At 45.3% G+C, this 104,398-nt stretch overlaps 5 protein-coding genes and 1 long non-coding RNA gene across 15 annotated transcripts in view; 2 read left to right on the forward strand and 4 right to left on the reverse strand.

Annotated features, from left to right (window-relative positions):
* The window catches only part of LOC118358785 (ATP-binding cassette sub-family C member 8-like), a 149,041-nt gene extending 142,296 nt beyond the window's left edge, over nucleotides 1-6,745 (reverse strand). For both annotated transcript variants that reach the window (XM_052480696.1, XM_052480695.1), the window contains exon 1: nucleotides 5,862-6,745. In XM_052480696.1, coding sequence (XP_052336656.1) covers nucleotides 5,862-6,009 — 148 coding nt within the window. In that variant the 5' untranslated portion in view covers nucleotides 6,010-6,745. The remainder of the gene's footprint in view (nucleotides 1-5,861) is intronic.
* Nucleotides 6,746-19,192: 12,447 nt separating this feature from the next.
* On the reverse strand, nucleotides 19,193-66,290 carry LOC118358786 (harmonin-like). Its single transcript, XM_052480697.1, has 20 exons — nucleotides 66,142-66,290; nucleotides 63,558-63,625; nucleotides 63,272-63,415; nucleotides 60,011-60,149; nucleotides 55,999-56,107; nucleotides 55,859-55,883; nucleotides 55,542-55,599; nucleotides 55,134-55,319; nucleotides 54,775-54,834; nucleotides 54,385-54,441; nucleotides 48,384-48,526; nucleotides 44,330-44,395; nucleotides 43,734-43,867; nucleotides 43,474-43,553; nucleotides 30,566-30,598; nucleotides 29,776-29,829; nucleotides 27,968-28,067; nucleotides 27,346-27,455; nucleotides 26,824-26,879; nucleotides 19,193-20,317 (listed from the first exon to the last, which is right to left on the reverse strand). The coding sequence occupies exons 1-20, from the start codon at nucleotides 66,175-66,177 to the stop codon at nucleotides 20,305-20,307; spliced, it is 1,671 nt and encodes a 556-aa protein (XP_052336657.1). The 5' UTR covers nucleotides 66,178-66,290; the 3' UTR covers nucleotides 19,193-20,304.
* On the reverse strand, nucleotides 38,615-43,463 carry LOC127912063 (uncharacterized). The gene is made up of 3 exons (XR_008080395.1): nucleotides 41,807-43,463; nucleotides 39,168-39,284; nucleotides 38,615-38,803 (listed from the first exon to the last, which is right to left on the reverse strand). It is a non-coding gene; the product is annotated as an uncharacterized LOC127912063 (long non-coding RNA).
* A 362-nt stretch (nucleotides 66,291-66,652) lies between the features above and the next one.
* ccdc77 (coiled-coil domain containing 77) lies at nucleotides 66,653-77,814 on the forward strand. Its single transcript, XM_035737845.2, has 12 exons — nucleotides 66,653-66,759; nucleotides 67,567-67,601; nucleotides 67,818-68,001; nucleotides 68,088-68,230; nucleotides 68,316-68,412; nucleotides 68,549-68,630; nucleotides 69,516-69,604; nucleotides 69,679-69,827; nucleotides 74,628-74,898; nucleotides 76,674-76,799; nucleotides 76,936-77,088; nucleotides 77,194-77,814. Exons 2-12 carry the CDS (start codon nucleotides 67,573-67,575, stop codon nucleotides 77,338-77,340), a joined length of 1,470 nt encoding a protein of 489 aa, XP_035593738.1. The 5' UTR covers nucleotides 66,653-66,759; nucleotides 67,567-67,572; the 3' UTR covers nucleotides 77,341-77,814.
* A 201-nt stretch (nucleotides 77,815-78,015) lies between these two features.
* Nucleotides 78,016-84,390, forward strand: hdhd5 (haloacid dehalogenase like hydrolase domain containing 5). Its single transcript, XM_035737846.2, has 8 exons — nucleotides 78,016-78,379; nucleotides 79,007-79,210; nucleotides 80,284-80,396; nucleotides 81,262-81,355; nucleotides 81,532-81,565; nucleotides 81,646-81,820; nucleotides 81,930-82,118; nucleotides 82,258-84,390. The coding sequence occupies exons 1-8, from the start codon at nucleotides 78,266-78,268 to the stop codon at nucleotides 82,667-82,669; spliced, it is 1,335 nt and encodes a 444-aa protein (XP_035593739.1). The 5' UTR covers nucleotides 78,016-78,265; the 3' UTR covers nucleotides 82,670-84,390.
* A 54-nt stretch (nucleotides 84,391-84,444) lies between these two features.
* On the reverse strand, nucleotides 84,445-91,306 carry LOC118359339 (ras-related protein Rab-19). Of its 9 annotated transcripts, none has more exons than XM_035737849.2 (7): nucleotides 90,830-91,306; nucleotides 90,282-90,324; nucleotides 88,820-88,875; nucleotides 88,530-88,732; nucleotides 87,784-87,972; nucleotides 85,683-85,866; nucleotides 84,445-85,476 (listed from the first exon to the last, which is right to left on the reverse strand). In XM_035737849.2, exons 4-7 carry the CDS (start codon nucleotides 88,542-88,544, stop codon nucleotides 85,208-85,210), a joined length of 657 nt encoding a protein of 218 aa, XP_035593742.1. In that variant the 5' UTR covers nucleotides 88,545-88,732; nucleotides 88,820-88,875; nucleotides 90,282-90,324; nucleotides 90,830-91,306; the 3' UTR covers nucleotides 84,445-85,207. The 9 variants fall into 9 exon arrangements, with proteins under 9 accessions (XP_035593742.1, XP_035593740.1, XP_035593749.1 ...); XM_035737847.2 differs by having other exon boundaries at nucleotides 90,282-90,399; XM_035737856.2 differs by having other exon boundaries at nucleotides 87,784-87,954; nucleotides 88,646-88,732; nucleotides 90,282-90,399; nucleotides 90,830-91,305.
* Nucleotides 91,307-104,398: the final 13,092 nt, after the last annotated feature.

Consider the following 104,398-nt stretch of genomic DNA (forward strand, 5'->3'; position numbering starts at 1 on the left):
TAAACTTTTCCTCAATCCTGACTAGTCTTCCAGTCGCTGAAAAACCTCCCCACAGCATGATGCTGCCACCACCATGCTTCACCATGGTGATGGTGCCAGATTTCTTCCAGATGTGATGCTTGACATTCAGGCCAAAGAGTTAAATCTTGGTTTGATCCTTTAGGTGCCTTTTGGCAAACTCCAAGCGGGTTGTCATGTGCCTTTTACTGAGGAGTGGCTCACGTCTGGCCACTCCTCAGCACTGGTGGAGTGCTGCAGAGATTGTTGTCCTTCAGGAAGTTTCTGCCATCTTCACAGAGGAACTCTGGTGTAACGAGTTTCCTCCTCTTCTTCCGAAGAAGAGAGGCGAAACGGATCAGAGGACCAATACGCGGCGTGGTAATTTTCCATGGTACTTCTTTAATGCTTTAAGGTACACATGAACAAACTAACAAAACAAGAAAACGTGAAAACTCAAATTACAGTCCTATCTGGTGCATACACAGAGACAGGAAACAATCACCCACAAACACACAGTGAAACCCAGGCCACCTAAGTATGATTCTCAATCAGAGACAACTAATGACACCTGCCTCTGATTGAGAACCATACTAGGCCGAAACATCGAAATAACCAAAACATAGAAAAACAAACATAGACTACCCACCCAACTCACGCCCTGACCATACTAACTAAACACAAAACACAGAAAATAAAGGTCAGAACGTGACAGTACCCCCCCCCAAAGGTGCGGACTCCGGCCGCAAAACCTTGACCTATAGGGGAGGGTCTGGGTGGCGTCTGTCCGCGGTGGCGGTTCTGGCGCGGGACGCGGACCCCACTTCACGATTGTCTTTGTCCGCCTTATTAACAGAACCACATCCTCCATCTCCACTATCTTACTTCCCACCAGGAACATGATGCCGAACGGGACGTACCACATGATCCAGGACACCAGCACCATGGTGGCTTCATTGAAAGCGTTGAAGAAGCGTATGAGCTCCTCCCCCTCTTCTCCCAGCTTCCTCAGTGCCACACCGAACACCATGGCAAAGAGAACCAGGCCCAAGATGTTCATACCATCTGGTTCTGTGCCCACAGGAACCATGGCAACCCCTCTCAATGACCCCACTGGACAGAGGGGCAGCTCGGGACAGAGGGGCAGAAGCTCTGGACAGAGGGGCAGGGGCTCTGGCGCCTCAGGGCTGAGGGGCTCTGGCGCCTCTGGGCTGAGGGGCTCCGGCAGCGGCGCCGGACAGGCGGGACGCTCCGGCAGCGGCGCCGGACAGGCGGGACGCTCCGGCAGCGGCACCGGACAGGCGGGACGCTCCGGCAGCGGCGCCGGACAGGCGGGACGCTCCGGCAGTGGCGCCGGACAGGCGAGAGGCTCCGGAGCGGCGCCGGACAGGCGGGACGCTCCAGCAGCGGCGCCGGACAGGCGGGAGGCTCCGGCAGCGGCGCCGGACAGGCGGGAGGCTCCGGCAGCGGCGCCGGACAGGCGGGAGGCTCCGGACAGGCGGGAGGCTCCGGCAGCGCGCCGGACAGGCGAGAGCTCCGGCAGCGGCGCCGGACAGGCGGGAGGCTCCGGACAGGCGGGAGCTCCGGCAGCGGCGCCGGACAGGCGGGAGGCTCCGGCAGCGGCGCCGGACAGGCGGGAGGCTCCGGCAGCGGCGCCGGACAGGCGGGAGGCTCCGGCAGCGGCGCCCGGACAGGCGGGAGGCTCCGGCAGCGGCGCCGGACAGGCGGGAGCACCTGCAGAGAGGAGACAGAGAGACAGCCTGGTGCGTGGAGCTGCTACAGGAGGCAGCGGCGCCGGACAGGCGGGGCGCTCCAGCAGCGGCGCCGGACAGGCGGGAGGCTCCGGCAGTGGCGCCGGACAGGCGGGAGGCTCCGGCAGCGGCGCCGGACAGGCGGGAGGCTCCGGACAGGCGGGAGAGCTCCGGCAGCGGCGCCGGACAGGCGGGAGGCTCCGGCAGCGGCGCCCGGACAGGCGGGAGGCTCCGGCAGCGGCGCCCGGACAGGCGGGAGGCTCCGGACAGGCGGGAGGCTCCGGCAGCGCGCCGGACAGGCGGGAGGCTCCGGCAGCGGCGCCGGACAGGCGGGAGGCTCCGGCAGCGGCGCCGGACAGGCGGGAGGCTCCGGACGTGGCGCCGGACAGGCGGGAGGCTCCGGCAGCGGCGCCGGACAGGCGGGAGGCTCCGGCAGCGGCGCCGGACAGGCGGGAGGCTCCCGGACAGGCGGGAGGCTCCGGCAGCGGCGCCGGACAGGCGGGAAACTCCGGCAGCAGCGCCGGACAGGCGGGAGCACCTGCAGGGAGGAGACTGAGAGACAGCCTGGTGCGTGGGGCTGCCACAGGAACTACCAGGCTGGGGAGACTTTCAGGAGGCTTGGTGTTAGGAGGAGCCTGAAAGACCGGGCTGTGGGGAGCACTGGAGCTCTGGTGCGCAACCTTGGCACCACTTCCCCAGGCTGGACAACTACTCGAGCCCGGACCCTCAAGAGTGCAGGCACAGGTTGAACCGGGCTGTGGGTAAGCACGGGAGATCTAGTGCTTACTACACGCACCTCTCCCCTAGGCTCCACTCCCACAGTTGCCCGGTACGAGCGGAGCGCAGGCAGAGGACGCACTGCACCCTCCCAGCGCCCGGAGACACAGCACGCAGAGCCGGCGCAGGATAACCTGGACCAAGACTGCGTACCGGCGACCAGACCCGCTGAGCAGGCACCATACGCCCTGGCTCAATGCCCACACTCGCATGGCACTCTCGGGGGCTGCCCTATAGCGCACCGGGCTATGGACACGCACTGGCGACACCGTGCGCTCAACCGCATAACACGGTGCCTGACCAGTAATGCGCTGCTCATAATAAGCACGAGGAGTGAGCTCAGGTCTGCTACCTGGCTTAGTACCACACCTCGTGTGCCCCCAAAAAAATTTGGGGCTGCCTCTCGTACCTGTCGCACTGCCGTGCTGGCTCCTCATATTGCCGCCGATCAGCTTTCGCTGCCTCCAGCTCTGCTTTGGGGCTGCGATTTTCCCAGCCCGTGCCCAGGGTCCCTCTCCGTTCAATATCTGCTCCCATGTCCAGGAGTCCTGTGATGGTGGCCTCTGTTGTTGATGCTGCTGCTGCTGTCGTCGCTGTCCTTTACCACGCCGCTTGGTCCGATTGTGGTGGGTGATTCTGTAACGAGTTGCCTCCTCTTCTTCCGAAGAAGAGAGGCGAAACGGATCAGAGGACCAATACGCGGCGTGGTAATTTTCCATGGTACTTCTTTAATGCTTTAAGGTACACATGAACAAACTAACAAAACAAGAAAACGTGAAAACTCAAATTACAGTCCTATCTGGTGCATACACAGAGACAGGAAACAATCACCCACAAACACACAGTGAAACCCAGGCCACCTAAGTATGATTCTCAATCAGAGACAACTAATGACACCTGCCTCTGATTGAGAACCATACTAGGCCCTCTATCAGAAATAACCAAAACATAGAAAAACAAACATAGACTACCCACCCAACTCACGCCCTGACCATACTAACTAAACACAAAACACAGAAAATAAAGGTCAGAACGTGACATCTGGAGCTTTGTCAGAGTGACCATTGGGTTCTTGGTCACCTCCCTGACCAAGACCAGCTCTAGGAAGAGTCTTGGTGGTTCCAAACTTCTTCCATTTAAAAATGATGGTGGCCACTGTGTTCTTGGGGACATTCAATGCTGCATATATTTTTGGTAGCCTTCCCCAGGGTACCAGAATTGTGTCTCAGCTCTCTACAGACAATTCCTTCAATCTCATGGCTTGGTTTTTGCTTTGACATGCACGTTCAACTGTGGGAGCTTATATAGACAGGTGTGTGCCTTTCCCAATCATGTCCAATCAATTGAATTTACCACAGGCGGACTACAATCAAGTTGTACAAACATCGGAAGGATGATCAATGGAAACCGGATGCACCTGAGCTCAATTTCACAACCACATTGCACACTGCCCTAACCCCTAACCCATCTGTACAAGAGGAATACCTATGTGAGAATGCTGTTCATCGACTACAGCTCAGCATTTAACACCATAGTACCCTCCAAACTTGGCACCAAGCTCAAGACCCTGGGTCTCGACCCCGCCCTGTGCAACTGGGTACTGGACTTCCTGACGGGCCGCCCCCAGGTGGTGAGGGTAGGCAACAACATCTCCACCCCGCTGATCCTCAACACTGGGGCCCCACAAGGGTGCGTTCTGAGCCCTCTCCTGTACTCCCTGTTCACCCACGACTGTGTGGTCATGCACGCCTCCAACTCAATCATCAAGTTTGCGGACGACACTACAGTGGTATGCTTGATTACCAACAACAATGAGACGGCCTACAGGGAGGAGGTGAGGGCCCTCAGAGTGTGGTGTCAGGAAAATAACCTCACACTCAACGTCAATAAAACAAAGGAGATGATTGTGGACTTCAGGAAACAGCAGAGGGAACACCCCCCTATCCACATCGATGGGACAGTAGTGGAGAGGGTAATAAGTTTTAAGTTCCTTGGAGTACACATCACGGACAAACTGAATTGGTCCACCCACACAGACAGCGTTGTGAAGATGGCGCAGCAGCGCCTCTTCAACCTCAGGAGGCTGAATAAATTTGGCTTGTCACCAAAAGCACTCACAAACTTCTACAGATGCACAATCGAGAGCATCCTGTCGCGCTGTATCACCGCCTGGTACGGCAACTGCTCTGCCCACAACCGTAAGGCTTCTGTACCATCACTCATTCATATATCTTTATGTACATATTCTTTATCCCTTTACACTTGTGTGTATAAGGTCGTAGTTTTGGAATTGTTAGGTTAGATTACTCATTGGTTATTACTGCATTGTCGGAACTAGAAGCACAAGCATTTCGCTACACTCGCATTAACATCTGCTAACCATGTGTATGTGACAAATACATTTGATTTGATTTGATTTGAGTCTCATAGCAAAGGGTCTGAATACTGAATAAAAATTCTAAAAAGCTGTTTTCACTGTCGTTATGGGGTATTGTGTGTAGATTGATGAGGAAAACATTTGATTTAATCCATTTTAGAATAAGGCTGTAATGTAACAACATGTGGAAATAGGGAAGAAGTTTTAATACTTTCCAAACGTACTGTCCATAATGTTTTTATCCAATACACCTAGACATTTGTATGTCTTTATGTCAGGATATTACAATATTATTCACAAGTCTCCATTACCACATGTTCTTACATAAGCAGAGTTTAAGTTACAGTTACATGTAGCAGTTAAACTTGTACAATACTTCCAGTCATGGGTGAACAAAAATAACAAATAAAAAGCTTTACCACCCATGACTGTATTTGTTAGTGACCGAGAAATGGTTGTTGAATTTGTTCGTTTTCAGTCCTTTGGACCAAGTGAGTTCTTATTGTAGGCTAATATTATCTGTAATATGTAACTGTTTAAGACAATACATTACAAATATCATAAGGCCTTCCTTTGATGTCAATCAATGTACATGCAAAAACACAGATATTAAAAACAATACTAAAAAGTCTAGCTGCAGTAGAGCATGCTGGGAAATATGATAACGACGGACGTGGTTTTGATGGGAAAGTTTTACTCTCCACAGAGTAAAACTGACACAATCACACTCTTACACTGGTTATTAACACCAACACTTGGATTCTTTTACACCAGTGAGTGTTATTTTAACACTTACAGAGTTCATTTAACTCCTGAATCAACACTAGAAATGTTATACTGAAAAATCAACACTAGGTAACACTGGCCAATTTGCTGTGTGTGTGTCTATACTTTCATGGTCATGTGATTGTTGTGTGTGTGATGGGGCCGGGGGGCTCTCACCCTGTGCAGACACTCACCAATGAAGAGGATGGGGAAAGTGATGAAGAGCAAGAAGATGTGCGGCACCACGTTGAGCGCGTCCAGGAAGCAGCCGTTGTTGAGGATGCCGCGGTCCACGTTGTACGCCAACGAATTGTTCTCGTTTCCACAGAACGCCAAGGACATGGTGGAACCGTGACTCTACGGAGGAACCCGACACAGGAACAGGAGGAGGAAGAAGGGGAGGAAGAGGAGGAGAAAAACGAGGAAAAATGAGAGCGAGAGAATCTCTCAGAGCATGTTGTTCCTTTTTAGTTGTATTTCCAGAAGCAGGTCTTGAGGTTAGAAGGTTAGAATGTGACCTCCTCTCTTTGTTCCTCTCGTCGCTCACATCCTCACTCCCAGATCCAGCGGGCAAGGAGGGAGATAGAGAGAGGGGGGAAGAAGAAAGGAGGGAGATAGAGAGAGGTGGGAGCAGACAAAGAGCAGTCACAGTCCAGTTAGAGGGAGACAGCATCCCCCTCTCCGATCCTCTCCGGGTGTCTAAGAAGCAGCTATGTCAGCAGAGAGCTTGCTGGTAATGAATTCCTACATTCTGGTCCCCAGTCTCCAACACACATCCTTTACACCAGCGTCTGCCCGCCGGCCGGCTTTGTCTGCTCGCTCTCTTATGCAAAACGCTGCACAGCTCTTCTGGAACACATAACACAGACAAAAGGACACAAAACACACACTCACACACACACAGACTAGAGTGGAGCCCTTCCTCGATGCATCTGCTATTCCTGTAAATAAGATTTCAGAGTCGACCTTGCAAGATGATACATAAGGCTGAATGTGAGATGGTTCGTCCCTAAAGAGCAGACGGCCTGCTAGAGGTGGCAAGGAGAGAGGGAGGGAGGAAGAGAAGGAGGGAGGGAGGGAGTTGATAGAGGGATGGTGAGAGAAATAGAAAGGGGTGAACAAGACAGAGTAAAGAGAGAGAGGGGGGGGGGAATCAAAGAAGAGGACGGGTGAGCATGAATGAAAAGAGAAGAGAAAAACACACAGAGAGAGAGAGTGAAAGCTAGACAGAAGCAGAAGTACCAATGCTGACATCACAGAGACGAGAGGGACGTGAGAAGAATGTCGAAACATGCTAAATCTAAATCCCAAACAGAATGTAATTTCTAGGAATCACATAATCATATTCCTCCATGTATTCCTTACATTTCTACACATTCAGCACATTAAGCCCCGAGGGCCAGAAAGAACATACTGGGGGCAGAATAACTAGGTTGCACATACACACTAAACCACATAACACAGGGACAGGAAAAAGGTTAAGGCATCCTGAAATGTTATGTTATGCTGTTCTTTTTTTTGTTGAGGATTATACTCTCTCTAGATCCCAAAGACATTCAGGTTGCTCACGAAGTTCATCAGCCCGAGCTACAGAATGCACAGAGTAGATTGTTATCTTTACATAATAGTTGATTAGATAATCTGTGCAGTGGCCAGCTGAGGTGTTTAAGTTCAGAGGTGACTCCTGATTCCAGCGGGAGAGGCAGGGAGGAAGGGGCACGGAGTGAAGATGCACAGCTGGTCGTCTAGACACGATACCTGATCCCTGCCTCGACACCCGAGCCTGGGGGAATGCCTAATCTGTAACTCTGCCCCTTCACTTCTTGTCCCGCACCAAAATACCTCCCCAAGTGGGAAGGCGTGGGAAACATAGGAATAAGTTGACATGAGAGACATACCCAGTAGCTTTTACAGACATTTCCAGGAAGAAATTTTAAATATCCACAACATGACCACTGTTATGCACGTGAGTGAGGACCCAAAAGCGGTTTAACAAATACAGAGTCCTTTAATGTCAAAACACAGGGAAGACATAGATCCTCTTCAGATGTATATAATGGCAAAATAGACAACCCGCAGAGAGGGCAACAAATGAATCATAAAGTCCTTCTGATAATTACAGAAGAGTCCCCTTCTTAGCAGCAGAGGAGAATAGCTGGGTTAGAGTCCCCTTCTTAGCAGCAGAGGAGAATAGCTGGGTGAACGGCGACAGACTGCTGGTCTCTCTGGGTAGGCGCGGGTCGTAGAGGACAGAGGTACCTGATCACACGTAGCATCAGATGAACAGGTAGATTCCGACAGGACGGGACAAGGGTGAAGCAAACAAGACGATAGTTTGGTTCTGGCATGAGAAACTCAAACGCGAATCTGACAAAGACAGAAGCAGGAACAGAGAGAGAAATAGAGACCTAATCAGAGGGGAAAAGGGAACAGGTGGGAAAAGGGTGAACGAGGTAGTTAGAGAAGATGAGGAACAGCTGGGGGAAGGAGAGGAAGAGAAGGTAACCTAATACGACCAGCAGAGGGAGACGGAGTGAAGAGAAAGAACAGGAACAAGACATAATATGACAATACATGACAGTACCCCCCACTCACCGAGCGCCTCCTGGCGCACTCGAGAGAAACCTGGCGGCAACGGAGGAAATCATCGATCAGCGAACGGTCCAGCACGTCCCGAGAGGGAACCCAACTCCTTTCCTCAGGACCGTACCCCTCCCAATCCACTAGGTACTGATGACCACGGCCCCGAGGACGCATGTCCAAAATCTTACGGACCCTGTAGATAGGTGCGCCCTCGACAAGGATGGGGGGGGGGGGAGACGAGCGGGGGCGCGAAGAACGGGCTTAACACATGAGTCATGGAAGACCGGGTGGACGCGACGAAGATATCGCGGGAGAAGAAGTCGCACTGCGACAGGATTAATGATCTGAGAAATACGGAACGGACCAATGAACCGCGGGGTCAACTTGCGAGAAGCTGTCTTAAGGGGAAGGTTTTGAGTGGAGAGCCATACTCTCTGACCGCGACAATATCTAGGACTCTTAATTCTACGCTTATTAGCGGCTCTCACAGTCTGCGCCCTATAACGGCAAAGTGCAGACCTGACCCTCTTCCAGGTGCGCTCACAACGTTGGACAAAAGCCTGAGCGGAGGGGACGCTGGACTCGGCGAGCTGAGACGAGAACAGCTGAGGCTGGTACCCGAGGCTACTCTGAAAAGGAGATAGCCCGGTCGCAGACGAAGGAAGCGAGTTGTGGGCGTATTCTGCCCAGGGGAGCTGTTCTGACCAAGACGCAGGGTTACGAAAAGAAAGACTGCGTAAGATGCGACCAATAGTCTGATTGGCCCGTTCTGCTTGACCATTAGACTGGGGGTGAAAGCCGGAAGAGAGACTGACGGAAGCCCCAATCAAACGGCAAAACTCCCTCCAAAATTGAGACGTGAATTGCGGACCCCTGTCCGAAACGACGTCTGACGGAAGGCCATGAATTCTGAAAACATTCGATGATGATTTGTGCCGTTTCTTTAGCAGAAGGGAGCTTAGCGAGGGGAATAAAATGAGCCGCCTTAGAGAACCTATCGACAACCGTAAGAATAACAGTCTTCCCCGCTGACGAAGGCAGTCCGGTGATAAAATCTAAGGCGATGTGAGACCACGGTCGAGAGGGAATGGGAAGCGGTCTGAGACGGCCGGCAGGAGGGGAGTTACCGGACTTAGTCTGCGCGCAGACCGAACAAGCAGCCACGAAACGACGCGTGGCACGATCCCGAGCGGGCCACCAAAAACGCTGGCGAATGGAAGCAAGCGTACCCCGAACGCCGGGGTGGCCGGCTAACTTGGCAGAGTGAGCCCACTGAAGAACGGCCAGACGAGTAGGAACGGGAACGAAAAGAAGGTTCCTAGGACAAGCGCGTGGCGACGGAGTGTGAGTGAGTGCTTGCTTTACCTGCCTCTCAATTCCCCAGATGGTCAACCCGACAACACGCCCCTCAGGGAGAATCCCCTCGGGGTCGGTGGAGACTACTGACGAACTGAAGAGACGAGATAAAGCATCAGGCTTGGTGTTCTTAGAGCCCAGACGAAGAAATTACGAACTCGAAACGAGCGAAAAAAAGCGCCCAACGAGCCTGACGCGCATTAAGTCGTTTGGCAGAACAGATGTACTCAAGGTTCCTATGGTCAGTCCAAACGACAAAAGGAACGGTCGCCCCCTCCAACCACTGTCGCCATTCGCCTAGGGCTAAGCGGATGGCGAGCAGTTCGCGGTTTCCCACATCATAGTTACGTTCCGACGGCGACAGGCGATGAGAAAAATACGCGCAAGGGTGGACCTTGTCGTCAGAGAGGGAGCGCTGAGAAAGAATGGCTCCCACGCCCACCTCTGACGCGTCAACCTCGACAACGAACTGTCTAGAGACGTCAGGTGTAACAAGGATAGGTGCGGATGTAAAACGATTCTTGAGAAGATCAAAAGCTCCCTGGGCGGAAACGGACCACTTAAAGCACGTCTTGACAGAAGTAAGGGCTGTGAGAGGAGCTGCCACCTGACCGAAATTACGGATGAAACGACGATAGAAATTCGCCGAGAAAGCGCTGCAGCTCGACACGTGACTTAGGAACGGGCCAATCAATGACAGCTTGGACCTTAGCGGGATCCATCTTAATGCCTTCAGCGGAAATAACAGAACCAAGAAATGTGACGGAGGAGGCATGAAAAGTGCACTTCTCAGCCTTCACATAAAGACAATTCTCTAAAAGGCGCTGGAGGACACGTCGAACGTGCTGAACATGAATCTGGAGTGACGGTGAAAAAAATAAGTATATCGTCAAGGTAAACGAAAACAAAGATGTTCAGCATGTCTCTCAGGACGTCATTGACTAATGCCTGAAAGACAGCTGGAGCGTTAGCGAGGCCGAAAGGAAGAACCCGGTATTCAAAGTGCCCTAACGGAGTGTTAAACGCCGTTTTCCACTCGTCCCCCTCCCTGATGCGCACGAGATGGTAAGCGTTACGAAGGTCCAACTTAGTGAAAAACCTGGCTCCCTGCAGGATCTCGAAGGCTGAAGACATAAGAGGAAGCGGATAACGATTCTTAACTGTTATGTCATTCAGCCCTCGATAATCTATGCAGGGGCGCAGGGACCCGTCCTTTTTCTTAACAAAAAAAAACCCCGCTCCGGCGGGAGAGGAGTAGGGGACTACGGTACCGGCGTCGAGAGCTACAGACAAATAATCTTCGAGAGCCTTACCTTCGGGAGCCGACAGAGAGTAGTCTATCCCGGGGGGGAGTGGTTCCCGGAAGGAGATCTATACTACAATCATACGACCGGTGCGGAGGAAGAGAGGTGACCCTGGACGACTGAACACCGTGCGCAGATCGTGATATTCCTCCGGCACCCCCGTCAAATCACCAGGCTCCTCCTGTGAAGAAGAGACAGAGGAAACAGGAGGGATAGCAGACATTAAACATTTCACATGACAAGAGACGTTCCAGGAGAGGATAGAATTACTAGACCAATTAATAGAAGGATTATGACAAACTAGCCAGGGATGGCCCAAAACAACAGGTGTAAAAGGTGAACGAAAAATGTAAAAGAAATGGTTTCGCTAAGATTACCAGAGACAGTGAGGGTTAAAGGTAGCGTTTCACGCTCAATCCTGGGAGAGAACTACCATCCAAAGCGAACAAGGCCGTGGGCTCCCTTAACTGTCTGAGAGGAATGTCATGTTCCCGAGCCCAGGTCTCGTCCATAAAACAGCCCTCCGCCCCAGAGTCTATCAAGGCACTGCAGGAAGCTGACGAACCGGTCCAGCGTAGATGGACCGACAAGGTAGTGCAGGATCTTGAAGGAGAGACCAGAGTAGTAGCGCTCACCAGTAGCCCTCCGCTTACTGATGAGCTCTGGCTTTTACTGGACATGAAGTGACAAAATGACCAGCGGAACCGCAATAGAGACAGAGGCGGTTGGTGATTCTCCGTTCCCTCTCCTTAGTCGAGATGCGGATACCCCCCAGCTGCATAGGCTCAGCACCCGAGCCGGCGGAGGAAGATGGTAGTGATGCGGAGAGGGGGGCAACGGAGAACGCAAGCTCCTCTCCACGAGCTGGGCGACGAAGATCAACCCGTCGCTCTATGCGAATAGCGAGTTCAATCAAGGAATCCACGCTGGAAGGAACCTCCCGGGAGAGAATCTCATCCTTTACCTCTGCGCGGAGACCCTCCAGAAAACGAGCGAGCAAAGCCGGCTCGTTCCAGTCACTGGAGGCGGCAAGAGTGCGAAACTCAATAGAGTAATCTGTTATGGATCGATTACCTTGACATAGGGAAGACAGGACCCTGGAAGCTTCCTCCCCAAAAACAGAACGATCAAAAACCCACACTCAGTACACTTAGTACACTCAGCCCTCGCCTCCCAGATTGCCGTGCCCCACTCACGAGCCCGTCCAGTAAGGAGAGATATGACGTAGGCGATACGAGCTGTGCTCCTGGAGTAAGTGTTGGGCTGGAGAGAAAACACAATATCACACTGGGTGAGGAACGAGCGGCATTCAGTGGGCTCCCCAGAGTAACACGGCGGGTTATTGATTCTGGGCTCCGGAGATTCGGAAGCCCTGGAAGTGGCCGGTGGATCGAGGCGGAGATGGTGAATCTGTTTTGTGAGGTCGGAGACTTGGGCGGCCAGGGTCTCAACGGCATGTCGAGCAGCAGACAATTCCTGCTCGTGTCTGCCTAGCATCGCTCCCTGGATCTCGACGGCTGAGTGGAGAGGATCCGAAGTCGCTGGGTCCATTCTTGGTCAGATTCTTCTGTTATGCACGTGAGTGAGGACCCAAAAGCGGTTTAACAAATACAGAGTCCTTTAATGTCAAAACACAGGGAAGACATAGATCCTCTTCAGATGTATATAATGGCCCTGGGTCTCGACCCCGCTCTGTGCAACTGGGTACTGGACTTCCTGACGGCCCGCCCCCAGGTGGTGAGGGTAGGCAACAACATTTCCACCCCGCTGATCCTCAACACTGGGGCCCCACAAGGGTGCGTTCTGAGCCCTCTCCTGTATTCCCTGTTCACCCAGGACTGCGTGGCCACGCACGCCTCCAACTCAATCATCAAGTTTGCGGACGACACAACAGTGGTAGGCTTGATTACCAACAACGACGAGACGGACTGATGCACAATCGAGAGCATCCTGTCGGGCTGTATCACCGCCTGGTACGGCAACTGCTCCGCCCACAACCGTAAGGCTCTCCAGAGGGTAGTGAGATCTGCACAACGCATCACCGGGGGCAAACTACCTGCCCTCCAGGACCACTACACCACCCGATGTCACAGGAAGGCCATAAAGATCATCAAGGACAACAACCACCCGAGCCACTGCCTGTTCACCCTGCTATCATCCAGAAGGCGAGGTCAGTACAGGTGCATCAAAGCTGGGATCGAGAGACTGAAAAACAGCTTCTATCTCAAGGCCATCAGACTGTTAAACAGCCACCACTAACATTGAGTGGCTGCTGCCAACACACTGACACTGACTCAACTCCAGCCACTTTAATAATGGGAATTGATGGGAAATTATGTAAAATATATCACTAGCCACTTTAAACAATGCTACCTAATATAATGTTTAGGGTTTTGCACTTTTCAGACTTTTCTATTGGTTCCATTGCAATCAAGCACAGATAAAGTATTTTACATGATTTCAAATAGTATTTCAACCCAGGTCTGATGTACAACATCCAACAATTCCTAACCTAGTTGTTTTGTTTTTTTCTCCTCTGTATTCACATACAGCTTCAGCTGTCCCTGTGGCTGTGTTACACGTACTGTTTTTGTGTCCTGAATTTGAGATTCAGCTAGCAGAATTAAAAGGGAAGCAAAACCTAACACCGGCTCAGAGGAATGCTTCAATGTTCTCATGTGGAACTATTCAGAATGGAACTCACGGTCGAAAGCTCTTGGAACCTTCAGCAAACATACAGAAAATCACTGACCAGTGGCCAAAGAGACAACTGACTGACTGACTTTCCAAACCTTTCAGCTGCCCCAATTGTGCACTGGTATGTCTTATTGGTTTCATGTTATGGGCAGCCTTTCAGGAACAGAACTTAACCATTACAATTAATGGCCATGTGGATAGAGAGAGAGAGAACCCACACCAGTGCATATGCCAGTAGTGCTCCAAATGATGTTCTTTGTTGACTGAGGGTCAGGGGTGAATGCTGGTCATGCATCATTTAGTGACAGAGAGGCAGCATTCTCTCTCACACAAATACACACACACACATTTTGCCAGTTGCCACGAGGAAAGAAATAACACAACACACGTGATACAGGGTCAGATTACCAAATGGGAACGCGGAGCATGTGCCCCAGGGCAACCCACATTTAGGGGGGGGGGGTATAATAATGCTGTAACGTATCAAATAATGGAAAAAGTGAAGGGGTCTGAATACTTTCTGAATGCATATGACGCTATTGGAGCATATCCAAGGAATCCTTGTATAACCTATAACTGTGTCCCAGCTGCCAGTGATAGGCTGTTGTACCACTTGGATGATATTATTTAGCTGCCAGTGATAGGCTGTTGTACCACTTGGATGATATTATTTAGCTGCCAGTGATAGGCTATTGTACCACTTGGATGATATGATTTAGCTGCCGTCAGAAGGTTCCCAATTTATCAGTGATATGTGTAGACCTTTGTTAAACTGATGTACCACTTGGATTATAGATGTGTATGGACCAGGCGCTGGTCTCTAAGGTAAACTTTTTTTTAAATCCTGAAATTGTCACTGTAACTTACTATATAATCAACAGTAGCAGACTGTATAACTGAATACTGTAGATTACCATGAATTACATTGCATTGTGGGAAGAAATTCAATGGTCGAGAAAAATGTAATGTATTTGGCAGATTACTGTAAAAAATGCAGTTCACTTAATGTATTTGTGAATGTTCCAAAGAGAATGCCACACTAAAAGCACGCGGACAACAAAACCCAAACACATCCTCTGAAGCAAGAGAGAAAACGATTTGGCAATTTATTATTATAAATCAAATATTTCATTCTTAGTGAATTGGTACTTGTTTTGTTATTTTATATGCATGGTTTTGTTTGTGGCCATGTGGTTTAATATTAAATAAATAAATAATTGTTCATTGTGAAACGTAAACCAAGCTCACACAAAATAGGAAGCTTCATGTAAGCACGCCCCTTGTGGAAATGAGACAAATTGCAACATCACTGAGCCTGAATTCAAACAACTCTTCCCTTCTCCTTCTCCAACCCCTTACAATATATTACAGTACCAGTAATGGTACTGTCAAACAGTTTTAATTACAGTAATTTACTGTCAGCCAGTTACAAGTAACTACAACTTCTAAACAATGGTAAAAGAAGATCACAGTAAGAGTACTGTGTACCATAACTAGACTATTATTATTGGTATAATCTAATGCTACACAAAGATAACTAAAACAAAATGTAAACTAATCCAATCATTTAGACTTTTTGCACCCGCTACTGAAATGGTTGTTCCAGTTGAAATGGTTTAGGTAGTCTCCACAATGTCCCTAACCCTGATAGCTATTCTGAATGCAGGTTGTGGGTGAATGAAAATTCAAAGTGTTGCAAATTCTAACACTGGCTGGATTCCAATACACATCACTTTGCAAGCCAGGATAATGTGATTTGAAAGTAGGGTGAAAAATACTGATAACTTTACCAGGTTTCCCAGGGAAAATGACAGGAAAGTCACATTATGCTGGCTTGCAAAGTGGCTCATACATCTGCACATTGTTGTGGTACTGACACTCCCTGTACAATATATAGTTCCATTCTTGTGTATTCTATTTATTCCTCTTGTATTGCCATTTCATTTTTTAACTCTACATTGTTGCAAAGGGCTTGTAAGAAAGCATTTCACGGTGAATTCTACACCAGTTGTATTCGGCGCATGTGACATTTGTTTTTTGGTTTGAGGCCTGATGTGGCCTGTAAACCATGAGTTTCAGGCCACTGTATTAGGGTAAAACTAGGCCACAAAATAAGGCCTTATGAGATATGTAATACATTGTTATAAAGTGTTTCATTTTAATCATAACATTCAACTAAGAACTCACTTAGTGAAGGCCACAGGACTGAAGATAAAGAAATTAACAACACTAACAAATACAGTCATGGTTGATAATGCTACAATTCACTCGAAAGGCTCTCTGGGAAATAAGTAAATGAGGCTTTACAGTAAGACTATTTGTAACCGTAGAACAACTACAGTAGCATTATTGGTACTGTAAATATATTACAGTAACCGCATTGGTATACCATCAAATATTATACTGTAAAAAATAGTAACAGTATACCGTAAAATATGGTAAGGTAACATACTGTTCCTTTTTTTTACCATAACTTACAGGTAAATGGCTGCCAGTAAGTTACTGTAAAAACAAGAGGATATAATTTTTTTAGTGTAACGTGATGTGGTGAGAAAGAAAGAGTAAGATGATGTTGTCAATGATCTAAGGTCAGTTATGGCATTTTACTTTGGGAGAGAAAGTTGCTCTGAAAATGCCAAAGGGATACCAGGAGCATGAGTGCCTGGCTCGAGCTTAATTTACCTAATGATACATCAAAAGGTCTTGAGATGCTTTTAGCAAGATGGTCACATTTTCCCATCATTTTCTGACTAAAACAACAAGTAGTAAACAACTAAATGACAAGCTTCTTTGAGAGTGAAAACATTGCTGGTGAGTAATTTTGGCCAAATATAAAAACGCCTAGGTTTCTCATTGGAGTTTTTATTTCACTCTAAAACAAATACGCTGCACAATACTTCTGTACTTTTTTCACCTTTTGTTGTGTTACATCCTACATTTCAAATGGATTAAATGTTCACTTATTGGGTCACTGGCCTACACACACTGCCCCATACTCAAAATGGAATTATGTATATATATATATATATATATATATATATATATATATATATATATATATATATATATATATACTTTTTTTTTTTTTAACAAATGAATTACAATTGAAGAGCTGAAATGTCTTAAGTCAATAATTATTCAACCCCTTTGTTATGACAAGACTAAATAAGTTCAGGAGTACAAATTTTCTTAACAAGTCACGTAAGTTGCATGGACTCACTCTGTGTGCAATAACATTGTTTAACAATATTTTTTTTATGACTACCTTATCTCCGTACCCCACATATAGAATTATCTGTAAGGTCCCTCAGTCGAGCAGTGAATTTCAAACACAGATTCAACCACAAAGACCAGGGAGGTTTTCCAATGCCTGGTAAAGAAGGCCACCTATTGGTAGATGGGTAAAAAAGTTATGAATTACACTTTGGATGGTGTATCAATACATCCAGTCACTACAAAGATACAGGCAGCCTTCCTAACTTAGTTGCCGGAGAGGTAGGAAACCGCTCAGGGATTTCACCATGAGGCCAATGGTGACTTTAAAACAGTTACAGAGTTTAATGGCTGTGATAGGTGATAACTGAGGATGGGTCAACAACATTGTAGTTACCACACTCCTCTCTTCCCTCCCTGTCTATAATTTATATATCTACCCAATACCCTCTATACCCCCTCTGTAGGACCTCAGTGACCTATCCTCTCGTTCTCCTTTCATTCAGTCAGTCAGTAACCGATCCATCGAAATGGAGCTAAGCACAGGCAAAATCCGAGAGGAAAACCTGGTTCAGTCTGCTGGGGCGGCAGGGTAGCCTAGTGGTTAGAGCGTTGGACTAGTAACCGAAAAGGTTGCAAGTTCAAATCCCCGAGCTGACAAGGTACATCTGTTGTTCTGCCCCTGAACAGGCAGTTAACCCACTGTTCCTAGGCTGTCATTGAAAATAAGAATTTGTTCTTAAAATAAAGGTAAAATAAAAAATTAAAAAATAAACCAGACACTGGGAGATTACTTCAAATTTCAGCACTACAATAACCAAATCTATTGTACCAAGAAGACAGTGTAAATGTTAAATGTAAATGTAAATGACAGTGAATGTTCCTGAGTTAGAATTTTGACTTAAATCTTCTTGAAAATCCATGGCAACACCAGAAAATGGTTGTCTGGCAATTATTAACGGCCAGATTGACAGAGCTTGAATAATTGTGCGAAGAATAGTGGGCAAATGTTGCACAATCCAGGTGTGGAAAGATCTATAATCTCCGTAAAACTGTAATCTCTGCCAAATGTGCTTCTACAAAGTTTTGACTCAGGGGTGTGAAAACTGCTCTAAATAAGACATTTCTGCATTTAATTTTCAATAAATTTGCAAACATTTCTAAAAACATGTTTTCACTTTGTCATTGTATGGTATTGTGTGTAGATGGGTGAGAGAAAATCGATTTAATCCATTTTGAATTCAGGCTGTAATACAACCAAACGTGAAATATAAATCAAGGGGTATGAATACTTTCTGAATGCACTGTAACTGTTTCGACCAATTCATTCAACAGCTGAGCCATCGCCCACAGATCCAAAACACCTACCGGTTTGTGTCATGAGATCATAACGTTCCAAGAGCAACTGGACTTGACTCCACTGTAATTTTCAACATGTCTTCAGTCACCGAGCGCAACAAAAAGCCCCTCTAGACAGATGATTTTCATTGAAAAGTAGGCTACGGGAGTTATTTTACAAACGGACAAAAAAATTGCAGATGTTGTGCATCTTCTTACCTTCTCCTCTTGTCTTGAATGATTTTCCAAAAAAGAACAATAACAAAAAACACTGAAAGAAACAAACAAGAAATCACATCTGCAGAGACCAGAGTTTTTCCCTCTTTGTTTTTAAACTAAGCTAGAGTCCATCACGTCCTCAAACAAAAGACAATTGGTTAACTGTCAGAAATGATGGATGGATTCCGTGACCATCTGGGGTTCTGTTCCTTTACCAGGAGCTGGCCACTGTACTGAAACCGCTTACCGTGGAGGAGGGAATGAGAGACACAATTTCTAGGCCACCTTTGTCTTGAGCATGTGAGCCTTCGACTACTGTACACAAACCGGTCGATCCAATACATTCACACACAATGGTCCTATAGACAGTCACGTATGCCACCACATTTTAAAATGAGCTGAACTGCCTGAGCAGTGAGCATTGCTATTACATCATCGCCTTGTGTATTATAGCTCTAGGCATGCACTCCTAATTGAACTACTTCATTTGTAGACACATGCAATTGATAAATGTACAACCGATTTTACACAGGCTACAATAATTAAGATGAATATTTTATGTGTTTAAGTGGCCAAATGAATTACCAAACCATTAAGGGAGACCTTGCCAAGTACTGTAAAATCCGACCAGGACTGGATCACGACTGCCCCCTGTGGACGTTAATCATTTCACAGGAGTGCATAATGAGTGAGATTTAAGATATCCACTACAATATTTTAATGAATGCAATGAGAGAGAAATTAAACTAACGAATGCATTAGAATTCTAGCATTATAAACTGTCTGAATCGTCTAAGTCAAGAAAATCTCATCAGTCAAAGTCAACAAATACCTTTATTGATCCTGAGCGTTGATTTCAGAGGAGGGACATTGATTACATCACAGTGTGCCTGCCTACCTGCTGGGTCTCGGGGTCTGCTTCTCCATTGTAATGGAATGATAATATCAGACACCTTTAATTGGGGACTTAGGGGTGTTATTTCAACGAGAGCCAAGGGCTTGTTATGGCATACTAGAAGTTTTATCAAAATAAAATAACTGCATATATACACAGTATAAGCTTGAAGTCATTTACTGGGTAAACCACGGGCATCGTGATGCCGAAACGTTGGTGGTTAACACAGTAAATGACTGGGTGCGTATATATGTAGTGTGTGCCTCTGTATTTATTTTCTATAAGCCTACAGTTTACTCGCCATTAGTCTCTACTAACATGTTTGGGTGTTTGGCAGCTCATGCTTTGATCTATGGCATACTAGAAGCTCATTGAGATGCACTAAGCATTTAATTAGACTTTCAGCATAGCCAGCTCCACTTGGGAAAGAACAATACAGGCCTGTTGACACTCGGGCTCTTCGAAGGTTTTCACCACTGGATTGACTCAAAACTCAATAAGATACACTTCCTTTGCTGTGGTGTACTAATATGAGAAGAAGGGCGGTAACCAGGGCCATGTATTTAAAGAGTTGGGCCACATTTGATCATGTTGAAATAATGTTCTAATTGTAGACATTCAGTTACACAGCATCGTTTAAATATTGTCCATATTTAACATGGCTGCCATAGAATTTTGTAGTGTCATGTAAATGCATAATAATGCAGTAACCTCAATGTCTCAACTCTCTACATATATGGCTCGGGGGATTATGTACCACAGATTCATATTATTATTATATATCAGAAGTATCAGAAGTATCTGTACTGGGATCTAAATTAAACTCAACAGAGGATGAAGTTCATAGACAGTTTACAGGTAGCACATCACAGTGTGGTTCTGGTTGAACAGACTTGTTTTCAGTAATGATCAGCATTGCATTTGAAACAGTTTGATGCAGGGATTTGATTGTGACGATAGAAGTATGTCAGAGATAATGAGACGGGTGGTTGGTGGATATGGCTTGTTTGGCAGGCTGGGTGATGAAGTGACTCAGAAGAACGTCCTACAGAAAGACAGAAACAGGTGAATTACTTGGATGTCATCCGTTGAGGAGCCGTAAAACATGTCTTTAGTCACAAGTAGGAGCAAGTTAGAAATAACACCACATGTGTCACGTTCTGACCTTTATTTTCTGTGTTTTGTGTTTAGTTAGTATGGTCAGGGCGTGAGTTGGGTGGGTAGTCTATGTTTGTTTTTCTATGTTTTGGTTATTTCGATGTTTCGGCCTAGTATGGTTCTCAATCAGAGGCAGGTGTCATTAGTTGTCTCTGATTGAGAATCATACTTAGGTGGCCTGGGTTTCACTGTGTGTTTGTGGGTGATTGTTTCCTGTCTCTGTGTGTGCACCAGATAGGACTGTAATTTGAGTTTTCACATTTTTTGTTTTGTTAGTTTGTTCATGTGTACCTTATAGCATTAAAAAGTACCATGGAAAATTACCACGCCGCGTATTGGTCCTCTGATCCGTTTCGCCTCTCCTCTTCGGAAGAAGAGGAGGAAACTCGTTACAGAATCACCCACCACAATCGGACCAAGCGGCGTGGTAAAGGACAGCGACGACAGCAGCAGCAGCATCAACAACAGAGGCCACCATCACAGGACTCCTGGACATGGGAGCAGATACTGAACGGAGAGGGACCCTGGGCACGGGCTGGGGAAAATCGCAGCCCCAAAGCAGAGCTGGAGGCAGCGAAAGCTGATCGGCGGCAATATGAGGAGCCAGCACGGCAGTGCGACAGGTAGAGGCAGCCCAAAATTTTTTTTGGGGGGCACACGAGGTGTGGTACTAAGCCAGGTAGCAGACCTGAGCTCACTCCTCGTGCTTATTATGAGCAGCGCATTACTGGTCAGGCACCGTGTTATGCGGTTGAGCGCACGGTGTCGCCAGTGCGTGTCCATAGCCCGGTGCGCTATAGGGCAGCCCCGAGAGTGCCATGCGAGTGTGGGCATTGAGCCAGGGCGTATGGTGCCTGCTCAGCGGGTCTGGTCGCCGGTACGCAGTCTTGGTCCAGGTTATCCTGCGCCGGCTCTGCGTGCTGTGTCTCCGGGGCGCTGGGAGGGTGCAGTGCGTCCTCTGCCTGCGCTCCGCTTACCGGGCAACTGTGGGAGTGGAGCCTAGGGGAGAGGTGCGTGTAGTAAGCACTAGATCTCCCGTGCTTACCCACAGCCCGGTTCAACCTGTGCCTGCACTCTGGAGGGTCCGGGCTCGAGTAGTTGTCCAGCCTGGGGAAGTGGTGCCAAGGTTGCGCACCAGAGCTCCAGTGCTCCCCCACAGCCCGGTCTTTCAGGCTCCTTCTAACACCAAGCCTCCTGAAAGTCTCCCCAGCCTGGTGCCTCCTGTAGCAGCTCCACGCACCAGGCTGTCTCTCAGTCTCCTCCCTGCAGGTGCTCCCGCCTGTCCGGCGCCGCTGCCGGAGCGTTCCGCCTGTCCGGCGCCGCTGCCGGAGCCTCCCGCCTGTCCGGCGCCGCTGCCGGAGCCTCCCGCCTGTCCGGCGCCGCTGCCGGAGCCTCCCGCCTGTCCGGCGCCGCTGCCGGAGCCTCCCGCCTGTCCGGCGCCGCTGCCGGAGCCTCCCGCCTGTCCGGCGCTGCTGCCGGAGCGTCCCGCCTGTCCGGCGCCGCTGCCGGAGCGTCCCGCCTGTCTGGCGCCGCTGCCGGAGCCTCCCGCCTGTCCGGCGCCGCTGCCGAGCCTCCCGCCTGTCCGGCGCCGCTGCCGGAGCCTCCCGCCTGTCCGGAGCCTCCCGCCTGTCCGGCGCCGCTGCCGGAGCCTCCCGCCTGTCCGGCGCCGCTGCCGGAGCCTTCCGCCTGTCCGGCGCCGCTGCTGGAGCGTCCCGCCTGTCCGGCGCCGCTTCCGGAGCCTCTCGCCTGTCCGGTGCCGCTGCCGGAGCGTTCCGCCTGTCCGGCGCCGCTGCCGGAGCCTCCCGCCTGTCCGGCGCCGCTGCCGGAGCCTCCCGCCTGTCCGGCGCCGCTGCCGGAGCCTCCCGCCTGTCCGGAGCCTCCCGCCTGTCCGGCGCCGCTGCCGGAGCCTCCCGCCTGTCCGGCGCCGCTGCCGGAGCGTCCCGCCTGTCCGGCGCCGCTGCTGGAGCGTCCCGCCTGTCCGGCGCCGCTGCCTCCTGTAGCAGCTCCACGCACCAGGCTGTCTCTCTGTCTCCTCTCTGCAGGTGCTCCCGCCTGTCCGGCGCCGCTGCCGGAGCCTCCCGCCTGTCCGGCGCCGCTGCTGGAGCGTCCCGCCTGTCCGGCGCCGCTGCCTCCTGTAGCAGCTCCACGCACCAGGCTGTCTCTCTGTCTCCTCTCTGCAGGTGCTCCCGCCTGTCCGGCGCCGCTGCTGGAGCGTCCCGCCTGTCTGGCGCCGCTGCCGGAGCGTCCCGCCTGTCTGGCGCCGCTGCCGGAGCGTCCCTCCTGTCCGGCGCCGCTGTCGGAGCCTCCCGCCTGTCCGGCGCCGCTGCCGGAGCGTCCCGCCTGTCCGGCGCCACTGCCGGAGCCTCCAGCCTGTCCGGCGCCGCTGCCGGAGCGTCCCGCCTGTCCGGCGCCGCTGCCGGAGCCCCTCAGCCCAGAGGCGCCAGAGCCCCTCAGCCCAGAGGCGCCAGAGCCCCTCAGCCCAGAGGCGCCGGAGCCCCTGCCCCTCTGTCCAGAGCTTCTGCCCCTCTGTCCAGAGCTTCTGCCCCTCTGTCCCGAGCTGCCCCTCTGTCCAGTGGGGTCATTGAGAGGGGTTGCCATGGTTCCTGTGGGCACAGAACCAGATGGTATGAACATCTTGGGCCTGGTTCTCTTTGCCATGGTGTTCGGTGTGGCACTGAGGAAGCTGGGAGAAGAGGGGGAGGAGCTCATACGCTTCTTCAACGCTTTCAATGAAGCCACCATGGTGCTGGTGTCCTGGATCATGTGGTACGTCCCGTTCGGCATCATGTTCCTGGTGGGAAGTAAGATAGTGGAGATGGAGGATGTGGTTCTGTTAATAAGGCGGACAAAGACAATCGTGAAGTGGGGTCCGCGTCCCGCGCCAGAACCGCCACCGCGGACAGACGCCCACCCAGACCCTCCCCTATAGGTCAAGGTTTTGCGGCCGGAGTCCGCACCTTTGGGGGGTACTGTCACGTTCTGACCTTTATTTTCTGTGTTTTGTGTTTAGTTAGTATGGTCAGGGCGTGAGTTGGGTGGGTAGTCTATGTTTGTTTTTCTATGTTTTGGTTATTTCGATGTTTCGGCCTAGTATGGTTCTCAATCAGAGGCAGGTGTCATTAGTTGTCTCTGATTGAGAATCATACTTAGGTGGCCTGGGTTTCACTGTGTGTTTGTGGGTGATTGTTTCCTGTCTCTGTGTGTGCACCAGATAGGACTGTAATTTGAGTTTTCACATTTTTTGTTTTGTTAGTTTGTTCATGTGTACCTTATAGCATTAAAGTACCATGGAAAATTACCACGCCGCGTATTGGTCCTCTGATCCGTTTCGCCTCTCCTCTTCGGAAGAAGAGGAGGAAACTCGTTACAACATGCAGATGTGTGGAGAAACCCTATAGGTCTGTGTTCTCCAAAATGAACTAATTGAATCCACTGGTGGATTCCATTGGATTCTATTTGAGCCATGAATTGTGACCAGAAAGATTTCTTTCAACTAGATAGTTCATAATTTAGTTGGTACATGGGAACATTCCAAAAAAAGCATTTGGTGGGTCACAGCACCAGAACAGTTGGGACAGCTTGGGGACCACCACTATAGTGTCACGTTCTGACCTTTATTCCTTTTGTTTTGTCTTTATTTAGTATGGTCAGGGCGTGAATTGGGGTGGGCAGTCTATGTTAGTTTTTCTATATGTTCTATTTCTGTGTTTGGCCTGATATGGTTCTCAATCAGAGGCAGCTGTCTATCGTTGTCCCTGATTGAGAACCATATTTAGGTAGCCTGTTTTCCTTTGTGTTTTGTGGTTGGTTATTTTCAGTCTTTGTGTGTCTGCACCAGATAGAACTGTTTTGGTTGTCACTTTGTTGTTTTGTATTTTTGATGTGTTCAGTTTCTTATTAAGAAGATGAACACTAACCACGCTGTGCTTTGGTCCTCTCATTCTTCCACCGACGACAACCCTTACAGAACCACCCACCAAGAAAGGACCAAGCAGCGTGGTAACAGTCAGCAGCAGCAGCAGGAGAGGCAGCGATACCTGGAGAGATGGACTTGGGAGGCGATTCTGGACAGCAAAGGACCCTGGACTCAGCCAGAGGAATATTGCCGTCCCAAAGCAGAGCCTTACGCATAGTGTCCCCGGTTCGCCAGCACAGCCCAGTGGGGGCTATTCCACCTCGCCGCCCTGGCTACGGGGAGCATTCAACCAGGTAAGGTTGGGCAGGCTCGGTGCTCAAGAGCTCCAGTGCGCCTGCACAGTCTGGTCTATCCGGTGCCACCTCCACACACCAGCACTCCAGGGAGACAGCCCCTCGCACCAAGCTGTCTCTCCGTCTTTTTCCTACAGGTGCTCCCGCCTGTCCTGAGCCGCCAGAGTCTCCCGCCTGTCCTGAGCCGCCAGAGTCTCCCGCCTGTCCTGAGCCGCCAGAGTCTCCCGCCTGTCCTGAGCCGCCAGAGTCTCCCGCCTGTCCTGAGCCGCCAGAGTCTCCCGCCTGTCCTGAGCCGCCAGAGTCTCCCGCCTGTCCTGAGCCGCCAGAGTCTCCCGCCTGTCCTGAGCCGCCAGAGTCTCCCGCCTGTCCTGAGCCGCCAGAGTCTCCCGCCTGTCCTGAGCCGCCAGGGTCTCCCGCCTGTCCTGAGCCGCCAGAGTCTCCCGCCTGTCCTGAGCCGCCAGAGTCTCCCGCCTGTCCTGAGCCGCCAGAGTCTCCCGCCTGTCCTGAGCCGCCAGAGTCTCCCGCCTGTCCTGAGCCGCCAGAGTCTCCCGCCTGTCCTGAGCCGCCAGAGTCTCCCGCCTGTCCTGAGCCGCCAGAGTCTCCCGCCTGTCCTGTCTGGGTTGGCGCCCCCCCTTGGGTTGTGCCGTGGCGGAGATCTTTGTGGGCTATACTCGGCCTTGTCTCAGGATGGTAAGTTGGTGGTTGAAGATATCCCTCTAGTGGTGTGGGGGCTGTGCTTTGGCAAAGTGGGTGGGGTTATATCCTTCTTGTTTGGCCCTGTCCGGGGGTGTCCTCGGATGGGGCCACAGTGTCTCCTGACCCCTCCCGTCTCAGCCTCCAGTATTTATTCTGCAGTAGTTTGTGTCGGGGGGCTAGGGTCAGTTTATTATATCTGGAGTACTTCTCCTGTCCTATTCGGTGTCCTGTGTGAATTTAAGTGTGCTCTCTCTAATTCTCTCTTTCTTTCTCTCTCTCGGAGGACCTGCCCTAGGACCGTGCCTCAGGACTACCTGACATGATGACTCCTTGCTGTCCCCAGTCCACCTGGCCGTGCTGCTGCTCCAGTTTCAACTGTTCTGCCTTGTTATTATTATTGGACCATGCTGGTCACTCATGAACATTTGAACATCTTGGCCATGTTCTGTTATAATCTCCACCCGGCACAGCCAGAAGAGGACTGGCCACCCCACAGCCTGGTTCCTCTCTAGGTTTCTTCCTAGGTTTTGGCCTTTCTAGGGAGTTTTTCCTAGCCACCGTGCTTCTACACCTGCATTGCTTGCTGTTTGGGGTTTTAGGCTGGGTTTCTATACAGCACTTTGAGATATCAGCTGATGTACGAAGGGCTATATAAATACATTTGATTTGACCTGCCAGAGCCGTCAGCCAGCCAGGAGCTGCCAGAGCCGTTGGCCAGCCAGGAGCTGCCGGAATCTCTCTCCTGTCCGGAGCTGCCAAAGCCGCTCTTCGGTCCAGTTGCGCTCTCTACGATGATCTTCAGTCCAGGGCCCGCTACGAGGGTCCCCGCTCCAGAGGCGCCACCTAAGTGGGCCAAGACTGAGGTAGAGCGGGGTCCACGTCACGCACCGCCGCCGTGAAAAAGGCCCACCTGGACCCTCCCCTTTTGTTTAGGTTTTTGCGGCAGGATTCTGCACCTTTTGTGGGGGGGTACTGTCACGCCCTGACCTAAGTATTCTTTGTTTTCTCTATATATTTTGATTAGGTCAGGGTGTGAAGTGGGTGATGTATGTGTTTTTGTACTGTCTAGGGGTTTTGTAGGTTCATGGGGTTGTTTACCATCTAGGTGTTTATGTATGTCTATGGTTGCCTAGATTGGTTCTCAATTAGAGGCAGCTGTTTATCGTCGTCTCTGATTGGGAACCATATTTAGGCAGCCATCTTCGTTAGGTATTTAGTGGGTTATTGTCTATGTGATGTTGCATGTTTGCACTCAGTATTTATAGCAGTCACGTTTTGATATTTTTGTTTTTTGTTTGTTTAGTGTACTTTGTGTTTGGTTTCATCTGTCATTAAAAGGATGTATTCACATCACGGTGCGCTTTGGTCTCCTCACTACGATGATTGTGACACAGATTGTACAATATATTGAGTTGATGGAGAGTGTACAATATGTTGAGTTGATGGAGAGATTATACAATATGTTGAGTTGATGGCAAATGTACTTACACCTCATCTTCGTATTCTTTTGGAGGTGACACTGCTATCACCAGCTCAAACCAATCCTAAAGACACACAGACAAATAAAGAAATGAAAAATCTATCACGTTTGGCTCATATAACATCTTCCTAAAACTGTGACATGTCTATCCCCTTTCCATACAGTATTTCTATGGTTACAAAATTTCACAAAGGACCTATTGGTAAAATTGATTCCACCCCTCTCTTCTCCGCCCCACACTTCCCCTCTCCTCTCTTCACTATAAAACCAACTGGTCTGAGTGTAAACGTTTTGATTACGGCTGGCCTTTATAACCATATCAATAAAACTCATGTACAGCAACAAATTACCTTCAGTACAAATAATCAGGGCAGTACCAAACAATACAGCATCAATATGATACATGTCTGTTTATTGAGAATAGTCATGAGCGTAAGCTGCCTAACTCATCGATTAGGCTGTGAGAAATACCCGACAGTATTTCTGATCTTAGATATTGCTGTCAGAGTTGCTGTAAAAGAGAGTAGTACCCCTCCACTGTTCCAGGCCAAGTCTAGAGAGTTCTCTCCTTCTGTCAGTGAGGAGTCAGTCAGGACCTTCCCATTCACAGCCATCACCTCATCTCCTGGTACTATCCCACCTGGGTAGGCACACACACACACAGACACACACAGGACAATAAACTCATTAATTGCTGTCTGCATTGTTTTTTTTACAAACCACAACCTTAGTGCTGCCTATGTAGATTGAATTTTTGCTTTGGAACCAGATCCCACTCAATAGCCTGGGATTCGTTTCTACTATGACGTCTCCAAGCGGATATGAAATGAGTCAGCCTGATGAATACCAGACTGAGAGATTGGGTATAATAAACCTTTTCTCATTGCTATTCTGAAATCATACACAAAACAACATTCCAACTTTATTGTTAACAACAGAGCGTAAGGAAAGAGATTCTTGTTTGTCAGGTTCTTTATATGAAGCCAAAATCAATCAAGTGTTGAAACACAAAATAAATTTGTCTATGTACACCAACAACAACAAAGAATAGCTAAAAGTAGTATTGATGTGTTGCATTTAGAATAGAATGCTTTAACATATACACATGGGGTTGCTTTCTTATGGACTTCGTTATGAAATTTATGGACTCACCATGTTTGTCTACTGAGCTTCCGTCATAAATGGCAGATACCACTAGCTTTCCCAGAGGGGAGTCTACACCCCCCTCCACAGCCAGGTCAAGTGGTCCAACCTAAGGTAAGAGAGATCAAAACAAATCCAATTGTATTTGCCACATGCGCCGAATACAACAGACCTTAAAGTGAAATACTTACTTATAGGCCAATGCAGTTTTAAGAAGATAAAAAAATAGGGAAAAAAGTGTATTTACTATAATAAACTGGATTAAAAAATGTATCTATAAAATAAAACATAAGAAAAATATAAATAATGAAGGAGCAACAATAAAATAACAGTAGCGAGGCAATATACAGGGGGGTACCGTTACAGTCAATGTGTGGGGGAACCGGTTCGTCCAGGTAATATGTACATGTAGATAGAGGTAAAGTGACTATGCATGGATAAAAAACAGAGAGAAGCAGCAGAGTAAAAATGGGGGGGCAGTGCTGTTCAGGAGTCTTATGGTTTGGGGGTAGAAGCTGTTAAGAAGCCTTTTGGAGTTAGATTTGGTGCTCCGCTGCCGCTTGCTGTGCGGTAGTAGAGAGAACAGACCAGGGTGGCTGGAGTCTTTGACCATTTTTTGGGACTTCCTCTGCTCTTGATGGTGCAGCAATAGAACTTTTTGATGATCCGAGGACCCATGCCAAATCTTTTCAGTCTCCTGAGGGGGAATAGGCGCTGTCGTGCCCACTTCATCACTGTCTTGGTGTGTTTGGACCATGATAGTTTGTTGGTGATGTGGACACCAAGGAGCTCTCAAGCTCTCAACCTGCTCCACTACAGCCTCGTCAATGAGAATGGGGACATTCTCGGTCCTCCTTTTCCTGTAGTCCAAAATCATCTCCTTTGTCTTGATCACAATGAGGGAGAGGTTGTTATCCTGGCACCACACGGCCAGGTCTCTGACCTCCTCCCTATAGGCTGTCTTATCGTTGTCGGTGATCAAGCCTACCACTGTTGTGTTGTTGGCAAACTAAATGATGGTGTTGGAGTCGTGCTTGGCCATGCAGTCATGGGTGAACAGGAAGTACAGGAGGAGACTGAGCACGCACCCCTGAGGGACACCCGTGTTGAGGATCAGCGTGGCAGATGTGTTGTTACCTACACTTACCACCTGGGGCGGCCCGTCAGGAAGTTCAGGATCCAGTTGCAGAGGGAGGCGTTTAGTCCCAGGGTCCTTAGTTTCGTGATGAGCTTTGAGGGCACTATGGTGTTGAACACTGAGCTGTAGTCAATGAATAGCATTCTCAAGTAGGTGTTCCTTTTGTCCAGGTGGGAAAGTGGAATGTGGAGTGCAATAGAGATTGCATCATCTGTGGATCTGTTGGGGTGGTATGAAAATTAGCTGATAGTCATCTGACCACTTCCTTATTGAGTGAGTCACGGGTACTTCCTGCTTTAGGTTTTGCTTGTAAGCAGGAATCAGGAGGATTGTCAGATTTGCCAAATGGAGGGCGAGGGAGAGCTTTGTACACGTCTCTGTGTGTGGAGTAAAGGTGGTCTGGATTTTTTCCCCCTCTGGTTGCACATGTGACATGCTGGTAGACATTGGAATTACATGTAATCCATTAATTACATACAATTGAAAGATTTAGATGCATTGTCATCATCCTCCTGAACGTCTGTATGAGGAAATACAGGAATGGTTCTGCAGGGCAAGATTAGCTGTATGTTCCCCGAAGTAAAATGTGCTTGGATCCTTCTTTCCTTCATGAAAAGCTTAGCAACCTGGGAAGTATAGTCATAACTGGACAGTTCATCCTGAGGCGGGTTCTGATTACCTTTTTGATTCTCAGCTGTCTCACGTCTCGTCCAGCTATCTGCTCCGAGGAGAACTGTTAACACAGCCAGAGAGCAGGGTGGTTACATCACAACACTGGATCACAGTGAATAGACATGTACACACAAAAAGGGGTTCCAAAAGGAATCTTCGGCAGTGCCCATAGAACCCTCCTTATTGAAAAAGTTATCCTATGGGGACAGCCGAAGAACCCTTTTAGGTTCTATATACTGTAGCACCTTTTTTTCTAAGATTGTATAGATGGTACAATCTATACATTATATCTTCAGGATATATGGCTTTAGATGTAGAAAACTGCTTCCCTGAGGTGCATTTACTTTTTCAAAGAAAGATGAAAACAAAAGAGATGCTCCACTGAGGTTTCCAGGAAGGCTATAACACAGACTGGCTGTAACAGTGACTCAATGAGGATCTATGGATCTATGGCTCACATTGGATGGAGACTGACATTTGCATACAGCTTTATAGTCAAAGACATGTTTCACAGATCTTCAAAGGCACGTCTTCTGTTTGGTCTCTTGGTAACGATATTATTGGCATCCCACTGGGCACATGCTGGTTGAATCAATGTTTTTTCCAACAATGAAATGACGTTGAACCAACGTGGAATAGACGTTGAATTGACGTCTGTGCCCAGTGGGATATGAATGATCTACTTCTTCAAAGAGATGTATTTGCATATGGTTGGTTCTACACCTGTATACATGACATGATCCTATATGTCTAATAGTCTGGCAGATATATACAGGCTCAGCTCAGGCATACAGTACCATGGAGAGGGGATCAAAGTCTTCCACATATTTCTGAAAGACAAACAACATATGATTAGACCAGGGTTTCTTTCGGACCCAAAGTTGGCCCTGAGGATGTGAGAGGTGGGTCCCGAGTTATGAGTAAACTTTGATAATCACACACTGTTTCTATTTATTTTGGGTTGTTCGAGGACAGTACATTTTTAATTTGGGTCTCGAGCTGAAAAAGCTTAAGAGCCTCTGGATTAGATAGTTCACCGTGTCATCTCTGCACTGAGGTTTAGCACCACTAGGAAACATGGTTGAGCAATAGGCCTGCAATATAGCCTTATATCACCCTGGTCTCAGCTGATTTATTGCTCTAGTCCATACAAAGGATTTGGATAAGTCTGACATTTTACACAATCTGTGATGTAAACTGAAAAGGCAATTCTTTCTTTTGTTAGTTTACAGCATTGTAAAACTTCTTCATAGGTTCAACGCAAACCAGATCAATGTAGCGTACCATTTATCATTATGTATCTAAATGACTTTTGCATGTAATCAGGCCCTAGCAGAGAATGAGTGTGCTGAGTGTTGAAGAGCTAGATTTCTTTTGACAACCACTTCTATGTCTTTAAATGTACTTTAAATTGATTAATTTAATAATATGACAAAAACCAAGCTTGTGGATCCATTTTCCATATCTTTCCATCTCGAGCTTTGTAAAATAAAGGTCTATGCGACTGTAGCGATAAGAACGTCAGTATGAATATCAGCTAACTATATATTCAACTCTTTAAATAAAATTGTTGCTTCAAAAACCAATGTTTTATTGCTAAAACCAACACATTTCAGCGTTTCAATGCAATGGTTGTAACTACAGTGGCTTGCGAAAGTATTCACCCCCTTGGCATTTTTCCTATTTTGTTGCCTTACAACCTGGAATTAAAATGGATTTTGGGGGGGGGGGGTTGTATCATTGGATATACACAACTTGCCTAACACTTTGAAGATGCAAAATATTTTTTCTTGTGAAACAAACAAGAAATAAGACACAAAAAAAACATAAAACTTGTGCGTGCATAACTATTCACCCCCCCCTAAAGTCAATACTTTGTAGAGCCACCTTTGGCAGCAATTACAGCTACAAGTCTCTTGGGGTATGTCTCTAAAAGCTTGGCACATCTAACCACTGTGATTTTTGCCCAGTCTTCAAGGCAAAACTGCTACAACTCCTTCAAGTTGGATGGGTTCCGCTGGTGTACAGCAATCTTTAAGTCATACCACAGATTCTCAATTGGATTGAGGTCTGGGCTTTGACTAGGCCATTCCAATACATTTAAATGTTTCTCCTTAAACCACTCGAGTGTTGCTTTAGAAGTATGCTTACGGTCATTGTCCTGCTGGAAGGTGAACCTTCGTCCCTGTCTCAAATCTCTGGAAGACTGAAACAGGTTTCCTTCAAGCATTTCCCTGTATTTAGCGCCATTCCTTCAATGCTGACCAGTTTCCCCCACAACATGATGCTGCCACCACCATGCTTCACTGCAGGGATGGTGTTCTCGGGGTGATGAAATGTTTTGGGTTTGCGTCTGACGTAGCATTTTCCTTGATGGCCAAAAATCTCAATTTTAGTCTCATCTGACCAGAGTACCTTCTTTTGGGGAGTCTTTTGGCGAACACCAAGTGTGTTAGTTATTTTTTTCTTTAAACAATGTTTTTTTTCTGGCCACTCTTCCTTAAAGCACAACTCTGTGGAGTGCACGGCTTAAAGTGGTCCTATGGACAGATACTCCAATCTCTGCTGTGGAGCGTTGCAGCTCCTTCAATGTTATCTTTGGTCTCCTTGTTGTATCTCTGATTAATGCACTCCCTGCCTGGTCTGTGTGTTTTGGTGGGCGGCCCTCTCTTGGCAGGTTTGTTGTGGTGCCATATTCTTTCCTTTTTTAAATAATGGATTTAATGGTGCTCCGTGGAATGTTGGAGCTTTTTTTATAACCCAACCCTGATCTGTACTTCTCCACAACTTTGTCCCTGACCTGTCTGGAGAGCTCCTTGGTCTTCATAGTGCCCCTTTCTTAGTGGTGTTGCAGACACTGGGGCCTTTCAGAACAGGTGTATATATACTGAGATCATGTGACGCTTAGATTGGACACAGGTGGACTTTACTTAAGTAATTATGTGACTTCTGAAGGTAATTGGTTGCACCAGATCTTATGTAGGGGCTTCATAGCAAAGGGGTGAATACATAAGCACGCACGTCTTTTTTATTTGTTTGAATTTTTTTAAACAAGTTTTTTTTTTCATTTCACTTCACCAGTTTGGACTATTTTGTGTATGTCCATTACATGAAATCCAGATAATAATCTATTTAATTACAGGTTGTAATGAAACAAAATAGGAAAAACGCAAAGGGGGTGAATGCTTTTGCAAGGTACTGTATAAAACATTGATTTTTGAAGCAAATTTCCATTGTTACTGAAAATCAGTTTTTCCTGTTTCCTCCACTGTTCAATCACTGTTGTTTGAAAAAGTGAGATAGCGACGGCATTTCGAATTTTCACTTCAAAACATCTCAAAGGGAGTTGAAAATAAAAAACAAAACAGGCTTGTTCAATCTGCCTTTCACGTGTCTCTGCCTGCTAATATCACATTCACAGTGTGACATCCAAAGGCTCATCTTTCTCCTCTAGGACAGGCCTCATTGACACACACACACACACACACACACACACACACACACACACACACACACACACACACACACACACACACACACACACACACACACACACACACACACACACACACACACACACACATACACACACAAAAGCACACACACCGTCATCTGTGACCATCAAAATCTGAGGGCCACAGCTCGTCATTCTGCATTCATGGACAAAGGAGGAATAAAAAGTGTCTCTATAAAAGCATTGCTTTCTGAATGAACGTTGATTGAATCTGACTGAGTAAGATGACATTCTGAGTACAAGCCTATTCATTGCAATGACATTGACCTATTTTGAATATAATCATAACACAATAATAAATCAGTGGGTGCTTACATTTGTCCTATTTCACACATGTACAAGTGCGAATTGGTCAATCGTTTTCTTGCATATCCCACCACTCCTGAGAACCCTTAGAGAGCGGGGTCACAGCCTGGGATCAGCCATTATTGACGGCGACCCTGGAACAATTAGAGTTAAGTTCCTTGCTCATGGACACATCAACAGATTTTTGAAAGCATCACAAGAACAAAAGACCCCCTGAGGTACGAGGCTGCATCACGAATTGCCTATAGTGCACCACTTTCCACCAGATACAGTATAGTGCAGAATATAGGGTATAGCAGAGTACCAATTGAGATTTCCACAGAGTTTGTTATGACAGATCTGGAAGTGTTAGGGAATGAATTTAAGAACAAGGACTGTAAAATCAAAGTTGGTTTTAACAATAACTATGATCTGTAGGGTTGTGTAAAAACATGGAGCTCTTTCTTCATAGAGCAGAGAAGTTTTTTGTGTTCCCAATCTCCTTTTGTATCAAATACTAAAAAGGCCTTGACAGCAGGACATTGCACTGTCAGATAACATGAGATAAACCTGGACACTAAAAGAAGACGTACACCCACATAATGTACACCATTCAGCATCCACACCATCCGCATATCGACACAGAGACAAAAGAATGCCCAATACATGTGCACTCCACAGTCATTAGTTGAGTTATCAAATGTGCGACTACAAGGAACTAGTGCAGCAAACAAAGAGGACAGATTGAGAACCAGAGAAGTAAAGGAGGCAGTCACTACACGCATCACTCCGGTGAAGAAAGAGGGATTGATTTAGTTCGGAAAGAGGAAGGGGAAACAGCCACTAAACTACTAATAACCACTCAGAGCAGAGGAGAGCAGAGGAGAGTCAGAGGGGAAGGTGGTGATGGGTATGGATTACTTGTCTCTTGTTGTTGGACCTAAAGGAGGTGTTGTACGTCACCATCGTTTTCATCATCTCCGGCGGCTGTAGCACAGAAACCAGATGTCATTCAGAAGAGACACTAAGCTTCTTCTTTTTCTCTCTCCCTCTCTGCATCTTAGGGTTAAGTACTCATTTACTGACAAGTTCTGTTGATAAACTGCAAAGACTATAATAGTCTCTGTGGATTCACCCTTGACAATATGGATAATATATGAAGACTCGATCCTCCCTTGGTTTTTCTGGATGGTGGTGACCAGTGGAAGCTGCTGAGGAGAGGACAGCTCATAGCAATGGCTGGAACAGAGTAAATGGAATCGCATCAATGGAAACCATGTGTTTGATGTTTTTGATATCATTCCAGCCATTACCACGAGCCCGTCCTCCCCAATTAAGGTGCCACCAACCTCCTGTGGTGCTGACATATGGTAAATGACCAGTGGGAGCAGAGTGCTATCTCCATAGTCATGCAATTAAACAGGGTGTCAGGAAGAGAGGAAGGCATATTAGCGTAGCCTCGCTATTATCTCCAAAACAGAAACCTTTCATGAATTGGAAAAAACAGCTATATTTTCCCATTAACGAACATACAATTATTTAACATCAGAAGCTAGCACTAGCACCCCGGCTAGGGACAGTGACAACCAACTAGCACCCCGGCTAGGGACAGTGACAACCAACTAGCACCCACCCCGACTAGGCTAGGGACAGTGACAACCAACCAACTAGCACCCCGGCTAGGGACAGTGACAACCAACAGTGACAACCAACTAGCACCCCGGCTAGGGACAGTGACAACCAACTAGCACCCTAGACTAGGGACAGTGACAACCAACTGACAACCAACTAGCACCCCGACTAGGGACAGTGACAACCAACTAGCACCACGACTAGGGACAGTGACAACCAACTAGCACCCCGGCTAGGGACAGTGACAACCAACTAGGACTAGTGACAACCAACTAGCACCCCGGCTAGGGACAGTGACAACCAACTAGCACCCCGACTAGGGACAGTGACAACCCCGGCAACCACGACTAGGGACAGTGACAACCAACTAGCACCCCGGCTACAGGACAACCAACTAGCACCACGACTAGTGACAACCAACTAGCACCCCGACTAGGGACAGTGACAACCAACTAGCACCCGACTAGGGACAGTGACAACCAACTAGCACCCCGACTAGGGACAGTGACAACCAACTAGCACCCCGGCTAGGGACAGTGACAACCAACTAGCACCCCGACTAGGGACAGTGACAACCAACTAGCACCCCGGCTAGGGACAGTGACAACCAACTAGCACCCCGGCTAGGGACAGTGACAACCAACTAGCACCACGACTAGGGACAGTGACAACCAACTAGCACCCCGGCTAGGGACAGTGACAACCAACTAGCACCACGACTAGGGACAGTGACAACCAACTAGCACCCCTAGGGACAGTGAAAACCAACTAGCACCCCGGCTAGGGACAGTGACAACCAACTAGCACCACGACTAGGGACAGTGACAACCAACTAGCACCCCGACTAGGGACAGTGACAACCAACTAGCACCCCGGCTAGGGACAGTGACAACCAACTAGCACCCCGACTAGGGTGACAACCAACTAGCACCCGACTGACAGTGACCAACTAGCACCACGACTAGGGACAGTGACAACCAACTAGCACCCCGACTAGGGACAGTGACAACCAACTAGCACCACGACTAGGGACAGTGACAACCAACTAGCACCCGGACAGTGACAACCAACTAGCACCTAGCACCCCGACTAGGGACAGTGACAACCAACTAGCACCAACGCACTAGGGACAGTGACAACCAACTAGCACCCGACTAGGGACAGTGACAACCAACTAGCACCCCGACTAGGGACAGTGACAACCAACTAGCACCACGACTAGGGACAGTGACAACCAACTAGCACCACGACTAGGGACAGTGACAACCAACTAGCACCCGACTAGACTGACAACCAACTAGCACCCCGGGACAGTGACAACCAACTAGCACCCCGACTAGGGACAGTGACAACCAACTAGCACCCCGACTAGGGACAGTGACAAACCAACTGAGCACCCCGACTAGGGACAGTGACAACCAACTAGCACCCCGACTAGGGACAGTGACAACCAACTAGCACCCGACTAGGGACAGTGACAACCAACTAGCACCTAGGGACAGTGACAACCAACCAGCACCTGGACAGTGACAACCAACTAGCACCCCGACTAGGGACAGTGACAACCAACTAGCACCCCGACTAGGGACAGTGACAACCAACTAGCACCCCGACTAGGGACAGTGACAACCAACTAGCACCCCGACTAGGGACAGTGACAACCAACTAGCACCCCGACTAGGGACAGTGACAACCAACTAGCACCCCGACTAGGGACAGTGACAACCAACTAGCACCACGACTAGGGACAGTGACAACCAACTAGCACCACGACTAGGGACAGTGACAACCAACTAGCACCACGACTAGGGACAGTGACAACCAACTAGCACCACGACTAGGGACAGTGACAACCAACTAGCACCACGACTAGGGACAGTGACAACCAACTAGCACCCCGACTAGGGACAGTGACAGGAGAACATAGCAAGCGTCCACAAAGGGATTGAGGGTTTTTAGGGAGAGCTAAAGAGGGGGGTTAGGAGCCTGTTTTTCTTGGCATGGGGTAGGTCGATGGGACTGGCTCTGGGGTAACATGACTGGTTTAGACATGGCAGAGGCCATCTGACACCTCTGGTTGGGCGGGCTAGGAGCTATTTGTTATTGGGAACATCCATTCAGCAGAAAATTTGACAGCAAGCAATGGGGTTACAGTGGTCTACAGTGAGAAGCAGGATTCTACTGCTGAATCCCAGAACAAACAGCTCATGATGAAACCAGTGACATCAGAGCTTTAACCCTGTGATTTAACCCTATGTATATCTATGTTTAACCCTGTAAGGTCAGAGCCCTGGGGATGTTCTAGAACTGTGAAGAAAGTTGTGTGGTTTCAAAGTCAACAGATCTCCAGCTTGTCTCAACATTTGTTCACATCACACAAGTACCTCCTTCTAGGCAGGCTTAATGAACACTCAGACTTACCAGGGGATTGCTTGAATTGGATACACCACTGACATGGGAAATGTTTCTCATCACCTGAACCAGGGAAAGAGTACTGTGTATTCATCCCCAAATTACTTTTGCAAAACACTATGGGAATATGAATGTTACACACACACACACACACACACACACACACACACACACACACACACACACACACACACACACACACACACACACACACACACACACACACACACACACACACACACACACACACACACACACACACACACGTGTTTGAAGTGGAACACATCAAGACAGGAGATATTGTGCACTTCAAAAGGAGCTATTCAGTCTTGACTTACAGCCTCTTTCGCCTACATTGACAATATAATGTCTTCACACACAAACAACACCCACTACTTACTGCATATCACACCACAACACGCCATGCGATTTCTACACCCACTGCTGTCAAATACTATAACAACCTTACAAATCACACAGAGACTTGACAAACTGAATAAAAAACAGCATTTCATTTTAATGGAGAGGAAAGAGATGTCTTCTTCACACCATTCAGTCATTGTGAATTGTTGTCTGCTCCCATCAACTCAGCTAAAAGGTTTCGGGGGAAGGCAAGGGCTAGGGGCTGTTTTCAGACCAGACCATAGACACCCCAGGGAGGCTACCTTAAAGTTCGAGGGGTAGGTCATTTCCCTGGCATTGGAGGAGTAGTAACCTCCCATTGGCAGGTACCCACCCTGCTTCCATTCGCTCCTTGTCTCTGGATGACTGGAGGGGTGATGGTGGTGGTACCATCCATGGGACCCTCCCCCAGCCTCTCCTCTGGGTGCTGGGGGGATTGAGGGGTGTCGGGGAGGAGGGGGCATGTAGGACTGTGAGGGAGGGGGGTAGTAGGAGGAGGAGTAGGGAGGGTACTTGGAAGGAGGAGGAGGACGGAGCTGACTTCCTCTGGAGGCCGCTGTAGAAGCCGAGGGAGGAGGCTTGCGGATGGGGGGGGGCGTGGTTGAGTCTGGGGGAAAGTGGAGGGAGAGGTAGGGCTGGTGGGGGCTGGGAGGAAGAAGGCTGGGTGGGGGCCAGTCTCTTCAGGGGCCCTTTCAGACTCTGGTCTCATCCATGTTGAAATCATCCAGGTCAGTGGTGGCCAGCTGGAGACCCCCGTAGAAATGCCTCACCATGGGCCCAGAGGCTATCACTGTACTCCACAGACAGTCCCAGGGTACTGTGACTGCACTACAATCATTGTCTTTGAATAACAAGATAAATGACTCACTGTATCCTACCACAAATCTATCAGTTACCAACGGAAGGGAAAAAACGTTAAATGATGAAGAGTTACTACAAATATAAAATATCATATGCGATAGTACCACAGGTGGTCCTCACCGATACACAGAGGAAAGGGGGTTCTAGGAGAGTTGGTTCTACATAGCTCTAGGAGAGTTGGTTCTACATAGCTCTAGGAAGGGTGGTTCTACATAGTTCTAGGAGAGGTGGTTCCACATAGTTATAGGGAGGGTAGTTATACATAGTTCTAGGAAAGGGGGTTCTAGGTGTACCTTTGGGGACTCGTTCTCTACACAGGAAATTTGTTCCAGCTGTGTCTGACAGAGACGTTCCACCCAGTGCTGCACCTTCTCTGACTCCTCCAGATCCTCCTGCTCAGTCTCTGACACCTGGGGCACGGCACAGCGCAATGCAAGGCAACTAAATACTCAAGATTGGGTCACTGGTCACTCATATAGAACAATCTATAACTAAAGGCTGGGTTATGGCTCAATCATAAAAACAACATATAACTAAAGGCTGGGTTATGGCTCAGTCATAAAAACAACATATGACTAAAGGCTGGGTTATGGCTCAGTCATAAAAACAACATATAACTAAAGGCTGGGTTATGGCTCAGTCATAAAAACAACCATATAACTAAAGGCTGGGTTATCCTCCACCAGTCAGATAAAAACAACATATAACTAAAGGCTGGGTTATAGCTCAGTCATAAAAACAACATATAACTAAAGGCTGGGTTATGGATCCAGGTCATACAGGTATAAATTCTAAAATATTGCACATACTATTGGCGTGTGCTGACAAAACATCAACAGAAAATAAAGTGTTTGTGACTGTCATTAAATATTCTCACTTATACGGCATGGTGTTATATGGACATTACTCCTACCTCCTACACCAGTCAGATCATTACTCCTACCTCCTCCACCAGTCAGATCATTACTCCTACCTCCTCCACCAGTCAGATCATTACTCCTACCTCCTCCACCAGTCAGATCATTACTCCTACCTCCTCCACCAGTCAGATCATTACTCCTACCTCCTCCACCAGTCAGATCATTACTCCTACCTCCTCCACCAGTCAGATCATTACTCCTACCTCCTGCACCAGTCAGATCATTACTCCTACCTCCTCCACCAGTCAGATCATTACTCCTACCTCCTCCACCAGTCAGATCATTACTCCTACCTCCTCCACCAGTCAGATCATTACTCCTACCTCCTCCACCAGTCAGATCATTACTCCTACCTCCTAGTCAGATCATACTCCTACCTCCTCCACCAGTCAGATCATTACTCCTACCAGTCAGATCCTCCACCAGTCAGATCATTACTCCTACCTCCTACACCAGTCAGATCATTACTCCTACCTCCTCCACCAGTCAGATCATTACTCCTACCTCCTACCACCAGTCAGATCATTACTCCTACCTCCTCCACCAGTCAGATCATTACTCCTACCTCCTCCACCAGTCAGATCATTACTCCTACCTCCTCCACCAGTCAGATCATTACTCCTACCTCCTCCACCAGTCAGATCATTACTCCTACCTCCTCCACCAGTCAGATCATTACTCCTACCTCCTCCACCAGTCAGATCATTACTCCTACCTCCTCCACCAGTCAGATCATTACTCCTACCTCCTCCACCAGTCAGATCATTACTCCTACCTCCTCCACCAGTCAGATCATTACTCCTACCTCCTCCACCAGTCAGATCATTACTCCTACCTCCTCCACCAGTCAGATCATTACTCCTACCTCCTCCACCAGTCAGATCATTACTCCTACCTCCTCCACCAGTCAGATCATTACTCCTACCTCCTACACCAGTCAGATCATTACCCCTACCTCCTCCACCAGTCAGATCATTACTCCTACCTCCTCCACCAGTCAGATCATTACTCCTACCTCCTCCACCAGTCAGATCATTACTCCTACCTCCTCCACCAGTCAGATCATTACTCCTACCTCCTCCACCAGTCAGATCATTACTCCTACCTCCTCCACCAGTCAGATCATTACTTACCCCTAGTCAGATCCTCCACCAGTCAGATCATTACCTCCTACCAGTCAGATCATTACTCCCTACCTCCTCCACCAGTCAGATCATTACTCCTACCTCCTCCACCAGTCAGATCATTACTCCCTCCTCCACCAGTCAGATCATTACTCCTACCTCCTCCACCAGTCAGATCATTACTCCTACCTCCTCCACCAGTCAGATCATTACTCCTACCTCCTCCACCAGTCAGATCATTACTCCCTAGTCAGATCATTACTCCTACACCAGTCAGATCATTACTCCTACCTCCTACACCAGTCAGATCATTACTCCTACCTCCTCCACCAGTCAGATCAGATCATTACTCCTACTCCTACCTCCTCCACCAGTCAGATCATTACTCCTACCTCCTCCACCAGTCAGATCATTACTCCTACCTCCTCCACCAGTCAGATCATTACTCCACCAGTACCTCCTCCACCAGTCAGATCATTACTCCTACCTCCTGCACCAGACAGATCATTACTCCCTACCTCAGATCTTACACCAGTCAGATCATTACCCCTACCTCCACCAGTCCACCAGTCAGATCATTACTCCTACCTCCTCCACCAGTCAGATCATTACTCCTACCTCCTGCACCAGCCAGATTATTACTCCTACCTCCTACACCAGTCAGATCATTACTCCTACCTCCTCCACCAGTCAGATCATTACTCCTACCTCCTCCACCAGTCAGATCATTACCCCTACCTCCTCCACCAGTCAGATCATTAGTCCTACCTCCTCCACCAGTCAGATCATTACTCCTACCTCCTCCACCAGTCAGATCATTACTCCTACCTCCTCCACCAGTCAGATCATTAGTCCTACCTTCTAAACCAGTCAGATCATTACTCCTACCTCCTCCACCAGTCTACTGATCTTCAGCTGTTTCTCTCGTTCATATATTTCCTCCTTCTCTGCAGCCAGCTTCAGCTCAAACTCCATATATTTCTTGTTCTTCCTCTGTTCCTGCAAGGTGTCAATGTTGGACACCTTCTTCTTCTTCAGTAAAGTTTAGAATTATAGAAAGCAGGGAGAAACCAGAACCGATGATTCCACGACAAACGACAAATTATGCAAAAAACGATACAGTACAAGAACGTTTTCCAACTTCCAACAGAGACTGACGGCCATCACAATATAGGTTAATAACTACCGCAGCATTGTGGTGACAGGACCAGTAAAGAAGTCAAGTTAACTACAGTGCATTCAGAAAGTATTCAAACCCCTTGACTTTTTCCACATTTTGTTGTGTTAAAGCCTGAATTTAAAATTGATTTTGTGTCACTGGCCTACACACAATACTCTACAATGTCAAAGGGGAATTATGTTTTTAGACATTTTTTACAAATGTGACCCGATTCAGGAAACTAGGCGTATGTCGCAAGTCACGACTTCACAGGAGAGCCGTTTGAGTGGCCAAGTTACAGTTTTGACTAAAATCGGCTTGAAAATTTCTGGCAAGACTAACGTGCAAATATTGTACAATCCAGTTGTTAAAAGCTCTTATTTGTATGTTTTTAATCCTTTATTTAAGTAGGCAAGTCAGTTAAGAACAAATTCTTATTTACAATGACGGCCTACTCCGGCCAAACCCGGACAATGCTGGGCCAATTGTGTGCCGCCCTATGGGACTCCCAATCACACTCAGCTGTGATACAGCCTGGACTCGAACCAGGTACTATAGTAACGCCTCTTTCACTGAGATGCAGTGCCTTAGACTGCTGTGCCACTTTGGAGCCCAGAGTGACTAACAAAGAAAGACTCACAGCTGTAATCTCTGCCAAAGGTGCTTCTACAAAGTATTGACTCGGGGGAGTGAATACTCATTTATTTAGTTTCTAATAAATTTGCTAAAATTTCAACAAACTTTTTCCCTTTGTCATTATGGGGTAGTGTGTGTAGATGGGTGAGAAAAACATAAATGTAATCCATTTTGAATTCAGGTCGTAACACTACTAAATGTGGAGTAAGTCAAGGAGTATGCATACTTTCTGAAGGCAGTGTATATGTGTTAGCTTCGAGAGAACACACTCACAGCACACCAAACTGCGACCGTACAGAATACCTTGCGGAGTGTGCTTCCCTTCATAGTGATAAAACCATCCCAAAGCTACAGAGGAAAAACAACATTGACCAGAGTCACTCTGATACCCAGACAGACGCAAATCCTAGCAAGGCACATAATAACTTGAGCAAATCAAGAAAAAAACATCTACTATAGTTGGTGAACTGAATCCAATGCTCACAACAGAAAGAAAGAAAGAAAGAAAGAAAGAAAGAAAGCTCAAGGGGTTGTATTGAGAAATATAACACCCTCTTGGATTCTAGGCAGTTTAGGAAACACAAGACAAGCTAGCTAAAGCAGAAACAGCCTAGCATCCAGGCTCGCACTGTTAATGGACAGTATAGGAAAATGTCAATAGGTTTTGGTTGTCAAAGGAAATCGAGCATGTTGTCAGTGGTATTGAAACGTGTCTCTGACTCTGAGATGTGTTGGTATACTGTGAGACTCAGTCACTCACTTCTCTCCCTTCTTCTTCATCCTCCTCCTCCTCTTCCTCCTCATCATTGTCGTCAGCCTGAAAAGAGCTGGCTCCATAGTCTGGAAGTGAAGGAAGTCAGAAAGCACGGCACACAGAGGAAGAAGACAGGAGACAGGCAGCATGCAGAGATGTTCAACACAACTGTAAGTCTAGGCCCTTACTGGTCCTGCTGCTCTACAGGTCCCTGTTAGAATCTATTCATTCATCTATAGAGGTAACGACTGTTCCCTTCTCCTTACCAGAGCTCTTGGACTCGGGGGGTGGGGTGTTGATTTTGTGCCGGGCAGGGGATGGACTCTTGGTTTTGGTTTGTTCTCCAGGGGCCCAGTCCTCCTCCCATTCCCCGTTGTGCTTCCTCTCCGTAGCCTCGATCCTAAACACGCACACACGCTTTTATTTTAACTAGATGGTCTGTGAAGTTTAGATGGATCCTGGGTTCCCTTTATGTCATTCTCCCAGTCCCTGACTGACTGTCTGTCTCCCAGTCCCTGACTGATCCATCTGTTTCTCTATTTCAGTCCCTGACAGATCTGTCTGTTTCTCCCAGTCCCTGACAGATCTGTCTGTTTCTCCCAGTCCCTGACTGATCTGTCTGTTTCTCCCAGTCCCTGACTGATCCGTCTGTTTCTCCCAGTCCCTGACTGATCCATCTGTTTCTCCCAGTCCCTGACTGATCCGTCTGTTTCTCCCAGTCCCTGACTGATCCATCTATCTATCTATTTCAGTCCCTGACTGATCTGTACAAAATATACAAAATACATATACAATCTGTCTGTTTCTCCCAGTCCCTGACTTATAGAAACAACAATCAACATGCAAAGCAAGGTGAACTCACTTCTCCATTTCCTTCTGGTAGCGTTCCTCTTCCTCAGCATTCTTCTGAGAAATCTCAATCTTTCTCCTATTCACAACACAAAGAAACACATGGTAACAACATAAACATGTATGGGCTATCTATCACACTGAGATATACGTTCAGCCTATTCTTCTGGAGATAGTGCCAGTGTAACATTAATGCATTCACTATGAAAGTAATGTAAAAAACTCTCCCATCAATTTTAGAATAAGGCTGTAATGTAACAAAAAGGCTGTAATGTAACTTTCCAAATGCACTGTATATAACGTTAGCCATCGGAGTGACTTGACACAACGCTGGCCAAACAAGACATAACTACAAACAAAACGTTAAACGAGTTAAATGGTTCCAGTCTGCCGTGAAGCGTTCATCCATGTATAAGGGGAAGAGTCGAGCTACATTTTCAGACAATCTAAGTTTCTAATTTTGTCAGAAAGTCATTTTCATTGCAAGTTAAAGCGTACTGTTCGCTAGCAAACATTAGCTTGCTGGCTCGCTAGCTAATGTTACGTGTATGATCTGTGTAGTAATATTATTTGAATCAGAAATCCATTTGCATTCTTAGTTATACCCTAATGTTAGCTAACTAACATTGAACCTGGTTGGTTAGCTTTAGCTACCTGGAGATTCATACTACAGCAATGGCAATTTTTGCATTGCTTGGTAGTAATTTGAGTTGGGATTATGCCTGTGCATTGTTTAGCTATCTAGCTAGCTACATGTCTAAACAAAAGACAAAAGACTACATATGTAAATGACCCATCAATTTAGCCAGGTGTGTCTGCGGGTGATTACGGCCATCTATTGTATTTAACCTTTTATAACTAGGGGTCAGTATTTTAATTTTTGGATAAAAAACGTTCCCATTTTAAACGGGATATTTTGTCACGACAAGATGCTCAACTATGCATATAATTGACAGCTTTGGATAGAAAACACTCTGACGTTTCCAAAACTTCAAAGATATTGTCTGTGAGTGCAACAGAACTGATGTTACAGGCGAAACCCAGATAAAAATCCAATCAGGAAGCGCCGCCTCATTCCAATGAAACCGCCTCATGCCAATGACTCCTTGGCTGTGAATGAGCTACGAATGAGCTTACATTTTCTACGTATTCCCCAAGGTGTCTACAGCATTGTGACGTCTTTTTACGCATTTATGTTGAAGAATAACCGTAAGGGACCACATTTAGCAAGTGGTCACATGATGGCTCCGGCAGAAAATCTTGCGTAAAGTACACAAGTAGCCATTTTTCCAATCGGTTCTTATTTGAAACCAATTGTTCCGACGGATATATTATCGAATATATATGTGAAAAACACCTTGAGGGTGGATTCTAAACAACGTTTGCCATGTTTCTGTCGATATTATGGAGCTAATTTGGAAAAAAGTTTGGCGTTGTAGTGACTGCATTTTCCGGTCGATTTCTCAGCCAAACGTGAAGAACAAACGGAGCTATTTCGCCTACAAAAATAATATTTTTGGAAAAAAGGAACATTTGCTATCTAACTGGGAGTCTCCTGAGTGAAAACATCCGAAGTTCTTCAAAGGTAAATGATTTAATTTGATTGCTTTTCTTATTTTCATGAAAATGTTGCCTGATGCTAGCAGAGCCTAGCAATAGCATGATAAACTTGATAAACTTACACAAATGCTTGTCTAGCGTTGGCTGTAAAGCATATTTAAAAAATCTGAGATGACAGTGTGATTAACCTCTTGGTCCTACCTGGCACGCAGGCGTCCCATCTAGAGCTCTGGAAATGCAAATGCGCTACGCTAAATGCTAATAGTATTAGTTAAAACTCAAACGTTCATTAAAATACACATGCAGGGTATTGAATTAAAGCTACACTCGTTGTGAATCCAGGCAACAAGTCAGATTTTTAAAATGCTTTTCGGCGAAAGCATGAGAAGCTATTATCTGATAGCATGTAACACCCCAAAAGACCCGCAGGGGACGTAAACAAAATAATTAGCATAGTCGTCGCTACACAAACCGCACAAATAAAATATAAAACATTCATTACCTAAATCGGTCCATATATAGCCTAGATATCGATCTATGAAGACTGTGTGATAAACGGAAAAAAATAGCGTTTCATAACGTAACGTCATTTTTTTAAATTCAAAAAGTCGACGATAAACTTTCACAAAACACTTCGAAATACTTTTGTAATGCAACTTTAGGTATTAGTACACGTTAATAAGCGATACAATTCATCAGGAGGCGATGTCAATTCTATAGGTGTCTGTTTCGAAAAAATGTCTTGGAGAGAGCTCGACCAAAACATCCGGTCGGAGACCGGAGGGAATCGATTCCCTTGATTCAGTTAGACCAAGAATCAATTGCGAATCAAATGACAAGACTCTAGACAACGTGTGGAAGCTGTAGGCACTGCAACCTTGGCCTCATTTAATTCGATTCACTTTGAACAATTCCTTGAATTCGCGGATGGATATTTTTTCCATTTTCAGTGATCAGATATTCCTGCACTTTTCGATGAAACGCACGTTCTGTTATAGTCACAGCCGTGATTTAACCAGTTTTATAAACGTCTGAGTGTTTTCTATCCACACATACTAATCATATGCATATACTATATTCCTGGCCTGAGTAGCAGGGCGCTGAAATGTTGCGCGATTTTTAACAGAATGTTCGAAAAAGTAGAGGGTCGACTTAACAGGTTAACAAAAGGCTAAGCTGTGTCTCAATATATTTCATTTGTGATTTTCATGAATAGGAAAATTGTCTAGGAAGATTTATGTCCGCTGCGTTATGCTAATTTGTTTAAGGCTATGATTACGCTCCCGCATGCGGGATGGGTAGTATCAAGATTAATGAACATGTGTACATGTCCAGACAATAGTGACCCATCCACTTAGCTAGATGTGGCTGGGAGGTGGTTATAACATTTCCTTCACATGATCCATCAATTTAGACAAGTGTGTCAGGTAAGCGTCATCTAATAAATATAATATATTTATAAAATATTTGTATCTAGACACTTTCTGTTTTTGACATTGCTACTATGGAAGTAACCATTTCACTGTACTGTTTGCACCTTCTGTATCCTGTGCATGTGACAGATAAACATTTGATTTGATTTGATATAGTGTGTGTTTACCAGAGACGGTTATGTGAAGAACATGACCTGCACCAAAGTCAGATTAGGATATAGGCAAAGGACTCGATAAAGTGTATATTTACCTGGAGTTTTTCTTTATTGTAGGCTACCACTTTCACCACTTTTAGTCTTGAAATCTTTGGTTGTTTATTAAACTAATCACTCTGTTTATCAAGTGGCCTCACATGTGAATCCTTAAAGAGATGGGTGGGGCCAAGGCTTAGAGGGTGTGAACAATGCTGAATGGGTGTAAACAAAGAAGAGCTCTCCAGTAGGTGTATCAAAACATTCAAGGGCCATTTTCTCAACGCAGAATTACTTTCCCATTGTTCTTCAACTGCAGTGTAAGATCTACAATTTTCTAGCTCTGAGTCTCTATTTTTATTCAATGTAAAAAAAAAATGTTTCAAATTTTGCTACATAAGACTGAATCGAGGCGGTCAGGCACCTATGTTTTCTCTCTCTGTGTGTGCATAAAGCATAAAGCATATGCACAGACAACAATAACTTTTGGCGAAAGGACATTGATCAGTTTAACACCAAATGGCAAAGCTTCAGCTCTCTGAATACACTAATCTATAATCATCAAGTGTTTTTTCTGAGTGTTTCTGTCCAATCTCCCCAACATTGTTTGGCATGAAAACGATTTTATAGAATATTTGGCTCTAAGAACCACAAGGGAAATATGTTTGATCACTTCTTTGAGTTACACTTGATGATTTGGAATGCCCTATATCCACTTGTGTGGTTCCATGGTGTTTTGGGTAAGGGATCATCCGCTGCTACCTCGTTATGAATTGAGGAGCAAACTGAAGTAGAGAGGAGATTCAGCAAGACAATGGAATCAAACATTGTTAAAAGTAGAACCAAATATCCAATTTTAATCAACCAATCAATATCCACTCACTGCCTCTCCTTCTCCTGCTGCTCCTTAATGATCTTGTTGGTCTGTAGGGCAACCCTCTTCTGTTGCATCAGCTCTTGTCTGTCCACCTCCCTGCGAGCCTCCACCGCCAGACGCTCCTCGCCTGTCATAAACAACTCACTGCCCTGTGCGGGACAAACAAACAGAGAGACAGAGAGACAGAGAGACAGACAGACAGACAGACAGACAGACAGACAGACAGACAGACAGACAGACAGACAGACAGACAGACAGACAGACAGACAGACAGACAGACAGACAGACAGAAAGGGGGTGTAAGAGTGTTCCAATCACTGATCTGTGATGGACTGGAACGGAAGTGCCATTCCACAAGGAAATAACAACACACGGATGGATGTAGTGAGAGCGGGAGATAAGAGAATAACAATCGCATAAAATATTCACATATACTATTTATTCTTTCAATTTACTCGCTGTCTAGAGGTGGAAATGAGAATTGATCATTATCAGGTCTTAAAGGGGAAATCTGCAATTGCTACATCCATTTTTGGACTTGTACATTAATGATATATATAGATATATATATACTACAGTATTATATATATATATATATATATATACTGTAGTAAGCCATTAGGGGTATAGCAAGTCTTTAGGGGTATAGTAAGTAGTTAGGGCTATAGTAAGTTGTTAGGTGTATAGTAAGTCGTTAGGGGTATAATAAGTCATTAGGGGTATAGTAAGTTGTTAGGGGTAAAGTAAGTAATTATGGGTATACTGTAGTAAGTCATTAAGGGTATAGTAAGTTGTTAGGGGTATAGTATGTCATTATGGGTAAGGTAAGTCATTATGGGAATACTGTAGTAAGTCATTGGGGGTATAGTAAGTCATTAGGGGTATAGTAAGTCATTATGGGAATACTGTAGTAAGTCATTAGGGGTATAGTAAGTCATTAGGGGTATAGAAAGCTGTTAGGGGTCATTATGGGTATAGTAAGTCATTAGGGGTATAGAAAGTTTTTAGGGGTAAAATAAGTAATTAGTGTTATAGCAAGATGATAGGGGTATAGTGTTCAAGTGTTTTAGTACTATATCTCTTGACACAATGATGAAAATAATCATGGCCTCTAAACCTTCAAGCTGCATACTGGACCCTATTCCAACTAAACTACTGAAAGAGCTGCTTCCTGTGCTTGGCCCTCCTATGTTGAACATAATAAACGGCTCTCTATCCACTGGATGTGTACCAAACTCACTAAAAGTGGCAGTAATAAAGCCTCTCTTGAAAAAGCCAAACCTTGACCCAGAAAATATAAAAAACTATCGGCCTATATCGAATCTTCCATTCCTCTCAAAAATTTTAGAGAAGGCTGTTGCGCAGCAACTCACTGCCTTCCTGAAGACAAACAATGTATACGAAATGCTTCAATCTGGTTTTAGACCCCATCATAGCACTGAGACGGCACTTGTGAAGGTGGTAAATGACATTTTAATGGCATCGGACCCAGGCTCTGCATCTGTCCTCGTGCTCCTAGACCTTAGTGCTGCTTTTGATACCATCGATCACCACATTCTTTTGGAGAGATTGGAAACCCAAATTGGTCTACACGGACATGTTCTGGCCTGGTTTAGATCTTATCTGTCGGAAAGATATCAGTTTGTCTCTGTGAATGGTTTGTCCTCTGACAAATCAACTGTAAATTTCGGTGTTCCTCAAGGTTCCGTTTTAGGACCACTATTGTTTTCACTATACATTTTACCTCTTGGGGATGTTATTCGAAAACATAATGTTAACTTTCACTGCTATGCGGATGACACACAGCTGTACATTTCAATGAAACATGGTGAAGCCCCAAAATTGCCCTCGCTAGAAGCATGTGTTTCAGACATAAGGAAGTGGATGGCTCCAAACTTTCTACTATTAAACTCGGACAAAACAGAGATGATTGTTCTAGGTCCCAAGAAACAAAGAGATCTTCTGTTGAATCTGACAATTAATCTTAATGGTTGTACAGTCGTCTCAAATAAAACTGTGAAGGACCTCGGCGTTACTCTGGACCCTGATCTCTCTTTTGAAGAACATATCAAGACCATTTGGAGGACAGCTTTTTTCCATCTACGTAATATTGCAAAAATTAGAAACTTTCTGTCCAAAAATTATGCAGAAAAATTAATCCATGCTTTTGTCACTTCTAGGTTAGAATACTGCAATGCTCTACTTTCCGGCTACCCGGATAAAGCACTAAATAAACTTCAGTTAGTGCTAAATATGGCTGCTAGAATCCTGACTAGAACCAAAAAATTTGATCATATTACTCCAGTGCTAGCCTCTCTACACTGGCTTCCTGTCAAAGCAAGGGCTGATTTCAAGGTTTTACTGCTAACCTACAAAGCATTACATGGGCTTGCTCCTACCTATCTCTCTAATTTGGTCTTGCCGTACATACCTACACCTAGAATTTCTAAGCAAACAGCTGGAGGCAGGGCTTTCTCCTATAGAGCTCCATTTTTATGGAACAGTCTGCCTACCCATGTCAGAGACGCAAACTCGGTCTCAACCTTTAAGTCTTTACTGAATACTCATCTCTTCAGTGGGTCATATGATTGAGTGTAGTCTGGCCCAGGAGTGGGAAGGTGAACGGAAAGGCTCTGGAGCAACGAACCGCCCTTGCTGTCTCTGCCTGGCCGGTTCCCCTCTTTCCACTGGGATTCTCTGCCTCTAACCCTATTACAGGGGCTGAGTCACTGGTTTAGTGGGGCTCTCTCATGCCGTCCCTGCAGGGGGTGCGTCACCTGAGTGGGTTGATTCACTGTTGTGGTCATCCTGTCTGGGTTGGCGCCCCCCTTGGGTTGTGCCGTGGCGGAGATCTTTGTGGGCTATACTCAGCCTTGTCTCAGGATGGTAAGTTGGTGGTTGAAGATATCCCTCTAGTGGTGTGGGGGCTGTGCTTTGGCAAAGTGGGTGGGGTTATATCCTTCCTGTTTGGCCCTGTCCGGGGGTGCTCTCGGATGGGGCCACAGTGTCTCCTGACCCCTCCTGTCTCAGCCTCCAGTATTTATGCTGCAGTAGTTTGTGTCGGGGGGCTAGGGTCAGTTTGTTATATCTGGAGTACTTCTCTTGTCCTATTCGGTGTCCTGTGTGAATCTAAGTGTGCATTCTCTAATTCTCTCCTTCTTTCTTTCTCTCTCTCGGAGGACCTGAGCCCAAGGACCGTGCCCCAGGACGACCTGACATGATGACTCCTTGCTGTCCACAGTCCACCTGACTGCTGCTGCTCCAGTTTCAACTGTTCTGCCTTATTATTATTCGACCATGCTGGTCATTTATGAACATTTGAACATCTTGGCCATGTTCTGTTATAATCTCCACCCGGCACAGCCAGAAGAGGACTGGCCACCCCACATAGCCTGGTTCCTCTCTAGGTTTCTTCCTAGGTTTTGGCCTTTCTAGGGAGTTTTTCCTAGCCACCGTGCTTCTACACCTGCATTGCTTGCTGTTTGGGGTTTTAGGCTGGGTTTCTGTACAGCACTTTGAGATATCAGCTGATGTACGAAGGGCTATATAAATACATTTGATTTGATTTGATTATAGTAAGTCATTTGGGGTATAGTAAGTCATTATGGGTCAACTGTAGTAAGTTAATAGCGGTATAGCAAGTCGTTAGGGGTATAGTACGTCGTTATGGGTATAGTAAGTCGTTAGGGGTATAGTAAGTTGTTAGGGGTATAGTAAGTCGTAAGGGGTATAGTAAGTCGTTAGGGTAAATTAAGTTGTAAGGGGTATAGCAAGTTGTTAGGGGTATAGTAAGTAATTTGGTATATAGTAAGTCATTAGATGTTTAGTAAGTTGTTTGGGGTATAGTAAGTCATTATGGGTAAACTGTAGTAAGTTAATAGAGGTATAGCAAGTCATTATGGGTATAGTAAGTAGTTAGGGCTATAGTAAGTTGTTAGGTGTATAGTAAGTTGTTAGGGGTATAGTAAGTTGTCAGGGGTATAGTATGTCATTATGGGTAAGGTAAGTCATTATGGGAATACTGTAGTAAGTCATTAGGGGTATAGTAAGTCATTAGGGGTATAGTAAGTCATTATGTGTAAAGTAAGTCATTATGGGTATACTGAAGTAAGTCATTAGGGGTATAGTAAGTTGTCAGGGGTATAGTAAGTCATTAGGGGTATAGTAAGTAATTATGGGTATAATGTAGTAAGTCATTAGGGGTATAGTAAGCTGTTAGGGGTCATTAGGGGTATAGAAAGCTGTTAGGGGTCATTAGGGGTATAGTAAGTCATTAGGGGTATAGAAAGTTGTTAGGGGTAAAATAAGTAATTAGTGTTATAGCAAGATGATAGGGGTATAGTAAGTCATTATGGGTAAACTGTAGTAAGTTAATAGAGGTATAGCAAGTCTTTATGGGTATAGTAAGTCGTTAGGGGTATAGTAAGTTGTTAGGGGTATAGTAAGTCGTTATGGGTATAGTAAATCGTTAAGGGTATAGTAAATCGTTAGGGGTATAGTAAGTTGTTATGGGTATAGTAAGTCATTATAGGTATACTGTAGTAAGTCGTTACGGGTATAGCAAGTCGTTGGGGGTATAGCAAGTCGTTTGGGGTATAGTAAGTCGTTTGGGGTATGGTAAGTCATTAGGGGTATAGTAAGCAGTTTGAGGTATAGTAATTCATCATGGGTATACTGTAGTAAGTAATTATGGGTATATCAAGTCATTAGGAGTATAGTAAATATTTATAGGCATACTGTAGTAAGTTATTAGGGGTATGGGAGGTTGTTAGGGGTATAGTAAGTCGTTTGGGGTATAGTAAGTCGTTAGGGGTATAGTAAGTCATTAGGGGTATAGTAAGCAGTTTGAGGTATAGTAAGTCATTATGGGTATAGTAAATCGCTAGCGGTATAGTAAGTCATTATGTGTAAAGTAAGTCATTATGGGTATACTGTAGTATGTTTTAAGGGGTATAGCAAGTCGTTAGGGGTATAGTAAGTTGTTAGAGGTATAGTAAGTCATTAGGTGTAGAGTAAGTTGTTACGGGTATAGTAAGTCATTATGGGTAAACTGTAGTAAGTTGTTACGGGTATAGCAAGTCGTTAGGGGTATAGTAAGTCATTATGTGTAAAGTAAGTCATTATGGGTATACTGAAGTAAGTTGTTAGGGGTATAGCAAGTCGTTAGGGGTATAGTAAGTCATTAGGGGTATAGTAAGTCGTTAGGGGTAAAGTAAGTCATTATGGGTATAGTAAATCGTTAGGGGTATAGTAAGTCATTATGTGTAAAGTAAGTCATTATGGGTATACTGTAGTAAGTCATTAGGGGTATAGCAAGTCGTTAGGGGTATAGTAAGTCATTAGGGGTATAGCAAGTCGTTAGGGGTATAGCAAGTTGTAACGGGTATAGTAATTCATCATGGGTATACTGTAGTAAGTAATTAGGGGTATAGAAAGTCGTTAGGGGTATAGTAAATATTTATAGGTATACTGTAGTAAGTTATTAGGGGTATAGGAGGTTGTTAGGGGTATAGTAAGTCGTTTGGGGTATAGTAATTCATTATGGGTATAGTAAGTCATTATGGGTATACTGTAGTATGTTATTAGGGGTATAGTAAGTCGTTAGGGGTATAGTAAGTTGTCAGGGGTATAATAAGTCCTTATGGGTATACCGTAGTAAATGATAAGGGGTTTAGCAAGTCGTTAGGGGTATAGTAAGTCATTAGGGGTATACTGTAGTATGTTATTAGGGGTATAGCAAATTGTTATGGATATACTAAGTTATTAGGGGTCTAGCAAGTTGTTAGGGGTATGCTGCTGCAGATAAGTTGTGGAATTGCATCTTCATAATGATGTCGCATTCTGCACTTTGCTTCTTGAAAGTGCTATATATTGAAAACTGATGACAAAAAAACATTTTTGGGACTGTATTGACAATGGACTAATTTAAAAAAAATGAAAAATATAGTTTTTGAGTGGACTATTCCTGTAAGGAAGCACTATTCGTAGCAGTTGACGGTCTACTTACAGCACCAGAAAGAACTGTGATGGTTAGACTCCTGCTGCTCTTCAGAACTCTGACAGCCTGCAGACACAATAGAGATTAAACTTTACTAAGCAATAAACACAAAATAAAGTTGATTATTTACCAAGCAAATGTATTATTTACCAAGCAAATGTATTATTTACCAAGCAAAACTGTATTATTTACCAAGCAAATGTATTATTTACCAAGCAAATGTATTATTTACCAAGCAAAACTGTATTATTTACCAAGCAAAACTGTATTATTTACCAAGCAAAACTGTATTATTTACCAAGCAAAACTGTATTATTTACCAAGCAAAACTGTATTATTTACCAAGCAAAACTGTATTCTGGAGGTATCAAACCTTTGTTTGCATTTTGTGTGTCCTACCTCTTTGTGGTCCAGATTAGTGAATTCCACCCTGTTCACCTCCACGATCTGGTCACCAATCTACCATCACAAAACACATTACAACTCGCAATACCAACCATGCAGCAACACACACACATTTCAGCACTTTATTGTAATCCACATTGGGACATTGTAGCATACTAGGACCAAGCTCGATGGGATCTTCTCACATAAACACTCTGCGACATGGTTCGGAAAACAATTCCTAGCCAGTAAGATTTCTCATGGATCTTGACGAAACACTATGAGTTTATTATGCGCAGGTGATCATCGTGATGCATTTCTAGATGTTCATTTCATAGTGGTTCACAGTACGCTAAACAGGGCCAAACTCTTACCTGTAGTCCTACTTCAGCAGCGAGGGAGCCAGGTTTGACGTTACTGACATAGATACCAGGCTGCTGTGTGGGGCCACTGGAGATGCTGATGCCCATGCCCTTGGTGCCCACCAAGCTCAGGAACACCTTCTTCTCCTTCATCTCCTTGCCTCCCATGGACGCCAGGCCTGCCACACTGTTTTTCGTCTTTTGAGAGAGAGAGAGAGAGAGAGAGAGAGAGAGAGAGAGAGAGAGAGAGAGAGAGAGAGAGAGAGAAAATTATGTGCTTGGTTGCATTACAGTATTTATTTGTAGGTCGCTCTGGATAAGAGTGTTTGTTAAATTACAAAAATGAGAATGAAGAAGGGCCAAAGGAATAAAGAATATGAGAGAATATTTCATCTAAAGGAATATGAATCTCATTCTCACCCCAGAATCAGACACAAACTGGTCCACAAACTGCCACTTCAAAGCCTCCTCTGTGGAACTGGAGAAGAACAGAAATCTAATTCTATATTTATTTATGTATTTACTTAACCTTTATTTAACCAGGATGATACCTTAAGATCGGTTGAAAACGTGTTTTGTGAGGGACACCTGACACAGGAAATACATAACACATGCTTCCTGGATGCCCCTTATCCAGAATATATCGTTGGTGTTTTATTCATCTCACACCTCATCTCGTCTTTGCTAAAACAGAAAGTTGTCAAATACAATACCAACCAAGAGAGAAACAGCCCTACCTCTTCACTGGTATCATTCCAACCTCTGCACAGAGAAAAGAAGCAAAGAGACAGAAATTGAAAATGAAGTCTAATTACTTAGATGACATAAAGATAGGTACATTATTGGGATATGCCCTGAATGGGATGGGTGAACTTACGCCTGACTTTGAGCGACACGGTCTTCTTGGTCTTGATGAGGTTGATGACTTCCTCGTGGATACAGGAAGAAATGGAGTATCCATTGATGCGTACAATCTCATCTCCCATCTGGAGGTCACACAGGTCAGACGTTACGACGACCATCATGTTTTATGGGCTACATTTCTCTGAGTGTTAAGGCATTGTGTGTTTGCTTCTCTTCAGATGTCTGACAACAACCCCTCCACCCTCCATGCATATTTTCAAAGTCTTGTGCTCACTGGGTAAGGATGAGTCTCAGAATATTTTTTTCTCCAGGTGCCAGACAGGATGGCTGTGTCACCTCAGTAGTGGTGTGTCAATTTGTGTCACTGGTTACCAGAGCTAATGGGAGTGTGGGACATCTGTCGTGCTGGCTGAGGGAAATAACTACAGTATTTTATTTTATCTTTATTTAACTAGGCAAGTCAGTTAAGAATAAATTCTTATTTTCAATGACAGCCTAGGAACAGTGGGTTAACTGCCTGGTTCAGGGGCAGAATGACAGATTTTTACCTTGTCAGCTCGGGGATTCAATCTTGCAACCTTTCGGTTATTAGTTGATGGAATTTATATGTTTAAATTAATGATTAGAATATTCCACCCTGAAACCATATCATTGTACAAAATTGATTATAGTCAGTAAAAGTATAATTAATGATGTGTGTAGTTTTAGTCAGAATTAGGGTAAAACAATATATCTGTACAATATATTATTTATAGTATCTTAAACACAGACTGTCTGAGCAAAATTCGGTGCTGACCTGGCTGGGCTGGGAGATTGGGAGAGGGCAGGGAGTACTTCTCACAGTCTCCCTAATCTTGGGGGAGGACAGGGAGTGCTTCTCACGGTCTCCCTAATCTTGGGGGAGGACAGGGAGTGCTTCTCACAGTCTCCCTAATCTTGGGGGAGGACAGGGAGTGCTTCTCACAGTCTCCCTAATCTTGGGGGAGGACAGGGAGTGCTTCTCACAGTCTCCCTAATCTTGGGGGAGGACAGGGAGTGCTTCTCATTGTCTCCCTAATCTTGGGGGAGGACAGGGAGTGCTTCTCACAGTCTCCCTAATCTTGGGGGAGGACAGGGAGTGCTTCTCATTGTCTCCCTAATCTTGGGGGAGGACAGGGAGTGCTTCTCAAAATTGGGGGAGGACAGTCTCCTAAACTTGGGGAGGACAGGGAGTGCTTCTCACGTCTCCCTAATCTTGGGGAGGACAGGGAGTGCTTCTCACAGTCTCCCTAATCTTGGGGAGGACAGGGAGTGCTTCTCATTGTCTCCCTAATCTTGGGGAGGACAGGGAGTGTCTCTCCTAATCTTGGGGGAGGACAGGGAGTGCTTCTCACGGTCTCCCTAATCTTGGGGGAGGACAGTGAGTGCTTCTCATTGTCTCCCTAATCTTGGGGGAGGACAGGGAGTGCTTCTCACAGTCTCCCTAATCTTGGGGGAGGACAGGGAGTGCTTCTCATTGTCTCCCTAATCTTGGGGGTGGACAGGGAGTGCTTCTCATTGTCTCCCTAATCTTCGGGGAGGACAGGGAGTGCTTCTCACAGTCTCCCTAAACTTGGGGGAGGATAGGGAGTGCTTCTCATTGTCTCCCTAATCTTGGTGGAGGACAGGGAGTGCTTCTCATTGTCTCCCTAATCTTGGGGAGGACAGGGAGTGCTTCTCATTGTCTCCCTAATCTTGGGGAGGACAGGGAGTGCTTCTCATTGTCTCCCTAATCTTGGGGAGGACAGGGAGTGCTTCTCATTGTCAGTCTCCTCACAGTAATCTTGGGGAGGACAGGGAGTGCTTCTCACGGTCTCCCTAATCTTGGGGAGGACAGGGAGTGCTTCTCACAGTCTCCCTAATCTTGGGGGAGGACAGGGAGTGCTTCTCATTGTCTCCCTAATCTTGGGGAGGACAGGGAGTGCTTCTCATTGTCTCCCTAATCTTGGGGGAGGACAGGGAGTGCTTCTCACAGTCTCCCTAATCTTGGGGGAGGACAGGGAGTGCTTCTCATTGTCTCCCTAATCTTGGGGGAGGACAGGGAGTGCTTCTCATTGTCTCCCTAATCTTGGGGGAGGACAGGGAGTGCTTCTCATTGTCTCCCTAATCTTGGGGGAGGACAGGGAGTGCTTCTCATTGTCTCCCTAATCTTGGGGGAGGACAGGGAGTGCTTCTCATTGTCTCCCTAATCTTGGGGGAGGACAGGGAGTGCTTCTCACAGTCTCCCTAATCTTGGGGGAGGACAGGGAGTGCTTCTCACTGTCTCCCTAATCTTGGGGGAGGACAGGGAGTGCTTCTCATTGTCTCCCTAATCTTGTCTCCTAATCTTGGGGAGGACAGGGAGTGCTTCTCATTGTCTCCCTAATCTTGGGGGAGGACAGGGAGTCTTGGGGGAGGACAGGGAGTGCTTCTAATCTTGGGGAGGACAGTCTCCATTAATCTTGGGGAGGACAGGGAGTGCTTCTCATTGTCTCCCTAATCTTGGGGAGGACAGGGAGTGCTTCTCATTGTCTCCTAATCTTGGGGAGGACAGGGAGTGCTTCTCATTGTCTCCCTAATCTTGGGGGAGGACAGGGAGTGCTTCTCATTGTCTCCCTAATCTTGGGGGAGGACAGGGAGTGCTTCTCATTGTCTCCCTAATCTTGGGGAGGACAGGGAGTGCTTCTCATTGTCTCCCTAATCTTGGGGGAGGACAGGGAGTGCTTATCATTGTCTCCCTAATCTTGGGGAGGACAGGGAGTGCTTCTCATTGTCTCCCTAATCTTGGTGGAGGACAGGGAGTGCTTCTCATTGTCTCCCTAATCTTGGGGGAGGACAGGGAGTGCTTCTCATTGTCTCCCTAATCTTGGGGGAGGACAGGGAGTGCTTCTCATTGTCTCCCTAATCTTGGGGGAGGACAGGGAGTGCTTCTCACAGTCTCCCTAATCTTGGGGGAGGACAGGGAGTGCTTCTCATTGTCTCCCTAATCTTGGGGGAGGACAGGGAGTGCTTCTCACTGTCTCCCTAATCTTGGGGGAGGACAGGGAGTGCTTCTCATTGTCTCCCTAATCTTGGGGGAGGACAGGGAGTGCTTATCATTGTCTCCCTAATCTTGGGGGAGGACAGGGAGTGCTTCTCATTGTCTCCCTAATCTTGGTGGAGGACAGGGAGTGCTTCTCATTGTCTCCCTAATCTTGGGGAGGACAGGGAGTGCTTCTCATTGTCTCCCTAATCTTGGGGAGGACAGGGAGTGCTTCTCATTGTCTCCCTAATCTTGGGGAGGACAGGGAGTGCTTCTCATTGTCTCCCTAATCTTTGTCGGCTGGTTAGTGAATAAACTGTACTAACCTCTTGCATAAGCTGAGTCTTTGACTAATTATTATTAAACCCATGGTCTTACAAACCTCTGGGATTGGTCAAAGCTATTGATCGATTGTTATTATCATTGGGATGGAAAATATTCATGACATTAGTCCAACGATTTAACCACTAGGCTACCTGCCGCCCCAGACAGTACAGCAGGTTCAATTACTTCATGAAGGACAGGAAGGTACTTAAAAAATTAACTGATGTTTTTATCAAAGCAGTTTGTTCCTCTGATTGGTTGTATTTGATGCATGCATACTGTATGTGATATGTTTCAGGATTGGTGTCAATTCCATTTCAACTCCATATAATTCAGGAACAACACTAAAACTCCAATTCCATTTTCTTCAATGCTTTTTTCAATTAGGAAAATGTGGAACTGGAATTGGGTTTACTTTCTGAATTGACTGGAATTTCAAAGGAATTGACCCCAACCCTGATTACTATATGTAACACAGCAAGGAGAGATACCCATATGAACTGCATAATGACTAATACAAAGACGTTTGACATTTCTCAACAGAGTCAAGTGGTGCAGTCTATGAATCTGCTTCTCAAAGGGTAACTAATCAATGTTTCTTTACTCCACCTAGTGGAAATATTGACCATATCATATGAAAAGACTGTCCCTTTCATGACCTCATGAAAACAGAAACACACACCTGCAGGCCACTGTTTCCAGCCTGTCCATCCTTGACGATCTGTGAGATGAAGAGTCCACAGCCGAACTCCAGGCCCCCTCTTACGCTCAGCCCCAGGCCCTCAGGATGAGTACGATCCAGACGCACCTCCCTTAGCTTACTGTGCTTCTCATTGTCCAGGCTTGGGGAGAGGAAGGAGTCTCCCTAATCTTGGGGAGACAGGGGGCTTCTCAGAGGGAGGAAGGAGTGCTTCTCATTGTCTCCCTAATCTTGGGGGGACAGGGAGAGGGAGAAGGAGAAGGTCTCCCTAATCTTGGGGAGAGGGAGTGCTTCTCATTGTCTCCCTAGAAGAAAGACAGGGGAGAATCTTGGAGAAGGACAGGGGTGCTTCTCAGGGAAAGAAAGACAGGGGTGCTTCTCAGTCTCCCTAATCTTGGGGAGGAAAGACAATCTTGGGGAGGAGAGGGAGAATTGTCTCCCTAAAGACAGGGGTGCTTCTCAGAGGGGGAGAAGGAGAAGAAAGACAGGGGTGCTTCTCAGAGGGAGGACAGGAGAAGAATTGTCTCCCTAATCAGGGGAGAGGGAGAAGGAGAAGAAAGACAGGGGGAGGGAGGGTCTCCCTAATCTTGGGGGAGGACCTTCTCACTGTCTCCCTAATCTTGAGGACAGGTCTCCTAATCTTGGGGAGAAGGAAAGACAGGACAGGGGTTGAATTGGGGGGACAGGGGTCTCTCTAGAGGGACAGACTTGGGGAGGGAGTTCTCAGAGGGGAGACAGGGAGAAGAAAGACAGGGGGAGAGGGAGAAGGAGAAGAAAGACAGGGGGAGAAAGGAGATTGGAGAAGAAAGACAAGGGGCCCCAGAGGGAGAAGGAGAAGAAAGACAGGGGTTCCTCTGAGGGAGAAGGAGAAGAAAGACAGGGGCTTTTTTCAGAGTGGAGAAGGAGAAGACTGAATTTCAAAGGAATTGACCCCAACCCTGATTACTATATGTAACAAAGACAAGGGAGAGGCAGACTAATACAAAGACGTTTGACATTTCTCAAGAAAGTGGTGCAGTCAGGGGGTAACTAATCAATGTTTCTTTAGGGAAATATTGAAGGAGAAGAAAGACAGGGGTTTCCAGAGGGAGATGAAGAAGTCCAAAGAACTCCAGGGGAGGCCCTCAGGAGGTAGAAGAAAGACAGGGCGGGGGAGAGGGAGAAGGAGAAGAAAGACAGGGGGAGAGGGAGAAGGAGAAGAAAGACAGGGGGAGAGGGAGAAGGAGAAGAAAGACAGGGAAGGAGAAGGAGAAGAAAGACAGGGGGAGAGGGAGAAGGAGAAGAAAGACAGGGGAGAAGAGAGGGAGAAGGAGAAGAAAGACAGGGGAGAGGGAGGGAGAAGAAAGACAGGGGAGAGGGAGAAGGAGAAGAAAGACAGGGGAGAGGGAGAAGGAGAAGAAAGACAGGGGAGAAGGAGAAGGAGAAGAAAGACAGGGGAGAAGGAGAAGGAGAAGAAAGACAGGGGAGAGGGAGAAGGAGAAGAAAGACAGGGGGAGAGGGAGAAGGAGAAGAAAGACAGGGGAGAGGGAGAAGGAGAAGAAAGACAGGGGAGAGGAGAAGGAGAAGAAAGACAGGGGGAGAGGGAGAAGGAGAAGAAAGACAGGGGGAGAGGGAGAAGGAGAAGAAAGACAGGGGGAGAGGGAGAAGGAGAAGAAAGACAGGGGGGAGAGGGAGAAGGAGAAGAAAGACAGGGGGAGAGGAGAAGAAAGACAGGGGGAGAGGGAGAAGGAGAAGAAAGACAGGGGAGGGAGAAGGAGAAGAAAGACAGGGGGAGGGAGAAGAAAGACAGGGGGAGAGGGAGAAGGAGAAGAAAGACAGGGGGAGAGGGAGAAGGAGAAGAAAGGGAGAAGAAAGACAGGGGAGGGGAGAAGGAGAAGAAAGACAGGGGGAGAGGGAGAAGAAGAAAGACAGGGGGAGAGGGAGAAGGAGAAGAAAGACAGGGGAGAGGGAGAAGGAGAAGAAAGACAGGGGGAGAGGGAGAAGGAGAAGAAAGACAGGGGAGAGGGAGAAGGAGAAGAAAGACAGGGGAGAGGGGAGAAGGAGAAGAAAGACAGGGGGAGAGGGAGAAGGAGAAGAAAGACAAGGGGAGAGGGAGAAGGAGAAGAAAGACAGGGGGAGAGGGAGAAGGAGAAGAAAGACAGGGGGGGAGAGGGAGAAGGAGAAGAAAGACAGGGGGAGAGGGAGAAGGAGAAGAAAGACAGGGGGAGAGGGAGAAGGAGAAGAAAGACAGGGGAGAGGGAGAAGGAGAAGAAAGACAGGGGGAGAGGGAGAAGGAGAAGAAAGACAGGGGGAGAGGGAGAAGGAGAAGAAAGACAGGGGGAGAGGGAGAAGGAGAAGAAAGACAGGGGGAGAGGGAGAAGGAGAAGAAAGACAGGGGGAGAGGGAGAAGGAGAAGAAAGACAGGGGGAGAGGGAGAAGGAGAAGAAAGACAGGGGGAGAGGGAGAAGGAGAAGAAAGACAGGGGGAGAGGGAGAAGGAGAAGAAAGACAGGGGGAGAGGGAGAAGAAAGACAGGGGGGAGAGGGAGAAGGAGAAGAAAGACAGGGGGAGAGGGAGAAGGAGAAGAAAGACAGGGGAGAGGGAGAAGGAGAAGAAAGACAGGGGAGGGAGAAGGAGAAGAAAGACAGGGGGAGAGGGAGAAGAAAGACAGGGGGAGAGGGAGAAGGAGAAGAAAGACAGGGGAGAGGGAGAAGGAGAAGAAAGACAGGGGGAGGGAGAAGGAGAAGAAAGACAGGGGGAGAGGGAAGAAGACAGAGAAGAAAGACAGGGGGAGAGGGAGAAGGAGAAGAAAGACAGGGGGAGGGAAGGAGAAGAAAGACAGGGGGGAGAAGGAGAAGAAAGACAGGGGGAGAGGAAGGAGGAGAAGAAAGACAGGGGGAGAGGAAGGAGGAGAAGAAAGACAGGGGGAGAGGGAGAAGGAGAAGAAAGACAGGGGGAGAGGGAGAAGGAGAAGAAAGACAGGGGGAGAGGGAGAAGGAGAAGAAAGACAGGGGGAGAGGGAGAAGGAGAAGAAAGACAGGGGGAGAGGGAGAAGGAGAAGGAGAAGAAAGACAGGGGGAGAGGGAGAAGGGGATAGAGGGAAGATGTCAGGAAGGAGTTATCAGTTCTGTGTATCAATGTAGTGTACATTGTCGTTATCTTGGAGTGACTAGAAAGTATAAGACAAATGCATCTCATTGAAAGTCTATGGACTGTTAAAGTCTATGGTCGCTGCCTGGTGGGTGGCAGCGACCCCTCCACTCACCGTGACCTCTTGGGGGTGTGCAGGTCGAACTCCACCTGGTGTTTGAGGGGAATGAGGGGCCGGATGGTATCAAACAGTGGCAGGCGGCTGGGCTCGTTGATGACCAGCTTCAGGTCCCCCACCAGCACTGACAACTCCATGGACCTGAGGGAGAGAGCAGAGGGTCAGAGGTCAGCTCAACACACACACACAAATGTTTGACACTTGTTTGTCCTGAAAATGACTAACAAGTCAATAATTTAGCACTAAACTAATGTGAAAGCCAGACAGAGATGGTGGTACTCACTGGTGGTATATCCGCAGGACATCATACAGGTAGTCCTTTTCTGCCTCATTGTCAATGAGTAGCTCCACCTAGACAACAAAGACATCTTCATCATCGTCATCGTCTTTATCATAGACAAGATAGCAGCTGCCACAGTCGGGGAAAGCTGCAGACTCTTACTGACACATCCCTCTCAGCTGTGGTCCTTTGTGTGTGTGTGTGTGTGTGTGTGTGTGTGTGTGTGTGTGTGTGTGTGTGTGTGTGTGTGTGTGTGTGTGTGTGTGTGTGTGTGTGTGTGTGTGTGTGTGTGTGTGTGTGTGTGTGTGTGTGTGTGTGTGTGTGTGTGTGTGTGTGTGTGTGTGTGTGTGTGTGTGTGTATATGTTTGCTGTGTTTGTGTGCCCATAAAAGCGTTCGCATCAATAGTATCTCTATTCTATTGTTGATGCTGGTGACAGAAGGCCAGGTAGCTTTCCCTCTTTCTAGATCCCTTCTCCTTCGAAGTGGCCGGCCCTCACTAGGACTCTGGGCTGGGAGCCACTCTTATGCCACTGGACTGGGGAGAGGGAGTGAGGGAGTGAGACGGAGGGTGAGGTTGGAGGGGGGTTTGGAATAGTGAGGTGAGCAGTATAACCTTACAGTACAACCCTGATACAAAAAAAGTCTCTCACACACACACACACACACACACACACACACACAGTACACATAACCTTGAGGGGACACAAAATTCAGTCCCATTCTAAACTTATACATAACCCTGGCTCCTAACCAAAAAACTAAAACAAACTCTAGCTCCTAACCCTAATTCTAAACTAACCCTAAACACCCTAGAAATAGCATTTGACCTTGTGGGGGGGACTAACAAAATGTCAAATGTTTGTTTGTTTACTATTCTTGTGGGGACTTCTGGTCCCCACAAGCATAGTTAAACACGTCCACACACACACACACACACACACACACACACACACACACACACACACACACACACACACACACACACACACACACACACACACACCTAGATACACATTACCGCACAAAAGCACAAATATGCAAAGGTTGCTGGGTGTATGCCGGTGTGTTTATAGTGTCGTAAAGCTCTCTGACTCGACATTGAGAGACAGGGAAAGCAATGTGACTATGTGCAGACTTTGGCCCCATAAACTGATGAAGCCGATCATAAAGCACCACCCACATACTATTGGGTAGTCTAGGAACATGGACCAACACACAGCTTATGTTATAACTGAAGTTCTCTTGTGATCTCTAAACATTTAAACTCCCTTATTCTCAAACATCCAACAAAGCCCAGGGGTGAATACAACACACACTAATGTCAAATCAGCTATAATAGAGATGAAAGGGCCCACTTCAATCCAACATTAGCCTATATTCACCACTAAAAGACAAATAAAATGAGTCATTGTTGCTCATGCCTGCCTACCTGCCTGCCTACCTGCCTACCTGCCTACCTGCCTGCTCTCTCGGTCTCTAAATGCTGCTGTAAATGGTTCCTTCCTTTCTGCATGGCTGGACATCCCTGACATTGTCTAAATGATCAAAAGGGGAGCGACCCAGTAACAACCTACAACATAGCTCGGGATCCACATTACAGAGGACTGAAAACACCAAAATGTATCAAGTTCCCTTTACACAGTTTCTCTTTTGACATTATTACCCTGATAATGTAACCTGCATTTGGGAAATGAACAATTGTATGCCTACAATTCATTTGTTTATATTTCTTTAACTACGCAAGTTAGTCAAGAACACATTTTTATTTACAATGACTGCCTACCCCGGGCCAAACCCTAACCCCAACGACGCTGCCCTATGGGACTCCCAATCACGGCCGATTGTGGTACAGCCCAGGATCGAACCAGGGTCTGAAGTGACGCCTCTAGCACTGAGATGCAGTGCCTTAGAATGCTGCTCCACTCAGGAACCCACCTATTGTTCTTTGTAGTGAATCACAACACTGTGTGAGTGGCTGGACTTCTGCATTTCATTTCATTTCTTTGCATCATTGGATCATAAATGACCAACAAACAAAAAATATGTTGGAAAACCCAGAAGAACTTTCTGCAATACACACAATGCACAATGACTAACCAATCAAGAACGGCAACACATGACATAAGTGACATAAGTCATCATGAAATACTGTAGCCTGGCTTACCTGTACAGACTCTTCAGACAATCTAAATGTATGTTACTGTATAGCACATACACACATACAGTGTTTAAAAGGAATATATGAAATTAAATATCCTTACATATGAGGGAGCAACGTTGTAATCATACAGAGAATGAAGTTGTTTAACACAGAAAAAGTCTAATTTCACAATTGAGAAATAAAGAATGAAACAATGCAATAAAAATCGAAGACAAAACATATGTTAGTCCTATACTAATTAGTTCTCAATACCTATCAAGACATATTAAATGTAAAGGCAGCTGTGTAAAAGCGTTACCCCAACAGGGTTCAGAGTACACCATACAGTGATAACAGCCAAAGAGAAGTGAAACACCAATTGCTTTACATAACATAAATTGCTTTACTTACCACATTAGGCAAATATTAAATTATTAAATTATTACCTTGTGCCTAAATTCTCGAGCTACTTTTCGTTCCATTTTCAACAACAAAAAAACGGTGCCACCAACCGGCGTTCAATCGCCCTGTGTGCGCTACCGAAAGTGGCGCTACCGATACTGAAGTGACACCAGGGGCCCTATTTAAAGAATAGCACTGGGTAACAGTTGCTCGGGCGCAGGTCTAGGATCAGCGTACACTCCCCAAATCATAACCTCAATTGATAGGGTAACGAATACAAAACTGGCCTTATATCAGTGTCTAGTCCAGGCGCAAATAATTCATAGCCTTATTCCACCACCTCTAATAATACTGTACAGTTAGGTTATTGTAACACATGATAAAGTAGTGCCTGTGGCAATTGCGTTTTAGGCTTAATTGTCTATGACAAAGAAAAAACATATATCACTATTTCCTTATGTAAGATACCGTGAAACAGTGCAGAAGTTGGTGCAGAAGTCCAGACGGTCACACAGTGTTTCAATTCACTACATAAAACAGAAGGTGGCGGTAGAGCTTCGCGACTCGAATCACACTGCACTTTTTTTTCTGCGAAGAAAGACTTTGAAAACTTCCGGGATCTAAAGAGGCAGACAGTTTGAAGATTCATGAAACAGTGAAAGGTAAAGGGAAAACGAATGTCAATATTTAATACAGATTAAAATCATTGTTGAAATACTGCCATCGGATATGGCACTCAAACATGTTGTACTGTTATCCATCTGTGTTAGCTGTCTTACGCAAACAAATTTGGCTGGCGAATGTTTTTGAGATTTGTTTGTGAAATGAGTGCACCGTTGTTCTAGCTGGCAGTTCACTTTGATAGAACGAACTAGCAAACTATGATATTTCATGAATACAGTTAATAGACACAGATCGCCACCTAGCTAGCACAAGTGGAACCAGTCAGCTACGTTAGCAGTTTCAAACTCCCCGCGTCGTTTGCCACACAGGCGCTTAGCAACGACGGGTAGGAGGGCGGCCATATGCACCTGATATTACTCCATTTGGGAATTACATTGTTTCGAGAGATCATGTGGGCAACTGAACACCCAGTATCACGGCACAAGTCACAACAACAGATAACTGCTATACTTTTTGTATTGAACCTTTATTTAACTAGGCAAGTAAGTTAAGAACAAATTCGTATTTACAATGTCGGTCAAAGCCGGACAACGCTCGGCCAATTGTACGCTGCCCTATGGGACTCCCAATCACGACGCAACCTGGATAAGAGCGTCTGCTAAATGACTTAAATGTAAATGTAAATGTAGAACCAGAGACTGCAGTGAGACGCCTCGTAAAATGAAACGTAGTGCTTTAGACCGCTGCGCCACTCGGGATGCCCTATCAAAAAACCTCCCGGGCTTCTACGCATATCATAACAATCATCTAACTGTGTCTCAAATTGAACAATAAATGTGTTTCAGGTCAACATGATGGAGTCATCTCCAACAAAAGACCGGTAAGTAAAGGCCACCTATTGTGTTGTTTAATTGTTTCCTCTATCAGATTACGTAATTGTAGTGACCAAATATATTGTGTCTAATCTCATTATTGAGTCTAATCTCCCTACGGCTCCTACTCTAATCTGACTCTAAGGAATTGTTCCTAGATTGGTTTTTATCTTTGTTAGCTTAGTGGGATAATGTCCTCCCTTCTGGGTTGTCTTCCCTTCCAGGCAGACAGACCACACCCCTGGGGTGGAGGACTCTCCCCTGCCCCCCATCACTGAGCGCCTGGCCTACCTGCGCCCCTCCAGAGAGCTGCTGGAGTTCTACAGGGGGAAGATCGCCCAGTTTGATGGAGAACACGATGACCTGATGCAGATGCTGGAGAAGTACAGAGGCACCACAGAGGACCAGGTGAACTGTGGGTGTGGGGGGTGCACGCATGCAGACAGCAGCTGATGGGTGTGTGCTAATCTCCCTGTCTCTCCCTGCCCTCCCAGCACAAGCTGCAGTGGGAGGTGCGACAGCGCGAAGGGGAGATATCTGAGCTGCAGAAGGCTTTGAGTGACATGCAGGTGTACCTCTTCCAGGAGAGGGAACAGGCGCTGCGTCTGTACGCAGAGAATGACAGACTCAAGATCAGGTGAGCCCTCATTTGATTCACAATTGCTATTGACATTTACATCTTTACATGAAAAATACATGTTTTCTATTGTCTTTGTGTTCAGAGAGCTGGAGGACAGGAAGAAAATCCAGCACCTGTTAGCCCTGGTGGGGCCAGACACTGGGGAGATCACCTTCTTCCACCGTGACCCTCCACACAAGGTCAGGGTTCACAGTTCCACTTCAGGAAACTTAATTCTGCTCCATTGTCTTATTTGACATTACATGACTTCGGAAAGGGATCGATATCTAGTTGTCAACTTACATGACTATTGCCTGTCTGTCTACTGTGCTGTAGGTTAGCATAGCCCAGAAGGAACTAGAGCCCAGAATTCTGGATCATCGGAAGATGGCAAAGTCAAGAACTGGATCTGCAAAAGGTTGAAGAAAATTCTCTGTTTTCGTGATTTGATAATTATATTTTAGGGGTATACATATTTAGATGTATCTGTTGGTTTGAGATATTGCAGGTTTACAAGTAAAATCATTCAAGATGGCATTTGATCAGGGCCGACCCCAGGCATAAGCGACATAGGCGACCATCGGGGTCTCAACTTACTGTTGAGAGTTGGAATAGTAGAATATACAAGGTGTAATTTCAAAATGTGGTGGTGCACCAGCAGCTTTTCTCTCATGTCAGTCACTGACAATCACTCAATAAGTTCATGTCAACTAAAATGTTTTAGATTGGTAAATTAGTCGAGCCAGCTATCTAAACTTATAGTAATCATGGTCGAATTACAGACCGGGCATCCAGGGCACGTGCTTAGGGGCCCTGACCTCCAGGGGGCCCCCATTTGATTTTGTTATTCACTGTCACTCAGATATAATATCAACATGGCACAATGTGTTGAATTGCAGGAAATTAGCTGTAAAACTGCACATTTTCTCTCTGACCAATGCAGAAACTAGTAGAATACCATAACATTTGTTATAAAATAGCAAAATCTTCTCTCAGTCCCATGGGAAAAATGTGTAAGGGGGCCTCCCCAACAAAATGTTGCCTAAGGCCCCAAAAGGCCAGGACTGGCTCTGCATTTGATTTGATTTTTTATCTCATAACAATTTGCTCTACCTACGAGTTGAAAGATCTTCCCTATGTAAGATAAACCTAAGCCTAAGGGGGGGAGCTACTAAAATCAAATTTAGTAAGTAGGATTACAGTGTGCTCTGAGCACATCAGTTTAAGGAAATGTGGAATAATCTGTTTTGGGAGTGCAATATTCCCCTGACTGTGCCACTTAGCCTGGCTTCTGTCTGAGCAGAGGGAAGCCGGTCATCCAGATCAGAAGGAGTGGTGAATGGAGGAAGCCCAGAGCAGTACAGAAGAGACAACCAGACCTTACTACTACAGGTAGTACGACACACACACACTCAAAAGCAACTCATTTAGCTCCTTGAAAACTATTGAACTGGTGTAATGTGCAGGTGGAGGCGCTGCAGGCTCAGATGGAGGAGCAGACTCGTTTGTCCAAAGAGCAGGTGGAGTCTCTGCTGGAGGACAGGAGGATCCACGTGGAGGAGGGACAGGTCCAGCACCAGAGAGACCAGGACCGCATCACCGTACTCACTGACAAGTATGCAAACTACCTACTATACTCTACTGCACTCTTCATACCACTACTACATTTCATATTCCTCCACCCCACATACTGTACCACCAAATGATATGTAGAGAGAGCTGTCTCAACCAGAGGCCAGGAATGCATCACTACTCTCACTGTCAGAGTGGGTTCACATCAGGGATGGACACGAGTACTCCAGCTGACGTCAAAACTCTATCATCAACCAGAGATCGAATTAGGACTCGAAGACAACTTTAATTTGCTTTGATTTTAGTGTTCCATTTGTTCATGTGCATTTGCGGGGCAGAAAAAAAAAGAACCAAGCCAATTATCACGTAGTTCTTCTCCCTAAACTCCCTTTCCCCACTGTGTCTCACTCACTCAATCAATTGTGTTCCGACCCATTCCTTTACATACACAAGCGGCCGTTAGGCGTACAGAAATACAGTGTGTTCAGAAAGTATTCCTAGCTCGACTTATTCCAATTTTTGTTGTTAAAGCCTGAATTCAAAATGGATTAAATACATTTTCCCACCCATCTACACACAATACCCCATATTAGTGGGTTCGATTCCCGGGACCACCCATACGTAGAATGTATGCACACATGACTGTAAGTCGCTTTGGATAAAAGCGTCAGCTAAATGGCATATATTATATTGACAGTGAAAATGTTTTTTGGAAATGTTAGCAAATTTAAATTAGATAATTCTATATTTTCAAAACATGTTTTCACTTTGTCATTATGGGTTATTTTTATTGTGTGTAGATGGGAGGCAAATGTATCTAATCCATTTTGAATTCAGGGTGTAACATAACAAAATGTGGAATAAGTCCAGGGATATGAATAGTTTCTGAAGGCACTGTAAATGCCTAACGTTTAATCACCAATAGAAAATGGACTGGTTGACTGACTGAAGGAGGGAAACGTGTTCCAACAACGAGCGCTGAAATCATTGCGTCCTGTCTTTTCTGCGTAGGCTACTTTCCGTAGTGCTACTGCCATTTAGAATTGGTTAGCCCAGGCTACAATCCCCCTGAACATAGATGGTGAAACTAGAACAAGCCTATTTTCATCAGAATCATTAAGCTTAGGCCTACTCACCAAATGGATGTTCTGGCCTTAGGCCTACTCACCAAACGGATGTTCTGGCCTAAGGCCTACTCACCAAACGGATGTTCTGGCCTTAGGCCTACTCACCAAACGGATGTTCTGGCCTAAGGCCTACTCACCAAACGGATGTTCTGGCCTTAGGCCTACTCACCAAACGGATGTTCTGGCCTAAGGCCTACTCACCAAACGGATGTTGTGGCCTTAGGCCTACTCACCAAACGGATGTTGTGGCCTAAGGCCTACTCACCAAACGGATGTTGTGGCCTTAGGCCTACTCACCAAATGGATGTTGTGGCCTTAGGCCTACTCACCAAACGGATGTTGTGGCCTAAGGCCTACTCACCAAACGGATGTTCTGGCCTAAGGCCTACTCACCAAATGGATGTTGTGGCCTAAGGCCTACTCACCAAATGGATGTTGTGGCCTTAGGCCTACTCACCAAATGGATGTTCTGGCCTTAGGCCTACTCACCAAATGGATGTTGTGGCCTTAGGCCTACTCACCAAATGGATGTTCTGGCCTTAGGCCTACTCACCAAATGGATGTTCTGGCCTTAGGCCTACTCACCAAATGGATGTTCTGGCCTTAGGCCTACTCACCAAATGGATGTTGTGGCCTTAGGCCTACTCACCAAATGGATGTTGTGGCCTTAGGCCTACTCACCAAATGGATGTTGTGGCCTTAGGCCTACTCACCAAATGGATGTTGTGGCCTTAGGCCTACTCACCAAATGGATGTTCTGGCCTTAGGCCTACTCAACAAACGGATGTTCTGGCCTAAGGCCTACTCACCAAACGGATGTTCTGGCCTTAGGCCTACTCACCAAACGGATGTTGTGGCCTAAGGCCTACTCACCAAACGGATGTTGTGGCCTAAGGCCTACTCACCAAACGGATGTTGTGGCCTTAGGCCTACTCACCAAATGGATGTTGTGGCCTTAGGCCTACTCACCAAATGGATGTTGTGGCCTTAGGCCTACTCACCAAATGGATGTTGTGGCCTTAGGCCTACTCACCAAATGGATGTTGTGGCCTTAGGCCTACTCACCAAATGGATGTTGTGGCCTTAGGCCTACTCACCAAACGGATGTTCTGGCCTTAGGCCTACTCACCAAAAATGGATGTTGTGGCCTTAGGCCTACTCAACTAATGGATGTTGTGGCCTTAGGCCTACTCACCAAATGGATGTTCTGGCCTTAGGCCTACTCACCAAATGGATGTTGTGGCCTTAGGCCTACTCACCAAATGGATGTTGTGGCCTTAGGCCTACTCACCAAATGGATGTTGTGGCCTTAGGCCTACTCACCAAATGGATGTTCTGCCCTTAGGCCTACTCACCAAATGGATGTTGTGGCCTTAGGCCTACTCACCAAATGGATGTTGTGGCCTTAGGCCTACTCACCAAACGGATGTTCTGGCCTTAGGCCTACTCACCAAATGGATGTTGTGGCCTTAGGCCTACTCACCAAACGGATGTTCTGGCCTTAGGCCTACTCACCAAACGGATGTTCTGGCCTAAGGCCTACTCACCAAATGGATGTTGTGGCCTTAGGCCTACTCACCAAATGGATGTTGTGGCTGTAATTCATTCCCATGCAGTGTTCAATGTGGAATTGTTAATCCATTTGTACAATTCCAAAGAACAGGCAGATTATACTAAATTGAATGTCTGTATATTGAAAATAAGACATGTTTTGGTTTATAACCCTGAACTTTGAACTCTCCAAATTGAGTCCGGTTTTAAATTGTTTTGACTGTTTCAATGATGTCTATAAACCCTGGCGATGATGCTATGTATTGGCCATTAAGGGGCTTTGAAGCCTCGTGGGAGAAACTTTCAGAAGGACAACCATCTCTGTAGCACTCCACCAATTAGGCCTTTATTGTAGAGTAGCCAGATGGAAGCCACTCCTCAGTAAAAGGCACATGAAAGCTCACTTGGAGTTGCCCAAAAGGCACCTAAAGACTCTCAGACATTGAGAAATAAGATTCTCTGGTCATTTCTAAAAACCTGTTTTTGCTTTGTCATTATGGGGTATTGTGTGTAGGTTGATGGGGGGGGCTTTTTAATCAAATTTAGAATAAGGCTGTAACCTAACAAAATATAAATCAAATCCAATTTTATTTGTCACACATACACATGGTTAGCAGATGTTAATGCGAGTGTAGCGAAATGCTTATAGTAAAAGTCAAGGGGTCTGAGTACTTTTCGTTTTTTATTATAAAATAGTTGTCTTGACTGTGATAAGGGCTCAGGAAATTAGTGTCTTGTCTGCTTCAAGCAAGTGTCACTGCTGAGGTTACTGCCTTTTAGAAGTTTGTGTTCCATAATATAATGTAACTAGTTGATATTACAGTTTCAATAAATTAGTCTTAAATGGCACTTGTTTTTTTATTGAATGAATATACACTGAGTATACAAATCATTAAGAACACCTGCTCTGGGCCTCCCGAGAGGCGCAGCTGTCTAAGGCACTGCATCGCAGTGCTAGAGGCGTCACTACAGACCCGGGTTCGAGTTCACAACCGGTTGTGATCGGGAGTCCCATAGGGTGGCGCACAATTGGCCCAGCGTTGTCCGGGTTAGGGGAGGGTTTGGTCGGGGGGCCTTTACTTGGCTCATCGTGCTCTAGCTACTCCTTGTAGCAGGCCAGGCACCTGCAGGCTGACTTCAGTCGTCAGGTGAACTGTGTTTCCTCCGACACATTGGTGCTCTTTTCCGGATTAAGCAGGCGGGTGTTAAGAAGCACGGTTTGGCGGGTCATGTTTCGGGGACACATGACTCAACCATCACCTCCCGAGCCCGTTGGTGAGTTGCAGGGATGAGACAAGATCGAAAAAGGGGGTCTTTCCATGACAGACCGATCAGGTGAAAGCTGGGATCCCTTATTGATGTCACTTGTTAAATCGACTTCAATCAGTGTAGATGAAAGGGAGGAGACAGGTTAGAGAAGGATTTTTAAATCTTGACAATTGAGACATGGATTCTGTTTGTGACATTGAGGGTGAATGGGCAAGACAAAAGATCTAAGTGCCTTTTGAACTGGGTATGGTAGTAGGTGCCAGGCACCTCACATTTAACAGTTTCCTGTGTGTATCAAGAATGGTCCATCACTCAAAGGACATCCAGCCAACTTGACACAACTGTGGGAAGCATTGGAGTCAACATGGGCCAGCATCCCTGTGGTATGCTTTTGACAGCTTGTAGAGTCCTGCCCCAAGAAATTCAGGCTGAAGGGGGGGGGTGCAACATAATATTAGAAATGTGTTATTTATGTTTGGCATACTCACTGTATATGGTCCTTCTGTAGCTCAGTTGGTAGAGCATGGCGCTTGTAACGCCAGGGTAGTGGGTTCGATTCCCGAGACCACCCATACGTAGAATGTATGCACACATGACTGTAAGTCGCTTTGGATAAAAGCGTCAGCTAAATGGCATATATTATTATTATTATTATTATTATGGGGCAATTTTGATTTGTTATCCTGTAATGGTTATGTTAAATTAGGCGTTGTTGGGATATAGATAAATGCGCATGTTTTTTTTCCCAATGTGGGCCTGAGTAAAAATCGTCGGAGTACTCCCAACAGTCAAAAAATGTCAAATGCCTATCCTAGTTCACATACCCCTATCCTGAATACATGTTCTCTCCCTTCCTCTCTGTTCCGCTCCTTGTCCCTCTCTACTCTTCCTCCCAGGCTGGACCGGACCCAGAACCTGCTGTACGAGAGCACCAGGGACTTCCTACAGCTGAAGTTTGAGACGCGGGCCCACGAGAAGGGCTGGATGGTGGAGAAGGACCGGCTGCTGCGAGAGCTGGACTCAACCCAGGACCGTCTGAGGAAAGCCAGTGATGGTCATGGGAGGGAGCAGCCGGGACCAGGATCCAGAGGACACGGCAGCAGCATGGCCCTGCTTCTAACCCAGCCCCAGCCTGACACACAGCACGTCCACAGGGAAGAGCTCAGGGTGGGTAGTGGTACACATGCTTCAGATCAGAGGTCTTACATCATTGGGATCATGTCCCATACAACACCTCAAATAAAGGAGTCTCTTTTTCGTTTTTTATTTTACATTAACAAGTGGTGTTAAAAGCGTTGTTGTGCCTAGGGCTGTTACAGTGACCATATTTCCGACATATTTATGACCGCAGTCAAATTCCACATAACCGTTGAGTCACGGTAACTAGGCTTCTCAAACGGTGCTCTGATGCCGCTGATGGTCGTTAGTAGCCTACCAAACTTGCTAATGGCCTGGTACTCAGGGCTCTATTGTCTCTCTAATCACTCTGAAATCAATGCAAATGCAGTCGAAAATCACTTCACGAGTTTGAGTGGAATAGGATCACCTATCACCTTCACGAGAGCCAGCTCCTCGTAGCTGGTTGATGCATGGAGTGAAATAAGTGTTATTGTATGCCCATGTTGCACAACATTTCTATATGCTATGCAATTGCGTGAGAAAACCGTTTTAATGGCCACTATTAAAAAGAGGAGGATCCCATTAGCTTTCTATAGGCTAGGCCTACTATATTTATTTCTCAACATTCCTAATATGAAGCACATTGCGTCGCTTTACAACCGGAGTACCCTACCTACCTGGCTGACATGAAAATGAACCGCTCGAAAAGCTCCCTTCAATCGGATGACGATAATAGCCCATTCTATATCAAAACTGTCACACACATGATTTAGTATATGTCAAGACAACATTACATTTAGAATAGTCTGACGGGTGAGAATATTATCACTTGTTAATGATGCCCAATGTGTGCAGTCAAAGGCAAGAAACAGAACATGCATTTTGTGACTTGTTCATATCATAGTCGGCTGCATCATGAAGCCTAGCCCATGGGCCTATATGTTTTGACAAGTTTTGTCTTAGCCTATAGGCCCAAGACCCCTGGAACAGGGTTGGAGAGTCCATAGCTTATAGAGCCCAGTGAAACAAGACCCCTGGAACAGGGTTGGAGAGCCCATAGCCTACAGAGCCTCTGAGTGACCATCGAATTCTTGGTTACCTCCCTAACCAAGGTCCTTCTCCTCCGATTTCTCAGTTTGGCCAGGCATCCAGAGCTAGGAAGAGTCTTGGTGGTTTCAAACTTCTTCCATTTAAGAATGGAGGCCAATGTGTTCTTGGGGACCTTCAATGCTGTAGCAATGTTTTGGTACCCTTCCCCAGATCTTTGCCTCAACACAATCCTGTCTCGGCGTTCTACGGACAATTCCTTCTACCTTATGGCTTGGCGTTTGAACTGACATGCACTGTCAACTATGGGACCTTATATAGACAGGTGTGTGCCTTTCCAAATCATGTCCAATCAATTGAATTTACTACAGATGGACTCCAATCAAGTTGTAGAAACATCTCAAGGATGATCAATGGAAACAGGATGCAGCTGATCTCAATTTCGAGTCTCATAGCAAAGGGTCTGAATACTTATGTAAAGGTATTTGTTTTTTTATTTGTAATACATTTGCAAAAATGTATAACCTGTTTTCGCTTTGTTATTATGAGGTAGAGTGATAGATTTTATTTAATCCATTTTAGAATAAGGCTGTAACGTAACAAAATGTGGGAAAATGGAAGGGGTCTAGATACTTTTCAAATGCACTGTGTATATACAGTGCCTTTGGAAATTATTAAGACCTCTTGACTTTTTCCACATTTTGTTATGTTACAGCCTTATTCTAAAATGGATTTCCTGTGGTGGTGTTGTGTCCTGCTATTTCCTGTGGCCCCAGACGATGCAGGAAGAGCTGAAGCAGGCCCACCGCCTGGCTGAGATGTACAGGGAGCAGTGTGTTACCCTGGAGACAGACCTGGCTCAGATCAGAGAGGAGGGGGACATGGGCAGGGAGATTTTCAAGGTGTGTGGCCACGAATCCTTACATGATATGAATAATTCTGACTACACCATGTATATTTAGCTAAATTATTGTTTGTGTTATACATTGAGGCGTGTGCGTGTTTACGCCACTGTGTTTTGCTCACCTTTGTGTGTAGGATCGGTCGGACAAGATGGCGAAGCGTCTTCAGATGACGACCCAGCGGTACGAGGCCCTGGAGAAGAGGAGGGCCATGGAGGTGGAGGGCTTCAAGACCGACATCAAACACCTCCGACAGAAACTCAAAGATGTGGAGAAACAGCTTTTCAAGGTACGTAGGAGGTGAATGTTGTGTACCGAGGTGTGTTAGAAGCTAAGTAAATATACAACAGCTATGTGCAGGCTCATGTGTGGGTGTGGTACCTGTGTGTTTCAGGTCACCCTGAACGTGGGCCCGAATCAGGACCTGGCCATCCTACACGAAGTGCGTCAGACCAACGCTCGGACCAAGAAGGTCCAGGGGGAGCTGAAGACCCTGAAAGCCAAGATCTACGGCCTGGAGAACGACCTCCGATACAGCTGAGATTTTTTTAAAGCCCAATGGGGACCAGGGTACTGTTCAGTTGCCCACGCAACAGGAAATGTTTTGAAACTGAATAATTTTGCATTGTTGTTGGACAATTTAACTTAGGACTCCCTACTCATCATGATCCTGTATTCCCCCTTTGACATGCTAAGTTAGAATTATTATTTTTTTGACACCTGATGATATGAGATGCAGCACATGTGCCTATCTAAAATGTCTCATGATTTAGAACTTTTTTTGTTTGTTTAGGTTTTAGATGAGGTTTTAGGCCAAGGAGACCTGGGTGTGTATGACATTACATTTTCTATTACATTGATACAGTAATTAAATACAAACAGAACAAGATGAACAATGTGCACATAAAAGTTAATTTTCGACAAACTGGTTTTCCACTACTGATTTATCTATTGTGTGTTGCTATGAAAGACCGAGTGGGTGTTTCATTTTGATCAATAAAGATGTATTTTATGATTAATTGTAATAACTAGATTGACAATGCATGTTTACACGTCAAATGCACATGTAGGAGAACAAGATACATTAAACATGTTTGATGTTTCCTCTGAACAGAAACAGACTGCAATAGAAATCTCTAAATCGAAACTTTATTTGAGGAAAGAAAGTTCATTGGCTCAATTCGATGTAGACAACGTCACTTCCATAAAATTGAGATGTGCGCAAGCGCGGTATGGGTTGACACGGACGGAAAGCAAGCTTGCCAACGCGTGGCCATCTGTTATTCATATGGCAGCATGCTATCAAGTTTAGAGATGGCACACTTCACTTTCTATTGTGTGTGATATAGCTAGCTATGTAGTTCCTATAGCTAGTTAGTGCTTGGTAGTGTAACGTTACTGCTGTTGGTTTTTGTCTGTAGTGATTGTTTTAGCTAACTTAAGCTTGTTAGCTGACGTTAGGGGAAATGGCAGAGTTACTGCAAAGATGTAAAGTTTTGAAATTTGGTTGGCGACTCCTGAAGTCAAGTCACACAGGAGCAGGCAAACAACTGTATATCTCATCACAGAGTTCCAGCAATGTAAGTCGAATGTTTCACTGTTGATTCTGGCTCGTTTATAGTTAGCTGGCTAACTAATTACCGTAATCAAACTTTGATTCAAAGTGTGGTCACTTCACATTCCAGATAGCTAGCTACAAATCTCCGTTTCAAACGCAGTTTTCCAATCTGGTGACTTTGATAGATTAGCTAGACAGTTTCCCCTGTGACACCTTTACATTTAGCTGTAGTTAATTAGCCATAGTCCCTGCCAAGCCTGTGTCCTAAAAATACCCCTCCCAACCGGCTGAAACTTGAAGAGCTGGTTGACGGGGACATAAAATAGTTAATGTAAACACACCACTTGGGTGCAGCCTGTCTTTACCTCTCCTGTCCATAGCTTGGACAACCCTTCTACAGTAGGGGACTAGTTCAGGACATTGCTGTTGAGTTGTTTAACTGTTTGGTTGGTCGCTGTGTCACTGCAGACTAATCCCACTACTAACCCACTTTAAAGGCCTACCATAAAGAAGATGAGGGTGGTCTGGTCCAGCATGTAGACCTAAGGCCTATACACATACAAGGATGCAAGACCATTACCATAAACCATTGTCTCAAAGTCCACTGAAGAAAGGCTGCACGTCACACACCATTAATCTGTCTCCACAGGGCCACAACTTCTTCGGGCTTCTCTTCGACATCGATGGTGTGCTAGTGCGGGGCCGTACACCCATCCCTGCAGCCAAGCAGATCTTTAGGAGCTTGGTGGACAGGAAGGGGAAGTACAAAGTGCCTGTGGTGTTTGTGACCAACGCAGGGAACTCTATGAGGCAGACCAAAGCTGAACAACTGTCGCACCTGCTGGAAGTGGAGGTGAGGGATGCGTCATATAGCACTAAACAATCCTGCACTAAAATCTGGGTCATACTGACATGTCTCGCCTTCTGGAGGTGGAGGTCAGCGATGCGTTTTGGTCATATTGTAACGAACAATCCTGGACTAACATCTGGGTTATATTGTCATATTGCACCCAACAATGCTCCACTAACATCTGGATCATGTTGCACCCAGCAATCCTCCACTAACATCTGGGTCATGTTGCACCCAGCAATCCTCCACTAACATCTGGGTCATGTTGCACCCAGCAATCCTCCACTAACATCTGGGTCATGTTGCACCCAGCAATCCTCCACTAACATCTGGGTCATGTTGCACCCAGCAATCCTCCACTAACATCTGGGTCATGTTGCACCCAGCAATCCCCCACTAACATCTGGGTCATGTTGCACCCAGCAATCCCCCACTAACATCTGGGTCATGTTGCACCCAGCAATCCTCCACTAACATCTGGGTCATGTTGCACCCAGCAATCCTCCACTAACATCTGGGTCATGTTGCACCCAGCAATCCTCCACTAACATCTGGGTCATGTTGCACCCAGCAATCCTCCACTAACATCTGGGTCATGTTGCACCCAGCAATCCTCCACTAACATCTGGGTCATGTTGCACCCAGCAATCCTCCACTAACATCTGGGTCATGTTGCACCCAGCAATCCCCCACTAACATCTGGGTCATGTTGCACCCAGCAATCCCCCACTAACATCTGGGTCATGTTGCACCCAGCAATCCCCCACTAACATCTGGGTCATGTTGCACCCAGCAATCCCCCACTAACATCTGGGTCATGTTGCACCCAGCAATCCCCCACTAACATCTGGGTCATGTTGCACCCAGCAATCCTCCACTAACATCTGGGTCATGTTGCACCCAGCAATCCCCCACTAACATCTGGGTCATGTTGCACCCAGCAATCCCCCACTAACATCTGGGTCATGTTGCACCCAGCAATCCTCCACTAACATCTGGGTCATGTTGCACCCAGCAATCCTCCACTGACTGGTTCTGTGCTTTACTGATTGTTCTGCTTGTGTTTTCCCCTGCAGGTGTCTCCAGACCAGGTGATGCTGTCCCACAGTCCTTTGCGTATGTTCAGTCAGTATCACAACATGTGTGTGCTGGTGTCAGGCCAGGGCCCAGTGCTGGAGGTGGCTCACAAGTATCCTTACTAATCTCCAGGCAGAGCAGTGATCATGGGGGTGACTCTTTCCATGACATTTGAAGAGAGGGAGATTACCTATGTAACAGAGCAGCAGTGATAATTGGGATGACGACTTGGGAGATGTCTAGGGATATACACAACATTTCAGTAATGTAAAAGGTGCTGAATAGCAGTATGTTTTATATAGATTAAGTGTCTCTTGTCCTCTAAAAGGATATCCTTTCACAGCCAACTATGTTAAATGTACACTGGGATCAAAACTGAATACATCTATTGAGCAAACTCGGCACACATTTGTTTTCCTCAGCCATTCAGTAACCCAAGAAATATGAGGTCTTTGTATACATTTGGGCTTAAACTGTTTGGTAAACAGTAGGACAGTTTAAAGGGGAAATCTGCAGTTTAAACAATTATAAAGCCCTCCCATTGTTGCAGTAAACAGCTGAGGGATGTTGTTGGAGAATTATAACCACTCTCAAATTCATAGACAGTTTTTGATGCAAGGACTGACCATGATGATAAATTATAGTTTAAGCCATGTGTTGAGGCTTTAGTGTTTGTTTACAATTGTAAAATTTACAAACAGTGGAGTAAAACAAGCCTCTATTTTGGGTTCTCATAGGGTAAGACAGTTGAAATAAGCTCATGAGGTATTTATAAGTGATATTCAATAATCAATGGGTATATCATTAATTTAAAAGTTCAATGATTTAAGTATAAAGTGCAGATTGTCCCTTAAATGCCAGAAATCCTTTTTAAATGATCATTGTCGTGCTGCTCTCCCTCTATGAATCTGTTGCATTGTCTTGCTCTGTTTAATGTTCTGTTATTTTGAGTTTGACCTTAACCTATCCAACACCAGTCTGGGATTTCAGAATGTTGTGACCATAGACATGCTGAGGGATGCCTATCCGCTTCAGGACATGGTGGATCACAACAGAAGACCCAAAGACATGGTGAGGGTGTAGTTGGAGGAGATAGGGCGTGGTTTGGGTTGTGTTCAGCAGGAACAAAATAATAATGGTATGAAAGAGGAGAATGGAGAGCTAAATTGGACATTTATGACCCATCAACTCTTGTGCATTTACCATTTGTATCTCCAGCATGTTTACAGTGTTGAATTATCTTACAGGTTCCACCAAGTAAAGATTTACCCCCGATAGAAGGTAATATATACAAATAAAACAAATTTTGAAACTTACAGAAGATTGATTTTTGACTGACTGTCCTTAACAATTTTTTTTAGCCATCATTCTGTTTGGTGAGCCAGTCAGATGGGAGACCAACCTCCAGCTAATAATGGACGTGCTCTTAACCAATGGGAAGCCTGGGAATGCCCTGACAACACTGCAGTACCCTCACATTCCAGTGCTGGCCTGTAACATGGACCTGATGTGGGTGGCTGAGGCCAAGAACCCCAGGTGGGAACACACGCGCTTCCACTCAGAGCATACCATCAAGGCAATTTGGGTCTTGTAGCCAAATTGTTGTAAACAGAACATGTGTGTTGTAAATATCCCTATTTGCTAGGTTTGGTCACGGTATGTTTCTGGTGTGTCTGGAGAGTTTGTATAAGAAGGTGACTGGCTGTGAGCTGAAGTATGAAGCTCTGATTGGAAAGCCCAGTGTGGTGACCTATAACTATGCTGAGCTGCTCATCAGACAGCAGGCTGAGAGTCTGGGCTGGACTGAACCTGTGGAAAGACTCTACGCCATTGGGTGAGACTGCCTGCCTGGGTTACATACTGTTTACACCATCGGGTGAGACTGCCTGCCCGCCCAGCATAGATACTGTTTTAATCTGTGTATTCCATCTTGACTAACTCAAGCCCCCTTAACTCTGCTGTCTCTCCCTCAGTGACAACCCCATGGCAGACATCTACGGTGCCAACCTCTACAACCGCTACCTACAGTCCTGCCACCGCACCCGAGCCCTGATGCAGCTCGGAGGGGGGGAGCCGCAGAGCCAACCCCTGGAGGACCCCCACGAAATGACCTGTGCTGAGATGGGAGGAGTTACAGGGGCGTACGGGGGCGAGGAGCCCCTCCCTGTGGGGTGCAGCTCCATCCTGGTGTGTACGGGGGTGTACAGCCGGGACCAGCAGGAACTGCCCCCTGACCCCAGGCATTCTGTTACAGAGCATCGGATCTTCCACGGTCACAGGGACTTCCGCTTTGACCCCAACCTGACCCAGCCATCCTTCATGGTGCAGGATGTGAAGGAGGCTGTGGAGCTGGTGTTCCAGCAGGAGGGATGGCCTCTGGAGTAGGGGCCCGCGTCTCAATACGGTCCTGTCCCCTGGTCACAGCACTGCTCTGTCCCCTGGTCACAGCACTGCTCTGTCCCCTGGTCACAGCACTGCTCTGTCCCCTGGTCACAGCACTGCTCTGTCCCCTGGTCACAGCACTGCTCTGTCCCCTGGTCACAGCACTGCTCTGTCCCCTGGTCACAGCACTGCTCTCTCCCCTGGTCACAGCACTGCTCTCTCCCCTGGTCACAGCACTGCTCTCTCCCCTGGTCACAGCACTGCTCTGTCCCCTGGTCACAGCACTGCTCTGTCCCCTGGTCACAGCACTGCTCTGTCCCCTGGTCACAGCACTGCTCTGTCCCCTGGTCACAGCACTGCTCTGTCCCCTGGTCACAGCACTGCTTGCCAAGTCGATTAACAGCAGCTCAATGTCTGGGTCTCTGAGGCTTTGTTTAAACAGGCAGCCTAATTCTGATTTATTTTCTTATCTTTTTCAGAGCTGATCCGATAGGTCAAAAGACAAATGAGTGTCAAGAAAATCTAAATTGTGCTGCCTGTGTAAACACAGCCTCTCTTTGGTTAGGACAGGGTCTAATAGTTGACATAGACCCCTCTGTGACCAAGAAACCTCTAAACGTCCTCCTCAACCGCCTCACTTGGCCATGCTAGTACAGTCACTCATACAGCGAATTACATCACACGTCTAGAATGTCTGTGCACATTTACCATACTGTACTGCCATTGAGATTTCCCCTAACTTTTACATTTCTGTTACGTGTCCTGTTCTACGGAGTGTAGCATGCTGACTATACCTGCCAAGTTCCGTGCACGAGCATTGCAAAATGAATGTATGCATGTTATTCAATAGTTTCATCCAAACTGCACGCGGGGGTCTGTGTAGTCAGGTGCTAAACATAGAACTTTCAACTCACTGAATGTGAGGTTAACTAGGTTTCCCCTTTTGTGTTTTAATTGTCGGCTTTTGTCTTTCAAATGTGTCAATTCTACAATGATCCACAAAAAAAATACCTTATTTATTTTTGCGTAAACTAACCCAATATTTATTTCCCAGAACAAATTGGCTAGCGAAATGTCTCATGTGTTTCGACCTGTCCCCAAATGAATATAATTGATTTTGGTATTTTAATCTGCGTGTCATGAACGCGTCTGGTGGGGAGAAACAAAATCAACATGTGCACGATGATGTAATGCTGTCTGTTGTGGCTATCATGACTGTTTTTGGCTTGATTAATCATATTCTTAGTGGACTGAATACATAAAATACACTGATAGGCCATTTTACTTTACTGTGATGGGTTAGCTTTTACAATATATTTATCTGTCTGCCATGCTATCCAGACTTGTTACAGGAACAACTTCATGCAAGTGACCAGTTTAAGTCCAGGAATGTTCTTTGATGGACTTCTTTGATGCAAGGCTAGTTGTTCCATTTACCATGAACTAAACAGGTGCTACATATCTGGCTGTGTTCAAGTAAGGTTTGGAGTGTCTTTCAATAGCCATTAGCATGTGAAGGCAGGCCATTGTGGGGATGTAAAGCATTTTGTGGTATTTAAAAATATATTTTTATGTGATTGTTAGGGAGTGTTTTTTGCAGGGATGTCAACATTTTTAGGTATGTTCAATTGGCCACTGTTCTGAGGGAAAGATTTGACTGGAATTGTCATAAATGCAACACTGTATTTGACAAATTGAAGGACAAAATAAAGCTTTCACTGAAACCAGTCTCTTCCCCCCCCCTGTGTCGTTGAAATTCAGTACTGAGAGAGACTTGGTAATTTCTTCAAACAATCATCTTTATTTAATATTGATCAATTATTGCAATAATGAGACTGTTAGGCTGAATCATACAGACAATGCAGTTCATATAGCTAATACCCAGAACGCTTGGTTCCACCCCTCCACTATATATATTTTTTGGGGGGGGGCACCATGAGCCACTTTGGGCTCATCCTGTCTTTATTTTCTGCTGGTGTTATCTTAACCCCCGACCCTGGCCTAATTTCCCAGGCCAGGATGTTTAAGAACCATTGAGGCCTTTATTCTACTTCTAACAGTTACAACCTCCCCACATCCTGTCCCTGGGAAGCAGAGTGGACATCATAACACTCAGCATTAGCAGGATAAAAATCTCACTGTTTATGTAAATAATTGTTACATATCCAACATAAGGTGAATACATAATCCCCCCCCCCCATACCCCATATACTATAATCCACAGGTGGCAAGGGATACTTAACATTAAGTACTGGTAACAAGTGTTTGACTACTGGCAGCCATGTTTAAACTACTGGAAAACTCAGTGGCAGTGATAGTCGCCATTATCAGTAGAGTACTCAAATCACATCCACACAATATAGTACACTCATCCCCTATCCCGAAGCATACTTCCTGACAGCACCTGTAGAAGTAAGCAGTCAAAAACGAGTGGGCTTTGTGGCTTTACATCTACAAGGGCAAGTGTCAAGGGACTGTAGGCGATGTTGATTCCAAGTTATCAGCACCACAAACCCTCTCCCACGCTTCCTGTCAATTCTCTCAACAACATGACTCCCTGTTTGTAGGATCGGTGCCATGGATTGGATGGGAGTTTGGGAAGAAGTGTGGGGAGGCCTTTGAGTGTTGGTCTGTGAGAGCGAGGCCGTTCCTCACCATCAGCTCCCGGGCCATGAGCATGAAGGCTGCCTCCACATTCTGGGCCTCCTTCGCAGAGGTCTCCATGGCGGCCAGCGCACCCCGCCCCTCAGCCAGGGTACAGGCATCCTCAAACAGCACCTGTCTCTCCGCCTGCCGGTCTGACTTGTTCCCTAGGAGAGAAGAGAAAAGGAAGTTACAGAAGGAAATGTGTCTTTCTATTTTAGTTTCTGTTGATGAACGTTTGGAAGAAAGTTGGTGTCAGACATTTCTCTCACCTGCCAGAAGATGAGCACCACATCTGTTATGTCATTAACAACTTAAGTAGGCTTTTTAACAGAGTTTATATAAAACCATGTGTTTCCTGTGTCCCACCCACCAATGAGGATGAGCACAACGCTTGCAGCCCCGTCTTGTTCCACTTCCTGGATCCAGTGTGTCAAAGAGTCAAAGGTTGGCCGGCGTGTGATATCGTAGGCCACTATGGCGCCGTGGGCGCTGCGGTAATAACTCTGGGTGATTGAGCGGAAACGTTCCTGTCCAGCTGTGTCCCACACCTGCAGCTGAGGAGACAAGACGACAAACACTTCAGCTGGAGAACACACACACACTAATTCCTTACACACACACACACTAATTCCTTACACTAATTCCTTACACACACACACACACACTAATTCCTTACACTAATTCCTTACACACACACACACACACACTAATTCCTTACACACACACACACTAATTCCTTACACACACACACACACTAATTCCTTACACTAATTCCTTACACACACACACACTAATTCCTTACACTAATTCCTTACACACACACACATTAATTCCTTACACTAATTCCTTACACACACACACACACACACACTCAGCTAAGGAACAAAGTGTCTGTTGAAAAACCACCCCTAGCACCTTCCCCAAGATCGGTGTAAGCATGGAGAACATTCCCCTAAGCACATTGGAAGGCCAGCTGGAGACGTCACCATATTGCTTACACCTATCCAGTCACTTCGGCAAACACTTAACAGGGAAGGGACTGTGGGTTGTTTATTTACTTCTATACATCACTGTGGAGGAGAAACTGGTACAGGGAGGTTTGTCACTAATTTATGGACAAGATGTTAAGGTCCAAAATCATCTCCCTTCCCTTTTTCAAATACACAGACAAACATGCACCTAGTGGTGTGGGGGCTGTGCTTTGGCAAAGTGGGTGGGGTTATATCCTTCCTGTTTGGCCCTGTCCGGGGGTGTCCTCGGATGGGGCCACAGTGTCTCCTGACCCCTCCTGTCTCAGCCTCCAGTATTTATGCTGCAGTAGTTTATGTGTCGGGGGGCTAGGGTCAGTTTGTTATATCTGGAGTACTTCTCCTGTCCTATTCGGTGTCCTGTGTGAATCTAAGTGTGCGTTCTCTAATTCTCTCCTTATCTCTTTCTTTCTCTCTCTCTCTCTCTCTCGGAGGACCTGAGCCCTAGGACCATGCCCCAGGACTACCTGACATGATGACTCCTTGCTGTCCCCAGTCCACCTGGCCATGCTGCTGCTCCAGTTTCAACTGGCCTGGGCCCTAGGACCATGTCCTAGGACTACCTGACATGATGACTCCTTGCTGTCCCCAGTCCACCTGGCCATGCTGCTGCTCCAGTTTCAACTGTTCTGCCTTACTATTATTCAACCATGCTGGTCATTTATGAACATTTGAACATCTTGGCCACGTTCTGTTATAATCTCCACCCGGCACAGCCAGAAGAGGACTGGCCAACCCACATATGCTCTCTCTAATTCTCTCTTTCTTTCTCTCTCTCGGAGGACCTGAGCCCTAGGACCGTGCCCCAGGACTACCTGACATGATGGCTCCTTGCTGTCCCCAGTCCACCTGACTGTGCTGCTGCTCCAGTTTCAACTGTTCTGCCTTATTATTATTCGACCATGCTGGTCATTTATGAACATTTGAACATCTTGGTCATGTTCTGTTATAATCTCTACCTGGCACAGCCAGAAGAGGACTGGCCACCCCACATAGCCCGGTTCCTCTCTAGGTTTCTTCCTAGGTTTTGGCCTTTCTAGGGAGTTTTTCCTAGCCACCGTGCTTTAACACCTGCATTGTTTGCTGTTTGGGGTTTTAGGCTGGGTTTCTGTACAGCACTTTGAGATATCAGCTGATGTACGAAGGGCTATATAAATAATTTTGATTTGATTTGATTTGAGGAAAACACTTACACCGTTCATACACTCAATTGTAGTCATTTGGCGTACACCCAGAAAATACACAACGAGCAGTCAAATGTTAGATCATCCCTGTTCTTTTGACTACGAATACAGCAGAGGCAGAAGGATTTGCACTGTGTAAAGACAGTTGCGATAGCAAGGCCTATTGACCAAACTGAAATAATGACACAGCTAAGACAACATGTCCTGTACTTATTATTGATTATCCTAGAAAAATAGAGAATGTACACATGCACCTTACCTTCACATTCCTGCCATTGATGAGCATGGTTCTGACGGTGAAATCTACCCCGATAGTGTTCTGCTGTTTCTCCATGAAGACACCAGACTTAAATCTCTGGACCACACAGGTCTTCCCCACGTCTGAGTCTCCCACCAGGACAATCTTAAAGAGGAAGTCAAAGGAGTCGTCCTGCTCCGGCACAGAGGACTGCATGGTAAGGGATCACCACAGGGCCAGTCAGACACCACTAAACTAGAGCCAGGCTGACATGCCCTGCAGCAAGTGACAGAACTGGTTCTCTACTCTGTATGTTGTTAGGTGCATCAATAACAGTTTAAACTGTTGACAGAGATTGGTCACATCCTACTCAGAAACATGGGGAGAACTCTTCCTCACGAGGAGCTAAAGAAGTACATGAATATTTCATACTTGGAACTGTGCCCTTTTTACTTATTCAGTCTTGGGGAACTGAATAAACAAAACAAAAAAATGGTAGTTACACATTGCTGAAGAAGTATTGAAGATAAGGCTTCAGTAGTCTATATCCTCTACAAGTGTTCCCTACTCTGCACCGCTTCAGGTATTTCCTCAGGTTCAGAGTTCATTACACACTAAATAAAATGTTGACCTCCAACAGATTCCGTCACAGTAGAAACAATATAACATATTGTTTCACAATATATCACATATAACATGTTATTCCTCAATGTGCTGGAGCTTTTTATTTACATTTAGGATAGGTTGTATACATTCAAATCACTCACATTCTTTGTGCTCATTCATCCAACTGCTTCCCTGTGAAGTTAGTGTACTTATGCCTCTCCACTCTGTTGTTCTCCCCACTCTCATTGGTTCACAGACTACTAAGGTACCCCCCTACCATTCCTGGCAGGTGCAAATTTCAGATGCCTGGCCACCTGCACCGCTGCATCTTGGGAATTGTAGTTTTCTAGGCAAGGTCCAGGGTCTGTGAGGACAGGAAGGAGGGATTAGTCAGTGAGAAGTTTCTTGTTTATCAAGAAATCACATCTAAGACTTGTCTCTGGGTGCTTACAAGGCTCACTACTGTAGGTACACATCCTTCAGCAGAGGGAATCACTATAGCTGCTCCTGGAGAAATGGAAACACAACTCTTTTGTCTCGACAGGTATCATTTGTACCCCAGCTGCATATAACACACTGAGAAACACACACAGGAAGACAGAGACACATGGGCTGCCCCTCTATCACTATTTGCCACCTCCTGACTACCGTCAACTAATACATTCCAGTGCATTCAGAACCACACGACAAAGGCTAAGTCTAGAGCAGGCAAAAACACAAGACAAACACAGGCATTTACCAGTAGATCAGATAGATTGTAACTTCCATCAAAGTAATTGTCTGCATCATTTCCAATACTGTATATATACATAAATATATATTTCCCTTAGTTATTTTCCCCAAAACCTACCACCCCTCCCCTAGTTGGAGTACACTAATGGACAACAACACTTAGGCTTCTACTTCCAGCCTATACATACTATATACATTTTACGGAAACAGTATATTTGACAAAAGTTATATTTAGTTTGCTTTTAATCCCATTCTTTAGCTACCCTCAACCCCTCCCATCTACATCTGATGAGCATCTAGTTTTGATTTCTATTTGCCATATATTTTGAACTGTGTTGTTTAACAAAAGTTCTGAACCCATTAACAGCCCCAGTATATTTTACATGAGTTATCTTGTTGTTTTTAGACATCTTGTTAATGAGGGCTGATTTAATTTTCTCTGTATAATGAATCCATTTGACCTCAATCCATACAATGACCTCACAGGGAGATGTTAAGAGTCTACTGTTCTGGAAGTCAGAGACCCCCTCTTCTTCCTCTCTCTACCCACACACTGGTTCGTTGACATCTCAGCCCACAGAAGCACATGGCAAAGCTGGACACAGAACAATGCATGTGAGTGTGAAAGGCACTGTGCACCATGGCTGGCCACCATTTTGTTCGTCTGTGTGTGTGTCACATGATGGTTCCACATTAAGCACTGTAGCCTGAGAAATGTTTATCTTTCACCATATCTCCTGTTATTGGCTACACACACACACATCCTACTATTGACTACATGCACACAAACACCCACCCAATGACACCATATCTCCTGTTATTGATTAATATTCTACAGCTCTCTACTGATGTTAGCATTTTTGTTAGCATTTTCTTTCCACTGTATCTGTGAAATAGTTTGGGGAGAATTCAGACCGGAGTTAAGCGAGCGTAAATGGAACTTCTTTCCCTTTTTAATGAATATTTTTTTGTAAGGGTATTCTGACCTTCTATTCTGGACAAAGCATGTGCCAGCCAGGTATTTGTTTGGGGTGGAGCTTGCAGAAATTGAGGTGTGGCAGAGGTGTGTCTACAGATACGCTGTATTCTGACCTTGACTTAATTCCCTCATAATTAGCATTCTCCACAAAGTGTATATGACACAATGACAACCATAAACAAGGTGAAGACCGTTATGTTACCTCGTGGGCAGCCGGGTGCCTTGGGACTGGGTCGACTCTTGTCCTGAGCACAAAGCCATTTCTTAATTAAACTTCCCCTCTGCTCTCTGTCTGCGCTCCCTCTACTGGCTGCCTCCTCCTGTTACAACACAAGCGCTCCAACCTCAGTACCGGAACATCTCATACTCGTTTCCATGGAAACCAAAGTTATGTTGTCAGAAACATTCAAACCCTAGTTCAAATGAACATTTACAGGATTTGCCTTACGTTAATTCAGTTCCACGAGTTCATATCAACTTGTATTCAGAGTAACAAACTGCTGTTTGCTTCAATAACATGGTTCAGTTGTGTGTTGTTGCTGATTAGTTAGCACGAGGAGAGAGAAAATGGGAATATTTAGCAAATGGCTAGCATGTAGATCTCTTCTAACAACTGCAGGCTAATGTAGAGTGCAAAGCATCAAATCATTTCCAAGATTTTCATCAGTTTTCCTCTTTTTCAATTCTTACAGTTAACGGTTCTGAATAATTATGTGAATAATTCCACAAGGCTCCTGTTAAGGAACCTACATTCTCTGTATTTTCTCCAGGTTCTTCCTCAGTCACCACTCTCTGTACTTCTCCTCTGCTTTCTTTTCAATCTCCCTCTGCATCTCCTTCTGCTCCTTGCTCTCTTTCAGCTGTTTCTCCTGGAGATGGCAAACAACAACACAAAAATGACTCCCGCCTTTAGGTGCCCAGATACTGTACGCATTAGAAAGCACACAAACTGCATGGTTCCTCTCTGGGATTGTGTTAATAACTGGGTGAAGAAGGGGGCTCTTCATCTGCAGCCACTCCTGAATCTCCTCCTCCACCACCTTCTTCAACTACTGCTCCCTCTCCTGTTCCTCATTCCTCTCCTTCAGTAGGCGCTCCATGTGGAGACATTTGCGACCCTAATTTACAGAACTGAAAATATCAATATTTATCAACAACTAAATGATCAAATTCTGACTCAAATGCAAACAGGAGTTGCCGAACCGAAGAAGAAACTAAAAAGATATGCCAGTACACCTCCTCTGCATTCTTTTTGCTCCTCTTTGGCTTTGTTGACCAGCCTCCTCTCTCATGCAGAGAGAGAGATGCCTCTGGATCCTCTGCCTCAGTTACTGCTGTCCTCTCTGGGGGCTTATGTGGTGGATCATGTTTCCATGGCAAAAATCAAAACACGAAGCAGACAGACTCTTTGGTCCTGCTTGCTGTATGTAAAATATTGTGTGCTATAGCTTGGAAAAGAAATACATTTAACTCTGGATGACAACATAATGATGTTTGTTTCCAACATTAGGGTTGTTTTCCTAAAGAAGTTAAATCCGCTTCGTGTTTTGTTTCCTTGCCACGATACAAACGAGTATCGCGATACTGGTGTCGCCCTGGCCCTAATGGATTGCTGTCATATGTTATCCATATACTGCTTACAGAGTAAGGAAACCAATGTCACATTTTGTAATTTGGGTGAACTATCCCCTTACTTGTTGATGAGGGGGATCAACCCTAGCTAAACAGCAGGTGGTGCTAATGACAATTTAGCTCATATTCTGCTTAGACAAGTTGGGTAATACTGCTCTTGTACACCAACCATATCTAATGGGTGAGAGGGGTCTGGTGTTTTTACTCTGTGTGGCTGAGGTGTCTTTCTGATGGGCGTGGTGAGCTGCAGACAGGTCCTCATCACTCTCATAGCTGTCGTGGTGGTAAATGGGGGAGAGCAGAGGGTAGGTGGCATCGCGTGTCGAGTCATAGTCCACACTTTTGGATCGGTGCAGTTCCCTGCCACTGTTCTGGTACATCTTCAGAGGAGTTCAGCTTACACTCTTGGAAGCGGAGGCAGGGAAGCTTGACATCTTCCCCCCTGTTATCATACAAACAAATGACTTGAGCTAAGAAAGAGCACAAGCCATTTTTTATTTTGTGGATCCTCTTGCTGATGTTTAAACAATTTGATAAAATATAGATGTCAGCAACTAAGCAAATCTATGCAAAGGGGATCCTAAAACTGAACAGCAACTCCTATGAACAGCAGTAATTAATGTTAATCTAGCGACCATCATGTACATGGCTACTTGAATGTTTACAGACCAGACAGCCAAATCAGATCTTCAAAGACCCACCAGCTTGACCACACATTAGTAAAGTTATCCAAGCTATTTGCAGGGCTGAGCAGCCCTAAAAGCCTAGCAGACTGTTGTTGAACATGTTTAGGATTAATTACTGTAAAAGGCTCAGACAGCTAATCCTCTGGCACTAGCTTCCCTTGGCTAGTTAGCTATCTAGCCAGTAAGCAAATGAGCTAGTTACTAAGCTAGTTAGCTAACTATGCGTGCAATTTTCTGCTTTGCTTTGTCTCAGCCTCCAGTATCTATGCTGCAATAGTCTATGTACCAGGGGGCTAGGGTCAGTCTGTCCAATCTGGTGAAATTATCCTTGTCCAATCTGGTGTCCTGTGTGAATTTAAGTATACTCCCTCTAATTCTCTCAGGACCTGAGCCTAGGACCATGCCTTAAGACCACCTGGCCTGATGATTCCTGGCTATCCCCAGTCATGCTGCTGCCCCAGTTTCAACTGTTCTGCCTGCAGCTATGGAACATTGAACTATTCACTGGACGTGCTACCTTGTCTGTTGCACCCTCTACAACAACTGTGATTATTATTTGACCCCGCTGGTCATCTGTTACGGATACAGGTATCCTGTAGGTGTTTTTTTTTCTCGTTCTGCCCTAGTCACAGGTGGCAGTCATCAGTCGCCAATCAGTCATCAATCTAAAGACACACCTCCTCCTTTTCCCTTACCCAATCACATTCCCTTTCCCTTGGTTTAAAAACCCAGTCAGTTGTTTTCCCAAACTCTCTCTCTTTCTCTTTGGATTGAGCTATTATCTCTTTTTGTTTTGGTGCCTACAGCTCACTTTGTCTGTTAACTTCTGAGTATGTATGGTTGTGTTGAATGACTGTTTGTTGGTGGGAAAAGGGGATACCAAGACAAGTGGGCATACATTACCTGCAGGAAAACATTGTCTAAGAATCATAGTTAGAACTGGGCGGACCACCCACTGTATTTTATTGGTTAGTTAGCTAGCGGTTATCGAAGCAAGTAAGACTAGCTTGTTTTCTTTTGTTGATATTTATTATTTCTTTCCTTGGGTCCAGCTCAGCCCCGTTTTCCCACACCCCATTTACCGTGCGTTTAAAATAATTTCCCCAAGGTGTCTGCAGCATTGTGATGTATTTGTAGGCATATCATTGGAAGATTGACCATAAGAGACTACATTTACCAGGTGCTCCGGTTGGTGTCCTCCGTTGCAATTATTGTGTAATCTCCAGCTGCGTCTATTTTACCATTTGCTTCAGAGGAGAAACCAAACTGCCACGAATGACTTAACATTGAATAGATATGTGAAAATCACCTTGAGGATTGATTCTAAACAATGTTTGCCATGTTTCTGTCGATATTATGGAGTTCATTTGGAAAAAAAGTTTGGCATTGTAATGACTGAATTTTCAGGGGTTTTTCTTAGCCAAACGTGATGAACAAAACGGAGCGATTTCTCCTACACAAATAATATATTTGGAAAAACTGAACATGTTCTATCTAACAGAGTCTCCTCATTGAAAACATCCGAAGTTCTTCAAAGGTAAATTATTTTATTTGAATGCTTTTCTTGTTTTTGTGAAAATGTTGCCTGCTGAATGCTAGGCTTAATGCTATGCTAGCTATCAATACTCTTACACAAATGCTTGTGTAGCTATGGTTGAAAAGCATATTTTGAACATCTGAGATGAGTGTTGTTAACAAAAGGCTAAGCTTGTGAGCCAATATATTTATTTCATTTCATTTGCGATTTTCATGAATAGTTAACGTTGCTTATGGTAATGAGCTTGAGGCTATAATTACGCTCCCGGATACGGGATTGCTCGACGCAACAGGTTAACAAGGCCAATACAGCAAATGAAAGAAACTTCTTGTTAATCTACCCATCGTGTCCGATTTCAAAATGCTTTACAGTTAAAGCACAACATATGATTATATTAGATCACCGCCAAGTCAAAAAACACACCAGCCAAAGATAAGTCACAAAAAGCAGAAATATAGATACAATTAATCACTAACCTTTGATGATCTTCATCAGATGACACTCATAGGACATCATGTTACACAATACATGTATGTTTTGTTCGATACGTGCATATTTATATCCAAAAATCTCAGTTTACATTGGCACATTAAGTGCAGTAATGTTTTGATTTCAAAACATCCGGTGATTTTGCAGAACTATTCATAATAAACATTGATAAAAGATACAAGTGTTATTCACAGAATTAAAGAGACTTCTCCTTAATGCAACCGCTGTCAGATTTCAAAAAAACTTTACAGAAAAAGCATAATCTGAGAACGGCGCTCAGAGCCCAATCCAGCCAGAGAAATATCTGCCATTTTGAAGTCAACACAAGTTAGAAATAACACTATAAATATTCACTTACCTTTGATCTTCATCAGAAGGCACTCCCAGGAATCCCAGTTTGACAATAAATGACTGATTTGTTCCATAAAGTTCCATAAAGTCAATTTCTGTCCAAATAGCGACTTGTTGTTAGCGTGTTCAGGCCAGTAATCCATCTTCATTAAGCGCGGGCACTTCGTCCATACAAAAACTTGAAAAGTTCCATTACAGGTCATAGAAACAAGTCAAACGATGTATGGAATCAATCTTTAGGATGTTTTTAACATGAAACATCCATAATGTTCCAACCGAGAAGTCTTGTCTGAAGAAAAAATATGTATCTAAAAATACACTGCTCAAAAAAATAAAGGCAACACTAAAATAACACATCCTAGATCTGAATGAATGAAATATTCTTATTAAATACTTTTTTCTTTACATAGTTGAATGTGCTGACAACCAATTCACACAAAAATGATCAATGGATATCAAATTTATCAACCCATGGAGGTCTGGATTTGGAGTCACACCCTAAATTAAAGTGGAAAACCACACTACATGCTGATCCAACTTTGATGTAATGTCCTTAAAACAAGTCAAAATGAGGCTCAGTAGTGTGTGTGGCCTCCATGTGCCTGTATGACCTCCCTACAATGCCTGGGCATGCTCCTGATGAGGTGGCGGATGGTCTCCTGAGGGATCTCCTCCCAGACCGAGACATGATGTCCCAGATGTGCTCAATTGGATTCAGGTCTGGGGAACGGGCGGGCCACTCCATAGCATCATAGCATCAATGCCTTCCTCTTGCAGGAACTGCTGACACACTCCAGCCACATGAGGTCTAGCATTGTCTTGCATTAGAAGGAACCCAGGGCCAACCGCACTAGCATATGGTCTCACAAGGGGTCTGAGGATCTCATCTCGGTACCTAATGGCAGTCAGGTCCCCCCAAAAGAAATGCCAACCCACACCATGACTGACCCACAGCCAAACCGTTCATGCTGGAGGATGTTGCAGGCAGCAGAACGTTCTCCACGGTGTCTCCAGACTCTCACGTCTGTCACGTGCTCAGTGTGAATCTGCTTTCATCTGTGAAGAGCACAGGGCGCCAGTGGTGAATTTGCCAATCTTGGTGTTCTCTGGCAAATGCCAAACGTCCTGCACGGTGTTGGGCTGTAAGCACAACCCCCACCTGTGGACGTCGGGCCCTCATACCACCCTCATGGAGTCTGTTTCTGACCGTTTGAGCAGAAAAATGCACATTTGTGGCCTGCTGCAGGTCATTTGGCAGGGCTCTGGCAGTGCTCCTCCTGCTCCTCCTTGCACAAAGGCGGAGGTAGCGGTCCTGCTGCTGAGTTGTTGCCCTCCTACGGCCTCCTCTACATCTCCTGATGTACTGGCCTGTCTCCTGGTAGCACCTCCATGCTCTGGACACTACGCTGACAGACACGGCAAACCTTCTTGCCACAGCTCGCATTGATGTGCCATCCTAGATGAGCTGCACTACCTGAGCCACTTGTGTGGGTTGTAGACTCCATCTCATGCTACCACTAGAGTGAAAGCACCGCCAGCATGCAAAAGTGACCAAAACATCAGCCAGGAAGCATAGGAACTGAGATGTGGTCTGTGGTCACCACCTGCAGAAACACTCCTTTATTGGGGGTGGCTTGCTAATTGCCTATAATTTCCACCTGTTGTCTATTCCATTTGCACAACAACATGTGAAATTTATTGTCAATCAGTGTTGCTTCCTAAGTGGACAGTTTGATTTCACAGAAGTGTGATTGACTTGGAGTTACATTGTGTTGTTTAAGTGTTCCCTTTATTTTTTTTGAGCAGTGTATATATATTTCGATGCATGCCAGCAAAGTCACTACAAACACAACACTAAACAATACATGAATTGCACTATAACGGTGACAAACTGTGCCCACAAACTGTTAGGGCCTACATAAAGCTGTCCCAACACCTTACCACTGCTACACCTGCCTATCAGCAGAGCCTTGTCTGGCAGCGAATCAGTTCATCAGCCTCATTTACTGCCTTTTAGAAAACATAGCTGATATGGCTGACTTGCTTAAACAAATGTGGTTTCTACTGACAATTGAGATGTACAAACTATGGCATAAGTGGACGACGAGCAGATATGAGGCAATCTGTAATTTCGATTAAGATATTCATAAGCGAGCTAGGACGGACGTAGGCAATATAACTATTTGTTCAGCACTTTTTAAATGTACAGCGACAGAATTCAGAACATGGGCCGTTCTAACAATATTCTCCCTGTACAGAACAGTAGGATGAATAAAGGCGGCATATCAGCAGACAATTAAATCTCTTACAATATTCGATGATGATGTTCTTCTAAAACAGGCAATAGGCTACATGTGCACCACCAAGTCAGAACATTAGGCTAAATTATGAGGGGAACATTTACCAAATTATAAGGGTGAGTGAGGCACATGGGCTACTAACAGCATACAATTAGTATTACTTTCTTAGCGACAGTAAACATATCTCCCTGGCATACTACAATTTATGCAGCAGCAAATACATTTTTGGCCGTCCTTCGTGGGCAAATTTTGTCATCAAAGTCTGTTATTCCCTGGATTTACGGTGCTTTCAAGACAATTCATTTTTGTTCACCTTTATTTAACTAGGCAAGGCAGTTAAGAACAAATTCTTATTTACAATGACTGTAACGGGATTTTTCCTGGGAAGGAGAGGCGGACCAAAATGCTGCGTGGTTGAAGTTCATGTTTTTTAATAAGAAAACTAAACATGAACATAATACAAAACAATAAACGTGGAAAATCCGAAACAGCCCTATCCGGTGCAACAAAGACAGGAAACAACCACCCACAAAACCCAACACAAAACAGGCTACCTAAATATGGTTCCCAATCAGAGACGATGACTAACACCTGCCTCTGATTGAGAACCATATCAGGCCAAATATAGAAATAGACAAACTAGACACACAACATAGAATGCCCACTCAGATCACACCCTGACCAAACAAAACATAGTTTGCTTTGTATGTTTCTATGGTCAGAGTGTGCCAATGACGGCCTACCCCGACGACGCTGGGTCAGTTGTGCGCCACCCTATGGGACTCTCAATCACAACCAGATGTGATACAGCCTGGATTTGAACTAGGGACTGTAGTGAAACCTCTTGCACTGAGATGCAGTCCCTTAGACCGCTGCACCACTCTGGGACCAACAACTGGGAACTTAAAAAAAAAAAAAAAAGTTGTATCATGACGTAAGTGATCTTCAGGTCAGAACTCTAGAAAGAGGCCCGAACTTGGAATTTGGAGTTGGATGACAGTTCAAAACTTATTTTCCCAGTCAGAGTTCCCAGTTGTCTTGAACACACTGAAGTCTGAGAGATTTCACAGTTTCCAGTCGTTTTGAACACGGCAGAAATCATGTTGGATCGACAGCATGGCCAATGTTGAATGTTTATCCTTTTAAGCTTGGAAAAGAGACCCTTAAACCCAGATTTCGACCGCACACCCACCCAGTCCACTGAATAGCAGGCTAGTGATTGCTTTGCCTGCAGTTATTATTTAACGAGGCAAGTCAGTTAAGAACAAAGTCTTATTTACAATGAAGGCCTAGGAACAGTGACCCCTTGTTCAGAGACAGAACGACAGATTCTTACCTTGTCAGCTTGGGGATTCGATCTAGCAACCTTTCACTTACTGGCACAACAATCTGCCATCCCGAATCAGTTAGCCACTGATTCCTTCCAAACCACTCACTGTTGAATTTCCAACTTGTTGTGTAATGTTTATGTTCAATGGTCAGTGAGCACTGATACGTTTTACCTATAATTTATCTTTATATGACAAGGATTGAAAAGGATTTACCAGTAGATGACTGCTAGCTTTTGTTAGCTAAGATTTTGAAAGTATGATGTTGACATAATGAGTCCAATCAAAGCTATGGTAGATATAGCGTGATTTGACATCATTATATCTGTGGCCAATGACCTTGGGTCTTCTTGGTTGGGCACTTCTAATGTAACTGTATGGCAGCACCCAATGGGCTTGACTTTTCGATTTGGCTGTGACAGAACACTAAGCCAATCATGGCTGCCCCACCACCACAGAAAGCACTGAGCTAGGCTGAAACGCCTGTATTTTGGAGCAGGAAGGTGCCAAGATGGCGGCTTGAACAGACGTTTTTTACCGAGCTCCGTAACCAAACTTCAGAAAGATTGTGAAAAAAAACAAGTTTACAGTAATTACTATTTTTATTTGTTGAAGATATAAGACCTTTCCTGTTACTGGAATAATAATTGGGTAATTTATTTCGGCATGTCCATGCAAAGTCGTGACAAAAAAAGAAAGGAAGAAGTTAGCCGTTCTATTGCTCTATGGATAATATCATGCTTTCGAATGCTGTTGAAGATGACGAATTCCCCTCTTTACCGGTTACTCCGTGCAAACCTCCACCCTCCAAAAAACCCAACATGAACTCTGACATTGTGGCTACCCTCTCCTTACTCATCAACTCCAGGTCTGACGACATTGAGAAAATGGTAGGCGCGAACACCATGGTTGTCGAAGGCTTGAAAAAGACTGGAGTTTGCATGTGGTGAAATCAAGGATGTGAAAATGAGAGTGGCAAAAGTTGAAAAAAGTGTGGAAAAGGTGGAAAAGAATAACAATCTCTACCATAGACGTCTCACTAATCTGGAACAATACACAAGAAGATGGAACCTGAGACTACGGCTTGCCAGAGGTGGAGAATGAAGATGTGCGAGGAGAGGCTATCCGCATCTGCCAAGAAGTTATGCCTGCAGAGAAGAACAGAGTTGGTGATACCATCGACGTTGTGCATCGCCTCGGCAAGAAGCAACAGCAAAACGATTCAAGACCCAGGGGTATCATCCTCTTCACTGCCAGATTCTACAGGGATGATGTCTGGAAAGCTGCTAGGAAGAACGCCTTCCTTCAGAGCCGTGGTATGCGTTTCGCCGAGCATCTCAGCCCGGAGGACATAGAAAGAAGGAACAAGTTGTGGCCAACGATCAAGATAGCACGGAATGAGGGAAAGGCTGCTTACTTCGTCGGAGAATGAGGCTTCATCAACGGTTCAGAAATCCGTATTCCTCCCTAAAATCTCACCAGAAGGAACAGGTTGATGGTTTCAGCCATGGTATTCTCATTTTCCTTATGTTGTTTACCTAACAAGCATCAAGTGACTATTTTTCAGGAATACTCGGGTACATTAATTTATTAGTTTGTTCTTGTATGACCAGAAGACCTATTTTGTTTACAAACTTACGAAGAAGACTGAAAGTTGTATTTATTTTTTATGTATACAGTAACTAAGATACTGTTTTAAAGGGCATACAGATCTGCTCTGACTTTACACGGTTATTGCTCTATTTAGTTATTAATACTAATTTCCAAAAAAAGGTCTTAGGAACGTGTAAATGTAAAAAAAAATAATAATTATGATCAGTTTTCATATGCACTTAAAATAGTATGTACCCTTTTTATTTAAATTATTAATTTGTATTTTATTTTTCAGAATAGTTCCTGATTTACACTAACGAGGGTTTTTTAGTCTCTCTTACTACAAGAACCCTTGGTTTGTTCTAGAACATAATTTTCAGTTGAGTTGAATTTCAAAGCCGGATAACGTCTAGCTCAAAGTTTATGGAATAAGCTATTTTCACTTTAAATTGACTTAAATGGTGCAGATCTCGGTTCCTTATCGTTTACGTTGACTGTTCCCACGTCTTTGACTCATCCTAGTACAGTTTATACTTTTATATAATCTTTGTTTTGTCTTTGTCTATAGTTTCTCTTAATGCTAGGTGGTTACGAAACAATGTGAATCGCAAGGCCTTATTTTTATTTGCAAAAACAATTCGAACAGATTTTTGCTTTTTTCAAGAGTCTCACTCAATTTCGGCTGATGCCAACTTCTGGAGGTCACAGTGGGGCAACGATATTTGGCTATCCCATGGATCTGAATGCTCCGCTGGTGTCACTACAATGAAAAATACCTTTGGTGGTAATATTCTACACTCGGAATGTGACCCCTTTGTTCACTTTATTTGTCTTGTGATCAGTTACAATGACATTACGCTCATTACTGTAAACTTCTACGGGTACAACACCAAACATGATAATGATGAGTTACTTGAATCTATAGAGAAACATATACTTCATTGGTTATCTAAATTTCCCAATTCGTTATTATTGATAGGAGGGGACTTTAACATTGCTATAGATAATTCAACTGATAGATGGCCCCCAGGTAGGCCAACCAATCAGAATTTGCGTTTAATACTTTTTATGGAAAAGTTTGATCTTACTGATATATGGAGAGAGAGGTTTCCGGCCGACAGATCATTCACTTGGAGTTAAAAAACAAGACAATCCAGAATAGATTTTTGGCTTATATCCAAATGTATTGATAGTGAGTGTGTTACTACAAATATTTGTACTACTCTCCTCACAGACCATAGGGCCATTTACATTGATATCAAAATATTTACCCCTGATACTAACCTTGGTAGAGCATCCTACTGGAAGCTAAATAGCTCATTATTAAATAATGATATAGTTCAATTTGAGGTTAAAGATCTGCTCTCACACTTTTGGGAAAGGGCTTGTGAAGAAAAGTCTTATTGCAAGAACTGGGAGCTCTTTAAATTTGAGGTGTCCAAATACCTTAGAAAATATGGTAGTAATCTTGCTAAGACCAGAAGAGCTGAGGAGGAAAAGGTGATCATTAAGATAATTTCCCTTTCTCAGTGGTCCCCAGCCGACCTCTCGGGGGAGGAAAAGATGGAACTAATTGAGTTACAAAATAAACTGGATAATATATATAAATTAAAAGCAGAAGGAGCCTTTATTAGATCTAGGAAAAAATGGATTGAAGAGGGAGAACAGAATTTATCCTATTTCTTTAGAATTGAGAAATTTCACTCTAAAAATAACACTATCCATAAGTTCAACATTGATGGTGTTGTTACAAAAGTTAATCGCTAGATACTGTAGCAATTTTTACAGAAAATTGTATAGCTCTACGTACTGTCAGGAATCCACAGATATGTTTTTTAACTCACTGTATAATGTTCACTCTATCAGTGATATAGAATCTAAACAGTGTGATGAACCGATCAAAGTTGAAGAGATTATAGAGTCTATCAAACATCTAAAGAACAATAAATCACCAGGTGTTGATGGAATTACATCAGAATTTTACAAATGATTTTCTGAACAAGTAGCTCCCTTCCTATTTGAAGTCTTTTTTATAGAGTATTAAAAACAATGTTCTCCCTCCTACAATGAGTCAGGTGTTAATAACACTGATACCTAAAGCCTCAAAAAGAAGTGCTGCTCATCGATAACTGGCGTCCAATTTGTCTTCTTAATAATGACTATAAGATATTAGCCTTACTACTTGCAAAAAGAATTAAAGAAGTCCTGGATGCAATCATTGATGAAACACAGTCTGGCTTCATGAGGAACAGACATATTTCTAACAATGTCAGACTAGTATTAGACATACTTGACTACTCAGACCTAATAACTGAGGATAGCTTCGTATTATTTTTAGATTTTTATAAAGCATTTAACACAGTAGAGCATCAGTTTCTCTTCCACTCCCTTGAGAGACTTGGCTTTGGGGATTTTTTTCTGTAAGGCTATTAAGACTCTCTATGCAAATGGTAACAGCTCTATGAAATTGAAATATGGCACCTCACCAAGATTTGAGCTAAAGAGAGGAAATAGGCAAGGTTGTCCTATCTCTCCGTACCTGTTTTTATTAATCACCCAACTTCTTTAAATTCTTTAAATAATAGTCCTGTACAAGGTATTTCCATAGCTGGTAAAGAAATGATGATAAGCCAGCTGGCTGATGATACTACACTTTTTCTGAAAGACGCTAACCAAATTCCCATATCGATCAATGTGATACAATGCTTTTCCAAAGCGTCTGGTCTATATCTTAACATTAAGAAATGTGAACTCATAGCTGTCAAAGATTGTGTGACACCTTCATATTATGGAATGAATTCCAGTAAAAGAAGAACTTACATATTTAGGCATAACCATTACAAAGGATTAAAAGTCTAGAGGCTTACTAAATTTTAACCCTCTTATTAAAAATACCCAGAGAACCTAAATCAATGGCTACAGAGGGACTTATCTTTAAAAGGTAGAGTCCTAATAACCAAGGCTGAAGGTATCTCTAGACTAACATATGGTGCTCTATCTTTATATCTTGACAGTAAAATAAACAAGGAGATAGACCAGATGCTTTTCAACTTTCTTTGGAGAAACCGTACCCATTACATTAGAAAACTGTTGTAATGAACACTTTTTCTGGACTTTACTAATTTAAGTAATAATTTTAAGATCAATTGGATAAAACAATTTGTAAGAAGATCTACTTCTATCTGGAATTTTATTCTTCATCGTGTCTTCTCTACTTTTGGTGGCCTTAACTTCATGTTGTTTTGCAATTATTGACATAATTCCAGTGAAACATTTCTGCTTTTCATCGGCAGATTTTCTTGTCATGGTTCTTAATTTATAAACACCATTTTTCTCCACACATATTATATATGGAATAATCAGGATATATTGTATAAAAATTCTTTGTTTTTAGAATATAGGTTCCGAAATAATATCCTATTGGTGAGCCAACTGGTAAATGCAGAGGGTCTTTTACTCAGTTATAAGGAATCACTTTACAAGGTCCCTGTAATACCTAAAGATTTTGCAATTGTTTTAGATGCCATTCCCTCAGGTGTTGCTCTGTTATTCAGGAACGTGTCAAGACCTGACCCTCAGAGCCTACCTTCTATTGACCCTGTTGAGTCATCAGTAGGAAAGATTTGTTTCTCTTTTGGTCCATTCAACAACAGAGTGATACAAACCTTGTTTCAGCAGGATGTTGTACCTTATGTCATGCCTTATTGGAATTGATTTATTGATAATATCTGTTGGGAAAAAGTGTGGATGTTGCCACACACATACCTACTTGTTAACTAAATTAAGGAAGTTTCCTTTAAAATTATTCATAAATATTATCCTGTCAACCACTATATGAAGAAGTTTAAGGAAAACATCAACTCAAATTGCTCCTTTTGTAATGACCACCCAGAAACAGTGTTGCATCTTTTTTGGCATTGTATTCATGTAAGAAAACTGTGGCAAGACATCAGTAGATTTATAATTGAACACATTTATGAAGATTCTACAGTATTGTGGAGAGATGTACTGCTTGGATTCTTTACATATGATAGAAATAAGCTGAAACATTTTTATGTAATTCATTGTATTATTCTTTTGGCCAAATTTCATATACACAAATGTACATTTACAAACAAAAAAACACATTTTCTTACCATACAAAAATAAATTGAACTCTATTTTAAGACAGTTAAATACTCTACTAACAAAAAAGCTGTTAAAACTGTAAGTGTATGTAAGGTCCTTGTGTAATTGTAATGTGAAATTGTACCCCCTAGCTCGATTGTCCATTGTATATAATCTATATATACTTGTGTTCCCTCATGTACTTTCTGTATTGATATGTTATTAATAAAAAAAATAAAACACTTTTTTTAAAAACTGTATTTTGGAGCTTCCTTACAAGAGACCATTGTCAGCGA

This window comes from Oncorhynchus keta, chromosome 26 (genome assembly GCF_023373465.1).
Source record: "Oncorhynchus keta strain PuntledgeMale-10-30-2019 chromosome 26, Oket_V2, whole genome shotgun sequence".
In the NCBI taxonomy this organism is placed as follows: domain Eukaryota; kingdom Metazoa; phylum Chordata; class Actinopteri; order Salmoniformes; family Salmonidae; genus Oncorhynchus; species Oncorhynchus keta.

What these genes read in the sequence shown, in the direction of transcription:
- LOC118358786 (XM_052480697.1), bottom strand. Translation starts at nt 66,177, where the DNA reads ATGGAACGAAAAGTAGCTCGAGAATTTAGGCACAAG. An exon ending in CTCGAGAATTTAGGCACAAG is followed by an intron (nt 63,626 to 66,141) that starts GTAATAATTTAA and finishes TTTGTTGTCTAG; the next exon opens with GTGGAGCTACTCATTGACAA. An exon ending in GGAATGATACCAGTGAAGAG is followed by an intron (nt 55,600 to 55,858) that starts GTAGGGCTGTTT and finishes GTTCTTCTCCAG; the next exon opens with TTCCACAGAGGAGGCTTTGA.
- ccdc77 (XM_035737845.2), top strand. Translation starts at nt 67,573, where the DNA reads ATGATGGAGTCATCTCCAACAAAAGACCG. An exon ending in TCATCTCCAACAAAAGACCG is followed by an intron (nt 67,602 to 67,817) that starts GTAAGTAAAGGC and finishes CTTCCCTTCCAG; the next exon opens with GCAGACAGACCACACCCCTG. An exon ending in ACCAGACCTTACTACTACAG is followed by an intron (nt 69,605 to 69,678) that starts GTAGTACGACAC and finishes TGTAATGTGCAG; the next exon opens with GTGGAGGCGCTGCAGGCTCA.
- hdhd5 (XM_035737846.2), top strand. Translation starts at nt 78,266, where the DNA reads ATGGCAGAGTTACTGCAAAGATGTAAAGTTTTGAAATTTGGTTGGCGA. An exon ending in ACAGAAGACCCAAAGACATG is followed by an intron (nt 81,356 to 81,531) that starts GTGAGGGTGTAG and finishes ATTATCTTACAG; the next exon opens with GTTCCACCAAGTAAAGATTT. An exon ending in AGATTTACCCCCGATAGAAG is followed by an intron (nt 81,566 to 81,645) that starts GTAATATATACA and finishes AATTTTTTTTAG; the next exon opens with CCATCATTCTGTTTGGTGAG.
- LOC118359339 (XM_035737849.2), bottom strand. An exon ending in TCAATGGCAGGAATGTGAAG is followed by an intron (nt 85,867 to 87,783) that starts GTAAGGTGCATG and finishes TTGTCTCCTCAG; the next exon opens with CTGCAGGTGTGGGACACAGC. An exon ending in CGTTGTGCTCATCCTCATTG is followed by an intron (nt 85,477 to 85,682) that starts GTGGGTGGGACA and finishes CTTCTCTCCTAG; the next exon opens with GGAACAAGTCAGACCGGCAG.